The sequence below is a fragment of the Quercus lobata genome, chromosome 6, assembly GCF_001633185.2.
Source record: "Quercus lobata isolate SW786 chromosome 6, ValleyOak3.0 Primary Assembly, whole genome shotgun sequence".
NCBI lineage: Eukaryota > Viridiplantae > Streptophyta > Magnoliopsida > Fagales > Fagaceae > Quercus > Quercus lobata.
In genome coordinates this window covers 22,266,012-22,409,756 of record NC_044909.1, presented here as the reverse complement: position 1 = coordinate 22,409,756, position 143,745 = coordinate 22,266,012, and the positions used below count along the sequence as shown (strand labels likewise).

The 143,745-nt window shown below is 35.1% G+C and overlaps 10 protein-coding genes, 1 long non-coding RNA gene and 1 pseudogene across 20 annotated transcripts in view; 8 read left to right on the top strand and 4 right to left on the bottom strand.

Annotated features, from left to right (window-relative positions):
• Positions 1-1,249, top strand: part of LOC115994123 (probable glutathione S-transferase) — a 1,253-nt gene extending 4 nt beyond the window's left edge. Inside the window, exons 1-2 of the mRNA XM_031118154.1 lie at positions 1-308; positions 864-1,249. The exon at positions 1-308 is cut by the window's left edge and continues 4 nt beyond it. Coding sequence (XP_030974014.1) covers positions 1-308; positions 864-1,232 — 677 coding nt within the window. The 3' untranslated portion in view covers positions 1,233-1,249. The remainder of the gene's footprint in view (positions 309-863) is intronic.
• A 5,595-nt stretch (positions 1,250-6,844) lies between these two features.
• On the top strand, positions 6,845-8,648 carry LOC115993839 (probable glutathione S-transferase). Its single transcript, XM_031117813.1, has 2 exons — positions 6,845-7,253; positions 8,017-8,648. Exons 1-2 carry the CDS (start codon positions 6,945-6,947, stop codon positions 8,377-8,379), a joined length of 672 nt encoding a protein of 223 aa, XP_030973673.1. The 5' UTR covers positions 6,845-6,944; the 3' UTR covers positions 8,380-8,648.
• An 8,253-nt stretch (positions 8,649-16,901) lies between these two features.
• On the top strand, positions 16,902-18,832 carry LOC115949989 (annotated as a pseudogene).
• Positions 18,833-19,668: 836 nt separating this feature from the next.
• Positions 19,669-22,237, top strand: LOC115949988 (beta-galactosidase 7-like). The gene is made up of 2 exons (XM_031067244.1): positions 19,669-21,917; positions 22,014-22,237. Exons 1-2 carry the CDS (start codon positions 19,766-19,768, stop codon positions 22,235-22,237), a joined length of 2,376 nt encoding a protein of 791 aa, XP_030923104.1. The 5' UTR covers positions 19,669-19,765.
• Positions 22,238-23,368: 1,131 nt separating this feature from the next.
• On the bottom strand, positions 23,369-29,627 carry LOC115993926 (glutamic acid-rich protein-like). Of its 3 annotated transcripts, none has more exons than XM_031117920.1 (9): positions 29,507-29,627; positions 29,190-29,366; positions 28,897-29,074; positions 27,399-27,518; positions 27,210-27,263; positions 25,396-25,442; positions 24,955-25,065; positions 23,937-23,994; positions 23,369-23,802 (listed from the first exon to the last, which is right to left on the bottom strand). In XM_031117920.1, the coding sequence occupies exons 2-9, from the start codon at positions 29,280-29,282 to the stop codon at positions 23,786-23,788; spliced, it is 678 nt and encodes a 225-aa protein (XP_030973780.1). In that variant the 5' UTR covers positions 29,283-29,366; positions 29,507-29,627; the 3' UTR covers positions 23,369-23,785. The 3 variants fall into 3 exon arrangements, with proteins under 3 accessions (XP_030973780.1, XP_030973781.1, XP_030973779.1); XM_031117921.1 differs by having other exon boundaries at positions 29,190-29,282; XM_031117919.1 differs by having other exon boundaries at positions 29,190-29,363; positions 29,507-29,626.
• A 16,228-nt stretch (positions 29,628-45,855) lies between these two features.
• On the top strand, positions 45,856-62,949 carry LOC115994433 (protein BLISTER). 5 transcript variants are annotated; one of them, XM_031118588.1, is made up of 13 exons: positions 45,856-46,347; positions 48,606-49,278; positions 49,449-50,053; positions 51,863-51,982; positions 53,422-53,487; positions 53,733-53,846; positions 55,538-55,614; positions 56,449-56,516; positions 59,210-59,323; positions 59,771-59,937; positions 60,088-60,156; positions 61,368-61,523; positions 62,425-62,949. In XM_031118588.1, exons 1-13 carry the CDS (start codon positions 46,291-46,293, stop codon positions 62,503-62,505), a joined length of 2,367 nt encoding a protein of 788 aa, XP_030974448.1. In that variant the 5' UTR covers positions 45,856-46,290; the 3' UTR covers positions 62,506-62,949. The 5 variants fall into 5 exon arrangements, with proteins under 5 accessions (XP_030974448.1, XP_030974447.1, XP_030974445.1 ...); XM_031118587.1 differs by having other exon boundaries at positions 48,606-49,308; XM_031118585.1 differs by having other exon boundaries at positions 48,606-49,335.
• Positions 61,437-62,417, bottom strand: LOC115994435. Its single transcript, XR_004093210.1, has 2 exons — positions 62,136-62,417; positions 61,437-61,555 (listed from the first exon to the last, which is right to left on the bottom strand). It is a non-coding gene; the product is annotated as an uncharacterized LOC115994435 (long non-coding RNA).
• A 5,061-nt stretch (positions 62,950-68,010) lies between the features above and the next one.
• Positions 68,011-69,906, top strand: LOC115994240 (putative F-box/FBD/LRR-repeat protein At5g56810). Of its 2 annotated transcripts, XM_031118306.1 has the most exons (4): positions 68,011-68,697; positions 68,783-68,920; positions 69,008-69,327; positions 69,881-69,906. In XM_031118306.1, exons 1-3 carry the CDS (start codon positions 68,023-68,025, stop codon positions 69,308-69,310), a joined length of 1,116 nt encoding a protein of 371 aa, XP_030974166.1. In that variant the 5' UTR covers positions 68,011-68,022; the 3' UTR covers positions 69,311-69,327; positions 69,881-69,906. The 2 variants fall into 2 exon arrangements, with proteins under 2 accessions (XP_030974166.1, XP_030974165.1); XM_031118305.1 differs by lacking the exon at positions 69,881-69,906 and having other exon boundaries at positions 69,008-69,502.
• A 3,485-nt stretch (positions 69,907-73,391) lies between these two features.
• LOC115994877 (7-hydroxymethyl chlorophyll a reductase, chloroplastic) lies at positions 73,392-87,317 on the top strand. Its single transcript, XM_031119187.1, has 19 exons — positions 73,392-73,598; positions 73,707-73,812; positions 74,053-74,137; positions 76,046-76,157; positions 77,559-77,643; positions 77,768-77,809; positions 77,954-78,032; positions 79,059-79,110; positions 79,209-79,271; positions 80,148-80,245; positions 80,677-80,712; positions 80,796-80,857; positions 81,425-81,452; positions 84,974-85,053; positions 85,217-85,286; positions 85,369-85,426; positions 86,551-86,615; positions 86,697-86,791; positions 86,933-87,317. Exons 1-19 carry the CDS (start codon positions 73,523-73,525, stop codon positions 87,021-87,023), a joined length of 1,383 nt encoding a protein of 460 aa, XP_030975047.1. The 5' UTR covers positions 73,392-73,522; the 3' UTR covers positions 87,024-87,317.
• Positions 85,434-93,894, bottom strand: LOC115994878 (probable indole-3-pyruvate monooxygenase YUCCA7). Of its 3 annotated transcripts, none has more exons than XM_031119190.1 (4): positions 93,184-93,894; positions 92,641-93,012; positions 91,642-91,816; positions 85,434-85,946 (listed from the first exon to the last, which is right to left on the bottom strand). In XM_031119190.1, the coding sequence occupies exons 1-4, from the start codon at positions 93,892-93,894 to the stop codon at positions 85,873-85,875; spliced, it is 1,332 nt and encodes a 443-aa protein (XP_030975050.1). In that variant the 3' UTR covers positions 85,434-85,872. The 3 variants fall into 3 exon arrangements, with proteins under 3 accessions (XP_030975050.1, XP_030975049.1, XP_030975048.1); XM_031119189.1 differs by having other exon boundaries at positions 85,434-85,951; positions 91,647-91,816; XM_031119188.1 differs by having other exon boundaries at positions 85,434-85,963; positions 91,650-91,816.
• A 12,068-nt stretch (positions 93,895-105,962) lies between these two features.
• On the top strand, positions 105,963-108,512 carry LOC115949987. Its single transcript, XM_031067243.1, has 5 exons — positions 105,963-105,966; positions 106,570-107,549; positions 107,655-107,817; positions 107,926-108,224; positions 108,270-108,512. The coding sequence occupies exons 1-5, from the start codon at positions 105,963-105,965 to the stop codon at positions 108,510-108,512; spliced, it is 1,689 nt and encodes a 562-aa protein (XP_030923103.1).
• Positions 108,513-112,723: 4,211 nt separating this feature from the next.
• LOC115949986 lies at positions 112,724-114,202 on the bottom strand. The gene is made up of 2 exons (XM_031067242.1): positions 113,843-114,202; positions 112,724-113,686 (listed from the first exon to the last, which is right to left on the bottom strand). The coding sequence occupies exons 1-2, from the start codon at positions 114,200-114,202 to the stop codon at positions 112,724-112,726; spliced, it is 1,323 nt and encodes a 440-aa protein (XP_030923102.1).
• Between the last annotated feature and the right edge of the window lie 29,543 nt (positions 114,203-143,745).

The window sequence follows — 143,745 nt, the reverse complement described above, 5'->3', positions numbered from 1 at the left end:
AAGAAGTAAAGCTATTAGGATTCTGGCCTAGCCCCTTCAGTCATAGAGTGATATGGGCTCTAAAACTGAAGGGTGTGAAATACGATTATCTGGAAGAAGACCTTCCCAATGAGAAGAGTCAATTGCTATTGCAATACAACCCAGTTCACAAGAAAATCCCTGTCCTTGTTCATGGCGGCAAACCAATTGTCGAGTCCTTAGTCATTCTTGAATACATTGAAGAAACATGGCCCGCCAATCCATTGCTGCCAAAAGATTCCCATGCAAGAGCCTTAGCTCGATTTTGGATACAGTTTGGATTACAGAAGGTAAGTTTGATCTTCATTGGGATTCCTTTTCTGATACTTCTTGTTATAAATCTGATTTCTTTTCTACTTAAGTAGAAGATAGCATCTCTTTTATTAACGCAGTATAGCATACTACCGAATTAGAAAAAGTACTTATGTAATTTTCTTTAAGATACTTGGGTCCTTTACTTATTGGCCAATTAAGTTGACTTTTATCTAATGCAGGCTAAAAACATAAAAATTACTACAAATTTTACTATAAAACGTTTACAAATTGACGTAGTAATAAATATTTATAAAGAAATTGATGTAAAGTTTACGTGCAGTACAATTTTAAGAGGTTTCGAATGGAGATTAAACCCTAGATCTCTTATTCAACCATTCGAGACTTTATCATCAATTAAACTAATTAGAACCCCCATATTCTTAATGCTACTCTTTTGAAAATATAACATGATCGTCTAAGTCTTCTGCTTGGCTTATGTAAGCCCAATATGGTCTAATCCAGGAATAATCATTTTTAGCACGTCTAATTTGAAATAATATTTTTGACTGATTCTATATATTAATTTCTAGGCCCCCATTTTTTCCGCATTTTTCCAAACCACTGGAGAAGAACAAGAAAAGGCAATAAAAGAGGCACAGGAAGTTTTTAAGATCTTGGAAGAGAGAGCTCTAGGGAACAAGAAGTTTTTCAGTGGTGACAGTATAGGGATGGTTGACATTTCATATGGATGGTTAGCTTATTGGTTTTCTGGCATGGAAGAAGCAGTGGGTGTCAAAGTGCTAAATCCGAGAACTTTTCCACGCCTGCATTCTTGGATTCAGGATTTTAAGGAAGTTCCTGTGGTCAAAGAAAACCTTCCTGACTATGCAAATATGGTGACCTATATGAAGTTCATGAGGGAAAAATTCACTTCACACCTTCCATGTCATAATCACTAGTGTTGTGTATGAACTAAGCTCCTTTTTTTTCTGCTAAAAAAAATTGGGAATCTTTAGATTTTACAAAAGTTTTAAAATTTGGAATTTACCTTCTGAAATTTTATTCTATTTGTATTAGTAGTCATTTCATCCATAGTTTCTGTTAATTGCCATATAAACTTATCATGCATATTTAATTTATCTAATAAAATAATATCATGTTATTCTTGTAACCTAAAAAAAGTATAAATAATTTTAAAAATTGACGTGGTTTAATAAAAATAACGCGACATCATTTTATTAGATAAACTAAACGTTAATGAAAAGCTTATATGACATTTAATGATAAGCATTAACACACATTATAAGCTTATATGACATTTAATGAAAAAAGATGGATGGAGATGCTGCTAATGCAAATAGAATATAACTATAAGAGCTAATATCCAAAATCTAATACTTTAAATATAAAATCCAAAAACACCCAAATTTAGGGTGTTGTTTGTACTTAAATTTTTTTTTTTTTTTTTTTTTTAGAATATATAAAATTATGAGCTAGCTTTGAACTTTGAAGAATACTTCAATTATTAGCATATACAATGCTTGTTATGAATTCAACAACATGTGGCTGATGGATGTTACTCCAACAAATTTGTGATGTATCAGATTTGAAATAATAGCTTATCTAATCATTCCATAAATATATTTAAACACATGGTGAAGTTTCACATTAGCATTCCATTTGAAAAGAATCCTAGTAAAACCAAATTAGTTTGTTTAATGGAGTCCAAATCTTCTGTACCATTTTTCTTGTTCCACCAATAATAATTTTCCATGTGTCCACCAATTTAATTCAAATCTAATTTTCAGCCTTTATTATTTAGTTTCCTAAAATAAATATATATATATATATATATAATCCAAATCATCCCCACCAGCCACCATCATAGTTCATCCACCACCACTAAAAACAACCTTCGCCGACACCACCAAGAGGAGGTGGCTGGCGTCATCAACGGCCAATCACCCCTGCTGGCCAGCCACCCACCACCACAATTTATCAGTTACCCAAAAAATAGAAAATAAAAAGAACCCCACACACCCACACCAGCCACCACCACCATCCTTCATCGGTACCACTAGGAAGAGATCTCTGGTGACATCAACAGCTATCCACCATTGCCTCCTTGTCATCAAATCCATGACTGATATTAGTTTTGTGAGACCTTGTTCATGGGTACTCATGGGCCATGACTACCTTTCTTCTTCAAATCCATTGATGGTACCTAAACATGGCAGCAGTGCGGCATTGATGGTGTCACCATCTCTACCTAGCGGCATTGGACAAGGGGGGTGGACCGTTGGTGATTGATTGGTAGTGGATGTTGGTTATAATCCTAAAATACCTCACCTCATACTCACAATCTCTTCAACCGCCTCTCATCTCTTTCTCTTCAGCTCACCACTCTGACTCATGCTCCTCTCCCACTCTCACTCACTCTCCTCTCATGTCTCACACTGTCGTCCATCGAATGTCAGCGGCACCTCTCTCGTGCTCTCAGCATCTCAACCTCACTCTCTTTGTAGAAGAAGATGAAGACAAAGACGAAAATCTAAGATTCTCGCCGCAAAGCCTTTCTGATCTCACCCAATTTCATTCAATATTGCTCCCTATATTTGCTTTGCACCGAGTTTAGTGATAGCCGAAGCCAACAACCACAACCACAATGATTTACAACAATGGTTTTGATGTTCTTCTTCCATTTTTTCTTTATTTGATTAGTGGGTTTGGGGATTTAGATTCTCTTTGTTTAACCTATGGGTTTGGGGATTTAGATTTGGTTGTTAAGATTTGATGTTCCTTGCATGTGTTTGTTTTAGATTTTGATTTCAAATGTATTTGGTTTCTATGAATAGTTTGATTTCAAATGTATTTGGTTTCTGTGAATAGGAAATTTGAATGGGTATGGTGGATTTGATTTGAGATTTACTTGGATTTCTTGTTTGTGTTGCTATGATTCTATTTTCTCAAGAAAACATTTTTTTTTTTTTTATTGATTGGGCCATTGTCTGGGCCTTAGAAAAAAAAATCCATTTAATAGACGGGCCAAGTACGAGCCGTAGGTCAGGTCCGGGTATGAAAAAACCCCGCCCGAACCTGGCCTATTGCCATTCCTATTTAAAATATATAGAGATTAGCTTACCGTTATTGCAACCCAAAAAAAAAAAAAAAAAAAAAAAAAAAAAAAAAAAAAAAAAAAAAAAAAAAAAACAAAGATCTCGACCTTGACATAAGTATATAAATTTGTATGTAATACAAAATAAAGGACTTTTTTACCCTTTTTTTTGGCTTATTTTAATATTGATACGTAATTTGTTAAAATACAAAAATTTGATAGATGACATAGTTATTACTTATCACTTCTTGATTACCTTGATTTTTTTCAAATATAGAGAGTATAAAAAAATATATAATCTAACCATAGATTTGTAAAAATTCATATTCAATATTAAAATATGAGATAAGTTCAAGTTACACCTGGTCTAACTTGGCAAGAGTTACACCATTTGTACACCTTATTCACTTAATTAGTAACAATTTTGTTTCTCTCTCCTTATTTATTATTTAAAACCTTTTACATATATTCCTTTTTTTGCTGTTGACTTTACAAATATATTTGCAATACTTTTTTTTTTTTGGTTGAGTTCGTACTTTTTTTTTTCTTCTTTTAAGCCGGTCATAATCTTATAGTGAATCTGGGCTAACCCTTGTGCAATTGCTCCTTCTCTTTTGGCACTCTGCTATGCACTTAGCTCCTCCTCATGGGCTGGGTTAAGAGCAAGAGATGGGTGGACTTCTTCAACCCAGATTCACAATCTGTGGAATGGGCTACACCGTGGTTGAAGACGGCTGAGAATTTTTTATTATGTAATAACACCAATGTGACAAGAGATACCCTACAACGAATCAACATAGAATAAGATGTGATGATGGATTATTTAACGGCTTGCTTCTCCGGAATAAGCCTGCACATAAGACAAACTTGTGCAGGCAGGAACTATTAAATGAGCACGAAATGGCTAAGAATATTGTGCAGTTTCACATACCTTTGCTCTCTCAATTGGATTTACGTTGGCATTGGCGGAAATTGTTAATGATCTGAGGCAGAGAAAAGAGTGTCTATGTACAAAACCCTTGTAAACTAAAAAGAAGCCGTACACTAATTTTATTGATTCCGTGTACAGTGTCAAATCCTTTTTTTTTTTTTTTAACCTTCTTTTCAATTTTTCACCACAATGAAGTAAGATTGATTTCTGGTTTTGGACACTGGTGTTTAAAATGTGATTCCCAATAAGATCTGATGTAACCTTTTTCCCATTTGAGACCTGGAAAGATTTTACAGATTTTAATTTGCATGTGTCACTTGTCCTTCTTCAACTCAACTTTCCAAAATTTCAACTGCATCTTTGAGGGATTTGAGTGATTGAGGAGAGAGAGAGAGAGCAGAGAAAAACGTGAATTATGGAGGAGAGAGAGAGAGAAACGTAGACCCTTTTTTTGGTTTAGAGATAGATATGAAAGGTAATAAATAAGGGATAATTAATGATATTATAATTAGAATATTATCATTAATGAGTATCTTTTTTAACTATTGGATCTACTTAAATCCAATGGTTAAAAAAATGTGTAACTTTTTAGAGTTACATCAGGTGTAACTTAAACCCATCTCTTAAAATGTTGAGTAATGTAATATTACTCAAAGTTATATCAAATGTTTTTAATTGCATGATTATTTATTTATTAAATGACTTAATTGGTTTTTTTAAGGGTTTAGATGACGTAATAGGTTATGTGAGTAAAATATGGATTAAAACTAATAAGGTTTTGTTTTTATATATATAATAATGAAAAAATTTTACTCTAGGCTGACTTATTCTAATATTGATACAAGAAAATATATTCTAACCATGGATTTGTAAAACTTTATATCCAACAATAAAATATTAAATAGTGTAGCAATGCTTAAAATTACACGAAATATAAGTCGAATTGAAACTATATATTATAGTAATCCTAAAATGGTCCATAAGTTATGAATCATTACCAAAATATTTAATTTCTTAATTTTATCAATCCAAAACAAGTAACATATGGCATCTATGGGCCCGTTTGATTCGTGTGTTTAAATAATAATTTTCATTTTTTTGGAAATATGTATGAGTGAAAAAGTGTGTAAAAATAAGTGTAATATTATTTAAAAATTGGAAACATGTGTTTAAATTTGCATACCAAACAGGACCTATAACTTTGTGACAGTGAGCTGGAGCAAAGAAAGGAAATTTCGGAGAAATTGATAGACTAGTACTTCATGCGTGCATTTTTTATTCTTTAGGAGGTGTTTGGTATATACACTTAAAAATATATATTTTATTGTTTAAAAATATATGTAAAAATACGTATGGATGAAAAAATGTATAAAAATATATATAATACTGTTTAAAAACTGAAAATATGTGTTTGAGTTGCCATATTAAACGGCCTTATTATCTTGGACAGTTGGACATAATAATCAAAGCAGGCGGCCTGGCCTATATTCAAGGTCAGAACGCACCATCATATAATAAAAATCCACATTATGTATTTTGTTTGATTAGACTCTCTAGAGAATAGAGAACACTAGTTTTTGGTTTCATTCATTTCATTTTACTTTTCGTGATTCCGGGGAACTTGGCTCATTCATGTGACTTTTATATGCCTTATGATTCTACCATTTTTTATTGCCACATCGTATGAATCGTGGACATCCTCAGCCATGTTTTTCAAAAGATGAATGATACGTAAATTTTCTGTGGTCCCAGTGGCTGTGGCACCTTGTCCTTTTGTGTCTCATTGATGGGCCTGCACAATAATTTTTATGTCATGTTCACACCATTTTTTTTAATGAGAATGTAGTGTTCACACCATTTTTTTTTTTTAAATGAGAATGTAGTGTTCACACCACCATTTCATGGCTTTATTGAATTTTCTGACATGAAAAGTTTTAAGTTGGTGAAAGTCTGTGGACACGTGAAGTTTATTATTTATCTGCTACTCATCACAACTTATTACATCAGACCATTATTAATATATATATATATATATATATATTTTAAATAGACCATAATAGATAATGTGAACTTTATTATTATTTATCACTCAGGATAAACTTGTATGATAAGAATTTGCACAGAGGAAAAAAATTTCAAAAATATATTTATAAAATGCTCTTCCAGCATTCAGATAATCAATTAAGCTAGGATTAACTACACAAAGTTTTTTTTTTATATACAATTACACAATGTTTTTAAAGTATAATAGTGTGGTATATTTCCTCTTAACATAATAATGGGTCCACTAATTAAATTCATAATGAAATTTATTATCCATATAAAAATAAAGAAATACGCCATTTTATACTTCTAAAATATAGAATAATATTTTCCATTAAACTAACTCAATGTTTAATCCCTCCACATTTTTAACCATAACCCGTTGGCATGATTTCATTCTAATAATTTAGATAGAGATTCTAAAGAATAAAGAATTTTAATTTCTTAAATACACACTTTTTCAAACTTGACAACCATTAAGTGCTAAGCAAGAAACTTAGTACCGTTGTTGCTATAAATTGACATTTAGGTGCTGGTGGTAGACTTCCAACCTTGGTATCCTATTTACAAATTACAATTATAATGGAAGAAGTGCAGCTGCTTGGATTTTGGCCTAGCCCCTTTAGCTATAGAGTGATATGGGCTCTGAAGCTGAAGGGTGTGAAATATGAGTACATAGAAGAGAACCTGCGCAACAAGAGTGATAGGCTACTGCAGTACAACCCAGTTCACAAGAAGATTCCGGTTCTTGTTCATGGTGGCAAACCTATAGCTGAGTCCCTTGTTATCCTTGAATATATCGAAGAAACTTGGCCTCAGAACCCTTTGCTGCCAAAGGATTCCTATGAAAGGGCATTAGCTCGGTTCTGGATTAAATTTGGAGCAGATAAGGTAATTTTGACTATGACAATCCTATCATGCATGACTTTTAACAAAATCTTTTCTATTTCACTTGAAATGGAGGGTTCATTTTTCTGTTAAGATTTTATTTATTGGATGTATATAATGACACGCCATTTAAAGTTTCAATATGATATTAGATACACTTTTTGATTTATAATATTTAATGTAAACCATAAAATTGATTAATTTCAAATAGAGAGGATTTTAATGTGCTCATGTTGTCAAATTTAATTAATCACTTTTCTATTAATTACCTGAGTTCTGAATTACTTCTAATTATAATTCTTTTTTCTTGATTTTTGTGAGAAGTCTCATATCTCCAACTTTTAGGAGAAATTACATTTTACTATCCAAAAACTATACTCAAAATTACACTTTACACTCTTAGTTTTCAAATTGTACGGCTAGCACCCTAAACTGTATTACGAATTACACTATGCACCATAAACTTTGGTTTTCTATCCAAAATAATGAAAAATTGATGGTAGGGTGCAAATTGTGTACACGGATTATAGTTTAAGGTGCTAACCATGTATTTTGAAAGTTTACGATGCAAAGTATAATTTGAAGTATAATTTAAGGTGATAAAGTGGAATTACTCCGTTTTTAATTATGTTAATAATAGGGAATGGATGGCAAGTAGAGAAATAATTTCATAACATAACCAAACCATTCATAGTCTCTCTCTCTCTCTCTCTCTCTCTCTCTGTTTTTTTTTAATGCTAATAGCTTATCTTTCTGAATCATCAAGGGTCCTATTTTCTCTGCATTTTTCCGATCTACAAAAGAGGAGCTTGATCAGAATGCAATAAAAGAAATAGTGGAATATCTGAAAATCTTGGAAGAGCAAGCTCTAGGGGACAAAAAGTTTTTTGGTGGCGACAATATAGGATTAGTAGACATAGCATATGGATGGCTGTGTCACTGGTTTATAGGCATGGAAGAAATGGGAGGAGTTAAACTGCTAGTACCAAGTACTGTGCCTCGCTTGCATGCATGGGCTGAGAATTTCAAGCAACTTCCTATAATCCAAGAGAACCTACCTGACTATACAAAGTTGTTGGCACATTTTAAATCATTGAGGGAGAAAACTACTGGCTATGATGCCCACTAGCTGCTTGCTTGAATCTTATTTTATCAGAATCCTAAACAGAGAAAATATGTTTCTCGATTAAAATTTGAAAGTGTATAAGGTGTCATGTCATTTAAATATTTAAATAACGTGACACTACTGGTGCATTTGTTTCCAACAGCTGTGTTTGCGTTTGTTTCCTTGCCTTTTTTTGGCTGGTCCGTGGCACTGTTTATGGACCAGCCAAGTGCTAAAAATGGGTGAACAGTAATTTGTAGCAATAAAAATATTTTGCTATAGGGTTTTGATCAGCAATAAGTTTTCAATAAAATAAGCAGTATCCAAACGCACACTACATATAATTTTAGAGTTTTAACATTTAATCTCAATCATGAAATTGATCTATTTCAAATAGAGAGGTTCCTAATACTCCTAGTATATATGTTTATATATTTTTCATGCTTATGTTTATATATTTTCAATGCTTGTGTATATGTAGTGAGAACCCTTGTGTGGGTGATAATATTAAAGGATAATAAAAATAGGGGGAAATTATGTATTTGGTCCCTATCATATACACCATATTTCAATTTGATCTCTAACCTTTCAATTATGTTAATTTGGTCCCTAAGTTTTCAAAACCATGTCAATTTAGTCCTTATTGTTATCTTTTAGATGAAAATTGATGACGTGTCTAATGGCTAAAATAAATAAATAAAATTAGCTTCTGTCTACGTGATAATAAACTAAAATTGTATTTTGCCCGTTTGTCATGTCGGCAATTTTTATATAATATATAATAGCATGGACTAAATTAACACGACACTAAAAGATTGAGGACCAAATTGACACAATTGAAATATTAGGGATCAAATTGAAATATGGTGTAAAGATAAGGACCAAATATGTAATATATCCTAAAATAATAATAATAATAATAAGCTGATTTTGGTAGATTTTGTTTGGCAATTCACATAACTGCTTCATTTATTTTTCTTTCTTTATTTTATTTTTTTTTTTTTTTTTTGAAACCGCATTCATTCCTATATAAACTGAACTTAAAACGAGATCAAATCAATTTTAACTGTTTTAATTATTTGATATTTAGCTTAGCTAAACTCAAGTGAGAACAAATTTTAATTAATATATAGTTTGTCTAAATTTAGATTTAAACTATTTTAATGGATATTGTACTTAACCTTTGACATGTACTTGTGTGTATATTTTGAAGAGCTAAAACATGTTTTTTTTTTTTTTTTTGAGGGGAAGAGCTAAAACATGTTAGTAGCATACATTGGTAATTAAAAAAGAAAGAAAAAGATGAAGAAAAAAAATACTCATACATTATTAACTATACTCTCTTTCTTTCTAACTTTAAATTTAAAATTGGTTTCCTTAATTTCTAAGCCACCTTACGACGTCTCATTTGCGAATTATGTTAATATATGTGAGTGTAATACGTGATAGAACTTGTTTCCAGCATGTGACTCACTATTCAGTATTCATGATTCTTTTTTTCATGGACTTTTTAGACTCAAACAATAAAATGCCCCAATCTTTGGATAGACAAAATTAGGTCATCATAGCCACAAATTTCATCGCAACCAAAGAAAGCCCATTGTAGGAAACTAACTAATGAGAGAGAGAGAGAGAGAGAGAGAGAGAGAGAGAGAGAGAGAGAGAGAGAGAGAGAGAGAGAGGAAATTTGTGGTGAATTTAACAACACATGGTGGATGGATGTTACTCCAACAAATTTGTGATGTTTTAGATTTTTTGAGAACTTGATGTTTTAGATTTGAAATTATATCTTATCAAGTCATTCCATAAATATATTTAAACACATGGTGGAGTTTCGCATCAGCATTCGATAAATATATCTTTTTGGGTAAATTACGAATTTGGTCTCTAGCCTTTATATTGAATGTTAATTTGATCCCTAACATTTCAAATGTGTCGATTCAGACCCTAACTTTTTAATAATGTCAAAACAATCTTTACCGTTAAGTAATGGATAAAAAATGCCGATGTGGCTAATAGCCAAATTAAAAAACTATTTTATGCCACATTAGATGACACATGTACTACCACGTGGAATAAAATTTAAAAGAAAAGTTTTCATGATTAATTCCTATCTTTATCCCACTTGAAATTTCACTGTTAGTTTGTCACAAAACCAATAATTCAAACTCCATTCATTCAATTAGTTCTTTAATTCTTTTTATTTTTCCACATAACAACATAGAACAAACAAACCAGAACAAAATTCCAATTTCCCTTATCATTCCCTCACTTATCCACCTTTGTTCTCCAAGCAACCAAACAAAAACTTCAATCCCTAGAACCTTCTATGCCATTTTCACTTAGCTTTATTAATTTCTTTTTATTATTATTTTTTCTATGCTTTGAAATCTCTTTGTCTTTGAGTCTTTGTTGTGCTTTTGGACCTTTGAGGGGACTGTGTTGGTCTACGCAAGTGCTTTCGATTTGAAATCCCATAAACTAACAAATCTAAGTTTCAATTTCAATTGAAATTTACATTTTGATCCAATTTTGTTTGGATCCATCTTATTGGAGCTTTACAAGTTGCATGTTGTGTTGCATTTGATCTCATTTTGAATTTTTATGGAATCGATTTGCTTTGGTGCTTGAAATTCTGATTTTGATCGCTAATTTGTGTAACAAAGACCCTTTTTTTGTTTTAAGTAATTACATGGATTTACGGAGAAGAGACGAAGACGAGTAAGAAAGTTTAGGGATTTTGGTGGTCACATCACATTTCTTAGTTTTAATGTAGTGTTTTTAAATTTTTTTTTTTTTTTTTTAAAAAATTGATGTGGCGGTGCAATTGGCAAATGATTTAGCATTAAAAATAATTTAAATTATTCTATTTGATACATCAACTTTTTCCATCCAATTAATAACGGTAGGGATTAAATTGACACAACGCTGAAAAAATTAGGGACCAAATTGACAAAATTGAAAGGTACTAAATTAAGATGTGGTGTAAAAGATAGGGACCAACTTTGTAATTTACCCTATCTTTTTTTAGCAAAACAGATATATATAACTCTATGAAAAATCAAGTCAAGGCCACTGATATTATTAAATCTATAGCTTAACCCTTATAATTATAAACCTCAGGTTTTACCCAGTAAGGGGGAAAAACTTTCCAAGGAAACAAACGTACACTAACAAACCTTAGAAGAAAAAGAAATTAATTAAAAGAGTTTTTTTATGGAAAGAATTATTAAAAGAGTATGCTTGAACATGTTAATTTTTTGTATTTCTTAAGGTGAATTACTATTTTACACCCTAACATTTACACTATATGTCAATTTGGTCTTTAACGTTTTAAATATATTAGTTTAAGTGGTCCGGTTATATAAAAGTTAGTGTAGGTACCAAGAATTTTTGCCTTTGGCTTTGGCTATTTGGCTTGATTGCCTTGCCTTTACCTTGGCTTGAATTCTTAATCCCACATTAAAAAGATGACTTCCCTCCTTCTACCTTATAAGGCATGAACCAATGAGAAAGAGTACCATTAGTTTGGTTCCAAACTAATGGTACTCTTTCTCATTGGTTCATGCCTTATAAGGTAGAAGGAGGAAAGTCATATTTCCAATATGGGACAAAAGAATTCAAGGCAAGGCAAGGCAAGGCAATCAAGCCAAAAAGCCAAAACCAAAGCCAAAAAATTCTTGAGTACCTACAATAAAAAGATCATTTTATTGTAGGTACTTAAGAATTTTTTGTGATTTCTTTCTCATTGGTTCATGCCTTATAAGGTAGAAAGAGGAAAGTCATCTTTCTAATGTGAGACAAAAGAATTCAAGCCAAGGCAATGCAAGGCAAGGCAATCAAACCAAAAAGTCAAAGCCAAAGCCAAAAAATTCTTGAGTTCCTACAGTTAGAAACTTTTTCATTTTTATATAAAAGTTTCCTGAAATCACACACGTTAGTAAAATCCTTAGTTTAATAACTAACCGTTTGGTATTGTATTAAAATAGACTTCATGATTAAGTGATGAGTAGAAAATGTTAACGTGATTAACAACCAAAATAAATTTTTAAAAAATTTTAAAATAGTCTTATGCCACCTAGGATGCCATGTGGCCTAAACTATAGAAAATAAAAAATAAAAATAAAAATCCATGTAACCACATGGGATCCTAGTCCGTTTTAACTTTTAAGCAAAGAATCCTAGTAAAACTAAATTGGCTTTTTTGTAAGAGATTAAATTCTGTAATAATGTGATCACACCCTCCAATTCTAACATATCACATCATCATATTACATATTAAAAAATAGGCACAACCACACTCAATTAATTCTAATATTCATTTAAAAATCTAATTCGACTATAAGTTTATTGAGATGTTATTAACTTATTATATGTGGTAGGATGTATTGAGTTTTATGTAAAAAAAAAAATTAATGTGACAATCTCTTATTGGATGATACAAAACATGGATTTTACATTTCCATCCTTACCGAATTCGGACTCTTTTTAAAAAAGTTTAAATTCAATAAGGATGGGTGCAAAGCTCATGGTCAACACCCTTCAATAATAACAAGACACGTTAGCTTTTCACAAATTTAAGAATAGGACTTGGCACACACAATCATTCCTCATGTCAAGAACCATAAAATCCCATCCTCCTTACAAGTTAGAACCAAAGAACCACCGAACCTCAACGGCCTACAAGAGACGTCGCCAAAATCCGTTGGAGATATTGCCAGAGTTGGAAAATAACTTTTTTTTTGGTTGACCACCACTTGGCTTTGTGTGTGACGATGCAGCTCAAGCCCTTTTTGTTGCTAGACTCTCTTTATGTGCAAGCTTTCAAGCAAAATACCGGCACCGGCAGAGACATTGCCGAATTTTGGAAAGGAACACTTAGCTTTGTGTGCGACGGTGCTCTTACTTTTTTGTCCTTTTTTGTAGTTGGGTTCTCTTCAAGTTTCCAATGTGCAAGCTCCCAGGCAAACCCAAGTGCCAACAACAACAATAATAATAATAATAATAAAGGCGAAAATGGGTAATTACCCATCAAAATCGAACTATTTAGTTAATAGGGTCCGTTTGGAAACATATTGGCAAACTAGCAACTCGAGCCTCAGAGGCTCGATTTTGGGCCCCTAAATCGAGTTTCTAAGGCTCGATTTTCATGCGTCGTTCCTCTCCGTTGTGGCGCTTTGTCCAGGTGGCATCTACATGGAAATCGAGTCTCTAAGACTCGATTTACATTTAAAACGAAAACAAAAAAAAAACTAAAGGGCAGCAGGAAAAGAAAGCCCAGAAACAGAGAAGAAAACCAGAGGAAAAGAAAACCCAGAAACAGAGAAGAAAGCCAGAAAACCACAACGCGTTCATCAGAGAAGAAAGAAAAAAAAAAAAAAACCCAGAAACAGTCGCGCGGCGAGGCGACCTGGGTCGCGCGCGGCGACCTGGGTCGCGCGCGGCCTGGATCTGTCGCGCGGCGACCTGGTCGCGCGCGGCCTGTGTGTGTCGCCATTCCTTCTTCTTCTAATATAATATATATAAATTGAGTAGCGTATTGCTTTAAAGTTATTCCAACTTTGTGATAGAGACCTTGGAGCAAAGGAAAGGAAAATTCGGTGCAACCGATGGAATTCATGCAGGTATCAATTCAAGCAGGGGCGGAGCCACGTAGTGGCTTGGGGGGGCCCTAGCCCCTGCAAAAAAAAAAAAAAAAAAAAAATCCATTAGAGTAGGTAGAAAAAAAAATTGGGCCCCCCCAATATTGGACAACCGGCCCCCCCCCATGCCCAATTCTCAACTATTCTCCCTAGCCCAGCTTTAGTTTTAGGCCTTATCACCTTATGTACTCCAGATAAAACAAACTGGCCCGCTCAAGTCCAAATACTAAAAACAAAACTTCACTCTCTTCATCTCAAAAAATCCACCCACTGACCCACGGAATCCCTTTCTTTACTTCTTATTCTTTTGTTTTGTCTTCTTTGATACACTTTCATTTGCACTGGTACCGTTGCCTACCTCCCAACCCCCAAAACTCCAGTCCTCTGTACTCACAGTCCCGAAAAATAAAAAATTAAAAAAAAATCCTGACCAATTTTTTCTTTCTTCATCAGCTTTAGTTTTGGAACTTGGTGACTGGTGAGTTTTCTGCTCTTTCTTAAGCATTAGACATTCATCTCTTTTTAATGTCTTTTTTTTTTTTTCTCAACTATCTACACCTAAATATTCACATGCTCTTTATATTTTCATAGATTTTTAGAAAAATACATAATTGAAGGCATGGGGAGATTGTTTGTGATGAGTCTTGAAGGGAAGATCTAAAGTTGGAGGCAATAGGCATTGCCACATGGGTGACCCATCTTTGCACTTTGTGAAGACAAAGTTTCTAAGGTAAAAATTTTTAATTTATTACCTATTTTTGATTAGTTAGATATCATGTCGCTATGAAAGTGGCTATGGGTGTTGTTAAATTGTTTGGTTTATGTTGTGTACCAATACTCGTTTGTTTAATTTTTGTTTTTGTTTGAGGAGTTATTAATTAAAGTCGTATTAAAAATGGGTTGTATGTTTAAATTATAGTGGAAATTTTGTTTTTTCTTGAGAATGAATAACATCCATATAACTAAGTAAAAATTTCTAATTAAAATTTTATTTTTTAGTCATATTCTTAAAGCTAAAAGAACTATGAGCAAACGAAAAAAAATTGATGCATTCTTTAAGAAAAAAGATGTTAGCAATTCAGAAATTAAGACACCTATGGCTGTAGAAACAAATGTTGATACTTCAATGCCTGATGAACACCCTGACCCCTCCAAATGTTCAAGAATTCAATCTGAAGAGATAGATCGTGATCCAGAATCACGTAAACAAATACGTGAATTCTCTATCAACAAACAAGATGAAATCCAACGAGCTTATCTCAAAGAAGGTCCATATTAACCTAAAAATATAGACTATCCATACAACGATGATACTCATCATCGTCGATTTCAACCTTCATGGTTCGAATCGGCCCCCCCATGTAAAAATTCCTGGCAACGCCCCTGAATTCAAGGTCAGAACGCACCATGATATAAAATCCACATTATGAGAAAACAAGTCTTTGTTTCATTAAAATTCACTTTAATTACTCCCATCGTGTGTTCATGTCGTTATGATGCTTCCATTTTTGTTATTGCCACATCGTATGAATTTTAAACACCCTTCTTAGCACTCAGCAGGCATCCCAGTTTTGCAAAAAGATGAATGGCTTGGCTATGTAAATTATAATTTTTTTTCCATTTAACTTTATTATTATAAGAATTTTGTTAGTTGACAAGTTGGGAAAGAAAGTGGAAAACTAGCATCTCGAGTTTTAAAAACTCGAGTTTAATAGCAAATCGAGTTTTAAAAACTCGAGCTCCAGACTTCTGACTCACTAATGTGGATAAAAATTCCACATGGAACTCGAGTCTCTAAGACTCGAGTTCCAGTGGGTACTAACCCTCCAAGAAGAGGAAGAGATCCACAGAGAAGAAGAAAAAAAAGAAGAAGAAGAAGACCTAAACAAAACTATTGTAACCTCTCAAATCTTATTCAATTTCATCTCTCTTCCATAGCTTTTTCTTTCAAATCATTCACATCTTTAGGAGTTGTGTGTAATTTTTTCAGATCGTTTGCTCGGTGATGGAGATCATGAACTTTACTGTAAATCGACGATCAGGATGTGCTTGATGGAGACTAGGTTTGTGTGTGCCGTGGGTCTTCTTTTTTGCTGTGGAACTTCTTCTTCTTTCTTTAATTCTTTCTGCTAGGTTTCCTTCTTCCTTCTTCCTTCTTTCTTTCTTCTGAGTTTTCTTCTTTTTCTGGGTTTGTAGTTCTTCGTCTTGTGTATTTTGAAATCGAGTGTAAAAAACTTGAGATCTATGTGGCATAAACGTATCCAACTCAGCAAGTAGGAGGCAAGTTTTAAAAACTCGAGATGCTAGTTTCCAAATACCTTTCATACCCGTGCTAACTTACTATATTTTATACCCTCATTGTGCTAGTCCGCAAATATCCCCATGTAAATTGTCTGTGGGCCCACCTAGCTTGTCCTTTTGTACATGGAGATGGAGCCTGCAGAATAATTTATGTTCACACCATTACTTCACGACTTTATAGAATTTTATATTATAAAAAATAAAAAAGACTTTAGAAAATATCTACTTCTACTTATTTATATAGAGAGAGAGATTGATTTAAAGAAAAAATACAAGAAGAAGTTTGTTGGAAAATCCCTAATTTCTTCTAGCTAGCATATATAGGAAGAAACATATTGTAAGACTGTCACGTCATACCCATATATAAAATATTCCAATGAAACAAACATTTCAACCAAAGCACGACCAATTCAAATTCCTAATTAATAAAGTCACCATATCCATACGTTCAAAAATAAATCATAGAAATTGACAATTTGACATTCATTAATTAGTAAGCAAGAAACTTAATTAATTACTACCGTTATTGCTATAAATTAACATTTAGGCTCTGGTGGTAGATGTCCAAACTTGGTATCCTATTTACAAATTACATTAATTATAATGGAAGAAGTCAAGCTCCTTGGATCTAGGTAAGCTTTTTTGGCTATAGAGTGATATGGGCTTTGAAGCTGAAGGGTGTGAAATAAGAGTACATAGAAGAGGACTTGAGCAACAAGAGTGATATGCTACTTCAGTACAACCCAGTTTACAAGAAGGTTCCGGTTCTTGTTCATGGTGGCAAACCTATAGTTGAGTCCCCTATCATCCTTGAATACATCGAAGAAACTTGGCCTCACAACCCTTTGCTGCCAAAGGATCCTTACGAAAGGGCATTAGCTCGGTTTTGGATTAAATTTGAAGCCGATAAGGTAATTTTGACTCGGACAAATTAATATCCAATGATGCATGTTGCATCTTTGTTAATTGAGACTACTTAAGAAAACACCTGCCCATGAAATCCATGTTTAATTTGCTTGTAGTGTACTTGAGTTAGTCCCATTAATCTAATCATTCAGCACTATATTATAGTAACATTTTTAAACTAGTCATGAATAGTTGTTCAGGTTCAACTTGAAGAGACATTTTTGAAATTTTCAGTTTTCTGAAAAACTTTACTGATGTTCAACAAATCTTTCTTATTTCACTTGAAATTGAGTGTTCATTTTATAATCAAGATTTTTTTTTTTTTTTTTTTTTTAGATTTTACCATATATATATATATATATATATATATATATATACAGGGGCGGAGCCAGAAATTTTGGTTTGGGGGGGTCAAGTTGTGATGTTAATATATTAGTTAAGACAAACCTCTACATACACACATGTATAAAAATTAATTTACTAAGAGAATTTATCATCTTCTAAATTTTAATGAGCATACAAAAGTCATATATTTCTTCTATTAGACATGTATAAAAATTTATCATTTTTTACATAGTTTAATTTGTTGAACCTCTTAAATTATATGATTTTAATATATAATTTCTCTTTCATTTAAGAGCACCATTGAATTGACTCAAAATTTATGAGGGCTAACTTCAATTTTTACATGCTACATTTTTTGAAATAAATAATATAAATACTATAAAATAATTTTTTTAAACCAGGGCTCCCCCACCCTTGTGTGTGACTCCGCCATTGTATATATATATATATATATAATGGCACATCATTTAAAATTTTAATGACGTAGTATTGGATATACATTTATATTTGTAATATTTAATGTAGACTATGAAATTGATCAATTTCGTATATAAAATATTTTAATACATATAAGTTGTCAAATTTAATTAATCAATTTTCTATTACTTGATTTCTGAATTACTTCTAGTTATAATTCCTTTTCTTGATTTTGTCAGAAGCCTCATATCTCAAACTTTTAATTATGTTCTAGGGAAAGGATAGCAAGTAAAGAAATTACTTTATACTCTAACATAACTAAATCACACAGTCACTCTTTTCTTTTTATGATAATCGCACAGTTTCTCTTTATCATAAAGGGAGTTATATTCTTTCCATTCTAATAGCTTATCTTTCTGAATCATCTATAGAATCCTATTTTCGCTGCATTTTTCCGATCTACAAAAGAGGAGCTTGATGATCAGAATGCAATAAAAGAAATCGCGGAATATCTGAAAATCTTGGAAGAGCAAGCTCTAGGGGACAAAAAGTATTTTGGTGGAGACAATATAGGATTAGTAGACATAACGTATGGATGGCTGTGTCACTGGTTTAAAAGCATGGAAGAAATGAGAGGGGTTAAACTGCTAGAACCAAGTACTGTGCCTCGCTTGCATGCATGGGCTGAGAATTTCAAGCAACTTCCTATAATCAAAGAAAACCTACCTGACTATACACAGTTGTTGGCACATGGTAAATCCTTCAGAGAGAAATTGTCTGCCTCTGATCTACCCAGTAATGAATACCCGCTAGCAGCTTTGCATAAATCTTATATATCCTATGAGAATCTACTATGTTTCATTTGAAATTAAGAAAATTCATTTATCGATTAGAACTTTTTATTTCTAGTATTTGACAATGTATAAGGTGTTATGTTATTTAAATATTAAATAATATGAGGCTAGATACATTTTTAAATTTGTAACGTATAATATAAATTATGAAATTTATCTATTTCTTGCTAATACTCTATCTGACGTATGTTTATACATTGTCCATGGTTGTGCATATGATGGAGAACATTTGTGCTTTAATTAATGGGAGTGGCAATATTAGAGGAGAATAATAATAATAATAAGGATCGATGTAACGAATATTACGCTGATTTTGGTAGATTTTGTTTACCTATCCACATAACTGTTTCATTTCTTTCTTTCTTTTTCTGTTTTTTGAAACCGCTTCATTTCTGGTATAAACTGAACTTAAAATGAGATCAAATCAATTTTACGATGGATTTACCTTAAAATTTCTAGAAGATGCTAATCTTGCATTTGAATAACAAATTACTAGCTGAAATACTAAAATCTTAGAAAATATATAAAAGCCTAGCTAGCCTTCGGTAACCAAAGGTCCAAAAGAAGGGCTCACATTCCACAGTTTGTCATAATATGTCACTAAAACTTGTTATTTGTTTTTTTTTCTTTGTTCTTTGGAAAGAGCCACTAAAACTCGTTAGTTAAGTGTTGAAGTTTGTTCTTTAACAACGTACAACCCAAAAATGGCCAAAACAAAAGTTGTGGTTGTAACAAAAAAACAAGTAGTAACGAGTTTATCTAAATTTAAGAAATTACACGTACTTGTGAGGCTGTGATCTTTTATCTATGGATATAATTTGTAAAGAAGTTGATCAGGATGTAAGCATGATAACAACCACAGAGATCAGAGTGAGGGCAAGATTTCTATATAAATCCCATGCCCATCAGCCAAAAAGAAAATAAGCTTTCCAAGAGTTGGTCAAAATGTCTAGATATTGGATTGAGCTCCTTGTCATTGCTAGTTTAGCTTGCCTATACACATGCTCATCAGGAGTAGAGATTTCATATGATTCAAATGCCATCATTATCAATGGAGAGAGGCGGGTGATATTGTCGGGCTCAATCCATTATCCACGCAGCACCGTGGAGATGTGGCCGGATCTTATTCAAAAGGCAAAGGATGGTGGGCTTGATGCAATAGAAACATACGTCTTCTGGGATCGCCATGAGCCTCAACGCCGCAAGTATGATTTCTCAGGAAATCTAGACTTCATTAAGTTCTTCAAGTTGGTTCAAGAAGCTGGACTCTACGTCGTTCTACGCATTGGTCCTTATGTATGTGCAGAATGGAACTATGGAGGTTTCCCTATGTGGTTACACAATTTGCAGGGTGTTCAGCTAAGGACAGATAATGAGGTGTACAAGAATGAAATGCAAACATTCACAACCAAGATAGTGAATATGTGCAAACAAGCAAACTTGTTTGCTCCACAAGGGGGTCCAATAATCATTACGCAGATTGAAAACGAGTATGGCAACATCATGGGACCTTATGGAGAAGCTGGAAAATCCTACATCCAATGGTGTGCTCAAATGGCCACATCGCTCAATGTTAGTGTCCCTTGGATTATGTGCCAACAACCAGACGCTCCACAATCCATGATAAATACTTGCAATGGTTTTTATTGTCATAAATTTACACCAAACAATCCTAAAAGTCCGAAAATGTTCACTGAGAATTGGACTGGATGGTTCGGGAATTGGGGTGGCAAAGATCCCTTCAGAACTGCTGAAGATTTGGCATTCTCAGTTGCACGATTTTTCCAACTCGGTGGAGTTTTCAACAACTATTATATGTACCATGGAGGAACCAACTTTGGACGCACAGCTGGAGGTCCATACATCACAACTTCTTATGACTACAATGCTCCACTTAATGAATATGGAGATTTCAATCAGCCTAAATGGGGGCATCTCAAGGATCTCCATGCTGCCATCAAACTAGGAGAAAAGATACTCACTACTGGCAATAGGACTGACAAACAATATGGCGACGGGGTTTATTTGTCTACATACACTAACGCTAACAATGGGAGCAGATTCTGTTTCTTGAGCAATTCAGACACTTCAAAAGATGCCAACGTTGACTTACAACAAGATGGTAAGTACTTTGTGCCTGCTTGGTCTGTCAGCATTCTTGAAAATTGTAACAAGGAAGTCTACAACACTGCAAAGGTTAATGCTCAAACATCCATTTATGTTAAGAAACAGGCTAGTAATAGTGGTGGTGAACCACTTTCTTGGATGTGGGCACCAGAGGCCATGAAAGACACTCTACTAGGAAAAGGTAAATTCAAAGCATCTCTACTCCTTGAACAAAAGCAAACTACAGTTGATTCCAGTGACTACTTGTGGTACATGACTAGAGTTGACATGAATGATCCATCATCTTCTTTGAAGAATGTGACTTTGCGCGTAAACACCCGAGGTCATGTTATTCATGCTTTTGTTAACCGGAAATTCGTTGGTTCTCAATGGGGCACTAATGGCAAATACAATTTTGTGTTTGAGAAACCTGTATCTCTAAAGCAAGGGGCTAACACCATAACTTTACTCAGTGCCACAGTTGGATTGCAAAATTATGGTTCTTTTTTTGATACGGTGCCTGTTGGTATAGTGGGGGGTCCCGTAGAATTGATTGGAGGCAGTACTACCTGGAATATATCATCGAACCAATGGAGTTACAAGGTAGGATTGGTTGGTGAGGCCAAACAAATGTATAATCCAAATAAAGCCCATCAGAAGAGGTGGAGAACCTCACAGAATGTTCCTGTAGGGAAACAACTGACATGGTATAAAACCACTTTCAAAACCCCTTCTGGTACAGACCCTGTGGTTGTGGACTTGCAAGGTATGGGCAAAGGGCATGCTTGGGTGAATGGGAACAGCATTGGGCGCTTTTGGCCTTCATTCCTTGCTGATGCCAATGGATGCAGTGATTCATGTGATTATCGTGGAGAGTACAAATCTGATAAATGTGTGTCAAACTGTGGCAATCCATCCCAAAGGTGGTACCATGTTCCCAGATCATTCCTCAATAATGACAAAAACACTTTGATTTTGTTTGAAGAAATAGGTGGAAATCCTCAACAAGTGTCTTTCCAAACTGTCACAGTTGGAACCGTGTGCGGAAATGCATATGAGGGTCACACATTAGAACTATCATGCCAAGGTGGGCAAACCATCTCAGAAATCAAATATGCAAGCTATGGAGACCCTCAAGGAAAGTGTGGTTCATTCAAGAAAGGTTCTTGGGAGGCTAGCAACAGTTTCTCTGTTGTGGAAACGGCATGCATTGGGAGGGAGAGTTGTTCCATCCCTGTGTCAGCTGCAACATTTCAGATAACAAACCTTGGCACTGGCAATGGAAGACTAGCAGTGCAAGCAATCTGCTAAGTTAATTAACTTCACCTCTTTGTTGTATTTCTGAAATTATTAAAATATATATATTGCATTGTTAAAAAATCTCTCCATTTTTATATATGATATTTCTCATATTCTACATCCGCACGTGACAATGGATCGATGTCAATAGGACAAGATAGGATCAGATCAAGTAGCCCCATCCCTCACACCGTCTCTTTTTTTAGACTAGAGCAACGAAAGTTGATGTTGGACTTGGAGTAAGCGAGTTAGAGGTATTTTGCTATCCCAAATGAAGTGACTTTGATATTGACAGGTAGAGAGAAAAAGAGAAATAAGACTGCTACAAAAGAGAGAAAACAAGTGTTTTGGAATTAGTAATAGAATAGGTAAGAAAAATAATAAATTATGAGTAGTTCTGGTGCCATAATTCTGTACACAACTCGGCCACGTGGTGAGTTGTGGTTGGTGGAGAAGTGATAGTAGGTCACCCCTCCACCAACCATAACTCGCCACGTGGCCGAGTTGTGCACAGAGTTGTGGCACTAGAATTTTCCATAAATTATAAATGAGTTAGGTATAAAAATAGAGAAAATAATATATATATATATATATATATATATATATAGTATATAATAAGAATAATAATTGAAATAGATATATACGAATCATGTGTCCTTATATATTCTTCTCCAGTATCGAAATCATTTCCTCCGGATGGCTAAATGGGTTTTCTTTGCCTCAAAGAGAGTATCAAGCACCCATAAGCAATGACATTCAATTTTATTTGTGTTCAATCATATTCAATTTTATCGTCACCAAGTCATGTTCTGAGTTGATTTATGCTGGTATCATGGAGTTTGTATGCAATGTTATGAGTTGAATCATGTTGAAAGGTGATTCATGATGGTGCCATGGGGTTTTTCAACATAAGTAGTTATCAGGACTAGATTACCATGTATGGTGATTGACAACGATTCAGTGAGGCTATATTTTATTTTATTTTTCTTCATATTCTGTCTTGATTTGTTGCTATTTGTAATGTGCATAGGTGTTTTGATATGCGAGTTTTACATAATTTTAGTATGGCCAAACAATTATTTTTGTATGGTTTTGAGAATTTCAAACTAACAACGAAAACTAACTCATTTTTCCCCAAAAACATTTTCAACCGAAACGAAGTGTTTACTGTTGAAAGTTGAGACAAATGAAGCTCCTTAAGTTAGCAGACATCCGCCTAATACATAAAAACCTTATCATAAGAAGAAAAAAAAAAGGTACATGTAAACACCTAACCATGATAAAAATGCTCATGTACTTACTCATACTGAAACAAAAACTACTGTACTCCTGCATATCTTTCTCGTCAAGCAGGAAATTTCAACCGCAAAATTTTAGTAGTCAAACTCACAAGAAGGCAACCATTAACAGAGGGGATTAACAGATAGGACCTTTGTATCTGAAAGAAGCCTTGTATGGTGTCAAATTCACATTTGAAATCCCAATTAATCCTATAAGAAAAAGGAGTACTTCCATATCTGCACAACTTGCATCGAACTGTTCACATTCTTCACATGGTGATTAATAAATACCTTCATCTGCAATGTTTAGAAACCATTAGTATTGCTCTGGTACTCCACAGATTAATTAGTCCATTTATTTCACACAGGTAACAACTCCAAGGTATAAGTCAAAAGTAACAAAGGAGTTAAGTGCCGGTAAAGGTGACTACCTTCACCACCGTCATCAACTTCGTTATAATCATCTTCATCATCATCAAAATAATCATTCTGCAAGGTGGAAAATTGTATAAAAAAACATATGGCAAATATATATATATATATATATATATATATCCATGCCCTAAATATTGAACCTGTTAATGTCAGGTATAAACAATAATATCCCACTGACTGAATTTAAAAAAGCTACAACTAAACATAATGTGAGACTACTGATGAATGAGAACCGGAAATAGAATTGATACCCAAGAGACAGAAGTTTACACATCTGCTGCCTCAAAAGAAGCCATAAGTCTTTCTTTCATCTCATCCAGTAAATAACAAATCCAATATCAAAACAAATTTCTTTCAATACTTGGATGACATCCTACAGCCAGTTGATATCATAAGAATGATGTTTTATATAGTACTTTTGACTAAAAATGGCAACTACCACAAATTTTTGAAATGTTGAAGCAATAGGATACGGCTTTTTTGGTAGGTCAGTGTTCCGCCTGACCACAGAATCCAACTTAACAATTTCATATGCTGATAAGGGAACCTAATTCGCCATATATAAACAACAGTAGAAGAGAAGAGAATGCCTCATCATGGATAGATAAGCCGTGGACTTATTTGCACCAAGATATGCATTCTCTGCACGAAATTTAAACGTGTTATCCTTGATACTTGCCTATTTTAAAGATCATGCTCCAGAGGTTCCAAGAGAATTAACAAGAATGGACCCCATTCTATGCATAGATTCAATGGTAGGTGATGTTTAATATCATGCGTAACATCATATACCACATTTTGTTAACAACTTATGTAAACTCAATATTATTGATTAAGTTTCTACGAATGCATCTGGGCGTTCATGTTTAAGAACGGATTTACCCATATAGCATTATTATGACAGGCCACCACATCATCAACAAAACCAATGTGGGTCTCGAGGTCAAAGATTATTGAACATCAAAGTAACACAAAACAATACAAACACACCGTTAGTATATGTTCTTTACAAACCTGATAATAATCATCATCACTAGGTTCTTCCTCAGCATCTTCTCCCTCTTCTTCATCTTCATCCTCGTCTTCACCTTCTTTCTTTTCCTTTTCACCTTTATCCTCTTGGCCCTACAGATTTGAATGAGTCAACAACATTGGACTCTAAAGGAGATCTAAGGCAAACAGCCTATGACAACTAATGACTGTATACATAAAATACTAGTATGTTCAACATTAAATTCTAAAATTATAGCCACTTGCAAAGAATATAAGCTTGATTCGAATGTCTTCCTATTAGAAAATATTTTATTTTCACTAATCCAAAAAAAAATATATATATATATATATATATACATATATATAAGGCTTGATTCAGATGTGCTCTTATCAAAAGTATGGCTAAACTGATCTTTAAACAAATATTGTAGGCAGAAGAGTTGCAAAAGCTGAGTCTTTTACCTGAAACCTTTGTTCAAGCTTCTCTAAAAAATCTAGCTTCTGCAGATCTGACATAGAAACATTTCATTCAGTTTAACATACTATCCAAAGACTTTGTTGTAAGACAGAATCATCTAAAAGAAACAGTAGATGGTGATGATGCTCTCCAAATAACAAATAGTTTTTTAAGAGTTGGTGCATGTAGACATTCATGTTAACAAGTTGAGACTAGCAGAACTATCATGCATGTTTAATTAAAAATAAGATATATAGGATTTTGGTTTTCATATGACAGATGATGGTTTGCTCTTTGTCATTTCCACTTTTAGAGTGGGGATTTTCTTCAGTTGTTCAGCACACTCTACTCTCTACTTGAGAACCTTGCAATAGTTCTTGGCGTCAAGATTTAGTGGTGTTCAGATTACCTCCTTAGTACAAGACCAAAAAGAGAGTTTTGCGTTCCAAGTGAGATGTCCAACATAAAAGGAACGAAGGGAAGAATTGATGAGGAATCCATGAAAAATAAATAAAATCATGAATAAAAATGCATGACAAGAATTCTCAAACTCAAGATTTTAGAAGCTGTATAATCATCGAGTGCCACAAGTGAGTAGAACCCAGGAAAGAAGGAAACCCATCAGTAGACTAAAGTAGAAAACTTCTGCCCTGAGAGAAGGCGGCCTGTCTCGGCCTCTCTCGAGGAACATGACCCCAAGTTGGGAAAGAGGGGGGAGGAATTAATCTTCTCCATAACAAAAACCTCAAACACCCCCCCCCAACCCCCACAAGAGTGATGTAAAGGAGATTGGTGAAAATATTAAAAAAAGAACAAAGAAGACCAGTGAAACTTTATTTTAAAACTCCCATCTCAGATAAATAAGTATAAGACAAAAAGTCTCAAATTTTATGTCCAACATAAAAGGAACGAAGGGAAGAATTGATGAGGAATCCATGAAAAATAAATAAAATCACGAATAAAAATGCATGACAAGAATTCTCAAACTCAAGATTTTAGAAGCTGTATAATCAACGAGTGCCACAAGTGAGTAGAACCCAGGAAAGAAGGAAACCCATCAGTAGACTAAAGTAGAAGACTTCTGCCCTGAGAGAAGGCGGCCTGTCTCGAGGAACATGACCCCAAGTTGGGAAAGAGGGGGGAGGAATTAATCTTCTCCATAACAAAAATCTCAAACCCCCCCCCCCCCCAACCCCCACAAGAGTAATGTAAAGAAGATTGGTGAAAATATTAAAAAAAGAACAAAGAAGACCAGTGAAATTTTATTTTAAAACTCCCATCTCAGATAAATAAGTATAAGACAAAAAGTCTCAAATTTTAGTCCATCTCACAGGCATGCTTCCAAAGTATACACACCTATTAATTATCTGCACTACCTATAACAGTATGACATCCAAAAAATAATAATAATTTAATTGGCCTTGCTCAAAGGATGGCCATATTATAACCAAACACGTCCTAAGTTTTGAATTCAACCCCAAATGGCCCCAAAACTGGAATTACTAAAAAGACCCGAGAATATGAAATTTCAGATTTTTAAATCCTTGAATAACAGAACCTGTTTTGTTCAACCAATTAAGTAATTCAATATCAACTGGCACCCAAGTTAGAAACCAATTATTTCTAGTAGGGGGAGCACTTAGGCCCTTGTCCCTTTTTCCTTTTTCTGCAAAGAACACTTTTAAGGGGCTGATCTTCATCAATGACAAACCGACATTGGGCAAATGAGAAATGCAAAATGTGCACAAATCAGAAAGAAATACACCCCAAAACATATTAAAGCAAATTAACAGAGAGAAGGCATTCCATCTCATCAAACCTGACTCGGGATTCCATCGAACCTTTTTCCTGCTTGGCTGCTGCCCTTTCCAACCTGAAATTTTCATTTGTGTTACTGGAATGGTCTCTTAAGACATCATGAAATGCAGAAGGAATATCAACAAGGCAAAGTAAAATATAGTCTTAGAAGACCACAACCCATTTTCAATAAGTTGCTCAGATTACGCACCTCCAATTAGTTCTTGAGGAAATCTTTTAACCACCAAAATTTGCGAAAGAGAATCACGTGTCACTGTGGTCCTTGGTTTTGTCCTGTCAGAGTATCTTTCTATATCCGTACTTTGGCTCTCTGACACCAGAAATTCAAGAAGTGGAAATATTAACGTGATGTAATCTAGTAGGGATCTAAAGGCAACTATAAATTTTGACGGACGAAATCCTTTCGCGTCTATTATTAAGGTAAATAAGAATTGAGTACAAACACAGAGTAATGCATTTTGGTCTCAAAAGTGAAATATGCATGATAAGAAAACATCTCCTCCTACTATGCTCGGAATTCAGTGTAGCTGCTTCAAAAGAATCCTGGATTCAGATTAAAATTCAACTACAATCATATCTATGGTTACAGCAAAGAAGCCAACTCAATCCTGCCCACAGCTCTACTCTCCATGTAGATTACACAAGAAAGTTACATAAATAGTTGGCTGGTTTTCATATTGTTCACAGCTCTCAACTCTTGCATAAATCTAATGCGATCCAGCATGAAACAATGAAAGCCAACCAAGTACCTTCAATGTTAAAATTTTTATAAAAAAAAAAATCTCTAAACCCAACAAAATATTACATGTTTGAATCTTTGAAAGAAAAAATCGAATTCCATTCATCTTGGATCTTTGGATAGGTCAGCTCCATCCATCTTGAAGAGGGTCGTTATGTACATTTTATAAAAATGCACTTTTCTAGTGTCACTACAACTACAAGACAAACCTGAAGCTTGTAAAACCAATTTGACCAGTATAAAATTTTTCTTTTATTGGCAAGTTACACACGCACCCAATGAGTCTTGAACTCACGACCTTACCCTCCACCTAAAACTTACAAGGAGCAGAGGTGCTAGTTGAGCTAGAGCTCATTGGAAATTCGACCAGTATAATTTTTCTCAATAGCACATATCAAAGACTCCTTGAAACTTCAGATACAGCCTTTGTGAAGTATTGATTATAAGAATATATAATAGTGTGTATATATATATATATATATATGCATGTGTGCGCGCATGCGCGTAAGAAAAGCTTGTTACACAAATTTTGAAGTGAATAATGCCTTCTTTCTTTATTGATAAATTTAGGATCATAGTTGACTAATTTATCTATATCACCATTACAGACATTTTACTATTTTTTTTTTTTGACAAAAAAGTGAGTCTCCCAGTCATCTCTGTATCTTATGTTTTAAATGTTTCCATGTCCAAATGTTGATATACTTCAGAGATCTTCACTCACTCATAGTGTCAATACGAATGTGATATCTATTTGAATCCCTTTTCAAGATATCAAAAAACATATTCTCGACTAAATTGAAATAATTTTTGTTGATAAATATATATAAAGTAGAATCGAAAGCGAAAACAACAAGGGTAGAGCCCAAGAACAAGTAAATTGAAAGATTTCCATAAAGCAAAGCATAAGGAGGAAAGAATTAAAAACAATGCTTGCTTGCTTGCTTACTTTTGGGAACAGTCTCCTCAAGAAAATAAGCAGAGCTTTTCCAAAAAATTTGCAAGCGCATGCCGGTAGAAACTAAAGTTTCTTCTCTGGTCAAACCTTTTCCTTTTTGATCAGTTTCTCCTTTTTTTTTATCAGATTCTTCTTTGATCACACTTCCGATACAAGGTAATTCAATATCCTGCAATTTCATAGAGAAAACTTTAGCTGGAAAAGACAGAAACAAAATCAAATTCATTGACAAATAGTCTAAAAAATCATAATAGAGGCAATCAATCATATTCATTTGAACTTACAGGAAAGAGTTCAAAGGGCTCTTGCTTGGCATATTTAAAACCGCCGCCACCACCTCCATATCCACGTCCACGCCCTCGCCCTCTGAATGCCATCTAACCCCAACCCCCAAAACTCAGGTTCAAATATCCTCTATTATATTATATTATATCATGCGACCATTGAAAGTGAAAACCCTGCTAATAAGAACCAAACCTCATAGGAAAAAAGCAGGAAGAAGGAGATTGAAACACGAACGCATAAATTCAAATTGAGTATTTCTTTATTTATTTAAGGGTCGAAGAGAGTATATCGGAAAATTAAAAACGAGCAAGTTTACCGTGACTGCCGGTGAGATGCTTCAGATATGCAGGTGAGGCGACTGAAGAGAGCGGCAAGTGAATAGAGAGAGAGTTTTTCTTTTCCTTTTCTATTCTTTTCTTTTTTAATATTATTTTTATATTTTAAATGCGGACAAAACTTAGATTCATTGCTTAAGTTTGGAGGTAACGTGCAAAACAGCAGTGCAAAAGAATTATATATAGTTAGTTAGGTAATGTTTGAAACAATAAAGAAAAGTAGCATCTCGAGTTTTAGAAACTCGAGATCCATATTAAAACTCGAGTCTAAAAGACTCGTCTCGGGAGTGTGAAAATGCCACATAAATCTCAAGTCTTTAAGACTTGAGTTTTATGCGAAAAAAATTTCACGTATAGTGGCGTTTTTAAGCCTTACAGTGACGTTTTTAAGTCCTATAGCGGCGTTTTCCTGCAAAAAAAATTTTATAAGTACAGGTTTTTAGGGAGTCCTATAGTGGCGTTTTTAAGCCCTATAGTGACGTTTTATAGACCTATAGCGGCGTTTTTATTCAATTTATGGAAATCGAGTCTTTAAAACTCGATTTTCAGCTTAATTTTTTCCCACTTTAAACTAATCCACTTACAAATCGAGACTTAAAAACTCTATTTTTATCTTGGAACTCGAGTTTTAGACACTTGAGATATTAGTTTTCAACATTGTTTTGAAACGTGACAATTAACTAAATTTTTTAATATTTATTGTTATTTAGAAAAAAAATTCCTTAAGTTTGTTTATTAGGTTCCGTCTCTTAAGACTTAGCTATAAAGACTCTTGTTTGTTGGTGTCATTGTCATTGGTTTACATGGACTTAGTGGGTTCCCACTGTCACTCACTTCACAAACCAAAGCATCATCATTTTCTTACTACTTGGTAGGTTGTGACTCAAGATGATCCTCGACTCTCAAGTTCAACTCAGCCCCACCCGCTAACTCACTCACCGCTACTTTTTCATTCCTTTTTTTACAATATGAAGTATAAAGTATGCATTTTGATACAACAACAATCAAATTGACTTCAAAATGTAGGAACCAAATTAACAGTGACTTTAAAATGTAGAGACTAAAATATAATTTTTGTCAAAATAATGATAATCCTGAACAATTAGATGGTGGGTAAATGGGCGAAGTGCTCTAAACCTAGAAACACCAAATTCAATCAATCACATTATAATGATCCATTTAGATTTTACTTATTTCAGTGTCTTAATTTTTGCACAGTATTTATTAAAATGTATAATTTTTGTAAATTTTATACATGTTAAATATGTGATAAAAAGCTAAAGGTTAATTTATTCCCAAAAAATTAAAAGTTCCATTATTTACAAAAAAGGGGGGAAAAAAGACAAAAAGCAAAAACTTTTAAGTAAATGCCAAACACACTTCTAGTTTATTGGATTTTCGAGTTTTCGGGTGTCTAATGGACAAGTGGAAAAATCTAAACAAATGACTAGGACAACACTTCCTTTTAAAAAATGTTTTATTAAAAAAGAACCATGTTTCTATAAAATTAAAATAATAAAGTACAGATGTGTTACTTAAATTTTGGAATTGTTTGGTTAGATTATAAGAGCATTCTTATCAAATGTGCTAAAAATGCTAAATGCTATTTTTTAGCATTTTTAGCACCTCAAATGATAAAAACACACTTACATCAGATATGTTAAATCTTAAAAAATTTAGCATTGAGCTACAGTGGAATCTCATCTTTGACACCTTACTGTTGCAAAATGCTAGAGTTTTTTAATATTTTTTTTCTTTTTCTCTCTCTCACTCTCTCTTGTGCCATGCCTTTCTTCTCCACTACTTTCCTCTCTCTTTCTCTTTCTCAGACCACCATACGCTCTCCATCTCAGTCTCAAACTCTCTACGAGATGATGTCGGAGGAGCAACACCATGAATCGAAGCTCTTCAATGACAAACGCCACAAGCTCCACCTCTATATTTCGAAAATCCTCAACAAAATGCAAACAAGGATGACATTGTTCTGAAATCGAAACATCACGAACAATTTGGGGTTCAGTTTCGAAATCGGTTGGGGTTCAGTTTGGGGTTCGGTTTCGAAATCGGTTTGTCGACGGCGCAAATGGTTATGGTGGTGCGACCGTTGATCTCACCGGCGAGGTGGTGTGAGGGAGAGGTAGCGATTGAAGGTCAAGAAGTCTAGGTGCTGAGTTGATTTATGGGTCTAGGTTGATTCGGTGGCGATTTGTGGCAGCGATGGTAGGTGGATGTGGGGTTATGGTATGGGTGGATATGGAGGGGGTTTTTTTTTTTTTTTTCTCTCTCTGTTGTTGTTTGTGGTTGTTGTGGATCTGGCTGGTGGCAGCGATGGTGGGTGGATGTGGTGGTTATGGTATGGGTGGGTGGATGTGGTGGCCAACGGTACTAGGTTGAGAAAGAGAGAGATAGAGAGAGAGGAAGAATAAAAAATGATAAAGAAAGAATATTTAAATGAAGTGTTACAAAAATAGAAGTTTTGATGTAAGGGATATTGTAAAGTGATGTGTTATATGTTATAAAGTTGGTGTTTTAATGCTAAATGCTAAAATTTTTACAATTTTTGATGAGAATGCTCTAAACAAAAATGGATTGTATGAGCAATATGAAAATGGAATAAGATATTAAAGTCCAAGATAAAAATTTTGGTAAGGCCAATGTAAAAATGGAATCATATATTAAAATGCAAATTGAAAATTTTGAAATAACATTAAGGCCTATTTGGTAACAAAAATAATTACCAAAATACAAAGTTAAAAACGTGTATTCTAAAAACATCTCATGGGGTATTTTTCATAATTCTAAAAGTAGGTTTTGATGGCATTATGGTGACTATCTTGAAAAACTTGGGCCCACATTATCTCATATAAAGTTCACTTCTTCTTAAAAACTCATCCCTATACCAAATACCAAATTGTGTTTCAATTCTTAAAAAAATGTTCTATAAAAACAATGTCAAACACACTTTTTTGCATTATGTATTCCCTAAAAACAATTTTCCAATTCAATTCTTTCAGAACCATTTTCACATTATTTTGAAAACAAAAAACACAAATGTTTTTACCAAACAGGTACCAAGTATAATGCCAAGTGAAACAGCATTAGTTTAGAGAGAAAGTAATGAGAAACAATGGTGTGAAAAAACAAACAAACAAAAAACAAAACAAAACCTACACACACAGCCCAAACTTCCAGTATCTCACTATGTACAATCATTAACCATTTTCAAAATCACTAAGAATACAAAATAAACTTGGGCAAGAACTTGGAGTACGACGTGGCTCTAAGTCCAATGCACAATTTGGAGGACGAGTGCTTCTCAACCTTAACCAAACCATGACCACCATTAGCCACAACTCACACTTGTAGCCTCAACCATTAATCTCATGGACTTTTTTGCCCAAAGAGAGAGGGAGGGAGGGAGTGTGTGTGTGTGTGTGTGTGTGTGTGTGTGTGTGTGTGTGAGAGAGAGAGAGAGAGAAGGATTAGGTCACACTCTCGAGGACTGTTCATGTCTTTTGCCATCGCTTCTCTTTTCCCTCTAGCATTGAAAGTCCCTTAAGTTGTGTTCTTTTGCATTTTCTTTCTCTCATAGGCATATTGGTGATTTTTTTTTTTCTTTCTAAAATTCAATTTACTCTCCTCATTTTATTAAATTAAAGAAAAGGACAATATAATCCTCTCTCTCTTTCTCTCTTAAGGATGACAATTTTGCCCCGCCTCGCTTGACCTGTCGCCCCTCCCTGCTTCGTCCCACATGGGTTTTCCCACACCACGGGGCGGGCGGGGATGAGTTTAGAATTTTTAGACCCAACCTACCTTACCTTGCCCCACCCCCACCCCGCATTGATAATGGTTAAATTGTAAACTTTTCATACCTTAAAACCCTACTATTTAAACAAACATATTATCAACTAATTTTATTCTACCTAACAAGAATTTCTACCTCTTTTTTTGTCTCTAGCAAGGTTGGAAATAAGATACCAATTTTAACATTTTCTTTTGTCTTTATTATAAACTAGTAAGGGTATTTTTGGTAACAAAGTCAGGACCTGTGGACAAATGAAGTCTGTCAAGGAAATGGCTGACGAGCTCAGAAGGAACCGTCAGCTACATAGAAACCGTCGGCTTCCTTTGAAACCGATGGCCATGAGAGTAGATCGAAGACAAAGCTGACGGGTATGCTTCCCTACCAGATTGACGAAGGGACCCCCTAACTGACGGAGAGGCATATCGACGGGTCCTACGTGGCCTTACTTGACCTTACATGGACTACACACATTCATAAATGGAAACATCTTGCGCATTACGCACAAAGACCCTACCACATGATTTTCACCTTCACAGAATGGAAAGTATCCCTAAGATCTCGATAGCATTAACTTCACCTTCTCCCCATAAGGAAAACCCCCTATTCTCGGGATCTAGTGCTTTTCCCCACCACTATATAAACAACAGCTCTCTTCATTTCCCAAGTACGCAGAAAATCCCTAGCACTCTCACTATAAAGTTCTTTAAGATTTCTCATTCACTGACTTAACCTTCATAGGATCTTTGGCCAGTATCATACCGATGACTTCTGTTTGGTTCTTGTTTTCCCCTTCTTCAGGCACTCATCAGTTGACACCATCTGTGGGAACAAGTGATTAGCCGTATCACTGCTTCTAAGACAAAGAGTTGCATGGTCCAGACGTGTTCAATATCTACCATCAACCAAGAGACAAAGAATCCCTCCAATGCCTTGGAAAGACAAGTGCAAACCTTAGCGGTAGTAGTCGAACGACTTACCTTGCGCAACCAGGAGTTAGAGCAACAGCTGAACCAAAGGAATGAGATACGCCTAGAAAACCAGTGTGACGAATGGGACAATGACAAGTAGAATGGTAGTCATCTCCTGACGGGGGACCGTTAGAAAAGGGAGGATCAGGAAGAAAGTAACATCCTTAGTAGACGAGACGGACCGAAGGACACTAATCGCCTGTCGGAAATAGAAATCAATGCGATGGGCATAGCCCAGGACATGCAGATAATGAAGGAGAAAATGGACGTGATGATGAATGCCATAAGGGAACGAATGTCCACCAACTTGGATAAGTTAGTTCAACGGATGGACTCACCCTTCACAGCACAGGTGACTTCCTTCCCCCTCCCCATCAAGTTCCAAATGCCACAAATGGGGACAAAATGGGGATATACCCCTTTCAGTGAAAAGTTCCAACAAAATACTACATTTTTTAAACTATTTAGGGATATGCCCTTATTTTGAAACTCAATTTTATCAAAATCGAGTTTTAGTATGGAACTCAAGTTCCACAAATTTTTTTTTTTTTTAAAAGTTTGATTTGGCTATAACTCAATTTTCTAAAAATCGAGTTATACATTGAAACTCGATTTTTGGTAAATTGAGTTTCAAAACAGGGGTATATCCCCTAAATAATTTCAGAAAGGGGGTATTTTGCTAGAACTTTTCGCCGAAAGGGGTCTATCCCCATTTTGGCCCATAAATATAAATGTACAATGGATCACAGGACCCACTTGACCATCTCGAGTCATTCAAAACCCTTATGCACCTGCAAGGGGTTTCAGATGAGATTATGTGCAAGGCATTCCCTACTACACTAAAAGGGCCAGCAAGGGTATGGTTTAGCAAACTAACCCCTAACACTGTCTCTACCTTCAAAGAATTGAGTGGACACTTCGTCACCACTTTATTGGGGGGCAGAGGTATAAAAAGTCCTCAATAAGTCTATTGAACATTAAGTAATAGGAATAGGAGAGCCTAAGGTCATACATGACCCGCTTCAATAAGGAGGCCATTTTGATTGACAAAGCCAACTACAAAGTTCTAGTAACTGCGTTCACCAATAGGTTGCAATTTGGAGAGTTCCTCTTCTCTATTTACAAGAACGACCCGAAGACGATAGCAGATATGCCATACAAGGCCATGAAGTACATGAATGTTGAAGATGCAATGATTGCCCGAGCAGACCAAAGAAGAGAGAAAGGCAAGATGGTCCCCGTCTAGAAAAAGGGAGAAAGTTTGCCCAAATAAGCGATCGAAGGGACGATAGGAGATCAAGACCTCTACTTAGGAGGACTGTAAACTTCACACCCTTATATACCCCATTGGACTAAGTCCTCATGTAAATAAGGGACGACATGGCGTTGACTTGGCCAAACAAGCTAAAGGGTGATCCGAACAAGAAACCTAAAAACAAGTAGTGTCGCTTCCACCGAGACCATGGGCACGACATTTTCGAGTGTTATCACCTCAAGCAGCAAATCGAAGCCCTCATCAAGCAAGGGAAGTTACAGCGATTCATCAGGGGCGGAAAGGACCATCCAAGGGACCCCAAACCCAATTGACAGGCTGAAGAAAGACCAAAGGCCCCGCTTAGAGAAATAAGGCTGATCGTTGGAAGGAGTACAATGGCTGGCTCTTCTAAGAAGGCGAGGAAGACGTACTTACGGATGGTACAGAGCTTCCAGATCTTTAGAGGACTGCCTAAAATGACTAGGGCCTACAACCTAACCATTAACTTCATAGAAGAAGACGTTTGGCGACTCCACCACCCTCATGATGATGTCTTGGTCATCATCCTGTCAATCGCAGACTTCAACACCCGACGGGTGCTAGTGGACAATGGGAACTCAGTAGACATCTACTATTATCTTGCATTCCAGCTATCAACTTCATAGAAGAAGACATTTGACGACTCCACCACCCTTATGACAATGCCCTGGTTATTATCCCGTTGATCGCAGACTTCAACACCCGAAGAGTGCTAGTGGACAATGGGAGCTCAGCAGACATCTTCTACTATCCTGCATTCCAGCAGATGAGGATAAAAAATGAGCATCTCCTACTCTCAAACACACCACTAGGCGGATTTGGCGGCACCAAAGTCTTCCTCATCGAGACTATCACCTTACCAGTAACCATTGAGACATACCTTCAGCAGCTTACTGAGGAAGTCAACTTCCTAGTTATTAATTGCTCCTCTACCTACAATGCCATCATTGGGCGACCTATGCTTAATGTATGGAAAGCAGCTACGTCTACCTACCACCTACTAGTGAAGTTCCCAACGAAGTATAGGATAGGAAAAGCATATGAGGACCAGATGGCCGCTCAAGAATGCTACATTACCATGTTAGAAATGGACGATCATTTGTAGGCATTAAGCATCGAGAAGCGACAAGTCATAGTAGAACCAACAAAAGACCTAGAGGAGATCTCCCTAAATGATAACACCCCGGGCTGGATCACTTGTGTCGATACGCAGGCTGATCTTTCAGTCTGCAAGGAGCTTGCCTTCTTCCTGAAAAATAATCAAGACATCTTCGCTTAGAGCCACGAGGACATGCTAAGAATTAGTCCAAGTATCATGGTCCACAAACTCAACATGTGCTTGTCCTTCCCTCCAATCTGATAGAAAAGAATTGTCTTCTCCCAGGAAAGAGACAAGGCCATAGCGGAGGAGGTCCATAAGCTGTTAAAGGTAGATTTCATTAGGGATGTCTATTACCCTAAATGTTGGCTAATGTAGTAATGGTAAAAAAAACGAATGGCAAGTCGAGGATGTGCTTAGACTTCACTGACTTGAACAAAGCATGCCTCAAGGATAGCTACCCACTCCCTCGTATCAACCTCCTCGTGGATTCAATAGCTAGATACCAGCTATTAAGTTTCATGTACACCTTTTTTGGGTACAATTAAATCAGGTTGGATGAAGCAGACTAGAAGAAGACCTTATTTGTCACGAGCCAAGGGCTTTTCTGTTACAAGGTCATGTCATTTAGATTGAAGAACGCAAGGGCGACGTACCAAAGGCTAGTGAATAAAATGTTCATCCAACAAATCGGGCGAAACGTCAAAGTATATGTGGACGACATGCTTATAAAGAGTTCAAAGGAGTGTAGTCACCTAGATGACCTTTAAGAAACATTCAAAACCCTGCGCCTCTACGACATGAAGCTCAATCCCAGCACATGCATGTTCAGAGTATCATCGAGGAAATTTCTAGGCTTTATGGTATTGCAGCAAGGTGTGGAAGCCAACCCTGACAAAATTTGGGTCATATTAGAGATAACGCCTCCAAAGAACGTCAAAGAGGTGCAAAGCTTAAACGGTAGGGTAGTCGCTCTCAATAGGTTCGTCTCCAGGGTGACAGACAAGTGTTTACCTTCTTCAAACACTAAAAAAGGCCTTCAAATGGACCAACGAATGCCAGAAGGCTTTCGAGGAACTGAAGACATAACTTGCATCCCCGCCATTGCTTAGTCCATCCATACCTGGTGAAGAACTCTCCTTGTACTTGGTTGTGTCTCCAATGGCCGTCAGCTCAGCTATTATTCGAGAAGAAGATCGCGTACAGTTACCCATCTACTATACTAGCCGACCACTCTGTGGAGCAGAAGGAAGATATCCCCCCATGGAAAAGTTGGCCTTTGCATTAATCATGACTGCCCGAAAACTCAGGCTATACTTCCAAGCACACACCATAATGGTTCAGATGGACAAGCCATCATGAAGGGCAATGAACAATTTGGAAGCAGCTAGATGATTGGTTTTTGGGCAATAGAGCTCGACGAGTTCGACATGCAGTACCGACCAAGAACTACAATCAAGGCCTAGGCCTTAGCTGATTTCATTGCCAAATTCATAGCAAGAGAGGATGAAGACGAAGGGCTAGCAATGTGGATAATATGGATGGATGATTCGTCCAACCAATGAGTCGGAGAAGTCAAGGTCATACCACAATCGCCCGAGGGGCATATAGTAAAGTGTGAAGTCCGTCTCCAATTCCTAACAACTAATAATGAGATCGAATATGAAGTGGTCCTCTTGAGCCTTGACCTGGCTAAAGTAGCAAGGGCCTCACTAATAGTCATACACTGCGATTCGTAGGTTGTTGTCAGACACATCAATGGAGACTACGAGGCCAAAGAGGAACAGTTGAAGGAGTATCTAAGCATGGTCAAAGGAAGGGTAAGCCAAAGGCTCTTGGCCAAATTTGTGCAAATCCCGAGGGAAGAGAATGAACAAGCAGACTGTCTAACCAAAGCTACATTCGCAGAACACATGGTCATCACTGGTCAAGTATTATCCTTCATCCAATACCCTCCTTCCACTGACAAAATAGATATACAGGTGATTCACATAAGAGATGATTGAACAACACCAACCGTATCCTACCTTAGAAACGAGACACTCCCGGAAGACCACAATACTTCCAGCAAGCTGAAGGTGCAGTCGCCATGTTTTGTACTAATCAGGGATGTCCTTTACAAAAGTGGTTTCTCTTGTCCGTATCTAAGATGCTTAATCCCTAATGAAGCAGACTACATTATAAGAGAAGTCCACGGGGAAGTATGTAGGAACCATGAGGAAGCACACTCGCTAGTCTACAAGCTGATACGAGTAAGGTACTATTGGCCCACTATATAGAAGGATACCCAGTCCTACGTGAAGGCGTGCGACAAATGCCAATGTTTCAGTAACATCATAAGGTAATCGTCGGAGAAACTTACCCTAATGAACGCACCCTAGCCATTCGCTTAGTGGAGGCTTGACATAATGGGACCCTTCCCCATTGCTGTAACTTAAGTTCCTTGTCGTAGGAATCGACCACTTCACTAAATGGGTTGAGGCAGAACCCTTGGCCAATATCACTAAAAAGAATGTCTGAGGCTTCGTATGGAAGAGCATTATTCGCTGCTTTGGCATCCCTAGACTCTTCGTCTCCAACAATGGAAAACAATTCAACAACGACACATTCAGGATTTTCTACCAACTGATGGGAATTAAAAACCACTATTCGTCACCTGCCCACCCATAAGTCAATGGTCAAATTGAGGTTACAAATCAATCCTTGCTTAAGATGATCAAGACTCGGCTCGAGAAGGCAAATAGGATATGGTCGGACGAATTGCCAAGTGTGTTATGGGCTTATCGGACAATAACTCACATTCCTACAGGTGAAACACCCTTCTGCCTTACGTATGGAAGCGAAGTTGTCATCCCAGCAGAAGTTGGATTAACCAACTATAGGGTGGCTCATCATGACGAAGGGAGAAATGAAGAAGGAATGCACCTGCAGTTGGATCTTTTGGATGAAGTTAGGGCGATGGTAGTGCAATGGATTGCATGTTATCAAGACTTAATGGCAAAATACTACAGCACCAACATCAAACCTCAGCACTTTCAGGTCGGAGAGCTAGTCCTAAGGAATATGATGATAGCCAACATAGATCCCAAGCAGGGCAAATTAGGCCCCAACTAAGAAGGACCTTACAAGATCATTATCTACCATAGAAAGGGGGCCTACCATCTAGAGACCCTCGACGGACACAAACTCCATCACCGATGGAACATTGAGCACCTACGGAGATACTACCAGTAATAGGCAACTGCAAACTATGTTATTGCTTTTCTTATGTTGTTAAAGTAGGATGTTGAGTTTTTTCTAAGAAGGATATTGAGTTTTTTGTTAATTTTTTATTATTGAAATAGGACTCTTGAGGTTTATCAAACACATCGTCTACATTCTTCTACTTCATTTGAACCTTAAGAAATTTTCCCCAAAATTAGTAAGTCCTACTTACAGGATGGACAAAGAACCAAGGATACTGACGAGTACGTGGTCACAAAAAATGACTAAATCCTATCTACGAGATGGACAGATGATTAAGGAGATGGACAGATGATTAAGGATATCGACAGGTACCTGGTTACAAAAAATGACTAAGTCCTATCCAAGGGATGGATGGATGACCAAGGATACCTGGTCACAAAAAATGACTAAGTCCCTATGGGATGGACGGAAGACCAAGGACACCAATGGGTGCATAGGTCCAAAAATGATTAAGTCCTACCTACACGCCTAAATTATTCAATGCCCTAAGGAATGCACTGTACTACTACCGAGCGAATGAATGTAACAAATATATAATACCAACGGATAAGTAAAACGCACAAGCATAGTCAAGTCTTCAAGACGAATAGGGGGCATACACAATTATAATATACATACAAAATAAAAGCAACAAATGACAAGTAGGAATGACGGGTAAAGAAAGGTAATAAATATAAACCTGGCGAGGATAAGCGTATGTACATAAAGCCCAAAAAAAAAAGGGTGCCTACCATTGTCTCAAAATTAGCTTTACACAAAAAAAAAAAAAGGCAACAGATTAAAAAAGAGAGATGAAACTAGAACGGAGGAGCATTGGGAGTGGACTGGTCCTTGGTGGACGGATCGTCAGGGGCAAACAAACCCTCAGGAGCGGTCGAATCGTCAGGAATGGTTTGTCCCTCAGGAGCAGGCTGGTCGACGGCCTCAGTATCAGGTTCCTTCACCTCTTCCTTAATTGTATGGATGAAGTTGTCTGCTTCATCAATGACTGTGTTATCACCACCAGGAATTGGCGGGACAGTGTCATCAATGACTACCTAAGACAAGTCCAAATCGGGGTAGACAGCTGCCACTTGCTTCAAGCAATTGTTAAACTCATCGCCATAGTAGCCGCTGCACTCATAATAATGCAGTTAAGAGGTTCGAAACCCTGCTACAGCGTCGGCCTTGGCTTTCTCCATTTGCTCACCAAAGGTGGCCAACTCCATCATCAAATTGGTGTTCGCCTTCTCCAGCTCATCACGGCGACGGGTCTCCTTCTCTAGCAAGGTAAGTTTTACTATTAGTTCTATGTTGAGGGTGCGAACAACCTCCTCATACTAGTTTCGCTCTTTCGTCTCATACTCCTGACATTTGCGATACCGACGAATTACCCCTTCCTTGGCTATGCATCTATCCTAAAGGGCTTTTATCCTTACCATCTCCTGTAAAAGGAAAGAGCTGACGGTTATAATAAGAAGATAAAAAAGAAAAGTAAGACTGACGAATACATACCCTCGACAGGTCAAAGAGGCCAGAATCCCCTAGATCCTCGGTGGCATGCTCACTACACTCATCTAGGTCTCTCTCCTTGATGATTGAGTTGACCATCTTGTTGTGAAATTTTAAAGTACTCGCAAGTGTACAAACTGTACCGAAATATAGTTTGACAAGAACAAGGTCGAACCCACAGGGACTTTAATGAACGTAAGAAAATTAATTAAACCTTAACCAAATTAATCCTAATCTAGTTTAATGAAAATTGGTTGTTTTGAAATTAAATATACTAAGCAAATAATTAAACTAGGCAAAGATATAATATAAAGCAGTAAAAAGATGTAAACAATCTAGAGAAAAGAATTAAGGTTTTGGAATCATTCTTGTAAGTCATATCAATATATATTTATAATCATTAATTTTTCCCAACCACTGCATGATAATCTAGAAATCAATCTTGCTATCATGGAAAATATTATCATTAAAACTTCTATTTAAATATCTAAAGCATGCTCTTCTTTGCTTCCTAAGTATAAAATCAAATCATCAATTGTATCCGTAGCCAAACAAATTACAAGACATATCCAATTTTAAAAATCAAATCATAAGTTGTATCCATTGACAGACAAATCACAAGCGATATCCAATTTTATAATCAAGAATTAATAAATCAAGCATCAATAAATTAAGATAAATCCTAAATCATGAGAATAACATGATTGAACTCATATCTAGAATCCCATCTTAGTCAATTGATATGAAATAAGAACAATTTAAATTATTAATAAACAACTATTGTGGGAAAAATCAAATCACATAAATATTACTAATAATTCTTAACAAGATTTCATCCTCAACCCTAGTTGTAAATTTAGCTACTCATGGTAATTGAAAGAAAACACAAAAAAATAAAATACTAAACATTAAACTAGACAAATAAAATAAAACTAACTGTCATGGAAGAGGTAGCCGCACTCTCTATACATTCAGCCCTCAGTCCTAGCACTAGCCTCATTGAATTTTGCCCTAAAAAGTCTTTACATAGGTTAAAGAATCCTATTACAAGTTGAATTCCCGTTTGGAGAAAATCCCAGATTTTTAGGATTCACTTAACCAAAGATTTTGGCCCATTTAACTTCGGAATTCGGACTTTTGTAAACTATAAAGTTGTAGCCCTTTAAGTTAACTTTCCAGCCCAACTTGAATCATCTCGATTGGACATTTGAGCTGAAAGTTATGCCAAAAATACTAACTGATGTGCAGTCTAGAATTCTAATCCGAATTGGACTTGGATTTGATGCAAATTTCCTTTGATTCCTTGCTCCAATTAGACGTAAATTTAATTGGGTTGGTTTTCTTTAACTTCATCATGGCTCTTGTAAAAGTAAAGTCCATTAGCATTCTTCTTTGCATAAATTCACTTATTTAATTTCATTCTCCTACAAAAGATAAATTCAAGCAATAAGATTCAATTAAGTATAAAATTGATTATTCAACATTATTGCAAAACCAAATATGAAATGCATGAGTTAACTCAAAATAAGTATGATAATACTTTCTAATAATGATATAAATATGCAAAATTAAACTATTATCAATGCACATCACATCTCGACGGTGTACTTCTTATGGCTCACCAGCCTTTGGATGGAGCTAGGGAGGACGGGACCATGAGCCGTCATAAGGCCCTTGCCGACCCCATGATGGGGAGGTGGAGGAGACTTTTGCTGCTGATCCCTTTGATCAGTTCCAATGGATGGGCCTATCACCTTCTTAGCAGGACAGGCGTCCTTCGCGTTGATCTTTCTCTTGGGAGCAGCCTTAAAGGGAACCTCCTTGGGAGTTGAGGCCGACATCTCCACCTGCTACTTGAGGCGAGCAGCTACCAACTTCCTCACCATTGCTCTCTGCCTGCTTGTTTCCATCTCTGAAAAAGGTGACGAAAGAAATTAGAAAAAGGAAGGATGGACTAAAAAGAACTGATCGAAAGGTAAACGAATGAGAGAAAAAACTTACGTTGGTGAGAGAAAGCGTCCAACAGTCGGGCTTAAGTCGTTGGCTCTAGACTATCGCAGAAAGTGTGAAGAGTATCGGGTCACCAAGTCCTTCCACTTTCTCTGCTCAAGTGGGATTGCCCAAACTCGTCTAAGGAAGCTCTCCTGTTCGTTGTTTATTTGTGGACGAGTTTAAGCTGAAAACAAAAAACAATAGGCCAGTTACATAACTAAAAACAGACAGGGTAAGGCAAACTAGACACCGACGACTCACCTGATTCCCTAAAATACCCTAGGGAAGGAGAAAGCAAAAAAAAAAAAAAAAAAGTATGAGGAGAGAGAAAATATAATATATAAATAAATAGAGTGATAAACATTAAGCTACATGTATGTGAATTTAAGTTTGTTAAAGAAGCAAAAGTGAGTTTTTAAGACCAAATTTGACTAAATACGTGCTGAGGCTTATTTGAATGCTTTAACTCCTTAAAAAGCCTCTTCTTTTTTTCTTTTTTCACTTAAAAGACCAAAAAGCAAACCTTTCTTTTTCCCTTTAAAATGACTAGAGTTTCTCCCAAATCAAACAATGTTGTCTAAATTCCTCTAAATATGATTTTCTCCCAAATCAAAATCCCTTCCCTTGACCAAAAATAAACCCAACCCAAAATGTATAACCGACTCCAAGAACAAAACCAAATCAAACATCCAAGCAAATTTTGAAATTTGAGTTTGAAGATCTTATATGGATAATGTTGACTATGTTAATTATTGTAGGAATTTGGAATTAGGGAAATTTTCAGTTTGAGGTTAATTTTTCTTTATTTAAATTTTGATACAAGGTTCTACTCTTAGCATAGAAAGCAGCTTGCAAATGTTTTACATGAAATGAAGTAGCTTTTGAAGAATATACACACACATGTATGTATGTGTGTGTATATATATATATATATATATATTTTTTTTTTTTTAAATTTCGTGGGTAATTTGAGTTTGGGTTTGAGAATTTTCTTCTTGATTCATGGTTTTGTTTTTTGATTGCTCAATTCATTTTTGAATTTTATTGTGTCTTTGAATGATTTGTAGTTGTTGAGAAATTTAAGTTTTGGTTTTTAATTGAAATTTGAGAATTTGAGTTTAGGTTATTAAGATTTTAGTCTTTCTCGCTAATGTTCAGATGGTTCATTTTTTTTTTTGAAAGAGTTTTAACCTATGGCATCCGCTACTGATAATAGCTCTTTATCATCAAACCAAGACACCAATTGGTTTTTGGTGTAGACAGTAGCAATAACATTGCTCATTTTTAGCTAAGAGATAAAATTGCATATGTCGATATCGTATCCTGTCTAGCCTCAATTTGTTTACTAAAATATCAATTTAAGTCTTGAAAATCTAAAAATTGCATTTTCAACATGGAAAAATAAGGAATTACATGAAACAAATTTATTTGTCTCAAATAGAGTGTGGTGTCCACAACATTTATGAGCTTTAGGTTTGGCTTTAAGAAGTTTCGGAGGATGTAATCCTAATGGTAATTATTATTATTAATTATTAAATTTTATATTTAGAGTCAATAGTTTTGTAACTCAATTGACACATCTCCAAACATTTTTTTTTCATATTTAGACAAAAAAATAAAAAAGAGAAAAAAAATATTTTTCTGTTAGGTTAAATATTTTCATGCATTATACGAATTATTATATAACAAAGAAAAAAAATCAAAATAAGGAAAATCAAAATTTTATTTATTTATTTTTTTTATGAACGAAAAATGGGTAGGAAGGCAACCTATGTTGGCATCTTCCACTAAGTGTGATTATAATAATACCCTACTTGTTGAGCCCAAGCTTACGGGAGCAAGGGATCCGAATGAAGTTTAAGAATAACGAGGAAAGGTATAATGCTTCTCTTAAAAAGGTTGTGTTAACGGGCTAACACCAAATTTTATACCAAAATTTGTGTACTTTGTGTAATAATTATTGTCTTTATGTCAGTATTTTGTCAACTATATAGATTTTAAGGTCAACTTTATACCATTTCTCTTATTTATTTAATTTTTTTACTAAGTGAGATTCACATTATTTTAACTTATTAACATTTGCCTTCTTAAAAAATACTTTTAAGTTCATTTGCCTTCTTAAAAAATACTCCTAAACTTAAGTGGGATTTTAGTCCAATGTCCAAAACCCAAGTTGACCATCATTCACTTTGTGTTGCGTTCATTATCAATTGTCACATGTGTCGCCCATAAAAAAAAAAAAAAAAAAAAAAAAAAAATTGTCACGTGTATGTGATGCTCCTATACGCAACCACCATCAATTAGCTAACGACAAGTGCACAGAGAAATCAAAAATCAAAAATAAAAAAAACAATTGTCAAATCCTCCACACGTCACTGGAATGTAACGCCAGGTAATGCTCTATCACTTATCACCCACCAAAAAAAATTCAAAAAAAAAAAAAAAACTCAAAAATTGAAAAACGCACGGCAAGAGAGAGAGAGAGGAGAGAGAAAGCGAGGAGATCTGCTAGAAAGAACCAAAGGATTTTTACACAGACAGCTCTCCTTCTCTCCGATCAGATCGGACAATCCCTCCCTCCGTCCCTCCATGTTTATAGATTAGGGTTTTCGTTGTACTTTATAAAATTTCCTTTCGAATTTTTGAAAATATTCTGACCGTTACGCACCGACCGTTGATCATTCCCAATTTATTTAACTAATCGTTTCCAATTGCTTGGATTCGAGTTGTACAGCAATCTCTGGGGTTGGTTTTTGATGAAAGCTTTTTGAGAGCTGATGTGTCGGCGCGGTGCGATTAGGGTTTGTATTAGCTGAAGGAAATGTGGAGGCGATGAGAATTGCGGCTTAGAATTTAGGACTCCGAAAATGGCCTCGGCTCAGGCGCTAAAGAAACAGGAGCAATTGGAAGCTGGAAAGCGACGGGTACGTTTTTTTTTTTTTTTTTTTTGAATAGTTTAGGTACATTTTCATATTGGGTTTATTGCTTGGTGTTGAAATTTCATCTTTGTGTCAATTGCTCTATGTATATATATATATATATTTTTTATATGAATCTGTGCATGAGTTTTAGTGTGCGTGTCTTTATTTGTTGAATAATGGTAATGGGCAACAAGAATTGTTGTGTGTGAATGCTTTAGAGGTTACTAATCTACACGATCCAAGACGTTAGAACCCGTTGAGATCAAGATGACTTTGATTTCTGGTACTCTGTAATCGACCTTATTGAGTGAGCTTAGAAGCAAAGCTCTTTTTTTTTTTTTTTTCCTTCAATTTATGCGTAATCAACTCTGGCTCTTTCTCTCTATAGCTGCTTTTGTATGCATTTCAAGCAGCTGAAGATTTTTTTTTAAGGAAAAAAAACCCTGAAGTACCCTTTGGTATGGTTTGTATCACTTTGCTCTCCAATGCTTAGATTCGTTAGTTTGGTTCATTTTAATGGAATTTGATGATGGGGAAAATGCCAAAATTACCTATTGATGCTTTTCAATGTAGGTGATGCTGGCACTTGAGATATCATCAAATTCTATTGAAGTTACCCAAACTAATTAACGTATCTAAGCACATGAGTGTTAGGTGTTGCAAACCAAACCCACAGGGTCTTTCATGTTTTAAGGGCATAGCATGGGGTGGTAATTAGTCTCAAAATTTTGGGGTCGGCCATGGATCCTCAACATACCACAAGGTCGGCCACATGTATTTATTCTAAATTAAATGTTGCATGTAAATTAATTTGTTAGAATGGGTTTTTTTTTTCTTTTTTTTTTTTTTTTTTTTAAAGTTGCCAATGAGTTTTGGTTCAAATGGCACTTCCTCCTCCCAATAAAGAATGGGTGGAGGGTGAGACATTGGTTCAAAACTAATTGGATGCATGTGTAACTTACAATAAAAAATTGCCTTTTGTTGCTTTTCATCTTTTTAATGGATTTTGAGTTTGGAACTGGAGAGACAACTATGCTATAATTTGTGTGTTAGGATTATAGTTTAATCTTGAATTCAGTAGAGATTTTAACATATTCAAACTTGTCCTTCTCTTATTTTGGTATTAACTATTCTTTATACAAACAGTCCAGTTTTGGAAGGCCATTGCTGTTGGACTAGGATTAAGTGTGCGTTTTGATGAGCTTATTTAGCATATTTTTTTATTAGTGTAAAAGTACAGCTGTACCTTGAAAAAGGTGATGTTTTAAAAAGTTGCACACTCTCTTTTTTGGTGAAAATAAGCTCATCCAAACAAAGCCTAAGATTGATGTTGTTTGGTTGAAATGTTTGTTTGTTTATAATAAATGAGCATGGATTTTAATCATTGTAGGGATAGACAATGGCTTATAACAAAGTTGATATAGATATCCCTCTTGACAGCTTTTTAATGGTTTATCTTACTTACAAAAAATTAATAACCTATTATATGGAGACATGAGTAGAAAAATTAAGAGGGTCTATAGTGTTCTTTATTGGTGGTACCAGTTGTACATTTAAAGTCTTTTTTTGAGTTATTGTGTTCAATTAGGGTTAGGGTGGGTGAAGAGGTAAATTATATTGGATGGTTATTGCTGATCAAAGGCACCTAAGTGTAAGATAGAGGGACACTGCCATGTGTCGGAGATTTTTGATTGAATATTTACTTTTCTGGAATAAGATTGAATCTATTACACGAATCAATAAAAGGGATAATGGCCTGCTTCTGAAATAGAGTTGCTTACTGCATCAAGATGATAGGCATATAAAAAAATGACCATGAGCCTGGGAGACAGTGATAGGCATCATTGTGTAAGAGATGGTATTGTGATAAGAAAGAATTGATTGAGTTCTTTCAAGGAATTCACCTTGAGGACCTGAACTATATTTGAATGATATTGAAGAAAATAGGGAAATATTCATCAAGATCTAATACTTAATTTTTTTTTCATTATTATTGTTATGTTTACATTTCAGATTTTGAAATACTATTAACTTAAGATTGATGCATACGAAGAATAAGAATGCTTCAATTTTTTTGAGATTGATTCAATGTTAAGCACATTGTGAGACATATTTTGTACAATATACCCGTTTATGGATTTTTTATTTTCACAAATATGTTTAGATTATTTCCCTTTAATTTGAATCACAATCTTAAATATCAGACTTGAACTTCTTTTTTGTTTGTCAAAAGTTACATGTTCTCTTTACTTATCTTGCAGCTAGAGGAGTTCCGTAAGAAAAAAGCGGCAGAGCGAGCGAAGAAGTCTTCCACTAGCCAAACTCATGCTTCTGATGTTAGCCTCCATGAGAAACAGCCTGCAGAAACTGACCCTGTACGACTTACAGATTCCAATGGAGCTGGTACATCTGATGAACCTGGCACAATTGTTATGGGATCCTCTGCTCCAGTGACTGACATTGACAATAAAGCAATTGATTTTCCCATTAAAAATGAAAATTTTTTGTCAAATGATACATTTGCAAGTTCTCTGTATTCAATGAAAGATTATAATGCATATTCTACAGATAGTGTGCAAAAGCATGCAGATAATCAAGAATTTCAGAGATACGATGTTTCAGGGTTTGCTGGATCTAGGGATGTTAGTTACAGACATGAAATGGAAGGGCCGAATAATGAGTTTGGAATATATACTGGAGTGCAAGGTAGACTTCCTTATGAGACAAATGATCAGTCTATTTTTCTACGCCCACAAGCAAGTCAAGATTTTGATAATACTGCTGCTACCCAATCTAGTTTTCATCGGATGGATGAATCCCAGTCAACAGATAATAACAGTTATTTGATGCAATCTAGAGTTACAAATCATAGTTATTCTCACGTTTCTACTGCAAAAATCTCACCTCAGAATTCTGGTGGTACTCTGCCACAAGGTAACCCCAGTGATGCCAGCATGCTGATCGGTACTCATACATCCTCATATTATGATGGTAGTTTGAATATTTGAATTTTTATTACTAGTGTTTTCATCTACTAATATGTGCATACAGTGCACACGCACAGCAACTCACCTTATATGTCTTTGGGTTTTTTTTCATTGTAGACTCTATTCCGCCAGCTACTAATCTAAGAGGGTCTGCTCCTGAAGCTTGGCAGCATGTGAATGGAATTGCACATGTAAATGATTCTATGATTTCCGATTACGGGGAAAGAAAACTTAGTAGCTCAACTGGTTCTTTGCCTAGCGTAAACAATTCAGCTGTGCAAGCATGGGAAGGCACAGGTTTAAGTACTGATTTCAGAAGCTCCTCCAATCATGTTCCACTATACTCAGTCACACCTGAAACTACTAGGAGATCTCGTCCATCTTTTCTTGATTCTCTTAATGTGCCTAGAGCTTCTTCAGGGACTCTCTTTCAACGTACCGAACCTCAGGAGTCATTTATGTCCAGTAGTTTAATTACAAACAGCACGGATGTTTTAGGATCATCTCCTTTTCAAAAGCCATTGGTAGAGACTGAAACTATGGGGCCTTATCCAATGCTGAAAACTTCTAATGGCCCTAGTGTCGAACACTCCATGAATTTTTCAGATTATTCTAGCAATGAGGGAGACTTGCTGAGACCGAATATTAATGAGAATAGAATTGATAGAAAACAAGAGTTTTATTCAGCTAAACAAAATGAAGATTTTGCTGCTTTGGAACAGGTACCCATATTTTCTATTGTTGCATTTTCATAACCTTGTGTCTGGTTTTTTTTTTTTTTATTTATTTATTTTATTTTATTTTTATTTTTATTTTTAATGTTTACTTTTATATTATCTGATTCAGACATTTAAAGCACTAGTGTTGACATTTTGAAGTTAATTATGCTACCTGGATTGATAAGTTCCTTAATCAATCAAATATATATTTATTGAGGGTCTCTGGATCATGTGAAGCGTTTCAAGTGATTTATGGGAAGTGGTTGCCCTTTTTATTTTGAAATCCCACGTAAATAGGTGAATTCTGCTATATATTTTACATTAACACAAACCCTTTGGGATTGTAACAACATAGATGTGCATTGGGGAGTGGGTCCACGGCGATTAGAATGAATAGCTGCTCATAATCAATATTTGAGCTGTGTAATTTAAACTTTTGATGCACTGGACCATTTTTCAATAAATTATGTTGTATTTGGGGTTTGAAACTTAATTTTATGGTCTATTTTTGGAAGTAACCAATTATCATACTTCATTACTAGAGGGATAACCACCATGTGTATTAAAAGTAATTCTAGAGGAATCCTGGAGTGCTAAATGTTTTTGGTAGAAAGGGTTGTTTGGTGGTGCTATGAGTGGTGCTAATTGGGTCGTGCTAAGATTCAATAACTTCCTATTAAAAAAAAGGATTCAATAACTTCCTACAGAATCTTTTTTTTTTTCTTTTAATTTTTTTGGTGATTATTTAAATTTGAAATTGTACTTTCTAGGACCTATATGCGTCCCATGTTTATGGGGATAATCTGTAATCCTATTTCTTCTTTTAATACATTTATTACTTACTACGAGGGGAAAAAAATCTTGGGGAACCTTGTGAGTTTTACAAGCCAAAGTTTTTTTCTGAGAAGTTCACAACCCATGAGTTATGTTAAACAAAAAACTAGGAGAACTCGGCAAGTTTTACAAGCCAAAAAATTATAATTTAATGCTTCTCGTTCTAATTAATTGTCCTCTTTTCCACTCTTTCCAGAAGCTGGCTACTTATAATTACCCTAAACAGTGAAGATGAGACACCTAGGTTTGTCTTTGGACCAAATGGCAATTCTTCTCCTAAGTGTTTCATGAGACCACAGGTTCAATACCATAGTGGTTCTTGAGTTGTATTTAGCAAAAAAGGTTTGTAAAATAGAAAGTAAGAAAGATGAAACACTAAGGGGATGGTGGCTACCACTTTGCCACTTCTTTAAAGGACTTTCTTGTTGTTCAGAGAATAGATTATGAATTTTTTACTACAAAACTGGCAAAATTTTAAGGCAGAAGGTTGCCAATTTAGCTCAATTAGATCCTCCCATATAAGTGCTAGGTGGAGGGTAAGGTCTTGGGTGTGTGTGTAACTTGCCAATAAACAAAAAAAAAAAAAAAATCTAAGGCAGAAGGTTCTGAATAATCATTCAACTTGATTATTATCCATGGGTATCAGCCCTGAGCACATTGTAGTGATTTGGAGAGTTTTTCCTGTGAGAGGGTGGTTAAATACGTGATATTCTGCCATTTTCTGATTACAAACGTCAGCTTGCTGGAAACTGAAAGTTAAGTATGCACCCAAGGCTCTTTAAACTCTTGATTAAAACCTTTGAGATGAATATTTCATCGTAATACTCTTTATGTTTAAAATAATGCTTAATTTTTTTTGCCTGCTATTTATGTTGATAATCTAAACTTTGTATGTATCAAATGATCCAGTGATGTCACCTTGCAAGCTTGTTGCCTTGTTATAATTAGTTTTGTGACATGCTTTTTCATGCTATTCAGCATATTGAAGATTTGACACAAGAGAAATTCTCTTTGCAACGAGCTCTCGAGGCTTCACGAGCTCTAGCGGAGTCCTTAGCTGCTGAAAATTCCTCCATGACAGATAGTTACAATCAACAGGTTGGCTTTTGAATTTATGATTATTGTGGAATTATGCCATGCTTGTTAAATTTGTATGTGACAGCATCATCTCTGCTATCATTGCTAATCTCTGTTCTATGTTCTGTTCTCTCTTTTGCATTCATATCATAAACACAAGATATATGTGTTATTTGATTTGGATAATGATACTCCCTGATGGGAAGATGAAACTCATTATTTATTTTTTTATTAATTGATGTGGCACATTGTGGTTTTAGATTTTCAAAGTTTCTACTTATTTCAAAAAAAGATTTTCAAAGTTTCTTTTCATTTCAGAATTGTGTTAAAAAAATTTCCTGTCTCTTTTTAGGTAAATAACAGAGGCGTTTGCAGAAAATGCATGTGCAGCAACTTACATGAAAGTGCAAAATCATATTTACAATGCATGTGTGATAGTACATACTCATTAGTTTTAGGCTGTTTGTGACATCAATGCTCTTTCTTTCTCTTGGAAGAGTATATGGACTATGGAGAATTAAGGCTCCAAAGAGGGTGTCGTTCTTTTCTCTTACAATTGATGACGTAGTCAAGAGGGGTTTCTCATTAGTTGGTTAGCATTAGTGTAGCAGGGAAATGGTGAACTATCTATTGCTGCATTGTGATGTTTCTAAGTTTTTGTGGAGTGAAGTTTTTAAGATGTTTGAGATTCAGTGGGTGATGCCATCAACCATAGCAACTCTATTATTTGGTTTGGGAAACATTCCTTGGATACATGGAATCTTGTGTTGGCATGCTTGATGTGGAAGGAATGGAATAGTCTTACGTTTGAGGATAATGAGAGATCTCTTGATCAATTGCAATTTTTGTTGATTTGCACATTGTTTGATTAGTTTTGGGCTTGGGGTTTTACGCATTGTACTTCCATCTTTGAGTTCCAAAACTCTTTTAGATCCTCTGTTTGATTTTTTTGTAAATTTTTAAGATACTTTGTGTTCATCATTGTGAACATGAAGTCTTCAATAAAACTTCATTACGTATATATTAACAAAGTGCGATAGTACATATTCCATGTTTGATGTATATATTAGGCAGAGATTAAAAAAATATCCTCAAAGAAAGAAGTTTAGCTCTGTAATATCATTGTAATAGAAATTTAGTGACGTAACAGCATTCTAATATATCCAATATGATGATACTGCTGATAGCAAAGTAGTTGCTGACAAAAAACTTTGCCAGTTGGTAGTAAGCTTGTTTAATTAGTTGACTACCTATTCATTTAATGTGGGGGGGGGGGGGGGGTTGGGGGTTGGCATCAAGGTCCTGTCTGACTATCTATAATACTTCCATGTGATCCTGGCTGATCCATATTTTTGATTGAAAATTATTATTCTCCAACGTTTCTGACAGGCCCTGGATTTCAGAAATAGTACCAAATTTTAATTCTAATCCATCTGTTTCTCCATTTATATTCTATTCAGAGAGGTGTCGTCAACCAACTCAAATCTGACATGGAAAATTTACAGGAGGAAATTAAGGCCCAACTGGTTAGTATCAATTTCTCAGTAATTTGCTGCCTGTTACTTCTAGTTGTTCAGCTGCTTACTCAAATCTGACATGGAACAGCTATTTGATTGCATTATTATTGGATACAAGCTTTCTTGTTTCCTGCTTTTTGATGTTTGTGAGGCTACTGTGCTTTCAAATTTTTTAAAACCTGTTTCAATTATCTTTATAGTTCATCTGCCTTGTGCGTTTGTTGCTATGTGTAACCTTTGACCTTTGATGTCAGCAGGTGGAACTTGAGTCGGTCAAAATTGAATATGCAAATGCGCAACTAGAATGTTATGCCGCGGATGAACGTGCCAAGTTACTGGCCTCTGAAGTTATTGGTTTAGAGGAGAAGGTATTAAAATTTATTGGTATGTTTAGGTTTTTGCTATTGCTTTTCATGAAGAAAATGTCATTCCATGCAGTATTTATACAACAACAACCAAGCTTTAGTCCTAAATTTTTTGGGTCAACCATGGATCTTCAATAGATTAGTCAGAGTCAGCCACATGTTTTCTTTTTCGCCATTCTATTCTATCCGAAGTCATATTCACTATTACTTCCTTAATTGACATGTTCTTTTTTACCACTTCTACTAATGTTATTTTTGGTCTTCCTTTCCTTTTTATTTTATCAAATTGAAACTCTTTCTTTCTAGTGCATTAATCGCTCTCCTCTGAACATGACCAAACCATCTCAAATGACTCTCCCTTATCTTTTCATCAATAGGAGATACTATTGAAGAAAATTTTCTCATTTTGAATCCCATCTTTTTGTGTATTTCCACTTATTCATCTTAACATTCTCATTTTAGTTACATTTATTTTATGAATATGTTGATTCTTAATAGCTCAACAGTCAATACCATAGAGCATAGTTGGTCTTATCAGTCTTATAAAATTTTCCCTTCAACTTAGTAGAATAATGGGTATTCTACAATTGCACAAACCTTTTGTTGCGCTTTTCAACTTCATCCACCCTCTCCACTTCAACCACCCTGCATTTATCCTAGGATTCACATCCTTTTCAATTTCTCCATACTTATGAATTATTAATCCAAGCTATTGAAAAATCTCGCTCTTCAGGATCTCTTCACTATCCAGTGTTACAGTCCCTTCATCTCTGTTTCTAATTTTGCTAAACTTACATTTCAAGTATCCTGTTTAGTCCTACTTAATTGAGAGTCTTTAGATTTTAAAGTGTCCTGCCAAATTTCTAACTTGAGACTAACTCCACTTCTAGTTTCATACTTTCATTCACCAAAACCATGTCATCTGCAAAAACCAAGGGACTTCCTCTTGAATCGATTTAGTGAGCTTATCCATCATTAGTCCAAAGAGGTATGGAATTAATGATAATCCTTGATACAGACCTACAGTGATAGGAAACTCACTTGTGATGCATCCACTTTTCTCACACTAGCCATTCCTATCTTTAATCAATTTTATTTACTTTAGAGGAACTCTTTTCTTTTCCAAAACCCACCGCATAACATCTCTAGGGACCCTATTATATGGTTTTTCTAGGTCAATAAAAGCTATATGAATATCTTTATAGTCCTCTCTATATTCTTTCATTAGACGTCTTAAGTAAGAAACTTAAGACGTCAGCATAAAACCATGGGTCAGCATAAAACCATGGTATATCGTCCTGGCATAAAACCAAATTGATTCTTTGATATTGGTGTTTCATGTCTTAACCTTTTTTTTTTGACAAGTAATAAGATATATTGATAAAAAAGGAACACCCTAGTGCACCGGAAGTGAACAAGGGAAAGGAAATCAAATACAAAAATTGCAAGAGTCTAGGAAAACAATAAAAGAAGGGAAAGATTTATTTTGCAAAGCAAACAACCAATCCCTTAAAGTTCTAAAAAAGAGAAGCTTGAGGTCTGGAATAGATCTCTCAGAATTTTCAAAACATCTACTATTCCTCTCCCTCCAAAGGCACCACAATATCCTTCTTGTTCTTGTAAATAGGTATGAAAGTATTTCTTAGAGCTTCTGCCATATTTCATTAAAATCATTCTCTATTTAATTTATATAGGCACTCAGACTAAGATCTAGTGAGCTAAAGCTGGGGAGGCAATTGGAGAACACACAAGCAGAAATATCTTCATATAAGTATGCTTTACTTTTAATTTTCCTGTAGACAAATTACTGCGATATGCATTTCAGCATCACATATATTTGTGAATATTGCATGGTCTCTGTTTATATTGGCTTTCTCATATATGGACACTATTATCCAAAGCCATGGAAATGTTGGTATAATATCTATTAAATATACATAAAATTCTGGGAATTATGAATTTAGAAATTAATTCTAATTCTGTGATGCTCATGAATAATCACAAATTAGTGAGATATAAGAAAAAAAGTGTGCTAGTTTATGAATTGTTGGGATTCTTAAAAAGAAGTTTTATGAAATCCGGTATAGAGTTGTTGGGATGTGCTCTTATTGTGATCGGAGGCAATTGGAGATAGTTTTATTTGGTTGTGTATGTGGAAGGCCATTACCTTGGTGTCTACAGGGAGGGCTGTTGCTAATGGTGTCTATTTTAATATTTTAAATATGTATTACACTCTTATTTAGCTCTTACTGCAAGTTGCTTTTGGGACTTAAAACTGATGCTAGTTATAAAACACCCTATCACAAGGTCTTTCTTTTTAGTTAGGGGTAAATCTCCAATTTTTCTTTTTATATTTTTAGGTAAATAGGGGGGGAGGGCTCTTGGTGGGGGTTCGAACCCTAGTGCCCAGGGACCACAAGAGGTGCTGGAACCACTGGGGTATCCCTTGAACCCTTAGTTGGGGGTAAATCATAGATTTATTTCAATTGAAATGTTGAAGTGGACCTCTCTTTCTCCTAATGCTTTGGGAACTTTTTTTCCTCTTCATGTGGTAAGAAATTTGATGGGTTTCCAGAAATAACGATTATACTGAATAATTTTGCAGAAAGAAAATGACTAGCTTAGAGAAAGATCGCCAGGATTTGCAGTCAACTATTGATGCTCTTCAAGAAGGTGTGAATGCGTTTGTGTTTTTCTGTGCAGATTCTTATTATTTATCTTTTGATTTTAATATGTAGTTTATTTTATCAGAAAGGTGGGTAGAGTGGCCTTCATTCCTATATGGCTTCATTTGTTTCAGCATAAAACGTTTTCTTTGGCAGAGAATATTTTCATGAAAAGTGATCTGTTTTCCGTTCTTTGATTGTTACGCTGAAAATAATTTTCTAGTATTTGGTTGCATTGAAAATTTCCATATGTATGAAGTGGACTATTTAAAGGGAACAAAATCAGTGTACATATGAAGATGCGGAGTGTACGGGAGTCTGTTGTTAGAAATTTTTTTAGCTCTTTATTTGATTGGTCTCATGGATGGGGCTTTGCACATTGTGATTCTATTGCAACGTTTTCAGACTTGTATTTTCATACATAATCTTTTGTAATTTTTTTGGCTCCTTCATGTCCTTTGCTCATGAAGTAGTCTTTTCTCAATAAAATTTTCTTTTTTTCTTATCAAAAATAAAAAATCCATGTCAAAACCAACAAAAATTCACAAAAAGTCTGGAGGCAGTAGTGGTTTTGGCAGCGATGGTGGTGATGGCAGAGGGGAGGAGACAGGTGATGGTGGCAAAAGGGGTGTGGGCTTGGTAGGGAAAATGGTTTACACTTTCAAAAAGCGTAAACCATTTTCTGTTTAAGGGTGGTGTGATTTTCTGTTGATGATATAGTTTTTTTTTTGTTGACTAGCAGGATTCATCAAATATCTGAAAACATGGGAATCACTTTTTGGAAAATTTAGGCCATGTTTGGTTCACTACTCACTCAAAACTCTAACTGATATCTCATATCCTCATTTCATATTTTTCTCTAAACTCACTCCCATTGTGTTTGGCTCAAAACTTGGCTTTCATTTCCAACATCTTTAACTCAAAATGGTGGAGCCCACTAGTTTGATTGGTTCAGAACAGCTATAGTCCTCTTGCCTTAAGAACCTGTGTGAACTTCTCTCTCCCACACTCGTCTTCCATTTCTCTCTCTTACACTTTTCAGAAGAAAGAAGAAACGAGGGAAGAAGCTCAAAACCCACAGACCTCAAATAGCAAACAAACCCAAATGAACTGAAGGAGGAAGCCATTGAAACCCACAATAGCTCATTGAATCTTCCGTCCCAAACCCAAAGATCTGCAGCCTCTCTCTCTCCCTAGACTGGCAGCCCTTTTTCTCTCCCCTGTAGTGTGGATTTCCTCAAGTGGGTACTCTCTCTTCCTTCCCTCTCTCACGCTCTCTCTTGTTTAAGGGGTTGGTGGGTTTCTTACTTCTGGGTCTTATGTGTGTTGGGGGAAGAAATTTGTGGATTTATGAGTGGATGAGCATGGTTGTGGGTTTGATCAATACGCATGTTTATGGGTTTGATCAATGCACATGTTTATGGGTTTTCTCTGATCTGTAATATTGGGGTGAATTCAATAAACAAAAAAGAGAACACCATGAAAACATGAGTATTTTATATGCAAATATGTAAGCACTTCAAGGTTCATAACTTGGTCAAGACATCTGCACGTCCATACCCTTTTTGAATGTCACTTAGTGTAAGGATATAAATAATAGTGCTAATATGCATCTCACTGCAAAGAAACTGGCGTGCTAGTAATTACTGTATAAAGGAGGTTGACTTGAATTTTGAACTCATATCAGGTAAAAGAGAATAGAAAGGGTCATGTTTTAGGTGAAGAATATGAAGAAATGAGATAGGTTTGATGTTTTATAGAGGCAGTGTGTTAGAGTACAAGTTAAGTGCTGCATCTGCTGCCCAAAGAGCCGTTGGTGCTCATTTATTTCACCTGGCATGATGGAGACGACGATGGAGTGGGTCCCATTGGTGTTGAGTAATTACAAAAATGCCACTTAACTTTCCTAAAATTTGAAGACTCCCAAAAGTTGCTCTCATATCTCATTACTCATTACTCATTTTCATTTTTTGAGTAATGAGTTATTAGAATTGAGAACAAAAATCAAACCAAACAATAACCCAAGTGGTGGGGCCCACAAAATTTGAGTGATGAGTGATGAAAACATAGCAAACCAAACGTGGCCTTATTACACATGGAACAAACAAAACCTAGAATAATTTGCTTTTGTGCTCTTCTTTTTTGGGGGAATGAGGGGGCTGGGGGATTTTGGGGGGAGGGAGGGGGTGTTGGGGATGATAAGGAAGCAATTGGATCATTTCAGTAATCTACAATCTTTGTGTCTGAACTCCCATTTAACTGTTACTACTTTTTTTTTTTTTTTTTTTGATGATTCGATAGTGACAATGGCTTATGGAAAATTTAGCTTTTACTACTAAAACCCAATTAAGAATTTGTGCTTTAGCTTGTTTGTAAATTATGGAACATCTGAAACTTTTCTTCAATTATTGTATCATTTCTTGCTCTGCCGACTGTCTTGAAATCCAAGGAGCAGAAATTCCAGTTTTTTTTTTTTAGTATTATTTTTATATGGTCCAAAAGCTTAGTAGTGCAGGTTTCTGATTTTTGATTTATCAAACTTCCAGAACTCTCATCACTGAAACATGACTAAATTGTTCAAGTTTTTGTTATTTTGTCTTTGAAAATTGGTGGTGAGATAAATTGACTTTGTCACATATTACGTATGTGGATATCAAATATGCTTCCAATGTTTGACTCTAATTTGTTTCTCTGACACAGAGAAAAAGCTGTTGCAGTCTAAGCTGCGGAAAGCTTCCACAAGTGCAAAGTCTATTGATATTAGCAACAGTCCTCTTATCAAGAGAGATATGTCTACCTCTACAGAAGACTTAGGTAAGATCAATTTGTGGCAGCTTTAAAAAAATTTCAATAATGGTCTTAATAAAAAATATGGTGGCCAATGAGCCACTAGCTCAAAGGCTTTTCCTCACATAATAATGTGATGAAGGGTGAGATCAAGTTTAAGACCCATTGGGTGCGTAACTTACCAATAAACTATATCAGGCCTAGTTGCCATCCCATTCTGGTTCCCGTAAGGTCAGGTTACAAATCAAAAATTGTTCTTAATGGTTACAGTTAAAGTTGTTTATAATTTGTGTAGATGCCAACTAATTACTTTTTCCTCACTGACAAATTTTGGATGTCAGAAAATTATGTAATTATACTAGTGATTATGGGGTACTGTTCTAGATTGGTTCTTAAAATACCGTTCATTTTAAATGATATTCAGTTTTCTCTTTTTGGGCGTTCCTACATTAATTTAATTTAATTATATTACAGATGCTTCCATCCATGAAACGCATGAAGCTGCATCTTCTCTTGAAAGTGAGGCCTCCAATATTTCATTGCTGCCTGATAATGGGCAGTCAACTCTTGAATTTTCATCTGTGAATATTCCTTCTGATCAGATGAGAATGATTCAAAATATCAATGCACTAATTTCTGAGGTATTATCCAACCCTCATTTTTGGAGATGGTCAATTTCTTGCTAGTTATTTGTGATTGTTTTTGAGATCCAGTTCTTTCATTGGATTTTGTCAATCTTTTTTTAATAATCTGTTTAGACCTAACAAGAGCATGGGATTTTCTTGCTGCAGGTAGCATTGGAGAAAGAGGAATTGATGCAAGCTTTGACATCCGAGTCATCTCATTGTTCCAAGCTGAAGGTAAATAAATTTTTAATCTTAATTGAATTTTTATATTGCTGTTTGTAATTGCGTCATGTAGGTATTGAGTGTTATTTTGGTGTCTTCAGATAGAAGTTTCAGAATGTTCTGGATTGTAGTCATATTGTTGGATACTTGGTAAAAAAACTGCAATGTGTATCTGGATTAAATCTCTAAACTTATTTTGAAACTCCCACCACCACCCCAACCACACCCACCCCCCCCCCCCCGGTTAACTTATTTTGAAACAAATAATGTAAATCACGGTTCATGTGTATAACACTCGGAAGTCTCAAAGTCAAATCAATAATCTATCGAAGTCCAATAAACATTAGTTGCTTGGTTATATAAATAGAACATGAGGGGGAAAAAGGGGGGGGGGGGGGTAAGGTTTGTTAAGATGGCGAATTTTCAAGAAGAAAGGATGTGGGGGAGCACATCAATTCATTACGCATACATGTAACACATTACATAATATGTGCCACTGTGCTTGTACGTGTCTGTCTAATCCTTTGATGACTGTACCCCACTTTCTTTTCAAACTTTATAAAACCCCTTACTGTCTTATCCCTTTTATCGGAATCATACACACACATCTCTCTCTCTCTCTCTCTGTGTATATATATATATATATATATATACACATATATCTAAATAATAATTCAACTTATTTAAACATTTTCTGTCATTGGCTTGGTATTGGCTAAGCTTATCCTTTTTTGTCATCCATATCATTGACGCTTTTGTTCTCAGTTAGAATCAAGGGTCATTACCAAGTTCTGGTCACACCTAAATTAGGCCCCAGATGGGGTGTGGTTTCGAAGCCTGAGTCTTTATTTTCAATTAAAGCGAATGCAATAATTTCATAATTAATCTGTTACCTGATTACGGATTGCTGTGGCACGCTAAAAGTAGTGGTTTTTTTTTTTTGGGGGGGGGGGGTTGGCTAATACTCGTTTAATATATCAAATTTCTATTTTGCCAAATAATTCATATCCTTCAAGGTTTCAAGTCATTATTTTCAAAACAACTTTTAAAATGGCATGATTTATGTTTTTAAAGTTTTCTGGTAGAAAATGTGTTTAAAGTTATATTATTGAATAATTATTCAGTTAGTTTTTCATACCTATACCTAAAATCAATGTTTTGTTTAGGTATTAACTGAATATTGTGTATTGAAAACTTATCATTTCTGTTTTTCATGAATGAAGGAGTTGAACAAGGAGTTGTCCCGTAAACTTGAAGCTCAAACTCAAAGACTAGAGCTTTTGACTGCTCAAAGTATGGCCAATGAGAATATTCCTACTAGACAACCTGATTCTCGTATCATGCATGAGAACACACCATATGCAGATGAGGGTGATGAGGTACCTCTCTCTCTCTATAATTTGATTAGTACCTAGAAAGCACGGACGCGGCTGGGAGGGTGGCGCACCCGAGTCCGACGCGGCGCGACGCGGGACGCGGCGTCCGACGCGGTTGACCGCGAGTCCGGCCGCGTCTGAGTTTTTTTTTTTTTTTTTTCTCGGATTCGAGCCGAATCGGCTGGATTCGCGCCGACGCGGCTCGATTCGCGCCGAATCGGGCCGATTTCGGCCAGAATCGGTCCGTATCGGCCATATCGGGTCGTATCGGCCGGCGACCGATACGGCCGAAACAGGCCGAAATCGGCCGAAATCGGCCGAAATCTGCCGAAATTGGCCTTAAAACTCGCCGGAGCAGCCGAAATTCTGACCTCAGATGTGTTTTTTGCCTTCTTCTTTCTTTGTTTTATGAATCAAGTATATTAATGTGTTTTTTAAGAATATTTTAATAGTAAAAATATATAGAAAATATAAATAAAAATATTTTTAATAATTTTTTAATCGCCGAGTCCCGCCGCACCCGCATCCTACTTTTTCAAAAATTGCCGAGTCCCGCACCCGCACCCGCACCCGCACCCGAGTCCCGAAACGCACCCGTGCTTCATAGATTAGTACCCTGTTGGCTGGTTAAGTTTGTGTGTGTGTGCACCTATGATTATTTATTTATTTATTTATTTCTATTCTTGGGCCTCTATTATCCATATTTGAGAGCTTGCTAACTTCCTCTTAATATTACAAGAGCATTGTTACAAATAAGAGGAATATAAAATAATTTGGCATTGCAGTAACTTTTTATATGTTATTGAACAGTTCCCTGGCATTTTAATTGGAAGCTAAAATCTCATGTTTCTCCTTATTTATTATTATTATTTTCTTTAAATTTTTTTTTTTTTTGATCTTTTAGGTGGTGGAAAGGGTCTTAGGATGGATCATGAAGCTCTTTCCTGGAGGGCCATCAAGACGAAGAACCAGCAAGCTTCTTTAATATGCAAGTCCGAATAGCTGTTGGTAAAGTCCTTTCAGCTCTGTTTTTGTCATCCCTCACCCGCCCACCAGCCATTGTTTTTGGTTATACATCAGAGGTAGTAGTCTGTATATTTGAGTCAATATAAAGCCATTCTTTATAAAAGGAAATGAGGTATGTTTTGAGAGGCCTTCCATTGATTGGTAAATTCAATTGTCAATTGTTTGACTGATGACAATAAATAATGTCCCTTGTTGCTATCATTGCTTTATGTTTCTATCAAAGGTTACTGGGACATTTGTTGGATATGAAATTAAAGAAAGATGTTGGTACAGACAAATATGAGAGGTTGTAATGTGCATCGGTGGTTTTTCAGTTTATTACTGGCCATATCTATTGTATTTGAGATCAACAATTTGGGGCTTAAGCCTGAGAAATGAAACAAATATGATTTTGGCATTTCAAGAATTGTTCTGCTTATGGTGCATTTACCCACATGCTTTAGGGATAACTTCTTTCATGTCATTTTTGTAGACGTGTTACCCTTGGCAACTTGATGGACATTTGAGTGATGTGATTATAAAATAATGACAGGCGGTTTTTTGAGTCGGTTACACTCCTCTTTTCTTCCCGTCCCCCCTTAGATTAATAATTTTTGCCCCTTACATCTGGCACAGGATTTTAAAAGAAAGGAAAATGAAATAAACATTACTCTAGACATGTAAAACATTGAGGCAGAGGCTCTAAAAGAGTTGAAATTAGCTGAAATTGGTTAGATAAATGTTGGGGACTTTGGGGTAGCATTTGGAAAGCTGGATGGAGCAGAAAGCTAGTTGCAGGAGAGGTGAAAACTGAAAAGGGTAGGACTTGTTTAAGACAGTGAGTTTCAGTTCCTGTACTTGGTAGTAGGGAAGCACCCCAAACGTTCTTATAACTGGTTTGCTCTATTCCACAATAAAGTATTTTTGGGCTGGAGGAAATTTTTCAATCAAGAAGTATTGTTAGGTCTTCTCAGAAGTACAGGCTGCAGAAAGGGGATTCTATCTAGTTATGGAATGATGATGGGCATCCTCCAGGTCAGGTATAAATATGAGCATAGTCTTTCTGGTTCAGCAAAGCTTAATGCTAGCCAAAGTTTCCAACAATTTTTGAATTTCCTTCCATTTTGGCCAGAGTATTCTGTTTTGCTATATAAACAGGTGCACTTAAAGACTAAACCATCTATCATCTATTCCGTCTTGGCTAATTTATTTTTTTTTTATTTTTTTTTTTTGGGTTAAAAGGAAGCTTCCTTAACAAAACTAACCGGCCTCAAAAACAGAGGGAACAAAGCGATTGTACAACATTCCAGCCGAATCAAGGCTGAGCAGGAGAGTTACATCAGAAGGGGGGGCAAGAAAAATGATAAAATCTTGACTAAGGAGAGCACCTCGTCTAGCAAGGGTGTCGGCACATTTATTTGCCTCTCTATGACAATGTCTAATCCTAACTTGAGGAATATCTTTCAAAAACTTCCTACAATCAGCCACCAAAACATCAATACCATTAGGATGATCTACTTCCTTCTTCATAAGATCCACAACCAATTTTGAGTCAAGCTCAATTGCAACCGCTGGAAGTTTAAGAGTAATACACAAGCGAATGCCATCACGAAGGGACCAAAGTTCTGCAGCAACACTTGCTGTAGACCTGATAGCTCGTGCAAATCCTTTGACCCATTCTCCCTTATCATTCCGAATTATACCGCCTCTGCCAGCCAAACCGGGATTCCCCAATGAAGATCCATCTGTTTTCAACTTGAACCAGCTAAGAGGAGGAAGGTGCCAACGAACCTGAATTTTTGTTTTAGCTCTAATCAGCTTCCCATTAATTCCTAGGTGAAGAAATTCAGCTGCTTTGGCTACTGCTTCAGTTTTGGAATCTTTTTGGAGACGAGCTCTTCCAAAGACAGTGTTGTTGCAATGAAGCCACATAGTCCAAAGAGTGAAAGGAAAGAGTATACCCCACTCCATACTTGAAGAGCTGCTGGACTTGGAGCTTTGACAGTTAAGTTTCAGCCACTCCACCACATTAGTATCATAAAATAAGCTTCTTTGGATCAGAGGAGAAAAGGAGTTCCAATACCTTTGTGCCATGGGGCAGTCTCTTAAGGTATAAATAATAGTTTTAGGAGCATTATTGCATATAGGACATAGAAAAGAAACATCCATACCTCTCTTTGCAAGAATGGCCCGGACTGGTATGCTTTGGTGACAACATTGCCAGAGAAAATGTTTTATCTTCAGAAGGGATTGCACTTTCCACACCCAATCTCCTCTGAAAATTTGATTCGCTGTATCGTTGCCAACCAAATTTGCAAGGTGATATGCCTCCCTCAACTTGAACTCGCCATTGGGAGAGGAGAACCAAGAGAGCCGATCCCCACTATGGTTTGAGAAAGGGACAGGGGTTGCTTTTATTTCCAAAAGAATTGAGGCAGGGAGATCAAAGGATAATCCCGCCCATCTCCATCCAAGGAAGCTAGCAATATCCATCACCTTAAGATTCTCTTCACCTTTGTTCAGAGGTCCAGAAATCAGACTTCTCAAAGGACCTTTGTTCAGCCACTTATCAAACCAGAGAGATAAGGAGCTATCCTTCCCAGCTATCCACTTGGAACCTTTTGAAAAAATTTCCTTGCCTTTTTTAAGACCAACCCAAGTAGATGAGCACGAAGTAAGGGTTGTTGTGCTTCTAAAACTTCTACGATGAGCTCGGTACTTGTTTGATAACACTCTTACCCATAAGGAGGATTTTTCCAAGTGAAACCTCCAATTAAGCTTCGCAAGAAGGGTAGTATTTTTCGGCTTGGCTGCTTGAATACTTAGGCCACCTTCCTCTTTTGCTTTTGTGATTTTGTTCCAACCAATGAGATGGACATTTTTCTTGTTCTCAGATGAACCCCAGATAAAATTTCTGTTCAGCTTATCTATTCCCTGAAAAATTTTAGGAGGTAGAGCTATGCATTGCATCACATAGTTAGGAATTGTGGAGGTGACCGATTGAGTAAGAACGACTCTGCTTGCAGGAGATAAAAGGTTGGCTTTCCAACCAACCAACTTGCTTTGAATACGGTCCAAAATAAAACCAAAATCTTGTTGAGAACCTTTATGTTTAATGGGAAAACCCAAGTATTTTCCAAGGGAGGGGGTAGACCTGAATCCCAACACATCACCTAGCTCAATCCTTGTATTCTGATCTACATTGGGAGAGAAAAAGACACGAGACTTCTTGCCACTAATTTTCTGCCCCGAAATCTCACAAAAGGAGTCCAAAACATCCTTAATGGCAACACAATTTTTCCGGTTAGCTTTGGTGAACAACATGAGGCCATCAGCAAAGAATACATGTGAGAAACTTGGACCCCCTTGAGAAGCTTTAATTGGATTCCAAAGATTCTCTCGACATTCCCCTTAATCAAAACCCCGAGGACTTCCATACATAAGATAAAAAGATAAGGTGATAGAGGGTTACCTTGATGAAGCTCTCTTGAAGGTTGAAAAGCATCCAGTGCCCCTCAATTAAACAGAATAGAGATAAAGGTGGTGGAGACGCAGCTCATGATTAGAGAAATTAAATGATCAGGGAAGTTGAAAAGATTCAAAGTATCTCTAATGAAACTCCATTCAAGGCGATCATAAGCCTTCTCTAAGTCAAGCTTAATTGCCATAACACCTGTTCTACCCTTTTTCTTTGACATTGTGTGGATTAACTCTTGGACTATAATTGCATTATCTAGGCCCTTCCTTCCTGGGACAAATGCTGCTTGGAGTGGAGAAATTAAACCAGACAAAAAGGGACGAATCCAATTAACAATAATCTTGGTCACTATCTTGTAGATTGTATTACACAAGCTAATTGGCCGGTAGTTGGACAAAGACTCAGGGCTTCTGCATTTAGGAATGAGGGTAATGAGGGTTTGGTTTATATAGTCTGGAATAACCCCTGAAGAGAAAACCCCTTTAACCTCCTCTCTTACAGAGTCACCAACAATCAGCCAGAAATGCTGGAAAAACCCCGCATGGAGACCGTCTGGGCTGGGAGCTTTAAAGGGTTTAAGCGCCCAAAGACCCTCAAAGATCTCGCTGTCTGTGATCGGAGCAATCAGAATGAGATTAGCTTCTATATTAAGGCGAGTTTTCCAGACAGGGGGGGGGGGGTCCCATACAGCCAGGAAAGAGCTGGCCTGACCTGAGGTGAAGAGATCCAAGAAACCTTGCTTGATAAAATCTGCAATCTCTGTTTCCCCATTTAGCCAATTGCCCATTCTGTCCTTCATACAGATAATTCTATTCTGCTTCCGGTGCACAAGAGTTGAAGTATAATAGAAGGAAGTATTTCTATCTCCCTTCACCAACCAAAGAATCTGAGCCTTCATAGCCCAAAATTCCTCCTTGATTTTTGCCACCTTAGCATATTCAAATCTCAGCTTCCTTTCCAGATCAACCAGGAAATCATTAGGTCTTAGAGACAAACTAACTTGAATCCCTTTAAGTCTGGCTAGGATCCTTCTCTTCCTATGAAATAAGTTGCCAAAATGATTTTTGCTCCAGCTTTGCGCCTTGGAAGAGAAAATTGACAAAGCTTGATGCAGAGAAGAGAATTATTCCAAGCTTCCCTTACCACCCTCAGAAAACTTGGATCCAAAAGCCACATAAGTTGGAAGCGGATGGGCTTGGGGAAGGGAACCACCATCTTTATCAAAACATAATTTAATAGGGCAATGATCTGAGTGAGTTTTTTCCCAAATGAAGAACAACTGCTTCAAAAAATAGGGAATTCCATTCAGCGTTCACAAAGACTGTCTATTCTCTCTTGAACCAATTGCAAAAGTGGGCGATGGTTGGACCAAGTAAAGCGAGGCCCCGAATAACCAATGTCAATCATTCTACAATTGTTCAAGCAATCCTGGAAGCGAAGAGCTCTACTTATGTTGACCGAACATCCACCAAACTTATCTTCCCCCATAAGCACTTCATTAAAATCACCTGCTATTGCCTAAGGCATGGAATGAAGGTTGGCCACAGACTCAAGATTTTCCTAAAGCAGCCGTCTCTTAGCATACCTCGAACTAGCATAAATGGCTGAGAGAAGCCAGGGAGGCTTCGCTGTGGGCGTGAAAATTACATGAACTTCTTGCTTAGTGGAAGCTATCTCAGCAACTTCAACTTGGTCAGAATCCCAAAGAACCCTCAATCCTCCAGATAGGCCAATTGAGTTTGCAAAAATTGCCCCATCAAGATTTATTCTATCCGAGATCCTCTTAGCTCTCTCACCAGTGGTGTGGATAGGATCAGCGATCTTCCGGACTGTGTTCTCATTCACATCGTTTCATTCCTCCCATTCAATCAGACCATCCTAACAAGCCTTTTGTCAACCCGGTGGAAGCCCCTATGGACTTACGTCCCAATACTCAACATCCGCAATAATTATTTCCCTAGAGTCTTTAGACTGTTGCGTCTACTTCAACTCAAAGCACCCTGCATCCAAACGTTTCGCATGTTGTACAACTATAGTGTTAACCCTTACCAGCTTGACCGATTGGTTACCACCGTTACTACGCCTAACCTCAAGGTATTCGATCTCAGGATACACAGTACTGAAAATTACTGGAAGTTGTCACCTAGCATATTGTCTTGCAAGTCATTAGTGGTTTTGAAATTAGCCTGGAAAATCGACTTTCATCCTCTTCTGTCATCGTCCTTATCCTTTCAATTACCAAGACTAAAGATTCTGCGTTTCAAAAGAATTAGTTTTCGAAACTGCAACTCTTTAACTAGGCTCCTCTCTGCCTGCCCGGTCCTTGAACAGTTGTCCTTGAAAGTAGTCAGTTTTCCCAAGGATGTTTGTATAAAAATATGGGTACCTACCCTTAAACTTTTGCGTATCAAGTATGCAAGGCTTTGGTTTGAGAGTGAATTCCCTGTGGTTGGTTACAAATATGAAATAGACGCCCCATCTCTCGAGTACTTTGAGTTTGGTGGTCCTTTGGGCGATATCATTTTCCTTGGAAAACTAGACAACTTAATTGAGGCAAGACTCCATATTTGGTCCATTGAGAATGATGAATCTCTGTATGATCTTGGACTTGAGATGAAATTGGAGAGCGTATTCAAGCTTCTTGTGCCACTTAATAAGCTCAAGTTCCTTTCATTCTCTTATAGTGCTAGAGAGGTAAGCTTCCTATTTCCTTTATAAACTAGAGTCCCACTTCAAGCTTTGATGTTGTTGTGATTATAATTATTATCTTGTCATGCAGTGTCGCGGCTTTGGTTCCTTCTGTTCTATGTTCCAAAATCTGGTCCGACTGGACTTTACATTTAATAATCGTAACTGGGATGTTTTACAAGCGTTGCTTCGAGTGGCTCCAAATCTACGAGTTCTTTTTTTTAAAAGGGTTAGTTTAGTTAGTAAGAATTTTTTTTTTTTTAATAGCAAATATTACCTAAATTTACACTTATCGTCATCTTGTCTCTGTCATCAGAGTTATGATTACCATAGGTGTCATCATTGGAGTCCTGCTCATGTTGAAGAACACAACCAGTTATGCTCTAGTGAGCCACCAAAGGATCCTAATGCTCTGTCTTCACACCTTACAACGTTTTACTTTCGTGGATACAGTGGAATTGAAAATGAAGTGGAATTTGTAAAATTTATTCTAAAGGAGTCAAGACTCTTGAAGACAATGACAGTTGAAGTTGAGAGTTACATGTCAGAGGAAGGTGTTCTTGAGAAACTATCGACGTTTCCAAGGAGTTCTAGCACATGTCTACTTACAGTTAAATGAGTTGTCTTTGTAAAAGGGTATGGTCTCTCTTCAAATGCTAGCCATTAAATAACTAAGGCATGTTACTAAGTTTTTATTTTTATTTTAAATTTTATAAAGAGACCATTTTGCGGTGATAAAGTTGAAATTACTCTTTTCTGGTTGTTAAATGTTTTGTCCTCTTTATTTGATGGAGAGAGAGTGTGTTTTTGGGTGGGGAATCAATTATTTGTAGTTCTACAATTACTTTGATTAACAACAAAAGGTTCACAAATAAACTTTTGCTGCCTCTTCATATGCCTAAAGTTTTTAATTTTGGATATCTCAAAAATTTTTTTGCCTAATAGTGATAATTGAAAATAGTTAAATAATTAAATGTTTATGTTGGAAGTGTGACCACGAAAATTATATTTTGAAAGAAAAGCTTAGAATTTTAGACATTTTCTCTAAATTCCATTTTATTAAACAATTTTCACCAATATTTGTATACACACGAATGTCTCTTTGTTGTGACAGGTCAATGATTGTTAATATCCTTCTATACATCTATTTCTAATCATGACTATGTTCCAAGGTTTGTTTGCCTTTTAGTAATTTCTTTTAGGTGAATATGGAGCAATGGAGTTCGTTATGTACTCCCAAAGGGATTAGTTATAGTAAGATGCACTTCTTTGTGTGGAAGAAATGATAGAGTAAGATGTTGAAGGTAAATCACTTTTGGATGGAAGTTTTGCCTTTTTACTGGTTTGCATATATTACAAGTTTGGGTAGCATGTACATGTGCCACTCCTTGAGTGAGAAATTTAAAATAGAGCTTTTATTTGAAGAAGTATGAAATCATGTACTAAAATATGTTTATTATACAATATTAATATCATTCATATAAGAATTTTGATTACATACAAACTTAGTATAGCTATTTAACATATGAATATCTATTAAAAGCTCACTAAAAATTACTAGGAATGATAATGAATATAGTTCACTAAAAATTTCTAAGAATGATAATGAATTTCATCTTCCAACAATTAGTAATTGAGTTTTGCTTAGATATTGTCACAATATTTAAATTTTCGCAATGAAGGATACCATATGCAATTGAAATTTTTCATCAAATACTTACAACCATCCACAATGAAGACATTTATTTATACTCCATTCTTTATCAACTTACATTTCATGTGTCTAGCTACGGTGTTTAGCTTATTTAGTTTTTAATAAACACCCTTTTAAGTAAGAAAATAATTTTTCTTTTTAAAAGGATGATAAAAGGCTTGTGTGTTTTCGAATTATATAAAGTTATAATTTTAGAAGATTAAAATCTACTAAATCAGTGTTTTCTGTGTAACAAATAGAACAATCTATATTACCATCTCAACTTATGAAGCATGACTACTACATAAAACTCAAAATATGTAAAGAAAATTTTTGGAATGTTAAAATTTAGTAGTTGTAGTTTAGACATTGCACAATAGGAATCATAAGATCCCGTTAGGGTTTAATTGAGAGAGTAACAATAGGGGGTATTCAATTATTTCCTAAATATAAAGGAATAAATATTGCTTGGTTTTAAATTTTAGGGGGGAAATTGTGAACTAACCTAAAACATAAAGGAGGAAGTTTTTTTTTTTTTTTTTTTCCTCAGTGAAACTATGTTGATGCATAAAAAAAGAAAAAAAAAAAGGCCAGCCTAAGAAAATTGTGCATGAAATAATGAATTTTGGCTCACAAAAATTGACTAAACCAAAAAAAGTTTAGAGACATAACAAAATGTCATAATATTTTCACAATAATTTTATTTTTAGTTGTTATGGGTCTTGGTCTAGTTTATTATTTTATCTTCACCTATAAGAAACTTAACTCTTTGTAGTTGTGAAAATATTGTAACAACAACAAAATGTTACAATATTTTTTTCACAATATCTTTATTTTCAATTGCGTTCAGTCCCGATCTAATAATTTATTATTTTATTTTATTTTGACCTATAAAGAACTTACACCTTTACAGTTGTGAAAATATTATGACAAAAACAAAAATGTCACATTTTCATAATACATTTATTTTAAGTTGTGGTAGGTCATAGTATGATATTTTATTATTTTATTTTATTTTGATTTTGATTTTTAAGCAACTGATAACTCTGTCGTTGTGAAAATATTGTGATAACAACAAAACCACCATCTACTCTCTTCCTTTATTCTAAAAAAAATGTACATAAATAATTAAAACTGAAATTCACAACAACAACGTGGATATATATTTGCACAAGTACTATAGCTAAAATGCATTTGGCACAATAAATGCATAACTTGATGTGGGTGACTTTTGGGGTTGATTGAGCAAAATTGGCTCTTATGCCATTTTGCATGAGCTAATGTGAATGCTAGCTCTAAGAAACTTACGCCTAATTGTGAAAATACTACGATAACAACAAAATATCACATTTTTATAATACCTTTATTTTAAGTTGTTACACATCTTAGTATGAAATTTTATTATTTTATGTTGATCTATAAGCAAATGACAATGCTAGCTCTAAGAAACTTACACCTAATTGTGAAAATACTATGATAGCAACAAAATATCACATTTTTATAATACCTTTATTTTAAGTTGTGACACATCATATGCTGCCTCCGCAAATTATCAACAATCAAAATTTTCCCAAACATTGTAGTCCGAATGAAAGAAACTTACCTTTGTAGGCACTTTTAGTTTCCACAATGGCATTCATGGAAAAGATGTTAGATTAGTGGGTTGTAGGCACTTTTAGTTTCCCCTCCCCTTCCCTTCCCTTCCCTGATAGTTTAGGTAGTATTTTCTTTTAACCATAGCATGTCTTCCTAAATGGATGATGCTCTCATAATTGATGGGTAAGTATTGTTGTGGGCTGCAAATTTAATCAATCTATTATGATTCTAGTGTCCCACATAACTTAAATGCAAGCTTAATCATACATATATAAGTTGTTGGGCATCCTCTCCTTGCAAGCTAGTTTTCAAGAATGAGTTCTACTCACGAATTTGTAGCACAATATAGTGGGAAATTGAAGTGCAACCATGTGCCAAGTTACTCTAGTGTAACATGACAATAGTCTTAACTATTAATATTACAATATATACAAGTTGTGTGTGTATATATATATTAATTGTATATTTAAATATGTTTAAATCTCTATTGAAACCTAATTCTTTACCCCAACCTACATTCTGCCTTTTTCCTCACAGTGAAATAAAATAAAATATCTGCTTCAGTACTTGTGTCAAGCCTGACTGAAAGTTACTTATATTGGGATAATTTTGTTCCACTCCAAAATTCCGCTACCATTGATACACCATTTTGCAATTTCACCAAGCTTTGCCAACTCCATGATCTTGCATTTGATATTTTGGAATATCTAGCCAACTATCTATTTAAAATCAAGAACCTTAGTCATAATGATCTAAGGTTTTGGGCCTTCTGGCAAGTGGTGCATTCCTTAGGAAGGAATGAGAATTCTCTTTATTTAACCTTCCAACTCATCAAAAATTAAAATATTTATATTCATGTATTAATTTATTGTCATGTGTTGATGGGGTAAATGCTTTGAATTTCATGTATTGATTATCTATAGATGGTGCACTGATTATATATGACAATATTATTTTATAGATGGTAAATATGTATTTGGATGTAAAGGGAAATAGATGAAATAATTTTATGACAATATTATTATTAGACCCTTATTTTAAAATAAATCACTAAATATTTAGGGGTATTTTGAAAGTTTTAGTAAAAATTCATTAAAGCTAATTTTATTCTCTCTCATTTCATTTTAAAAAAATAAAGAAGAGAGAGTGTTAACTTCTTATCCATTTCATTATCTCATAGTCAAACTCTTAACAAAGGTTTATTAAAACACCCAAACAGAAAAAAGAGAAAAAATATTTAAAATTATATTTTCATACATTTTCATTCTATTATATTATTTTCCTATAGAGATTTAAAGTAATATTAATATGGGTTCAATCGTAAGTTCTAATTAACTCAACTGATAAATTTTAGAATGGTCAATCTTTTGTGTAAATCTTGGGATGAAAAAGGGGCGCAATATTTTGAAAGTATCCCAAAAAACGTGGGTCCGACCAAATCCTTATATACGCATTAATTAACCTGTGGTGCATAACCACTCTCTACTTTCGTCTACTTACAGTTACAGCTCCCACTTTCTCTCTCTTCGCGCTGCTAGTGCTATGTCGTTATTCATTTCCAAGCTCTCTTCGCTTCCTCTCTCACTCTCCATTAATGCTTCTTCCTCTCCCTCTAAAGGTAATCCAAAACTCTCTTCTCTCTCTCTCTCTCTGTTTGTTTCCACCTTCAATGCATGCATATATATATATATATATATGACTAATTGACTATTTATGTGGGGAACAGATGGGAACTCAGAGTCTTCGAAGTCGGTGAAGCTGAGAGAAGACTGGAGAAAACGTTCCAGACCCATTCCTCCAGGAGGCACCTACCCGGCCAAAGATCATTGCAGGTTATTACAAATATGATATATCTTTTCCTCACTTTTATTTTGAGAAATTACTGTTCCTCACTTTTATTTTGAGAAATTACTGATAGTACCAAAAGCTTAAGTTGTGATCAAACTCAGGGTCCCTACTCTATACTATAATAAATTACCGATTGTCCCAAAAGCTTAAGCTGTTGGGAAATTGGTGAATTTAATGACTTAACCGTAATTCTAACATGTTTTGATTCAATTTTGGTCATGCAGTCACTGCGGGTTGTGTGATACGTATTACATTGCGCATGTCAAGAATGCTTGTGCTTTCTTGGGAGATGGCATGTCTAAAATTGAAGTAAGTTGCTTTTCTTAATTACATTACTCCTTTAATCATAAATTTCCGCTTTTTAAATTATGTTCTTCATTCAATCATTTGTATAGTGCTCTTTAATTATATATCCCAATTTGGACAAAAACCCATTTCAACCGTTTACTTTTAACTAAACATATCTTTCACTTCCTATCTGCACTGCCACTGCTTAATAAGGGAAAAATAAATGTATTTAATTTCATGTATAATTGTGTGTTTTCACATTTATTCAGTGTTTCTATGCATGGTGATGGAGTTTTCTATATTTAAGGGGTGAAAAATGAAAACATAATTAAAAGTTTGCCTCATATGAACTAGCAATGCACCGATTCCAGTTTTCTATTTACTTAAATTAGCTGATGGGGTCAACGTGGGTTCAAAGTTTAGGCCACAATTTACTCTGCACAATCTGATTTTTCAGTTCTTTTCTTGAGAGTTTAGATTTTACATTTTAAGGGAAAAGGAACGAGGATAAAAGAGAGGCCATCTTCTTTTCACATTTGTACACTGTTTGTATGCATGTTGCACTGAGGAAACAAATGTGTCTTTCATATTTACAATATAATTTTGTGTATTGCGACTGGGGGAAGATATAATTAAAAAATAAATAAAAATCCATATTTAAACCGAAAATGCATCAATTTTAAAGTAGCTGCTGAGTCATTTTCAACTTGAAGCTTGGATCATAATTAATGTTGCAGAATTGGATTTTGGGCATTACTTATAACTAGCATTGCTTCATTTGTTCTATATAGGAAGAATTAGAATGTCGATAGGGAGTTACATATTGATGATTCAAACTCATCATTTTAGGATGTAATCTTTACAAATTTATGCAAAACACTTTGGGGTATTACCAGAAATGGTAATAAGGAGTTAGTGTGACCCTGCATTCTTGGGTCTTTTGCGCTTAAGGTCCTTTATTTTGCATCAGTTGCCTTTGAGATGCCTCTTCTTCATTCTTGAGTAGGTTTATATGCATGTCATGACTCGGTTTCATAATGGTATTATTCCCTGAAATTGTGAAACTGATTTAAACATAATTAGGATGTAAATTAATCTATGTATGTAAAATTTATTGGACTCATTGCGAAAGCTATATAAAACAAAGTGAAGATTAAATTCGATTGGGGGAACTAAAGCTGAATTGCCCAATCCCAACGCCTGAATGCCCTTGAGTTATAACCATTGAAGTTCTAATGACCAGTTATTTAATTACAAGAATTTAATTACCAATCATCACTATTGAAGTTCATATGACCAGTCATTTAAATAAAAGAGTATGATGGTAATATACCTCTTCTCTCAAAATCTTAAGTTGATAGGAAGGTGTGAATTTAATGGTTGTTCCCATTATTCTAATAATCTCTCTTAGGTGTGAGCCCAAACTCCCCTTTAGGCCCAACACGTGGAATTTTATTTTATTTTTTAAATAGGAGGTAGAGTGGAGACAAGGTTTGAACTTAGGATCACCTATGTAATACCATGATAAATTATTACATCTCCCAAAAGCTTAAGCTGATAATAATGGGTAAATTTATCATTTAATTGGCTTTCTGATATATATTTTCTTGGGACTGAGGCTATTGTAGGCCTGTGAGTTATATTGTCTCTTTGATATCATATTTGAACTATCAGATATGATGTTGCTAAATCTCAATCTACACTTGCAATACCAAATCTTTGAAACTTTTGAGCGTTTTAACTACATTCTACAACTTCTAGTTTAGCATTTTAGTAAATCAGTATAGTTTGTTAATTCTATCAAACTTGACTTGTTGCTTTGATACGCTTGCTTTAGATATTTAATTATTTATAATTATTTTAATTAAATAAAAAATTAATTTTTTGTTACTCAAGCCTTGTATTAATCTTTATCTTTTCACCATTCAGGAATTGGAACCAATAGTGCATGGTAGAGGGAGGAAATCAAGTTCCTTAGATGAGACATACTTAGGGGTCTATAAGGAACTGCTGTATGCTCGTAAAGTAAAGCCTGTAGAAGGTAATTATTTTTTGTTCTTTTCTGATTTCCTACAATTCTTTTATATGTCTCATTTTGGGGGTTTCTTACTTCCTCTTGAATCTTGATGCACAAACAGCTTGTTTGAGATTTCAAGTATAATGATTTTGACATTTAGTGTACACTAGATCATATGAGGTTTGAATTGGTTTTAACTTGCTATCTTTATTTGGATTATACTAATTTGTATTCATATACAGATGGAGAAGTATTGCTCTTCTATATTATAATCCAAAAGGGCAGTATTTTTTTTTTGCCACCCTTTTCCATTGATGGTGTCTTGTGACAAATATCTTAAAATATAAAAATAAATAATAAAAAAAAAAGGAAAAAAAGGCATCTGTCCATGATGCGAATAATTGTGGAGGATATATAGTGCTCTAACGAGAATAGCTAGTAGGGATTCTTTTGAACACTATATGTGTTCTCATAGTTTTTTTCTTTTTCACAAGGAACGACTCAAACCATCTGTTGATTCTATCTATTTATTCTGGTTTTCTAGGCATCCATTTTACCAAGCATATTTTTTCATTCAAATCTTGTCTAAAATCATACTTTTTTTTTTTGCATTTTTATTTAATATGATTTTAATTGTTATTTAGTTTTATAGAACTGTAGTTTTAGTTATAGGAAGCACAAATTCAGTTCTGCAAGTGTTACGTTTATTATTAATCTTTTTCATAATATCCATTTGAGACATCATGAATCTTGTCTCTTTTTAAGTTGAAGCTTTCAAATTAATGTCAATGTTATAAAAAAGATTTTATGTTAACACTACTAATATCATTTTCGAGCTTTGTTTATGAGGCAGTAATTTCCATACATCTTTTTATGACTTGAAAATATAGAAGAAAGCATGTTAGATGGTACAAATCTTGGAGAGGCCAGACTAATGTCAATATAGGGTCAAGGGTGACTGGTGTTAGCTTCCCAAACCTTATTTAATGTGTCTTTAATTCACTGTCTAAATATAATGTCACCGATTAGTTAAAAAAGATATGATATTTTAGGGGAAATTACACTTTTTCACCCTAAACTATACCCCATTTACAGAGTTATAACTTTGGGTGAACAGTCATGCATTTCGATCGTTCAAGGGGCAAAGTGTAAAATGGGATATAATTTAGGGTGGTAAAGTGTAATTTCGCCTAGATTTTATGTGAAAGTTTCTTTGTGTATTCTTTATCAGTTTTGATGGTTCCTTTGACAGTGAAGTATGGTTTTGCATTTTTCTTTGGTTGAACTTATGCAGACATATGCTACATTTTTACGTAAACTATTATCTGTTAGTTTCATTTCTGTTGTAGGTGAATTCTGTGAGAATTTTGGCCCAATTGAAGTATTGTTTAACTTAATTTTTCTTTGAACTTTCTATGATTATAGGAGCTCAGTGGACAGGGATAGTAACAACTATTGCGATTGAAATGCTTAAATCAGGCATGGTAGAAGCTGTCATTTGTGTGCAAAGGTAGTGATACAAATTTAAAATTGTGGATGGTAGAATTAATGTAGGTGTTTATTGATTATCAATGCCATTTTTAATGTATATTAATTTTTGGACTTCTTTGGTCATGTTATTTTGATTATGACAGTGATCCAGAGGACAGATTCACACCTAGACCTGTACTAGCAAGGTTTGCATCTAGCTCTTTTGACTTACACTTTGATCTAAGATACTCTTAGTCTCTTAACATAGTCAGTTGAGAGTTTTTATTTTGGTTGTTTACTTACCTTTTCATCAGAATATAATGCTTACATCTAATTTTTATTTACAATAGGACGCCAGAGGAAGTTCTAGCTGCTAAAGGTGTTAAGCCAACATTATCTCCTAATCTGAATACCCTTGCCCTTGTTGAGGTGACTGGTATTCTCTTTCATTAGTGACAATTTTTTTTTTTTTTTACTATTTCCTTGTGCTTTTGACATCTATTCTTGGTTTTTAATGCATTTTTTATATAAGAACACCAATCTGATTTGAGAACTGAAACTTATGATTTTCTTAGATTTAATGAAATCCTACAACTTTCCTTATGTCATAGCACGATTTTAACATTTTATTTTTTAGGCCCAAATCATATCATAACTTCCATCCCTTGTTGCATGTATAAATTTTTTATTTTTTCAATGGAGACATTTCTTGGTTTTTATTGATTCATTACAGTTTTAGTTTTTACTTTTAGCTTCTTATTTTAATGGTGTACTGTTCCTCTTTTATATTCTTCTTGTGTACTTGGTACTCCCTTGGCATTCTTCTTGAAAATTATTTTACTCGCACACACATACATATAAAGAAAGAAAAAGAAAAGAAAGAACCTCTGGAGATGAATGATCATGGTCATGGTGCTTATTGGAAACAAACGTAGGGTGAGTACTAAGCCAGAAATAAGGCAGGATTTCTCTAGAAACTCAGGTTTTAGAAGGCATATAATCTTCTGACTGAGGAAGGTGAATGTTATGTTTATTTTATTTTATTTTTTACTTTTCTAGTACTTTGTCACTCTTAATACAGTAACAAGGAGCATGATTAGTCTTTCATTTCATGTGAGGATTTTCCTTTGTTGATTCAGATAGTAATAATAGTGTGTTCTAGCTCTTCATTTGCAAATATTAGTGTTCATGGAGAGATCAACATGACAATTGGCATAGATCATTTCTTCTTAAATGGTTACAATATTGACATGTTTCAGTCTGTTTTGGCAAGGTTGATGGGAAAGTATTGGCATATTTTATTCCTTTTTGGTTATTATTACATGTGTGTGTGTGTGTGCTATGCTGACTTGTTTAAGAGTATCTTATTTTCTAGATGGTGGCTCCTATAAGCTCAATTTTATATATTGCTTCAAAAATCTAGTGAGTCAAATATTCATTTCTCCCTTACAACAGGCTGCAGGCGTAAAACGTCTTCTTTTCTGTGGTGTGGGTTGCCAAGTGGAAGGTATGGCATGTTATATGATCTGAGAATTTCTATTTTTATCTGTTTTCTCTATTGTGACTTGTACCCATTGTAATGCAGAGTAATTTCTTAAACTGCAGCATTAAGATCTGTGGAGCACCACTTGAATTTGGAAAAGCTCTATGTATTAGGCACTAATTGTGGTAATAGATTCAAATTCAGTTTGTTCTTCTTATATTTTGTCAACTTTATAGTTTTAGAAGAAAACTGTTACTCTAGGCTCCCCAAAAGATGTAGATATTGCAAAGGACATTATATCATGTTAGATATGAGTCAGCAATTTGCAAATTTGAAACATGAACGGACTGTCTGATAGTTTGGTAAATTTGTGTGGTTGAAAAGTCAAAATATTATACATTCCACCTTGCCCCTGTGCCTTGAAACTGGGTGTTGCAGCAAGTTTTGCACTTGGAACCTGCCAGGCATATAATTTCATTTTACGTACCCAACTGGCATATGTGGGTGACATTTGTGATGAGATTTGAAAATGTATCTTATCTTGTAATCAATATATTTAAGGACAAAGTTTAGTTACAATTTTGGTTATAACCTAAGGCTACAATCTTACTCAATATCTTTTTATTAAAAGTGAATTTTAACAAATCCACCATTGGATTATATTTTTTTCTTATATCCTCCATGCTTGCAAAATTTCTAAAAAATTAAAGATCAATAATTATGTCATCAGTAAATTGTTTAAATTGCAAATTTTTGTAATTTAAAATTATGCATAAAATATAAACTTATAGATCATATAGTAAATAATATTCGATCGACACAAAATTTGACATGTGTATTAAAGGTGTAAAGAACATATAATTCAACGGTTAGATTTTCAATATATGTAATAATATTTATTTTATTGAGTAAGGTTGCAACCTTAGGCTACAACAAATTTTGTAGCTAAAGTTTGTCCTATATTTAATACATGAGCTATAGTTTTCTAATATAAAATTATTCAAGTCACCCAATGCACTTGAAAAGTAATTTGAATAATTATTAAATTTTGTATCCCACAGTTGATAATGGAACTCGAGAAGGACTGGATAAGTTTCTAAAGGCTGCAAGTAGTGAACCAGAAACAGTTCTTCATTACGAGTTTATGCAAGATTACAAGGTTTGTTCTAAGAGATTCTTTCTTTTGGAGTTTTAACATTAGTATTGAGCATTTAGGTGGCTGAGTCAAATATATAAATCACTTAGTTATCATTGAAGCACATACTTCGTTCTTTAGATGAGTCTCACTGTGATTCAAATGCCTAAGAGAAGTGGACAATGTGCTAGCTCAAGTGGCATCTCCTCCCCTTAAAGTTTAGGATGGTGGGTGAGGTCATGGGTTTAAGATCCACATGATGTGTGTAACTTACCAATGGCATTTTTGCAGCCAACCTTGCCATTTAAAGGGCACATGACATAAGTTGAAATCGCAACCACCAACCCCCCACCCCCACCCCCCTCCCCCAAAAAAAAAAAAAAAAAAAAAACTTGAAATATAGCTTGTTGATTCACTTTAATATTCCTTGAAGTTTTCTTCTTGTACTTTGATAGGTTCATTTGAAGCATTTGGACGGTCATATTGAAGAGGTAAAACAATCCACATATTTTCAGTTTGGCCTTACAAATCACAATCATGCTGCTTCATCCAGTTCAAATTTTAACTAAAGCAGGTTCCTTATTTCTGTCTACCAGCAAATGATTTGGTTAATGTTATTGCTCCTTCTTGCTATAGGTAATTTCCTCAAGTCTGTTATTTATCACTTCAAATTATTAGTCAGCGCTCATAATAATAATAATGGTAAACTCTTGCAGATTTTCCATTTTTATTGTTATGAAGGTTGAATTGAGTTATAAGTGTCAAACAGTGATCATCTAAGCAAGATCAAGGGTTTGACTGATTCATGAAGGGTCTGTCCAAACAAGCTGTGCTGCCATTCCTAGTGGCAACTTTAGAATGCTTTCTTATATAAAAGATGAATGGAATACTGAATGAAAACATTGACAGAGTGCAATTAATCCATCACGTCTCTTATCTAGGTAGTGCTCATGATAAAGTTGGGTGCTTGCATAGGCCTAAGTTTGTTTCTCTAGGCAAGCATATCATTGCACTCACCACTGGAACAGCCATAACTGTATTATTAACAATGAACTCCCTGAAAATCTGCTTCAGCCAGTGACTTTATATTTACAGGATATGTTTCATAACTTACAATTACCACATCAGATGTTTACTTCTAAAATAAATGTTTTGTGACCATTAAAGATTGTTCTAACCATTCAAATTTTTGTTGTCCTGCAGCTGTTTTGACTACACAAATGCCTTAGCGGTGAGTTTTGCTTCTCAACAAGTAATTCATCTCAATGTGCATCATATGATTAGAAGCCTGTGTTAATTCAACAATGAAAGATTGGTTTGCTATTACTTTGCAAATTTCGCTACTCAATAATTATTTTATGGGGCCATGTGTGAAGTCCAATTGAAGTAAAAGTCGTGTGGTTTTAAAGGTTTATGTATGGGTCTTTTAGGGTTAAAAACTTTTTTTTTTATTGATTATGGTCATATTTGTAGTCATGGTAAATATGTAATTTCTGCAGTTCTCGTGAATTACAGGTTTTTGGTAATTTATTGAATCTAGAATTTTCTAGGAGATCCTAAGTATCTTAGGTTTTACTTTCTTTAACTCCGAGTTAGTCTTTTATTAGGATTTATGTTCTAAGTTTGCCTTTGTGTGTTCTTTCCTCCCCTTCTCTTCTCTTCTTCTCTTTTGTTGGGTGCATGTGGGCACCATGGTCCAGCCAACATGTGATTATGGCTATAATAAGCAAGGGTGGCAGTCAAGCCATACCACTACTGTTCAGATAGGAATTTTTTTTAATAGCTAATGCTTGTGAGAATCTTTGTTCAATTAGGAATAAAAGTTTTAGGTGGTTCTGTCTTATAGGTTTGTGCCACATAAGAAGTATTAGAGAGGGTTGTGCTGCATAAAAAGAAAATAGAAGAGGAGAAAGACAGGGGAGTGCAAAATAAATAGTGCAGCCAAGTGTGTGATGCAGTGAGTGCAGTGAAAAAAGAAAAATTGTGTTTGTGAGAACAAAGAAGATGGAGAGATTTTCTTTATCCATGAGACATACACGAGAAGATTAATTTGGAGTTTTCTTTAGGGATATGTTTTGGGTACTACAACCACGGGAAGTTGTTGTATTTAGAGTGCGACTGAAGATTCCAATTGAGTTTATATTATTCTTAGAGAGAGATATTATTGTATTTGGTGTGGATCTCAAGTGAGGCATAAACTTGAAAGGATATTTTAATTGATTTATTAATAGTGAAATCACTGCAGCTCCATGGAAGTAGGCCATGTAAATCTTGTCTTGTGAGATTGTTGGTGCATATTTTATGTATTTTTCGCATATCTAGGAATTGGGTTAAATTCCTAACATCTTTCTTGTAATTCTGTTCACGGTTTTTGTTCTTACAGCTCCTGGACACCACAAAAATGTTTTTTTTTTTTTTTTTTCAACTCCAAATCAAGCACTTTCTTTTACCTATCAAAACCCTAAAAGTCCACATATTTTCTTTTATTTTTGATAAGTAATATTGATATAAAAAAAAAAAGTCACCCAAGTATATAGGGAGTATACAATCAATTACGAAAGTTACATAAATCCCCCAAAAATCCCCCCCCCCCCCCCCCAAAAAAAAAAAAAAACATAAATCAAGCAATCAACAACTGAAAATAAAGATTTGACTCAAAGCTGACAACCAGTCCATTAGTTCTAAAGAAGAATAACTTGAGATCAGGCATAGTTCTTTTTTTACCTTCAAAGCTCCTGTTATTTCTTTCGCTCCAAATACCCCACATCAAACAATGGGGGAAACCTTTTCGTATGTAACCATTCTGATGACGACCAAATTGACCTCGCCAGCAACCTAGTAACTCAACAGCAAACTTTGGCATCACTGGCATCACTCAACACATTCCAAACAAACCCAATACCATGGACCACAAGTCTATAGCAATGAAGCAATAGGTGATCAATTGATTCACCATTACATTTGCAAATATTACACCAATCCACAATCCATACCTTTTTTCTCCTTAAATTGTCAACCATCAGAATTTTCCCAAGGTTGCAGTCCATACAAAGAAAGCTATTTTAGGAAGGACCTTTGGCTTCCATATTCTTTTCCAAGGGAAAGATTGATCATTAGTGCCAACCAAGAGTTGGTGATAACCACTAACCTTAAAACCCTTTTTCTTATGTGGTTTCCAGCAGATCTTATCCTCCCCAATCCCCTTTATTGGCATGCCATAAATGGTATCCATGAAGCTCACCAAGGACTCCAACTCCTAATCCTATATGGCCCTCATAAAATGCAAATCCCAATGAAGGATCCCATTGGTGACCTTCATAAGATCTGCCACACTTGCCTCATTTTCACAGCTGATCCTGAATAATTTGGGATAGCATACTGCAAGAGAACTCACCCTACACCACTAGTCTTGCCAAAACTTCACTCGTGACCCATCCCCAACCTCATATTAAATTGAACACGACAAAGAAGGCCAACCCCGTCTATTAGTCTTCCATAGGCGTACTCCATAAGGACTAGGGACTATGTTGGTACCCCAACCCTCCCATTCACAACCATACTTCACCTCTATCACTCGCATCCAGAGCATGTCCCTCTCAAGCCCAAAATGCCACAATCACTTCCTAGCAAAGCTTCATTAAAAAGTCTCAAACTCCTCATAGCCCACATATATTTTCTTCTACAAAACAGCCATCAAATAACTTATCAAACCAACTTTTAATTACTAACACTACTCCATAACCCTTTCTTCTACAACTCTAAATCCTATTTTCACCCATCCTCCTAACCCTAAGCTCACCAGAAATTACACACAGACAAATTCCCCACGTCAAGTCATTTCCTATGATACTTAATATTTGCTGAACTTTCTCTTTACGAAAGAAGAGCACCATGAGAGACCTTTTTTATTTTAGACATTTTACTGGCTTCAATGATGTCAAGCAATGCTGTTATCTCTGGGGTGTATTTTTTATGTGCATTTGAATTTCATCATGCCCCCCTTCAGCATCCCTTTTTTGGCAAGTGCCTTAATTAAATAATGGTAGTTTAAGTCTGAATTAGATTCAAAGAGGACAATGTAATTTAGTATATATGAGAAATCTAGAAACCTTGCCTGCTTGAATATAAAAAAATAAAAAAATAAAAAATAAAAAATAAAAAATAAAAAATAAAAAATAAAAATGAATGTCTGATATTTTGAGACTTTATAGATTAATTGGACAGTGTTTGATGTAGGCAAAGTTTAAGAGCCCTTCTAGACATATAAAATGCAAATATTAATAGACGCAGAACACAATGTCAATGAAAACCCCCGCAATAAATTCTTCCTAGCCATTTGGAATTTGATAAAATCCTTATTAATTTTTGCTATTTACATGGCCCAACTGTTGCTAACCATGGATGTCTAGTGCAATTTTGTCTTCCATGCTTAAAAATCTATTTATATGGATATTCTAAGGAACCTTGATGCATAATATTATTTTTAAGTTGGAAAGCTCTTACCCATTGCACACATATACATAACCTTTTTTCTAATTTTGTGTTTTATACAATTCCACATCTGTATACACAAATACAGGTCAGATACATTTTTTCAATAACTAATTAAATTTGCCAGCCTGTCTCAAGAATCATGGTTACATGCATGTATTAGAATTCACCTTGGATCTGACTTTTTTGTCCTGTAAAGCAGCAGCAAGAAAGAAATGCTACACTTCATTGGTTTTATAATGCATGTCTCTCCAATTGCAGGATCTGGTGGTTGGATACATGGGTGTGCCGAAATATTCTGGAATCAGCATGACACAACATCCACAGTATGTTACAGTCAGGTAAATATCGTTGGATATTCTTTTCCCCTCCTTTGTGTGTGTGCTTATCCTTGATAGCTATCATCATTCTATGCTACTTCAATTTCTAATTCATGATGACACCAGTATATCACCATTTCTACAAGCTAAAATTCATTCGTCTGTTTAAAATTTTTAATGGCAGAAATGAACGTGGAAGAGAAATGCTGAGTCTGGTGGAAAACCTTCTGGAGATTACTTCTACAATTAGTAGTGTAAAACTTTTAGCTTTATCATAGTTGGTTGGCTTTAAAGTTATCCTAAGATAATTCTACTAAAACAAATACACTACTATAGGGTGACCGACGACCATTCGTTGTGGAGACTGTTAAGGCAGATGATAATGCTAAGTTAGGTATGTGTGCTATGGTTTTTGTTATTATTAATTGGAATCTGTTGCACTTGAGCTTCAGAGGTATAAGCTCATTGACTGGATATGTTGCATGATAATGAAACACTTGTCCTACGGCTTAAGATAATAGGAAGAGGTGGGTTTAATTTTTTAATCAGCATGCTAACACTCCACATTTGAAACCAAACTCAATGATGAATGGGTCCAACACTTTAATTTTCTAAGTTTAAAAATATTAGGTAAAGTGGAGACAATGTTAGAATTTAGTACATGTAGTCTTTGATGCAAGGAGCACCAAAATCATTTAAGATTTGATTTTAGAATTTGATTTGATTTTTTGAATTTGGGTTTTCAATGTTGAGGGCTTCATGGAATTTAATTGGATATTTCCATATGACTGTTATCCTTGAAACCCTATTTAACTAATGCTCGTGTAAAGGTGAAAGATACTAGAGTTTGAATAAGAATTTTATGAGTTGAGAATGTGCTCTCCTTTGTTTGGTACTGATGCCTAACTTTTTTTTTTTTTTTTGCTTGGTGCTAATTCTAGGCAAGCCCCTAAGTGCTGATTCTTAGGGTTTATCATTTTTTATTTTTTTGCTCAATTTTCCTGTTTATCCCCTAGTTGATATTATTCGACATCAGTCTAATACCATGATAAATTACTAGATGTTTTAAACTAATAGAAAATTGAGAATTTAATAATTTGGTCTATATTCTAAGTTTCTAACATTGCATTTGTTTGGATGTGTATGATTCTGTAAGATGAGCTTGATGCTAGAATGACATTAATATTGGACTATTTGTTCTGAAGGATTTACATTTCATTTATGTACAAAATTTTCCACTATTTCTAGTAAACATCATTTAAACTTGACTCTGGAGCACAATTTCTCATTATGTCTTGCTCTGCAAATTATGTAAGTGGTCATGAATATCATTTTCTTTTTGGGTGATAACTGATAAACTTCACTTAAAGGAAATGAAATGCATAAAACTTACTGAATGTTCATACCTAACATTTTCCTGTACTTTGTGTGCAAAGAATGCAGCTCATTAAAGTTCCTGAGTGAAATATGCCAGTTGCTAATCCTCTTTTGGGCTGATATGTCTCTTGTTTTTGTCAGGGAAAGGTCCTTCTGAGCCTGCCCCAAAGTTGATCGGAAATTTGATAGCTTTTATCCTAAACTTGGTGAACCTTTTTTCCTTACTGCTTTTGTAACAGAAAGTATCTATCTTCAAGATTTTATTTTCACTTGGTTCTTTTGGTCAGATTGGCCCAAAGGGTCTGGAATTTGCACGCTACTCCCTTGATTACCATACCATCCGAAACTATTTGTATGTAAACCGCTCATGGGGAAAAGAAAGGTAAGTTATGATGAATAATGAACTTATAGTCTGTTTGAGCACAATCCTTCCACCAACACCACCCCCCCCCCCCCCCCCAAAAAAAAAAAAAAAAGAAAAAAGAAAAAAGATTTTTTATGTTTGAAATTTAAACAAATGCAGAGCTGATAGGCACATGCCTTCTTATGCAAAGAAAATCGTGGATATGTACAACAAGAATGGTGAAATTGAAAAGATGTTGTCCAACAAGTAATTGTGTTACATGCTGAAGACAAGATCGGATGCTTCCATGAAAGCGAAATCATTTTTTTCCCTGGAAGATATAGTCAAAGCCTTGCGGAAAAGTAGAACTGTTTGATTCTCTCCATGGAAAGAATTTGGGTTTGAATCTCCCTTTGTTGTAGAAGACAAAATAGGAAATGTATGGCTATCTTCTAGGATCAGAAAAACCAAAAAGAAAGCGAAAAAGGTTGTTCCTAATATTAAATAAATAAAGATTATTACCTTTTTTGAGACATTTTGTGAATCCTAGAACTGGGTTAACCAACTATGATGTTGTCTGGCTTTACATTAAGAATGCCCATATATAGCTTTTAAGGTGTTTAAGTTCTTTATGTGATTTTCCATGGGCGTTTGAAAAAATCCCAGAAGGGCTTAAGGCTGCCCAGAAAGCTCAAAAACTGCATTAAGCTTTTTTTTTTTTGTAGCTTTTTCCTTAATATAAGTAAACCAATCTGAAGTGAGAGTCAAGTGGGAAGCAACAAAGTCTTGAAATAAAGTGTTATAAGAATAAAGTCAACACACAGACACACACACTTTGTACTCAACATGTGCTTACTCGTAACTATGAGTTTTAAGAGTCAAGAGGTGAAGCAACAAAGTCTTGAAAAAAACCCAAACGATTTTTAGGGTAAAAATAATACAAATATGTGTGTGTGTGTGCGTCTATCTATATAGACACACACACTGCCCCTTGGGGGTCATTTTAAGACTTTGTTGCTTCACTTCTTGACACCTTAAAATCTAGTGTTACATCTGTGTGCATGCTTTGTATTTGTGCACGACATTATTTTATGCAAGCACATTATAAATGCACAGACCAAAGGTATAAGGTCATAGTCCAACGTTAGACAACAATAAAGGAATGAATGAGGGAATGGGCTTTTGTGAGTAAGAAGGAAACTATGTGGGTGGTGGCCACCCCATGTGTTAGCTTCTCTCGGTAACAGCGATGTCTAACTTAGAGGTTGCATGGTTTTATGTAAAACTTAGAGCTTTCTGTGGGAGTTGACAAAGATGGAGTTATAGAATTCACGTTGCAATCTGAAAGCATTGCAAAATTCATGTAGTCAGTATTTATTTCTTTGCTTCGTATTCAAGACACATTAAAGAAAGCCAAGAGTCATGTAACACCTTCTCTTGGTGTTTCTAATGAAAATATTCATGATTCAAATCCTAATCTCCAATGTAACCATCCATTTAAAAAAAGAAAAAGAAAAAAAGGCACATTACAAAAAGAGTGAGCCGCAAAATATAATGCATTTTTTTTTTTTATGTAGAATTGGTAGACTTCGTAACTTTTTTATTTCATTTTCTTTATTTTTATTTATATATTGTTTTCAATATATTAGTTTGTGGATGTAAAAAATCTTTTTTTTTTTTGGGTTATGGCTTTTCAATACGTTCCAATTGAATGGCATGGGTTCTCATATGGGTTGTCTTTAACTTCCAATTTCCCTTTGGTAGAGGACAAAAGCTTTTTCATTTTTAGGGGCATTATGAAAAGATATTTCTAGCTAAATTAGTTATGTAAAATGGAAATCATGAAAGGATTAGATTTTATTTTAGTTAGATGTAAACTCTTAGAATGATAAGGCTTTTTTGAATCCATAAAGTAAAAAAATGCTAAAAGTCTACCCTAAAATAAAGTCTAAAAAAAATTGAATTTTTATTTGCTGATTTAACAGTTTAAATTTCCAAGTAAAGCATTTCTAAAGAAATCCTAGTTTATACAATACTGCAAAAAGACTCAATTTGATTATTAAGAAAGCACTAAAAACACCTAAAATTAAATAAAACATTAATCATAAAATCATGAAAATTACTCAATTAAGATATTGTATGAAAGTATGGTTTTTTCTCACCTAAATCGCCTCATTTATCCTCCTGATGAGAAGGTTTGGTTTCAAACCCCAATTTGAACGGGAGAAGTACACCATGTTAATGTGCCTTAATCAAACATTGCAAGCTATTGTGGCTAATGACATCACAAAAAAGACAAAGCAGGGAATAGCTTCAATGGAAAAATGAAAAAGGGGGAAACAGTTCAAATCATTTTCATAAATACATAAAAATTACTCTCCTTCCCATATTGTTTGGCTTGTTTAGAAAAATCTAAGGAAATATCATTCGATACATTATTTTTAAAATTAGTAGTATTCAACACTACTCTTCTTAACTTAAATTCTAGTAAAAGATGAATATTGACTTTTTAAATAAACTTAAGGAAAAAATTGGGAAGTTATTATATCAATTGTTTTTTAAACAAGAACTATATTTTGAGACATCTTACCAAGAGTCTTATAGTTTAACTAGTTGGCTCTTCCTTGTGTTCCCAGTATATCCAAGATTCAAATCCACCCTCCATTGTTGTAACTATTGAATTATCCAATTTTTTTTTTTTTGAGATATCCAATAAATAACAAAAATAGATCTCATATACTATCATGCATCAACCAAATTAGAAAAGAAAATAAATTACCTAAAAGGGGGTTGGGTGTGGGGGTTGGTCGGCAAGAAGCTAGCAGCATAAGGTTGGATACAACATTACAACATTTACTTTGTGCTACAATTTTTGTTACAATGCTAATGTGATTGACATTTATGTAAAAAAAATTGATAAGTTAATGTAAAAACAATTGTGCATTACTTATAGTAGACTATTTTAATATATATTATAACATCGATTATGGTCGTAAAAGAACTGTTCAAAGATGAGACAGGAGAGTTGAACATCTTGGATAAAAGAAATGTAGGTATGTTTTGACTCGTAAAAAACGGGAAAATTGAAAGGAATTTTGTTAGGTTGCACTAGAACTAAGAAGCTATGGAAATAGGATAGGGTTATGCATTCACTTGTGTTGATATTTATGCCTAATAGTAATAGGTGGTCATCTCATGCTTGGAGAATAGTGGTGTATGAATTAAAAGTTCATGTTATCATTGTTGTGACAAACTTTTTTTTTTTTTTAATTTATAAATCACCTAATTTGGGAAGTGAAATCATAGTTACCTTTTTAATATAAAAATAATTGTGCATTACTTATAGTAGACTATTTTAATATATACTATAACATCGATTATGGTCATAAAAGAGTTGTTCAAAGATGAGACAGGAGAGTTGAACATGTTGGATAAAAGAAATGTAGGTATGTTTTGACCCGTAAAAAAGGGGAAAATTGAAAAGAATTTTATTAGGTTGCATTAGAACTAAGAAGCTATGGAAATAGGATAGGGTTATGCATTCAATCGTGTTGATATTTATGCCTAATAGTAATAGGTGGTCATCTCATGCTTGGAGAATAGTGGTGTATGGATTAAAAGTTCATGTTGTCGGGACAAACCTTTTTTTTTTTTTTTTTTTTTAATTTATAAATCACCTAATTTGGGAAGTGAAATCATAGTTACCTTTTTCCCTTTTGCACCAAGTTTTTGGAGATTTCTTCGTAGCACAATGACAAAATCATATGAGATATATTGTTCTCCCCACAGTGGGCTATAGCCGTGTGCAGATTGACATGGTGACAAAAGATTCTGAAACCTATTTTATACATAGGCCTTTTGTAGATTGAAAGAGATACGTGGTGTTGGTTTAGTGGTCATGGGGTCCACCAAATATATTGGGCGCTAGCTTACCAAATTTAGAGAGAGAACCCATCAGTCCTATTAATGGCTATCTGGACTGGGTCCGACTAAAAAAATTGTAAAAGGGAAAGAGAGGAGGCCCTACCCATTTGATTAGTATTTTATACCCCACACAATGCACTGGTAAGAAAATGTTTGAAAAGTATTATTTATTAACCGTTTTATCATAAAAATGTTTACAAAGTGACTCGGTAAAAAACCATGATTTATGTTACGTTAATAATATAATAATAAATAAGTGTCAAGATTATTGTAGTTCTAGCTTGTACTTTTTATTTGTGGTGCAGTAGTGGCGAAATCAAACTGTTACATATGGCCATTTACTAGAAGATAATTAGTATTTTGTGTAACCAATTTCAGTATTGTTGTTTTTGTTTTGTTTGTAAAGATTCTAATAGTATGGCAAATAGTATATGCTGAGGCTAATGCTACTGTCTTGATTTGATTGGAGGATCTCCCTTTTGCTTTTGTTGTTGTTCGAGCAGCTAAGGTATCATCTTAATTTCTATCAATAAAAATTTCTAATATTTCACTAAAAATATTAGTATTTTTTTTTTGTCTTTTCAACAAAGCTGTCTAAAATTTTAATCTCCTTTCCCATAATTGTAACTATTAAATTATTTTTAAAAAAAAATCATGTATTAATTTGTAAAGTTTAAATTGTAAAATTATAGTATCTATTACTGGTACAGGTATCCTTAGAACAAGAAAAACAATAAGCCTCATCTTCCTTGGTACAAAAAAGAAAGAAAAAAAAAAAGAAAAAGAAAAAGAATCCAATTATTTTCACATTTTGGGATTTCTCTAGGAGAGGGCTAAATTTTCTGTGTTATATGTTCCTTTTTCTTGTGTTCTAACTACTCTACACAAACTGATCTCAATTTGACTTATCAATCTCGAAACCAAGGAAACAAAAATAGACACACAAAAAAAGAAGAAAAAAAAAAGCATTGTTTCTTCTTTCCAGCTCTTGCTAATGTCATGTGCTACATTAACGGCATCCAAAGCTGCTCCAGAGAGGCCTCTCCTTGTGAACCCAACTGCATAGAGCCCAGCTTTCCCTTTCCACCCATTAGGAAATGGATTTTTTGGAATCCCATCTTGGGAAAAGAAGTCATTTTCCTGTACAATACAAACATTCCAAACAAACAATATCAATCCAATGAGCTTGTTCTCTAGAAAATATATATTATTCCATGAGAAAGGACAATGTTATTTGCATAATTTTTAGTACAGATCACTATTAAAACGAAATAAAGACACGAATAAGAAAGACTTATTTAAAGTAAGTAAAAAAACATTTAGAATAATTTAGTAGGTTTCCAATAAAGACAGGGTAAAAATCAATCTATCAAATTTTTATACGTAGTTTGTTATGATTATGTTACTATTATTTTTATTTGAGTTCGCTTACCGTGCTTTTTATTAAATACCAATTCATAATAAACTATATATGTCAACATTTAAGATAAAAACTATGAAAAATATTGTAACTAAACTTATTGAAAATTTATAGGGAAAAAAGCGACAAACTCTAATTGTTTCTGACACCATTGATATCCAAAAGAGAGAGAACAACACAACACAACACAACTAGATCCATCGTTGCAGTAATGTCAGCATGCGAACTTCCACTCCAAGTGGAAAACAGAATAACCTTCTTATATTATATTCTGCTCATAAATAAGACAATGATATCTCCAAACAAATTAAAACTACTAACAAGCCGACTGCAGTTTCAATTTTTTGAGGAAAAGGATATGAAATGTAGTAAAAGAAAACAAAAAAAGAGCCAGCCAATAAACTATCCAACTGAAAAAAGAAATAAAAAAAATAGCCCAACTTCCATAACTGTCATATAGGAGTATATATTATGGATCCAAGCCAGAGCCTCAATTCAAAGAGATAAAATATGGGAACTATATATTTCATAAAAATTTTCTCACCTTTAGCCATGAAGGAACATTGCTGCGATACCCAGTTGCCAGAATAACAGAATCAATCTCAATATCATCTCCATTAACAAGTTCAACTCTGCCAGGGAAGAACCTTTTGACTCCAGGGACCACTTTGATCTCACCAGATCTGATTTTTTGTAATGCACCAATGTCCAGCACAGGAGTCTTTCCTGCACTATTTTTGAGTTGTAAAGGACCTATGGATGACCTTCTCAGACCATACTTTTCAACATTTCCAAGAATCAACCAAGCTAGAATCAGTAGTATCTTATCGACAAGCCAAAGTGGCAGCCATTTCATTAACAAAACTGCTAACTCAAAAGTTGATTTTCCCATCACTTCCCTTGGCAAGACATGAACCTGTGAACCAAAATAAGATTAACCCAATTAATATTTGAACATGGAAAAACTAAAAGTGGTCGTAGAATATATGAATACAAATCCTCTATTTTACTGTTCCACTTAATACTCCAGTAATTGTTGTTGGTATATTACAGTGAAACACAGAGAGTGAGAGATGGTTTTACTTACAGAGTTTCGAACAGCCATTGATGGTTCTGCCCCGTGGCTGCAAAGATCGAGGGAGACTTCCATGCCTGAATTACCACAACCAACAACTAGCACACGCTTCCCGCAATATCTGTTGCCGGATTTGTAGTCACAAACATGAATGACATGGCCACCAAACTCTTCAAAGCCTTCAAACTCTGGCACCACTTTCTCTGCATGCTCACCAGTGGCCACCACAAGCCACCGGCAAATGTACTCAACTTGATAATCACCAATTAGGTTTGAATTTGAACTGGTTTCTCTAATGGTTTTGACCCTCCACAAACCCAAAGTTTCATCATACTTAGCAGACTGCACTGTTTCATTGAAATGTGGGCTTATGTCAAAGTGCTTAGCATAGGATTCTAGGTAAGTGATAAACTGGCGTTTGGTTGGGTATTCTGGAAAGTCCTCTGGAAATGGAAAGTTGGGTAGTTGACAAAATTGTTTGGGGAGGTGAAGCTTAAGGCAATCATAGGTGCGGTTTTGCCAAAGAGAAGCGATGCAATTAGCTCTTTCAAGGATAATGAATGGCACACTTTGCTTTTTGAGGCCAGCACCAACTGCTAAACCAGATGGACCAGCCCCAACTATGACAGGGCCGTTCACCCATATGCAGCGGCGAGCAAAAAAGTCATCATGGTCAAAAGTTTGAACCACTGATGGTATAATATTGAGACAAGTGTTCGGCATTATTGGAGTATATATGTGAGAGACAGGTTATGAAAGGTAAGAGGAGGTTGAGTGTTTTTAACCAAATGAAGAAACTAGAATTTGATGTGTGTGTACAAAGATAGATGAGACAAAGAGGAGTGGAGAAGAGAATAAACGTGTAATTTGTTTGAAGTAGTGCGTGGAGAGGGAAACAGGTATGGAGAGGTTTAAATAGGGAGGGGTCCTAGCCATGAGAGCAGCATGTGATTTGGACTTGAAAATGATTTGAAATGTCATTCACAAATGATAATCTTGTGGCCACCTCCTTTTTCTGTTTAATACATTTTACTTAACTTTAAGTAATTCATTCATACAAAACTGGGCTCGACTGGGTGTGCTCTCCAGTTCGAGCCCTACTACCTGCACTTTGAAAAGAATTTTCTGAGCTAGCGCTTTACCCCTTCGTGGGCCCATCCGGCACGAACAGTAATTAGTCTCTAGTTGAAAACTTTGATGATATACTGTGGGAAACCAAAAAAAAAAAAATCATTCATAATCCACCAAAATTATACAAAATCTAATATATTTTTCCCTCTTTCAATTATGTCATTTTTAACTTCTCAACAATACTTAATACTTATACATAACAAATTTTAAATAAATTGTTGAAGTGGCCAATTTTGAAATTTTCACATGAGATTATTATTGATATCACTTTTTTTTTTTTTGGGTAGAATACATCACTTTTATTGTAAGTCGATTATAGCTTGCTAAGTCAATAGATGTGAAAAAATTTGTTGTGATATTAGACTAATTGAATTATGAAGCCATATTCATGCCCATAGTCCTTTGTAAGAGGGTCTTGTTTTGGTCAAACATTGTTCTAATTTCTCTTCCAATTTATAAAAGACATTAGAGTATATTGTCATTGTAACCACCAAACCCCAGCGACCCAAACTCGTGTCCTATTTTATTTAATGGCTTCCAGTAAGCACATGGTCAAGAAACCTCTTTTCAATGGTTAGTTCCATACTTCCATCTAGATAAGCCCCTATGAACCTAGCTCCTGAGAACCCAAGCTTGTCTGTAGCTAGTTAGTTAGCGGTCCAACCTTTTTGTCCGATACAGTTTGAATTCATCATAGTAGTACATTTTGGATACATTGCACAAACCTACTTTGTTTGCATGCAATTTCATTGAACTGAAATTTAACTAAAAAAAAAGAAAAGGGTAACTAGGACCATATATTGTTTATCACTTGACACTTATGGTTGACACATTTTCAACCAGTTTAATGGAGATAGATTGAATTTTGGCTTCTGCAAGTAAATGATTATCTAGCGTTTTCCATATTATTTCAATTTATGACATCTACTCCAAGATAATTGTTTTTTATTATCAGTTCAAGACACCAATTAGTTGACTCATTGAGCTAACTGAAATCCACTCGTGTAAATATTTAAATAAATAATTGTAGAAATATATATTGTCAAAGTTGCTAAGTGATTGAGTATTTGTAAAAGAGAAAAATAAAGAAAGAGTGGAAACAAGATTTTAGTGTGGTTTGGCTTTATGGCCTATTTAAGTTCATATTGGAAAGCCCTTGACGGTGCATATTTGTTATTAATTAAGTACTTTGGTTAAAATTAATCCAATGTAGGGTTTATACTTTATATACTCAATAATCATAAATTAACCCTAGACTAACCCAAGGTTAGTTTGTTTGTTTTACAAGTATAGAGGGTTACAATTAGTTTAGAGTTTTTAGACATATCATAAACCTTAATTTCTCTAACATGTTTAAACTCAATTCAAAGAGATTCCTCCAACTCACTACATGATAATTTAGATGATTATATATATATATACACACACACACTAATCACACGACTCATTAAATGATCTAAATAAGTTACATATATTTAAATACGTTATAAGATTAAAAGTATATATCATTTGCCTTAAGTTGTTATATAAATATAATATAGATTGAAATAAATTTTCTTCAAATCAAAATCCATTTAAAGGAAAGCTCTATACATTAAAATATTTAGGAATTTCAGCTAACATGCCTAGGTAATCTTTAAGTTTGATATTGATAGGGATCAATCAAACATTCCTCCATATGGTCTATTTGACAAACATTTAGAATGTAAAGACTCATTAGATTGGACAAACTAGAACTTTTCCTGACTACAAATTGCCGTTCTCTTTTGAAAACACATATAGTCCCACCATGATGTTCACGTCAGAGCAAGGTGGGAAGTTAATTGGATTCTCAAACATTGTATCCGATGGTTCTCAATATGGGGAACTCACAGAAAGATCATTAGTGTCGCCAATGAAACTACCAGCAAAAACTTGTCTTTTCTTGGGTCAAGTTTCAGTCCTTTGCGAATTTGTTGGTCTGATTCTAGAATCAACTTCAAATGTATAAGATATTGACAACAAAATGGATGGTGCCCAATTCATCCATTGTTGCCTCCACAATTACAACACATGCATGGCTATTTATGAGAGACTACCACAAAGAGACACAAGATCAAGTACAGAAAGCAATCAGATTGTTTGTTCTTTTAGACCCTTAAACTAGATAGTTTAACCTAATATATTAACAAAGTGATTACTTATATTAATTATTTAGATCTAGGTTAAAAAAGCATATATCATATCATACAAAGTAACAGAAAATAAATAATACCACGATATAATAACGTAGGAAAACCAATGAAACAAACCGTTTCAAGGTAAAAACCTGAAGTGGATTTAACCTAACTATTCTCAAGGTAAAACAAATCCACTATAAGAAAATTGAAATTTTTACAATTAGATTTAACCCTAAATCTATTGCTACCTCTAGTAATAACTTACTAACATGACCACGTGCAAGCTCTGAATCCACGGACTCCTTCTCTTTTTGGACTTACACCAACACAAGCCGCCTTGCTTGTGACTTTGAGATCCCACTCAAAGGTTTCAGATCATCATTAGAAATGATCTTGATGCAGCAACTATACTCTACCAACATTTGATTGTAGTTCTTGCTCCGGTAGATTCTTGTGTAGTTAGAAGGTACAAAACCTCTTAGATCTCACAAAGACTAACACACAAGTCTTTTTAGCCGCTTCAAAACGTGGCTAGGATTTCCCTTTTATACATGGAGAGAAGATTAGATGAAATCTTAAACGTTTTCGCTGGCTTAGGCCTGTTTAAAATTCTGTAGAAAAAACTGGACCTACAATTTTCGATCAGTCGAGCAAGGCAAAACCACACTCCTTTTTTTCTGCAATCAGCTGGACTTGAACCTTGAAACAACCACTTTTAAGCACTGCCTAAAAACCTAGACTAGACATGTTTTGTTCTCAGTTTGCCAACACAATACAAATATGATTCTAAATATTTAAATCTAAATCTTTAGAACTTAACATAGATAACTTCCAAGGTCATATCATTTCCAAAATGAAACTGAAAAGCTATTCCATAACTAACTTCTTCTTGCTCCATCAATTTTTTTTTTTTTTAAGAAACAAACACATGCACAATAGAGAGAGAATGGGATATAACTTTAATTATATAAATTTATAAGATCATATAGATAGAATTAAAACTTAAATCCCTTTTAAGAGTACTATATCCACAACTAATCTTAAGAATCACAAGTAACTCCGCCGACTCCTCTTCAAATTAAACAAAGATTTCCAAGTCTTCCAGTTTAATTATTAGCTAGATATAAAACCCAATTAATCAGGACTTCATCTCGACTAATTAATAATTTGGATAATACGTACTTAACTTCTTTCTATGCAGAAAGTTTAAAGAACCCACGGACAAGAATGCCAAACTAGTGCAATTAAACGAAATGTATATACTTTTATTAAATTATTAATAGATTTACGATTTTCTAATCACTAAAGCTTTAAGACAAACGAGAAACGGTCGGACATGTATGTGCTCTGGGGATGTCCCATTGCCAGAAACGTATGGGCAATGGCTCAAGGACGGCTGCAGAAGTGTGGAGCTGTGGTGCAGAATTTTTACCACTTGGCCCGACAGTTGGAGGATAGGCTTATTGCAAGGAAGGATATGGAGACTTGGGCGACGGTGGTTTGGTCCATCTGGAACGCCAGAAATAGGTTTTGCTTTGAGGAAAAACAATCCCAGCCAAAGGACATTCTCCAGGCCGCCACAACTCTAATGCAAGACTACCAGCGTTGGAATAGTCATCTAGCTGAACCAAACTAAGCAACCGAATGCACAGTGATGGGGAAACTACGTGTTCAGCTCCTGGCCATTATTTGCTTCCTTTTACTTTTGCTTGGTCTGTACCCTTACGCCACGGGAAGGCTTTGGTTTTTTGTCCTTGTCTTTTGTATACTTAATGGGGGTCTTTTTCAACCCCAATTTTCAATAAAATTTCTATCTTTACAGTAAAAAAAAAAAAAGACAAACGAGAATTTAACAACTTCAAATTAAATTATGCGCATCCAAGATATATCCTATGATAAGTTTGAACAAATCCATGCTTGACTTGTTTCGCACGGAATACTTCCAAAAGTGAACCTGTACATAGTACACACAGATAAGGTTCTACTATGCCATGCACACCAGTAGAAAAGAACTGTAAATTTTTTTTTTTTTTGGATGGAAAGCCAAAAACCTTTATTAAAAAAAAGAGAAAAAAGCTACATATCAATATTAAGGTTTTGCTTAATAAGAATTACATCAACAAAAACAGGAGTAGCGCCTAAAACAAAAATACCAGTTAGGCATTTATTAAGAGACCATTTTGCAAGAATATGAATAGCTCTATTCAGATCTCTAAGAACCCAATTGAACTTTGTATTATGTGAAAGAGCTTTCAACCTTAATGTATTTGAAATTATAGTTGAAATTCTCCAAGGAATATGAGGGTCTGGCTCTTGAAGCACCTGAATGCACACTTTTGAATCACTCTCAATTAATACTTGGTTAATACAGTTGATTACTTGCTGAGAGGCCCAATTAATTGCTTCCATTTTTGTTTGGACAGAGACGCTGGTTTCTACTATAATCACTAAAAACTATAAGATTAATGTGTGTGGCATGATTAGTCATTTAGTCTAATCATACCATATGTGTTTCTCTTCTATAAGTTTTATAAATTTAAAAACTTTAAAAAAAATTAAAAAGTTAAAAAAGTTAAAAAAATAATAATAATAATAATAATAATAATAAAAAGAAGAAGAAGAGAGAGCCAAATTCTCCTTCAATATCTTTTAACGTGTAAAGTCAATATCAGAGAAGCACGCACCGAACTTGATCGTGTCACGTGGATATTCACATGGCAAATGACCAATAAGTACATGCAGTAATAAAAAATGGAAGATACAATATAAGTACAGAAAGGAAAAGAGACTAATATGGCTCAACAACCATGACCTAGTTCTAGACACCGAAAATCCGAATAAGTTACGATATTTTCGTGATTGATTATAGAATACATTGAACCCATTTTGTAAAGGGCTAAAGTCTTTTCATAACAAAAATTGGAGTCAAATTATATTTAATTTACTTAATTGAACTACGAATCAATATTCAATTGATGGCTAAATAAGTGTTACAAGTGAATTTTGCAAAATTTTCACTCTATTATCAAGACAGACGCAATAAATAAACCCTTTCCGCATACTTGCATACTTAACATAGACTAAACTCTGTGTTATGATTCATAGATGTGTTGGCAGGTCATAATGTTAAAATATAGTTTTATTTGGGTTGTATTAATAGAATTGTGTTAGGGGTAAGTCTAGTTCAAAAGTTGCTCAAAACAAATTTTTGGGTGAAACACATTTGATCAGAAAGTAGACATCCATGACTTCAACATGGTTTTAAAATTGACCTAATTTGTATTTTAAATAATTAAAATATGGTCATTTGAAGTTGACACAACTGTGTTATATATCTCGTGCCAAACCAAAACTTTGGTTCCAAGGAAGAGATGGATGAAACACATTTGATCAGAAAGTAGACATCCATGACTTCAACATGGTTTTAAAATTGACCTAATTTGTATTTTAAATAATTAAAATATGGTCATTTGAAGTTGACACAACTGTGTTATATATCTCGTGCCAAACCAAAACTTTGGTTCCAAGGAAAAGATGGATGGGACTAGACATCTTTAACACTTAAAAATAAATAATAAATAAAAACCGGTAAGCATCTTCAGGCATGCCACCCTTATATCTCCAGAAGTAAAAAATATCTACTCTTTTGTCAGATGTATATCTGGATAAAGATTATCAACCAGCCAGGCCCCCTACTCAATTTGACAATTGTCAACTCATTTTATCATCTGTCAGCCAAGACCCCTACTCTCCTGGACAATTGTCAACAAGGAGTTAGCCCTTACTGTCCTCTCTAGAAGCTCATTGTACTCTGAATGTAAATTATTTCTGTAAGATATTGTCTATAAATAGGTTTCTTGTGCCTTTGTAACAGGCAAAATGAAGAAAGCCCTTGTAAGATGTTTGTTAGTGTCTCTTATGTCTAATGTAAAGGAGAGAGATAGTCATTTTAAGACAATTGAGAAAGCTTTAATTTTCTTGAGCTTAAACTATCAAAAAACTTCTACCTTAAGTTTCTTCCCTAAGTTTCCTTAGGCCAACTATAGCTTGCATCCCTCCATCTATTGCGATAAAACTTGACTCGGGCAGGGGGTCAAGATCAGTCTTAAGGTTATGACCCAGTTTTCATCATTTCACTTTTCTACATTTCTTACAAAACACGTATCCTAGCTAACAAGTGAGTCGGTTGAAACGGGTCTTCAGACAGCGCTAGTCAAAACACTAGAAGATAAATTTGAAAATTTCAGAAAACTCAAAAGTTTCTCTATTGAATAGCTTGACCAAATTTCAAGTCCTCAAAAGCCTAAATTTAATGAGAGATATCTCAAGACAACAAAAACTGAGACTCACAAGATTGTAGGACAAAAAGTTAAGAATGCTAAAAGTCCTAATGTGAATGTGTGTAAATGTTTGCAAAACAAAATGTTACCGACACAAAATTCGTCCAAAACATAGGAAGAAGAAAACACCGCATCGTGGTAGAGTTCTCATTCATTTGGATCTCCTTCGCTCAATTGATAAGCATGAGTTTGATGACCCAGTGGAAAACATATGATGAACTTGTAACCTCCAAAGGAATTTCAATCCTTTTCAATAGAAGAACTTTTCCAAATCGACTAATAAGCACTCCACCTCCTTTTAATTCTCTACCTACAAAGCCATAGATTTGTGCTCTGTGGGTGTGGGCGAGGAAAGATTCCTTGACATGAGTGATCAGTCGCAGTAGGTTTTTGTGCTATGTAGGTTTTTGTTTTTTTTTTTTTTTTTTTTTGGAAAAAAACTTTTGAGTTCTAACTTCTGTTTTTAGATTGTTTTAATTTTCTATAATTGATGTGTTTTATTCTGTCTTGATTGTTCAAAAATAAAAACAATGAAAATTTCTCAAAAAAAGATAAAATGATAATCTATTTTATGTGTTTTTATTTTCTATTTTAGCACATTTTTTTTTTCTATTTTTTGTGTTTTAAATCAAGCATTATTATGAGCTTTGATGAAATTTTGACTTTTCCACAAAAGCTTGTAAAGATAATGGAAATGGCCGGCCACCTCTGATTTAGTGTGAAACTGCTATAATATATGAGTAATAAAGAGATCGCTGTCTATTTCAATAGTGTAAAAATTGTAAGAGTAGAATGTAAATATGGGGAGACAGTGATGAAGAAAAATAATGTGAAAAAAGTAAAAGATACAGAGAGAGAGAGAGAGAGAATGAAATTCAAGCTTAGGGCTTTGATTGGTTTAAAAACCTTAAAATTTTATATAATTTTTTATTTCATTATTTGGCGTTTGATTTTTGTTCACAAAACACTTTAACACTTGAAATTCCTACTCATGCTTGAAGTTTTGATATATTTGTGTACGTGTCAGTAATGCATCGTCGGAAATAATTATGTTTGGAAGTTTTGATATCTATATGTATATGTACATGGGTCACATGGCGTTACATATGCATTTAATAATGGAGAGGAACTCTCATTGCTTTTAAAAGTCACTCTTCTTATGTACTTTCCTCACAAGTTTTTCAAAAAAAATGTCTTTAAGATCAAATGGTGTTTTTCACATGGGGAAAAAACCTTTAAAATCTCTAATTGCGTTTTTTAAAACAATTTTGGTAATTGACTTGTAAAATGTGAACACTACTTGATCTTGAAATTTTTTTTTTTTTTTTTAAATACTATGTATTTTAACACCCACAGAAAGAAAATAAAATATATTAAAGAAACTCACAATAACGTATATTTAAAAGTGTCTGACTCTTGAGTACATGGCTTGATCTTGTATATCTAAAAGTTCTTAAAGAAACTTACGGTGCTTGATCTTGTAATTGATTAGGATAGTTTGAATTGAATTGTATCATATGATTGATTGTTTATCTCCATTTACTCTTTATCAACTCGTAACAAAAGCAGGATAGAGTTGCAGATGAAACTAGGAATTTATTTTATTTTATGTCAACTAGGAGTTTTAATTTGAAGAGCATAGAAAATCCTCGTTACAAATCTCGTGCAAGCAAAAATAGAATTTTATTTTTCTTTGATGAAAACCAATACATAATATACTAAGGACCATGTAATGGACCAAGATTTTTCTTCCATATTACGAAAACAAGCATTGCGAAAAGCCAGATAATGAAAACAATTGGTAGGATTAACTCTTGGAAAGCGATATTCAGCAACAATGCTCTTCACCCTACTCGAAGAACCAAGATAAAAATTTTGATTCAAAGAGCCACTTGAAAAAAAAAAAAAAAAAAAAAAACAGCAATCATTTTAGTGGAAAGTTCTCAATCGAGGCAATTCTGACGAGGATAGGCACGGTGACGGTGCACCCACGTGGAGTAGGTGATTTGATTCACAGCTGCACCTGGGGGGACTCATCAAACCCATATATTGGAATTTGGAACCACACTCACACCATCCATGGAATTGGAAATTGTAAGCTTCTTCTTGTATTGTTTTTGGCCCGCAAAACAAAAGTCAATTTTCTCACAAAGAATTCCAACCAACTATGGTATGACATACAGCTAACTTAATTTTTTCAAATTCTATACGTCCCAAGAATTGCGTTTTGGCAAATGGGAAATACATGGATAGAGATATATCTTGTGGGAAAAAAGAGGTGGCTCATCACGTGCATGGAACCTCGGTTTCACAAAGTAAATTCTTTTTATGCAAAAATGAGGTGTTTGGTCTTCTTAGGTTATGATTATTCTAGTCTTTGAAATGTACGTAGAATTTTCTTTCTAAAATTATTATGGGCTTTCCCATTGACAAGCTAAAATTGCCCCACTCATATTTGTTTTGAGTGCGAGCACATACGCATGCACGTATTTGTGTCTGTGTGAGGGAGGAGGAGAGAGATTAAACCCTTGATGATCTAATAGAGATGCAAGATTGTGTGGTTATCTTTACAATATAAGTGTAGAGAGGAAAGTAACGTATATAATTCACTCTTCCGTGGTGAGATCTTAAGTGTGTATATAAAGTAGCACTAACAGTGAGTTCATACGAAAATTAATAATAACCTATCAACTCAAAAATTATAAAATTTATTGTGTAAATTTCTTTGTTTGTAGTATTATTGTTATCTTTATCTAGACTTTTTTTTTTTCCTTTTTTTTCAATTAAATAGTTATAATAATAATAAGGGAGAAGAGATTGGAACCCTAATTCTTCTTCTAAAGAAAAATCATTAATATCTTAGCTTGTTGAGGATCTATAGCCAATCCCAGAATTACTGAATTCATAAGTTGCAACTAAGTACCAAGCAACACAAAAGAAATACCTCCAATTCCAAAAATTCAGAGACCACCCAAAGAAAAAACACAGACACAGTTTCTCATCTCCACTTTTTCCTCAAAGGTTTGGCAAATCTATGAGCATTTACCATTTAGCAGTAATTTTTTGGGTCAACAATTTTATTTTTCCTTCTTTGTTTCTTTTCTTGCTTTTTCCCCCTAATTTATGAACTCCCAAAAGAAGTGTAAAAGTTATTCTTTAATTAAATTTAATTACAAATGATATGGCATAATTAATTTTATATATATATAAACATCTTTTATATATAAAGAATTTTATAATTAGTTTCTCCTTCATGGACAATTTGGATATCATCAGGGAGTCTTTTATTGTTTGGGATGGATCCATATTAATTAGTTTTCTTATTTATTCTATAATTAAAAGATGAGAATTTCAAGGTATAATATTGATAAAATTAGAATCCGTAAAAAAAAAAAAAAAAAAAAAAAAAAAAAAAAAAAAAAAAAAAAAAAAAAAAGGAAGAAGAAGAAGAAGAAGAAGAAGAAAGAGGGAAGAAGTTTTTAAAGAATTATTTAATTTTAAACGTTGAGGAAAATTATTCTGAATTTAATATTAAATTAATCATAGATTTTTCAGGATTTAAAAGAATGTCAAATTTCAGTTTGAGAAATGATTTATTTAAAATATATTGAAAATCAATTATTTTGTAACTTTTCTTTTGTTTATAGTTTGTTCACATAAAATGTATACTAGTTTTATTTTTCATTATTATATATTTAGTCTTGAATAATAAAATATTTTTATTCATACATTCTCTTTTCTTTTCTCTTTTATTGTTCATATTTTGACCCCTCAAATTTAAAATTCGGGTCGGTTCTGGTACATTGCCCCAGCTTATAAATAAAATAAATAAATAAACATTCTTTATAACTACCTGTAAGGGCTGAAATTGGGTTGGTTCCAAAACAGGATTGGGCTCAAACCCAAGCGGCTTAAACAATAAATTTGTAGAGCGTAGATGGAAGAATTAGATCTATTTCAGAAGAAAAACTATTATATTTGATGGTTTAAGACTGTAAGACACAAGTAAGATTAGAAAATCTATCCTCGGAATAACTCAAGGAGTTTGTATCATATGGTTTTGTTGAACAATAAAGTTATACAAGAGTCACAGTCCTGATCTTAGATAATCCTTTTCTTTTATTCGATCCCTCCCTTTTAGTACATCTTTTCATGTTATATATCACAGTCTTGATGTCGCCCTTACCACACATGTGTAGGTTAGATTTGGGGAACTCCTTCCTATCCCATCCAGCACTTTCCAGAACCATCAACTTGTAGTTGTAAGGCTGCTTAATCACTATTCAGGTGTCATTTCCACATGAATGTGGCCAGAGAGTTGGTTGGGAGTCATTTAATGCAAAGATAGCAGCCTTTTGAAGATATTTGTTACCCTTCTCCTTTCTTATCCCTTGTCCGACGTCTAACTCTTAGTGATGATGTGACTCTGAAGTAAGTCCATGATGATATGGCACTCAAACTGACCTCGGACACATGTTGCCGAGATGGCTTTTATCCTCGGACGCTTGTTAGACTTATCTCATATTATCTTTACTCCTCTATTCACTCCGCTCTCCTTATAATCTTATTTGGACCTTCTCGGATGGTCTAACGTCCTTGGATTGGGCCATAGGCCCAGTTAGTACTACCTTAACAGTACTTACTAACTAACTGGCCCCTACAATAACCCCTCAAAATTTTGCTTTTCGACTCCACAGGAGGAAATGATGATTTTGATGTCCTCAGCCCATCTTGTTTGTGGCCCTATTCTGTATTCTTGACCTCCTATATGTCTTTTTGCTTGCTCAGGGCACGCTTCTGACATTTCGGCGTCCAAAGCGTGCTAGCATTAAATTTTGGCGATGCCCCTATCCCCCACATTCAACGATAAGATGTAAATCTAACGGTGGAGGGTTTTTCTTGTTTTACGAGCGGGAACTTTCCCGCTTGTAACTTTTGCGCTATTATAAATAGCTTTTCAAATCAATTCTCTCTCTTAATTTCAGCAATCACACAATCCTAGAGCTCATACACTGAACCTGTCTCTCTCTTTTGTTTCCCTGTGCATCTACAAATACTAGAACTTTGTCCGAGGACCCTCTTTCGAACCTGTAAGTCTTATTAAAACCTTTTTAGCTTTCATCTTAAACTTGTTAATTTTTCTTTGAAACCTCTTAAGAAAATGGGTAAGTTCCAAAGTTTGGTTGAGTCCGAGGAGGGCATGAGAAGTTTCAGGGCTAAGCACAAGATCCCATCAACAGTAGGCATGAGGTATGCTACCTAGGGGGAGTGGGTCGGCGCTAAGAAAACAGGAGAGGTGGTTATTCCCATGATTACATTCATAGAGGGTGGGATGACCATTCCCATGGGTACTATTACTAGGAATTACCTTAGGTTTTTTAGGTTAGCTCCCACACAGTGTGCCCCAAACATATTTAGGGTCTTGGGAAGTATAGAAGCTTTAAACGAGAGAATGAACCTAAACTTGACCCACCATGATGTGAATTGGGTGTACAATCTGCACAACTTGAAGGGGTAGGGATAGTACCTTAAGTCGAGGCGTCCCGCAGTAAGGCTAATCCAATGTCTTCCCACTTCAAACAAAAATTTAAAGAAGGATTTCTTAATCTTTTCTGGGGAATAACATGATGGCCTACCCTGTTCAACTGAGGAGGGAGAACCAGGTAGGGGAATAGCCATAGATTCATGAATTTTAGTTTACATTCCTCTTTCGTTTACCAACGTCCTTGTCTCTAACGAAACTTTATTTTAATTCAATGATTTTGCAGACAAGCATACTACTAAGCCCAAGCTCAGCTTAGTTAACAAAGCCAACTTAGATAGAATCCTGCAAGCCGAGGTGTACGTGAACGAAACTGACGGTCAACTCCAAGTAGCCCATCTAAATCTTGGGTACATGCCACTTTCATTCGCCTTCCAAGTGCCTAAGTACGTGATCAAGGCTCGCGACCCTCGGCTTCACCGCATCAACGTTGCTTTCGAAGGATTCATTGTTCTAAAGGGTATCCCACTCCCTCAAGATACTTCTCGCACCCAAACCCTTTTTATGGCCACTCCTTCAATTGGAGCATCCTCATCCCAGCCCGTTCTCGAGAAAGAGGAAGAAAAGGAAGAAGAAGAAGAAGAAGAAAGAAGTCCAGAGGAGGTTGTGGACTTATCAGACTCCTCAGACGAATTTGTGATTTTTAACCAGACTCTACCCTCCGAGGACGTATCTGACGAAATGGGTGTTCAAAGGAAACCTCAGAAGAGTTTAATGGAGCTAATAGAAAATCAACCTGGAAAAGGTGCACCGGGGAAATCTACACAGTCTCAGATTCTCCCTCCTCTTCCCAAATCTCCACCTCCTACTCCTCACCAACCTCAATCAATCAGACCTGAACATGATGATCCTAAAAGGAAAAGAAAGCAGAGAGGGAAAGATGTGGTTGAGGCCGGAAAAGCCCGTTCGACCCGGGAAGACGAGGCCCAACGAGTTACGAAGCAGCAAAAGGTCAGCCACACTTCACAACGGGGCCTGGAGAGGTTGGACACTCAGCCTCCAGAGCCACGAGCCTGGCTCCCAGCACCCATGCACGGTGGGGAGCCCCTAAGGGATGATGCATCACTCAGGGATTTCAACAGTGGCATTGGGTGCCACGTTGCCTTGGCCGTGGAGGAGGCCTTGCTGCTCCCTAAAGACATGGCTGAGCTGAAGAACATGAGGAAGAATGAGGTTTTCCTCAACTGCAAAAGATATCTGGAAATGGTACAATGTTAACCTCCCTTTTCTTTTTTCTTTTTTTACTTATAATTATTATTTGTAGACATATTTTTTGTTGGCTACGGTACTAATCTTTCCCCTTTTTTTTAGGTTGTCCAAGCCACTTTCAGGCTGGAGGAGATCACCAATAACTGCTACCAGCAATTGGATGATGAGAGGAAAAGACGAACAACAGTTGTGCAATCACTGACTATCACTGAACATAGCAATGCTGACTTGAAGAAAAAACTGGTCGAGGAGCAGAATGCTCGCTGTAGTGCTGACTTGGCCTTGGAAGGCGCGGAAAGACAAATCGAGGACTAGAGGAAGCGATTACGTGAGACAACTGACCAGTTGACTGCGGCCAGGGAACAGTTGGCAGCGCTCAAGAAGCAACTTAAGGAGGCCCAAAGGCTAAAAGATCAGGCTGAGAAGGCAAGGATTGAGGCCGAGAAGGCTAGGGACGAGGCCGAGAAAAAGGGTTACGATCTTGGAGTAGCTAAGACCGAGGAAACCCTTAGGGCAGAAGTCCCAGCTGTGTGTCGCATTTACTACTCCCAAACTTGGGATGAAGCCCTTAACCGAGCTGGGGTTGAGGCTTCTTCTGAGTTAAGGAAACCAGAAAATGTGTTTTACTCTTTTGCAATACGAGCCTCGGACCTTCCTTCTGCTCCAGATGAGGTGGCTTCTACAGTTATAGGTTCAAATAAAGAAGTACAGCCTTAGGATCCTGCTGTTCCCGGCCAGCAAGAGCCAACAAAAGAAACCGGTGCTTCCCAAGAGCTACCCTCGGCCAAGGCTGCAGTTGTTCCCGAGGCAAGAGCAGCTTCCCAAGGCTTCCAGCAAGACTTGGCTTCAATTGTCTTGCCTGCCGAGGGAGCCTCCAAAGATAAAGAAGGAACAACTACTTCAGAGGCAGATAACCCGGCCAACAAAACCTCCAAGCTCCAAATCAAGTTGAAGAAATGAGGATTGCCTTGTAATATAATTATGACTTTTGTAGAGGACTTTGTCCTTTCTTTTTTTTTTAGACGTATTTTAATGAAGTACGCATTTTTGAACTCTTGAATTCATTTGAGTTATTGTTCATTTCATTTTTATTTTATCTGTTTTGCTGCTTTGGTTTTGAGTAGTTTTCATCTTGACTGCCCTTTGTTTGTACAAGAGAAAAAACATAATTTACACACGCTTTTAATTGGCAGTTAAAATGGATGATAACCATTGAGTCTGTAACATCACATAGATATATTTTGGATACATATATATCCATTCTAACAAGTTTAACCTTAAGAAAACGTCCAAAAGTTTGATTAAGTAAAGTTAAGTCCAGAGCACCTCAGTATGCTTTAAATGATGCTCACGGGCTTATTGGGGTTTATATCTTTACTAGGTAATCACAAACCCTGTGATCCGAGAATGGGAATTAGGGGTTTACTCCCTTTAAATGCTCAAGTTTGTGTTACACTAGCATTTTAATAACAAGATGCTGTATTAATTTTTACTAAGTTTGTGGTCCAAGGAACCTGACATAACTTAGTTTCTGTTTAATACTTCAATAGATGTCATACGATATTAATTTCCACTAAGTTTGTGATCCGAGGAACCTGACATAACTTAGTTTCTGTTTAATACTTCAATAAATGTCATAGGGTATTAATTTCCACTAAGTTTGTGGTCCGAGGAACCTGACATAACTTAGTTTCTATTTAATACTTCAATAGAAGTCATAGGGTATTAATTTCCACTAAGTTTATGGTCCGAGGGACCTGACATAACTTAGTTTCTGTTTAATACTTCAATAGATGAGGAAACACATGACATATGATCGGGATAAACTAAAAGAAAACTGAGCAGGACTATTTTTTATTAATAATAATACCTCTTTAGATTATTTACATTCCAAGGATGGAGTACAGCTTTTTCATCTAAGTCTTCCAAATAATAGGCACCCATTCCTGCCATTGAAGTGATCCGATAAGGTTCTTCCCAATCAGGCCCCAATTTTCCTTAGGCTAGGTTCTTAGTGGTTCCCAGAACTTTCCTCAATACCAGATCTCCTACAGCTAATGGCCTCAGCTTTACATTGGTATCATAACCCTGCTTGAGTTTATGCTGGTAGTAAGCCAGTTAGACCATTGCATTCTCCCTTCGTTCTTCGATCAAGTCCAGACTCTTTTCCAACAACCCATCATTACCGCCTGGGGTAAATGCACTAGTTCTCAACGTTGGAAAACCAGTTTCCAGAGGGATTACGGCCTTGGCTCCGTATGTCATTGAGAAAGGGGTCTCTCCTGTTGACCATCGAGGCGTTGTTTGATACGTCCAAAGGACATGTGGTAATTCCTCCACCCATTTGCCCTTTGTGTCGTCCAACCTCTTTTTAAGTCCATTCACTATAACCTTGTTGACAGTTTCAGCTTGCCCATTCCCTTAAGGATAGGCTGGAATGGAATATCTATTCTTTATCCCTAAGTCAGAACAGTATTGCCTGAAGGCTTTACTATCAAACTGAAGGCCATTATCTGAGATAAGGGTTTGGGGAGCACTGAAACGAGTAACAATACTCTTCCAAATAAACCTTTTAACATCTACGTCTCTGATATTAGCCAAAGGTTCAGCTTCGACCCACTTAGTGAAATAATCCGTGCCGACCAGCAGATACTTTTTGTTTCCTAGTACTTTAGGAAAAAGACCTACAATATCTAAACCCCACTGAGCAAAAGGCCAAGGGCTAGAGAGAGGATTAAGAACTCCTCCAGGCTGGTGGATGTTTGGAGCGAATCTTTGACAGTGGTCATATTTTCTAACATACTCTTGCGCTTCTTTCTGCATATTTGGCCACCAGTATCCTTGAGCGATTGCGCGGTGAGATAGGGATCTTCCCCCCGTGTGACTTCCGTAAATTCCTTCATGCAGTTCTTCTAGAAGTGAATCGGATATCTCGGGATGTACACAAAGCAGATATGGCCTAAAAAAAGAACGTTTATACAACTTTTTGTCCTCGGACAACCAAAATCGAGGAGCTTTCCTTCGTATTTTCTTAGCTTCTGTTTTCTCCTCAGGCAATATATCACTTTCGAGGAATAGGAGTATTGGGTCCATCCAGCTCGGCCCCAAGTTAACTTGATGGTCTGGAGCAAGTCCTTCCTTATTGGGGTGGGGGTGCATAAATCCTCAACAATTATCACCCGGGGCAAATTCCATGCCGAGGAGGTGGCAAGGGTTGCCAAGGAATCTGCATGGGTATTCTCACCTCTGGGAATATGTGACAAGTCAAAGGATTTGACTTTCGTTTACACATGCCTAACTTGACTTAAATATTCCTGCATTCTTGTATCTCGGGCTTCCAGTTCCCCTTTTACCTGGCCGATAATCAATCTTGAATCTGAGAACACTTCCACTGCCTTTCCGCCCATTTTCTGGACCATAGTCATTCCCACCAGCAAAGCTTCATGTTCCGCTTTATTGTTTGTAGCCAAGAATCCCAGCCTCAAGGACTTTTCAATGATGATCTTTTCAGGGGATACCAGAACTAGCCCCACTCCTGCTCCCCATTGGTTTGCTGCTCCGTCCACATATACTTTCCAGGATGAGGTGTCTTGTGCGGAAATTAAGCCAACCGATTTTTCATCCATGCCATGTTGCTTCACCTCTGCTTCTTCTGGAAGTTCAGCGAACTCAGCTACTAGATCAGCAAGGACCTAGCCCTTCATAAAGGTACGAGGCATATATTTGATGTCGAAAGCCCCCAAAATCGTGCCCCATTTAGCAATCCTCCCAATATAATCTGCACTTCTAAGTATGGATTTGAGCGGTAATTAAGTTAGAACCACCACGATGTGCCCCTGAAAATAATGGGGGAGTTTTCGTGTAGTGTGCACTACTGCCAAGATAGCCTTTTCTAGTGATAAATACCGCACCTCGGCTTCATGAAGTGACTTACTCATGTAATAGATTAGTCTTTGAATGCCACTGTCTTCTCGTATCAGAACAAAACTTACGGCATGAAAGGCCATCGCCAAGTAGGCAAACAGGACCTCATCCACCTCAAGACTGGACATGATAGGTAGCCGAGATAAGTAATCTTTCAGCTGCTGAAATGCTACAACACATTCTTCAGTCCACTCAAACCCTTTCCATTTATGCAGTAAAAGGAAAAAGGGTCTGCACCTATAGGCTGATCTAGATATAAATCGGTTCAAAGCAGCAGTCATCCCTGTTAGTTTCTACACTTCCTTGGGATTTCGAGGTGCTTGTAAGCCGTTAATAGCCTTAATCTGACCTGGGTTCACCTCAATTCCCCTGTGAGTCACCATGTATCTCAAGAACTTTCTGGAGCTTACACCAAATGAACACTTTGAAACATTCAGACGTAGCTTGTGCCTTCTCAGAATTCCAAAGATGCTCGTAAGATCTCCCACATGCTCAGACACCACTTTACTTTTTACAACCATATCATCGATATAGACTTCAATGTTCTTGTCCAATTGTGGTTCGAACATCTTAGTCATCATTCGTTGATAAGTAGACCCTGCGTTTTTCAAATCAAAGGGCATCACTTTGTAATGATAGTTTCCTATGGGAGTAACAAAAGCTGTCTTTTCTTGATCATCCAATGCTAACGGTATTTGGTGATATCCTTGGAAGGCATCCAAAAAGCTCATCTAAGGATGACCTATTGTTGCATCCACCAACTGGTCTATCCTTGGCATAGGAAAGGGGTCCTTGGGACAAGCCTTATTAAGGTCCGTGAAGTCCACGCACACTCGCCACTTCCCAGTTTTCTTTTTCACCACCACCGTGTTGGCTAACCATTGAGGATAAAAAACTTCCTTGATAGCCCCTGCCTGCTTGAGCTTAGCCACCTCATTTTTGATAGCCTCAGCGTGCTCTTTTAATGGACGCCGAAGTGGCTGTCTCTTCGGAGTAATGGAAGGATTAACATTGAGTTGATGACAGATGAAGCTTAGGTTTATACCCGGGGCTTCATACGCGCTCCATGCGAACACATCAACATTTTCTCTGAGGAATTCAACCAATTGCTCCCTCTCCTATGAAGGCAGTTTAGCCCCAACCTGAAAGAATTTCTCCTAATCATCACCAACGATTACCCTCTCCAAATCTTCGTATTTTGCCTTGTCAGCTGGTTCACTTAAGGGTAATGCCGGGGTTTTTGATTGCTATAAACCATTATCGGCGATGGTCGAGGTCTCCGCCTCTGGCCGATGTTGGATAGCCGCTACCAGGCATTGTCGGGCTGCAACCTGACTTCCTACTATCTCCAAAACCTGACCTCCGGATGGGTACTTCACCTTCTGGTGTAGAGTAGAGGAGACAGCCCCCAGCATATGAAACCAAGGTCTGCCCATAATAGTCGTGTAGGGAGAGAAAACATCTACAACGATGAAATCCACTTCCACCATATCCGCATCAGCCTGCATAGGTAATCTGATCTGACCCTTTGGGACAACCATTCTTCCCTCAAAACTCACCAGAGGAGAACTATAGGCTGTCAAGTTTTCAAGTTTCAGATTTAACCCCCTATATAAGTCAGGGTAGATTATGTCAACAGCACTGCCCTGGTCAATCATTACCCTTTTCATATCGTACCCACCAATTCTCAGCGTAACAATAAGAGTATCACCATGGGGCTGTATGATTCCAACCTTGTCCTCATCTGAAAAACTCAACACCAACGGGATGCCCAACTTGGCTCTCTTGGGTATTGAGCTTGACTCCTCGGCTCGAGAACGGGATGCCGACATTACCCTGGATGGACAAGATCTTGTCCTTCCCGGGGCAGCAAAAATAACATTTATTGTGCCAATGGGGAGTTTCGAAGAAGCATATTCCCGAAGCTCTGAGCCCGCTTGGCTCACCCGACCACTAGAATGATGCAAGAGTTGCTTCAACTTCCCTTCTCGGACTAACTGGTCCAAATGGTACCACAAATTTCTGCAATCCTCAGTCGTGTGTCCATGATCCTGATGATAGAGGCAATAAAGGTTCTGGTTGCGTCTCATAGGATCTCCTGCCATCTTGTTTGGCCATTTGAAGAACAGCTCATTCTTATTCTTCTCTAGTACTTGTTGCACTGGCTCTCGAAACACAGCGTTAACAGCCTGAGTGTTGGCAGGTCCTGGCTGCCCAACAAAGTCTTTCCAAGGTCGGTTATTATTATATCGGTCCGACCTAAAATCCCTCCTCTCCTAAGGGATCAACTTAGCCTTTCCCTTCCCCTGCAATTGGTCTTCTTCTACTCTTCTGTACTTGTCAATCCGATCCATCAATTGACGTACACTAGTAACAGGTTTACCAATCAGAGATTTCCTCAAATCATGCTCGGCTGGAATACCAGCCTTGAAAGTGCTAATAGCCACATCATCGTACTCTCGTTCTATTTCATTAAACATCTCCCAGTATATATCCGAATATGCTTTCAGAGTCTCACCCTCCCGCATGGACATAGATAATAAAGATCCCAGAGGCCGAGAGACCCTGCTGCAAGTAATAAAGCGAGCACCAAAAGCCCGGGTGAGTTTCTTGAAGGAGTCAATAGAGTTCGCCCTCAAACCATTGAACCACCTCATCGCCACCGGGCCCAAACTAGATGGGAAGACCTTACACACCAAGGCCTCATCTTTGGAGTAAACAGCCATCTTTTGACTGAAATGGCTGACGTGTTCTACCGGGTCTATTCGACCATTATAAATGGTGAATGTGGATTGGTGAAATCGCCAAGGAAGGCTTGCGTCCTCTATGTTCCATGAAGGGTGATTTAGAAACTTGACTCAGCGTCTTGTTCATAGCATCGTTCCCCAAGCCTTTACAAGGCAGGCTTTTATACCTTCTTCTACGTTGGTGCTCTTCTTCATAGGAAAAGGTCTCGCTAGGCGGAGTTTTGGACCTCCGTCTGTAACTAGCACCATCTGTCTCTTCATAGGATGGTTCGGAAATGGACGGTGAACGTCTCCGCTGAGCATGACGTAACTCTCTCTTCAACTCATTGATTTCACGTTGCATGTCCCTGTCATTTTTTGCATGTGAAACATGACTCTTCCCTCAATATTGACTTCTACTGATATGAGTTATGTGCGCACTTCCCTCACGGCCCCCTCTCTGTTCGTGGCTCCTACGTGGGTTGTCATGTTGGGAACCCCTTGATTCTGCTTGATGTAGATCAACATCTATCTGGTGTGGTCTTGCTGTTGCTTGGTGTGGACTTGCCTCCTCCATCGTGATCGTTTTAACCGAATCTCCTTTAGACTAGATCAAGCTCTTCCCACAAACGGTGCCAATTGTAAGAGCTGAAATTGGATTGGTCCCAAAACAAGATTGGGCTCAAACCCAAGCGGCCCAAACAATAAATTTGTAGAGCGTGGATGGAAGAACTAGATCTATTCCAGAAGAAAAACGATTAGATTTGGTGGTTTAAGACTGTAAGACACAAGTAAGATTAGAAAATCTATCCTCGGAATAGCTCAAGGAGTTTATATCATATGGTTTTGTTGAACAATAAAGTTATACAAGAGTCATAGTCCTGATCTTAGATAATCCTTTTCTTTTTTTCGATTCCTCCCTTTAGTACATCTTTTCATGTTATATATCTCAGTCTTGGTGTCGTCCTTACCACACACGTGTAGGTTAGATTCGGGAAACTCTTTCTTGTCACATCCAACACTTCCCAGAACTATCAACTTGTAGCTGTAAGGCTGCTTGATCACTGTTCAGGCGTCACTTCCACATTAATGTGGCCAGAGAGTTGGTTGGGAGTCATTTAATGCAGAAGTAACAGCTTTTTGAAGATATTTTTTACCCTTCTCCTTTCTTATCTCTTGTCCGACGTCTAACTCTTAGTGATGATGTGACTCTGAAGTAAGTCCATGATGATATGGCACTCAAACTGACCTCGGACACATGTTGCCGAGATGGCTTTTATCCTCTAACGCTTGTTGGACTTATCTCATATTATCTTTACTCCTCTCTTCACTCCGTTCTCCTTATAATCTTATCTGGACCTCCTCGGATGATCTAACGTCCTCGGATTGGGCCATAGGCCCAATTAGTACTGCCTTAACAGTACTTACTGACTAACTGGCCCCCACACTACCAATTGAGATCTCTCTCTCTCTTTTCTTCAAAATTTGAGATTCAAGAAGCATACTTTCTGTGGAGGAGGTTGTGCTTAAGATTAAGCAAACATGATCGTTAATCGAAGATCATAGATTCATATAATAGTAATATTAGATCCAATTATGCATGCAAAGAAAGTTGCAACAAGATGGCGTTCCTGAACATATCACTTGGCGTACTCTTTGATTAGCTAACTGCATTAAATTAATTTAACCTGAGTGATATCCTTGATGGTACAATAGTAACAATAAGCTGGAGCTCATTAAGCTATAACTATAAGCAATACCCATGAAGTTCATTAAACAATGTGTTTTAAGAAACTGAGCCTTGATATATATATATATATATATATATATAGTAATTAGGCAGTTGTATTATAATAATAAGAAGGGTAACATAACTACAAAGCTTCAATGTCATGACCATATATACGTGTGGAAGTGATTGTTCTTAATTTCATATCCTTTTTTTATGAACTTAATTTCATGTCCTTTACCATTACTTTCATGTTGAAATTATGGTTCAAAATGGACAAACATAAGCAAAATTATGGTCCGTTTGGATAGAACTTATTTTACTGAAACTGAAAACTGAAAATTGAAAACACTGTAGCAAAATAAGAGCATCTCCAACAGGTTCGGTATCCGGGTATATTAGCTAAAATTTGGAGAATTTGTGCACTGTTCATGCTCCAACAAATTTGGTAAACCTAGATTTTTTTTTTGGCTCATGAACAATAGCCCATCAAGTCTGATGGGCTACTATTCATTAGCTATTGAATTTCTTGGATTAAAAAATTATACAAGCTGCTTATCATATCAATTCTTTCTCTCTCCTTAGGATTTTTTTTTTTTCTCTCATTCTCTCCGATTCTCACATAATCCAAACACAAAACAAAATCCAATTCTTAAAATAAAATTGAATCAAAACAAGCAAATATGAAAAAAAAAAAAAATCATAACAATTCTTTCTCTCAAACATCTCTAAAAACTCAAGCATAATCAAAATACAACTCAAAAACATAATCTTAAAATTAATCAAACCATAACAATAAAAGCTAAAAAAAAAAAAAAAAAAAAATACACAAGCTATCTACCATCTGGGCTGCATTGGGAGGAAGACGAGCGGCGGCGGCGGAGCGGAAGGCGCGGCAGCATAGAGAGCGGAGCTAAGGCGCGGCGGAGCGGAGCCATCTAACCCATATGTTCTTTCTCTTTCTACCTCTTTCTCCATTTGGAATCAAGTAAAAAAAAAAAAAATGGAGAGAGAGCTGGAGAAAGAAAGAGAAAGGGACGTTCTGGAATGAAGTGGAAACTGGAAAGTGGAGAAAAAAAAGGAGAGGGTGGAGATAAGGGTATACGTGTGTGGTGGAGAAAAATCAAGAGAAAAGAAAAAGAAAAAGAAAAAGGTTGAAAGAAACAAAGGAAAAATATAATTTAAAAATGCTATCACAATATTTTCACAATGTTGTGAATATAACACTTTTTGTTGAAAAATATAGTTGTTAAAAAAAGAATAAATGATGATTAAAAAAAGAATAAACAATGAATGAAAAAATAATATTTAAATGAGATAGAGAATATGTTGGAAGTGTATTTGAAAAAGTGGGTAGGTAAAAACTAAATGTCACTGTTCATTCTCCAAACAGTACAAAAATTTGCTGAAACTGTTAGAGATGCTCTAATTTTTAAATGTGTGAATAGTGCTGTGGAATCCATTTTTAATGAAAAAATTGCTAAAAAGTGAAATTTGTGGGTCTATGAATAGTACACGAGTGCACTATTTACCATGAAAAAGTCAACAAATGTGGGCTAAAAAAAAAAAAAAAAAGGACAAACGCGAAAGAAGCAAAACGTGGACGTGATAAGTTGGATCCAAACCACACCTTAATATTTGTAGAGAAAAAAAATTATTTAAATGAAACATGCATGGGAAACTACGTACGTACAAGCATGACACGAATCCTTTTTGCCCTATCTTTCCCACTTTTTCTCCCATTTTGATAGAACTTCTCGAGTAGACATTTTCCCACTTGCTAATGGACAGCTGCACAAATCCCTTTGTACTGCTTTACTCTATCCACGATAGAAAGCTAATGAAAGAATTGAATATAAATATATATATGTGCGCAAAAAGCTCAATACAGTTTTCCGTACTATATATAAAAATTTTCAAATGAGGAAAATAACGCGGTTTTTAGCAAAAAACTAGTGACAACCAAAACATGAGGAATCATACTTAGCATAATTAACCATAATGCTACAAGCACTAATAATTGAGCGATCAATTAATAATCAAATTTGAGACGAAATCCACTAGGAAACTATATATATTACCATAATATCTTCTTTATATGCTGCATGATCCTGCTACAAATTCTACTAATACAATTTTTATACCTATCTTGAAATCTCAGCTCAAATACTTACGGAACCATTTTAGTTGTAATTATACCATTTCACTATTGTCATTGCTAGAAAACTAATAAACAAAAACAGGCTAATATGTATCATGATTATTTTCTAATCCTTGCTTTGTCTAGGCTTAGTCTATATGATGGGTTAAGACTTTATATATTGTTAGTAGGAATTGCAATTGAAGACCGGCATTTTGGTACTCGTCCTGCCTTACCCTAAATGGGATGGCTTTTATCCGACCCATGGAGTAAATGGAGCGGGAGTGGGTACGGGTACAACGTATGAGGTTGGTGTGGGAGTTGAATCTCCCACTCCAAACCTGGCAACTATATAATATATATACACACACATAACTCTCACTATTCTATCACAATAGCCTTAGCCGCTACCCCTCACCCTCAAGTACTCCCTCTCTCTCTCTCACAACCCTTTTTGAAGATGCTGTTTTCCGCCTCTCTGTCAATGATCTATGCTCTCCCATATGTAGGTCCTGAGGAATCAAGAAATTTATACAGGAACTAGGGTTTTTTTTTTCATTGTTTTATTTAACTTCTATTTTAATTTGTTTTGTTTAATATCCTTTTTTTCCTATATTTATCGGTGCCTAATTGATTTAGAAAGTCCAAAACCAAAACATGGAGTTTTGATTATTTTGAAGTTTATGCAAATATGAAAGTTTGGATTTTTAAACTTTTGTAGTACTTGGTTATGTGAATGAGTCCCTAAATTTGGCTTTGAGATTTTCTTTTTCTTTTTTCTTTTTCTTTTTTGTGTTATTTATTTTCTCTAAATTTTTTGTTCATGCAAAAGTGGGTATTCGTGGGGGCCTGCTGGGGCGAGAATGGAGGTAATAAACACCCCTATAGGGCAAGGGTGGGGGATGGGGGCAAGGAATGGGGCGGTTGTAGGGAATCTGACCTATTTCCATCCTTAATTGTTAGAAGGACGCACAACTTGGGAATGATCAATGATCACACATTTTAATATTAAAAGTACAGTTATTCAACCCACACTTGCACTCAACAAACTTCCATGACATGTAGGGACGAAGACACACCTGGACTTTTGGGTGCAATGCCCCCCCCCCCCCCCCACCCCTATTTCCCTTCTTTTTTTTTTTAATTACTAGTGTGTGTATATATACACACACTTTACCCTATTATTAGCAATTTGGTTCAATAAAATTACATTTTACTCTCTTAAAAATATCATTAATTCTTTTAAGAGTAATGCTATAACCATAAATTTTTCTACAATATTTTTACAAGCTGTTAAAGTACAAATTCTTATTAGTTTGCATCTATGCCAATCACTTACATCATTTTTTTACTTACCAATCATCACTCACCATATCAACAATTTGTAAAAAAATAAATAAATAAAAAATTGAAACTCTAACATATTCCTCCTTTTGAAGGCCATAAAAAAAATAAAAAAATAAAAATCATACTTCTAAAATCTAAAATAAAATATACAAGCCTAAAAAAATTAGCCCATCATCAAAAATTACTAATAGCAAAGCTAAAAAAAAATTAAGCCCAATCAACCAATTTTACCCAAGACAAACAACCTAGCTCTTTAAAAAAAATTTAACAAAATAATTTTATCTTTACCCAGTAGCAGACACAAGCATAAAAGACACAAAAAAAAAAAAAAAAAAAAAAAAAAACACTCAACGGCTGAAGAGCAGTAGAGCCAAAGGTCAGAGCCTCTAGTCAGCAGTAGAACTGCTACCCCTAACTCTAGGTCTTAGCTCCATCCTTGATGATATGGAGACACTCAAGCCTAAAAATGCCACATTCAAGCATTGCTTTGGTTTATGACAGGTATCAATTGATGACAGGTATTGCACCATTGAAACATGATTGTCAGGGGCGAAAAAGTTTTCCTTTTGACAAATGAGATCTATGTTGGGTCGGGGGCCTAAACCGAAACTCAACGATGGGCTTGAAGCATGGCCCAAAGGCTATCGGTGAAGTTTTTGAAGAGTTCGCCTTCTTTTTATACCTTGGGCCTAGGATGGGACTGACAAGGGTTTTGAGATGGTCCAAAAACACTTTCTACAGCAAACACATCAGCACAATAAAAAGCATACTGCAATAAAGAAATAACCCAGCCGTAAAATATTTCAGCAATAAAGTATCCCAATGGTAAAGTATTCCGGCAATAAAATCAAACAGAGCAGAATAAATCTTCAGCTGTTAGATATTCACAGATTAAAAAAAGTATCTACATCTTCAAACTTATCATCCGTGGACTCTAGAGAAGAGTCTTCTAATACAATAATATGAGGGAAAAACTCTGTAGTAACAGTCACGTCATAACCTTCAACAGTAAATGAATAAACAAATACCATAGGTTCCATTATAGCAAGTAATGAGAAAACTTAGTGTGAGATGAAGGGAGAGAGAGAGATTCCAGCTAGCGCAGCAAGATCATTATGATGCCAAGGCATGCTTGTGGATATAGTATATGTAGTGAGTAGAGAGGGTCATTTTGAGTAGTAAGTGAGAGTGTATAGTAAAACTGTTGGAGCTTTCTGCTGGGGATAGATGAGTGTTTATAGGTAGAGGTATTAGTGATATTTATGAGTTAGGATCTGGAGAACTTAGTTTCTAAGCTTGAAGCTAAGAACTCAATGACTCAAAACTTTACCAGAGCTTAGAGAAGGCTAAACAGAGAAGTTAAGGAAGAACTATTTTCTATTAGTGTATCTCTTAGTGTGTATTGATCTGTGTTGAAGTGTTGATGGAGAGTTCCATTTATATTAGAGTTTGAGGGGGTAATTAGCAAATAATCCCTACTAAATCTTCCTCAATTTTCAGAAAATTCTTAGAGAATCATTCCTAGGATTTTGGCCAAGAGTGGTAAGCTCAACTTTTAAAATGTTCTTGCTGTTTTGGATAATAACAGCTGGGATCCTGACTTGGTATTAAATATTGATTGGCCTCAGCTGATGGGATTAAAGCATGTATTAGGTTAATGATCTTGGTTTTGCTGCTGCTAGAATCAAAGCTCCTTAGGGCAGGTTGCATCACCCCAAGCCAGGTGTCAACCTTAGAGCCCTTTGCTGGGAACTTTGCTGGAGACCCCTTTGGTGCCCTCCGAACCACATTTTCCTAAGTTTCCCCATTTGAGTTCATGTGCTTGGTCCATGAACCAAAGAATACACGTTTTTAGCATGAAAATGAACTGACTTCCAGTTGTTCCAGGAGCTTCCATGGTCTAGTTATGACTACCTCTAATCTTTGACTGAATGGGTTGGAGAAGAAAGGGAAGACAGCTGGCTGAAGCTTCCCAGATTTATATTATGTCATCCCAGCTTTATGTCACATGAGAAATGATGAAAATGAACTTAGCAAGGAAGGGTTTAACCCCTGCTGGACACGTGTCCTCTTCTGATCTTATTGGTCAAACTGGAACTGATGGTGATGGGTTCCGCTGTCAGGTTGTACTGAAACTTGACTAGACAGCTCACCTGAGCTTCAGCTGCTGGGATTTTCATATGATCTGGGCTGGCTCAATTGGGCCTTGTAGTTGAGCTTCTTTGGGCTTGTCCATCCCTACAAGATGAATAGTTTTGCCATAGGTGATATACATGGGCTTCTGTAGTTAATTGATTATGGAAAAAATAAGCATAGTTCCCATAAATTTTGTAAAAGAAATATTTTTGAGAGATGGGTAATTTATATTTCCCATGAGTTAGGGAATTTAGTATATGAAGACATGTTTTTGCTAAGAAATAGTTTTGGGCTTTTGAGCATAATGTAATTGTTTTTGCCAAAATAATATTTGGGCTTTTGTAAATAGGTGTCAAAGTATTATTGGGTTTTATGAGTAGTTGCCAAAAATAATATTTGGGCTTTGTAAATATGTGCCAAAATAATATTGGGCTTTGTAAAATAGGTGCCAAAATAGTATTTGGGCTTTGTAAAATAGGTGTTAAAATAGCATTTGGGTTTTGTAAAATAGGTGCCAAAATAGCATTTGGACTTTATAAAATAGGTGTCAAAATAGCATTTGGGTTTTGTAAAATAGGTGCCAAAATAATAATGGGTTCTGTAAAATAGGTGCCAAAATAGAATTTGGGCTTTGTAAGATTTTGTAAAAATATTGTCGTGTAGCAATGGGCTTTTAGAGGTGCTGTGTAGCAACAATATTTAGAAGTGTCGTGTAGCAATAGGTTTTAGAGGTGCCATGTAGCAACTGGCATTTAAGAGGGTTTTGTTAGGTTTTTTGGATTTTTCCCACAACGTAAATGATTTTGGGCTTTTTTGTGGAGATAGTATAATTTTGTGGCCCAATTTGGTAGTAATGTGATAGGTATTTTTGTGGAAAGTCAAGTTGGATATTATGTGGGATATAATGGGTAGTACTTGTGAGAGAGCCCAAGGTAATTTATGGGGCTTATATGGGAAATACTTGTGGGAGCCCAATAACATGGAGAATATTTGAGTAATATGTGGGGAATATTTACGTGGGCTCAAAATAATTTATGGGCTTGTGTGGGTATTTTTTAGTGAGTAGGCTAATGAAATTAGGGCCCGAAAATTTTTACCTCAACAATGATCAATTTAGGTGTACCTAAAAATGTGATGAACACAACTTGTTCGAAGAGGAAAGCCAAAAGCCTTACTTCCTCTACCATTGTTATGCTATTGCAAATCGCTCTCCCTTCTATGGCTCGAGCTCCGCCTAAGACTCGAGCGAGACTTTTAGATGTGAAGATCACATCAATAGTCAGATCTAGCGAGATCTCCATCAAATCATTGTGCACTATCAACAAGATAACCTATTTGACTGATCCAACCACTGATTCTCCTATGCTGGATGTGGCCTTGTGAGTAACATTAAGTTTTTATTTTTTGAGAGAGGTGAAGGTGGTAAGATTGAATAACTGGTTGGCTATATGTTTTGAATTATACGTGGGTTGTTGCTTTTCTTTTTTCTTTTTTTTCGGAAGATGGATTAGTGGGAACTGGGATTGTGGGAAGGTTTTTTTTTTTGTGGAATTATTTTTGGAAGGGAACAGTGGGTTGTTGGGACATTTCAATCCTATTTTATAGGTAATGTTTTTGTAAGAGTTAAAAGATGTAGTTTTACCAAATTATCCTTTAGTTTTGTCTCTACTTAATAGTAGTATAGAAAATTCTAATTTAAAACCTATAGTGGCGATTTCTAAACCGCCAGAATAGGTATTCAAAATGAAGAAACCTATAACGACTGTTTTAAAATCGCTAGAATAGGTATTTGAAATGAAGAAGTCTATAGCGACAGTTTTAAAACCACTGGTATAGGTATTAGATATGAAAAAGCCTAAAAAGACGGTTTTAAAACCATCGGAATAGGTTTTTTTTTAATAAAAAATTAAAACTTATAATTTAAAACCTATAGTGGTAGTTTCTAAACTGTCAGAATAGGTATTCAATATGAAGAAGCCTATAATGACAGTTTTAAAACCACTGGAATAGGTATTTGAAATAAAGAAGTCTATAGCAACGGTTTTAAAACTGCCGGAATAGGTATTAGACATGAAGAAACTTAAAACGGTAGTTTTAAAACCGCCGGAATAGGGTATTTTAAAAGCAAAAAAAAAAAAATAGAAATAAAAATACTAATTTTAAAACCTATAGTGGCAGTTTTAAAACCGCCAGAATAGGTATTCGAAATAAAAAAAGTCTATAGCTACGGTTTCAAAACCGCCAGAATAGGTATTAGATATGAAGAAACCTAAAGCGGCAGTTTTAACTGCCGAGATAGGTTATTTTTTTAAAAAAAAATTATAAATAAAAATACTAATTTTAAAACCTATAGTGGCAGTTTTAAAATTGCCAAAATAGGTATTCTAAATAAAGAATCTTATAGCGGCGGTTTTAAAACTGCCAGAATAGGCATTCGAAATGAAGAAGTCTATAGCGGTGGTTTTAAAACCTCCGGAATAGGCTATTTACAAAACAAAAAAAATAATAAAAATAAAAAATACTAATTTCAACCCTATGACGGCGGTTTTAAAATGCCATAATAGCTCTATCTATTGTGGCAGTTTCTTAAAGCGCCATAGTAGGATATCTATAGCAGCGGTTTAAAAAGCGTCGACTTTAAACTGCCGTAATAGGTCAACCTATTGTGGCAGTTTCTAAAAGCGCTACTATAGGTCTCCTATAGCGGCGGTTTTCAAAACCATCGGGAAAAAAATGCTGGTATAAGACGAGTTTTTTGTAGTAAACCCACATATATACTCCCAGGTGATAGTTGGTTGAGAGCTTTCATACCCATGCCTGAATTGGGTCGATTTCCGAGTTGACACTAAAATCAAGTCTAACCAACTTGTGAACACCCCTAATTAAAAGCATCTAATTTGTTAATTACCTTCCAGCAAGAGTTGGCCACGTTCAGCCATTCAAATAGTTACATAGTTTTCAATTGATAATAACTAGTCTTGTACAATTAATGTGTACAAGAAAAATAAGCTGAATATGAAAAAGAAACTGGTTTTCGGCTTAAAAAGTCAATTTTTTTTTACTATTCAGCCTAATTTTGTTACTATTTATAGGCCTCACTGCACTTTTTGACACTATTTATGGGTCTTACTGTACTATTTTAGCTACAATTTAGTTTTATTTACAGTATTTTTAGCAAAAATTTTTTCAATTTTAGCTAAATAAATTGTTTCCAAATGGACACGTAATGAGTCATTCTCTCAACAGAAGTCACTTTCTTCTTACAAGAGAATAGAAATTACTACGTACTAGCTTCTAGGATATCTCATCCAATGATTTCATACACGTTTTTTTTTCCTCAAAAAAAAAAAAGTATCATCGTTTTTTTTTTTTGGTTTTGGTGGATTCCAACTTATACTTTTTTTTTTTTTTTTGGTTGCTTTCTAAATCATATATGAGCTCTTTAATTATTTTTATCCTTCTTATTGGTCTCTTCTTCTCCTTATACTTGGGGTTAAATATTAATTCAATGAGAAATCTTTATTAGGCACGTAATCAAGGATGTAGACAGAACTTAGAGTTAGGGGGCGGTTGCTGGCTATGAGCAGTAGTTTTGGCCCCTATCTCTATTGCTACTTAGCCATTGTGTGTGTGCACATGCGCATCTATTAATGGGTAAAAACAAAATTATTTTGTTTAAAATTTTTCAAAGGGCCAAGTTGTTTGTTTTGTGTAAAATTGGTTGATTGAGATTAATTTATTTTAGCTTTACTATTAGTAATTTTTTGGTCGATGGGCTAATTTTTTTTTAGCTTGTATATTTTGTTTTAGATTTTAAATCAATAAATTGTTTGATGGTCTTTAAAATGAGGAAAATGCTAGAGTTACAAATTTTTCTACAAATTGCTGATGGGTGAGTGGTTATTGGTAAGCTTGTATATTTTGTTTTAGATTTAAAATCGATAAATTTTTTATGGTCTTTAAAATGAGGAAAATGCTAGAGTTACAATTTTTTTTACAAATTACTAATCTGGGGAGTGGTTATTGGTAAATTAAAAAAAAAAATTGATGTAAGTGGTAAGCCCAAATGTGAACCAATAAAAATTTGCTACCTCAACAATTTGTAAAAATGTTATAAAAAAATAAAAAATTGTGACTAGGGTATAACCTTAAAAGAATCAATGATATTATTAGGGGGAGCAAAATGTAATTTAATAGAACAAAATTACTAAAAAAATTATTACTATATATATACACACTAATATTATATATATATATATATATATAATAAAAAATAAAATAAAAAATTGGGGGGAGGGGGGGTGGGGGGGCAGTCATTGCCCCCCAAGTACAGTAGTGGCTTCATCCCTGCACGTAATTAATAATTGCATCTTCATCATCGTATTATTTTTGTAAGAGGGCTATTCATGGGGAAAAAATTTAGCTTCCAACCAGTTTGGAACTATCTTTTTCCAACTCACTATGTGACGATTAAAAAGATCATTCATATGTAATTTCAGTCAAATAACCCTTTTATTAAGTTATGTGACTTTTTTCTCAAAAAAAAAAAAAAGTCATGTGACTTGGTGAAATAATACATATGAATAGAATTATAATCCAAATAGTTTATTGGAGATGATTCTCTAAACTAGTTTAATTAGAGCTAATCTTTGTCCATTTCATTGGGGGGGTTTTTTGGCATCATGCCCTATCATTTTCCTAGAATCCACCCATTTTCCATGAAAATTTGTATTGTATATACATATCAAAGGTTGAGAATGCTGGCAATTTATTGATACATGTTTTTTTTAACACTAAATTGCAATTTATACCCTTAAAGTTTGGGTGATTTTAATTTTACCTTTTAAAGTTTCAAATTTTGGTTTTGTATTATATGACGTTTGGATTTAAGGCTTTAAGCCCTTTTATCCATATATCTTGATGAGGAGCCAGTTATGTGATGTCTCAACTCAAACAATGTAGTTTTATAAATTCAAATTTTGGAATTTTAGGGGTATCAAAATTACCCCAAATTTAAGTGTGTAAATTACAACTTAGCCAAAATTATATCTAACATAGCTTTAATAGGGTTCAAAATAACGTAGTTTTGAAAGGAAATATGGTATTGTTTTGAGCTTAGTTGACACTTAATGAATAAAGGATTTATATCCAAAAAATACATAATGTTTAGGGGTACAAATTCATGATTATTGTTCTTTACCATTACATCATAGCACCATTTTTTTTTTTTTTTGGGTAAGTAGGATTTGATTCTAGGTTCTTATTCGATAACAAGAGACTTTACTAATTAATTAATGTAATTAACTAAAAATCATTTGGTACCTGTAGAGTTGTTTAAAATCTCACCTTTAAAAAATAAATGCTAAGATTATACCACATCATCAATATCCATTAACATACTCTAAAATAATGGTTCCAAAAAAATTAAATTTATTCTCATTAATTCTGTCCAACCAAATAAATGGAATAGAAGATTCCAAACATCTCTCTCTCTCTCTCTCTCTAAAATCCCATGGCTGGCCAATCTAGCATCATACTCTACGCTAGGTTGAAGGTACAATTTTCAGAAATTAAAATGCAGTTCTCACTAGAAAAAATAAATAAATGTCTTTCTCACTTGATCTTAGTCAAAGGTCAAGAAACCAAAACATGAGAGCCCGCCATGCACTCCAAGAAATTGATTTTTTTTTTTTTAATTTATCAAAGTTTTAAGATATTTAAAATACTACTCTAATTAAAGGTATTTCAAAGATTTTTTAATATTTATTTTAAATAATTTTAATTCCTACTATAATTTTTGGTTTTACTAAAATTTGGTCCCGAATAATGTGTTTTTTTCACCTAACTAGTTTTTTTTTTACAATATATTTTATTGTCAAATTATATTATGAAAATATTTCCATTAGTTTACATATGAATTTTTTTTATTAACCTATACATCATATAGCTTAATTGATATCTCTTAAGGTCTGTTTGGTTGGAGGGGTGAAAAAGTGGGATAATAGAAAATAGTGGGAGAATGGAAAAATGGGAGAATAGAAAATATTTTAATTTCTCTCATTTTTGTTTGGTTGAGAGTGAAAAAGTAGAGGGATGAAAAAAGTAAGTTTGTATAAATCTACTCGTATACCCTTGTTAAAAAATGATGTCCAATTAAAACAAAAAAGTGACAAACAACCACACAAAAAAAAACAAAAACAAAAAAATCACTCAATTTTATTAAAAAAATAAAAATCATGTCTAGTTAAAAAAAATAAATAAATAAAAGAAGAAAAACAAAACAACTATCACACCCACAGCCTAGAAGAAAACTTTTTGATGGGTTCAGCTGTTCAGGGAGAAAATACTTAGGCCCACCAATTTTTTTCCCTCTCCTCCCTCTAACTAAACACCCACAAAAAATGTTTTCTCTCCCATTTTCTCTCTTTTTATTTTTCCATCATCTCTAAAATCCACCCAACCAAACATACCCTTAGTGTTTCCTATATATAGAGACATTTAAGATTAAAATCTTTCCTTCTCCAACTACGAATTATAAAAATAAAAATAAAAATCTTAATGTTGAAAATGTATGTTGTTTTGACAAGTCTTTTTGTAAATTTTCATGTCAATGTTATAAGACTACTTTAAATATTATTAAAATTATAATAGACTGATATTAAATTACCATTATTTTCATCTATGTTTTAAAATATTTAAAAAACAATATCACCTATTTTTTCCTTAACATAGCCATGATATAAATTTGGAGAGTTCTTCTTGAACTAACTACTTAAAATTTTATTTTTGAACTTGTAATATATAAATGAGAGAACACAAAACTAGTATTTGTTGCAAATGTATAATGGTATATAACTCTAGCTACTGTTCAAAGTATTTTGTCTTTGGTTTGTGTTAAGGAAAAAAGAGTCCATGGGATATTTTGGTTTGTAGTTATAGTTTTTTTTTTTTTAATGGATTTCAGGGTATATTTACTTATATGAATAAACATCCTCTTACTTTTTTTTGCTTGACGAATATATTTTTACTTTTAGCTCATTGGTTTTTCTCCGCTCAAATTCATAAAAGGGAATGGGTTAACTATCCTAGCTATCTACAGTGGAACAGAAAGACTTAGGAAAAAAAGAAAAAGGATATAAATGAGTTGGAAAAGTAATAGAAAAAAAATCACAAATAAAATATGATTCTACTTATTACCATACTATTAAATTGGCTATATTTTATATTTTATGGACTTGATTATTATAACTACTATTTTTTTTTTAAGAAAAAATAACTACTAAATTAATTACTTACACTGGAAGGCTTTGGCACATGACCTGTCTATTAGTTTTTTTTTTTAAAAAAAAAAATCGGTAATATGTATATCACTAAAAGATAGAATCATATATACATATGTTTGGATAATCTGAATTGAATTGTACAAATTATCACAATTTACCAAAATTATTCTAATGTAACTGTTTATTAACCACTGACAATGAAATTTGAAAAGAAAACGCACAATTTTAGAGAATTTTTTAATAAGTTTATACAATTTTCCTCATTTCAATTTAAATTAATCAATCAACTACACCATAAATTCTATATATTTCTTTATGGAATATAAACTTTGTTTTTTTGGACATTATGTTTTATTGCTTTTTTTTTTTTTTTTGAGAAACAAACACACACACAAGAGAGAAGGAAAAGAGTTCTAACACAAAGGCACACCACAACTCCACTCAAAAGTCATAAAGTTCTAACACAAAGACACACCACAACTTGCCCCAACCTCCCTTTATTACATTTTATTTAAACTCTTAATCTTATAGAACTATATATAAAAGTCCTTGCACCATTCCAAAATAAAATATAAAGTAATAGATACTTTAAAAGGAGAACCCAAGTATTTTGCTTTCCAATATAACGTATCAGTGAAATTTTCCAATAAATTTCACTTTTTACTCTATGAACTTGATAAGGAATGGTGACAAACTTTATGATGTACCTTATAAAATCTTTCTGAAAGATCCGTTAATAATAACATGAGACCCGGCATGTGACCCAATCAAGACTTGGTGGGTGCATATAAAAATTTGGTGGTGCCTAATCAAATTAATCATTGGGTCCGATAAAAAAATTTAATCATTGGGCTTTTTCTGTGCACATAAGAACATTCTGAAAATCATTTGCCTTTTGTCAATGAGGGTTTTTAATTCCTTTCTTAATATATTTTTGTTTATTATCATTTGGATTTTGGAGTTTGGTTAGAATAACGGTCTTATTATGAAAAAGAATCTTACCAAGAAAATTGCAAAAGTAATATTAAAAATTAAAGAAAGAATAGCAAGTTGGACAAATAAAATAGTGGGATATCAGAAATAAATTAATAACACTCATTTGAGTAGGCTCATTCTCTAGTTATATATATCATTTTCAAATTTATTTGACAATTCAGCAAAAAAAAAAAAAAAATTTATTTGACACAGTTTTCAATAATTAGATTCTGTTAACGAGGTCAGTTACGATAAGTTTGAATGAGTGAAGTCAATTTCTATCATGTCATCCAAATGCTATGGCAGGAATATATAGTACTAGGCGCAGTCAAAATCTTTCTTGTCGCAACAACTTGATCTAGATTTTATTGGCGTACGTTTTTTTTTTTTTTAAATATATTTTGTTAGATGCTCTACCTCTGGTGCTGTTGCATGCCATAGTTGCCTTCTACCTCTTGAGAGAGAGATTTTGATAATCATGTAATAGTCATGTGATGGTTCATTTTGAGTTACACTCATTAAATCTGATGTACTTATTTTAGTCCTGATGAGAATACCAAACCCAGCTTTGGAAGCTATCTCACTTTATTATAATGGAAGAGTTGGACTTTGAGGTTTGATACAACTTTTTTGAGGAACTTTCTTTCCAAATCAAACCCTAATGCCTATTAATTTACCAATAAGTTTAGCAATATAGTTAGTTTCACAACTTTTTTTTTTTTACCAAGTAATTAATAGAATGTGATTGGTATATAATAAAAGTAATATCAATGACAATTTTATATAAAAGTAATGTTAAATTAATCATTGTTTGCTATCTTAATAAGTTATGAAATATTTTTTTCTTCCCCACTCAGTACAAAGGCCTGCCCAAGAGGCAAAGCCGTGAGCAAGAGAACTACAATCCCTTGATGTATTATGGGTAAAAAACCATAAAGGGATGAGATAGTATGGGCTCTAATTTCCCAAAGTTATTTAGTAGACTGGCTATTTACTGCATGCATCAATCACCAAGCTAGAGAGCATTACCTGCAAAGATAACAATGTCAGTTTTGTAATGTCTGCAGCATGGTTGTTAATTTATAGGAGTAGCTATTTGGTAAACTATTCTTCAACCAGCCTATAATAAGTAAACTGTTCTTCAATCACATTCTATAAATTTTATTTATCTCCTAAGCAAATATATATAGTTCATGCAAAAAAAATAATGATGGTTTTGGAATCCAAAGTTTTATAATTTAGTAATATCATGCCTCCTGTGCATGAGAATAAATTGTCCAAATACTTGTTAGGAGTGAAAAGCCTTTGAATTATCTTGCAATTGATTTTAGTAGGTAGAGTCAGTTGCCCGTAGAAATTTGATTAACAATGAGCATTATTGTACTATACTTTGTGATGTGCAACTAATTTAAATGGAGTTCTCCTATGTCATAATAAAAATAAATAATAATAACAATAATAATTATGTAGTATTATACAATATTTAAGTTTAAAATCACCTTCCCACTTGTAAGATACAACAAACAAACAAAAAGTAGCAGTGGTATTAGGGATAGTCTAATTGTGTGTTTGACTATTCTTCCGTGAACAATGCACCCGTGCACCGTTTACCGGTCCCACAAATTTCACTTTTCAGCCACTTTTTCATTAAAAATGAGTTTCACGATACTATTCACACATTTAAAAATTATTTTGTTACAGTATTTTTAGTTTTTAGTTTTTAGTTTCAATAAAATAAGTTCTATCCAAACGGACCCTAAAATTGTAATCAAAATAAACGTAAGCACTTAGACCAAGGAAAAGATGTGTACTATAAATTTCCATTCCCTTCAAAACAAAAAGATGATAATTTATTAATTTTAGGAAGCTAAAGAAAATAAGGAAAAATGACCTCATCTTGGTTGGTTCTATAGTATTTTTTTTTCCCCTCCCTTTCCACTTGACAAATGATAAAAATAGAGCTGTTAATCCTGAGAATTTCCAATGCCCATAAATAGCGGGTCAAAATCTAGACCTCCATATCTTTGAACAAGTACTTTTACGACTCTAATCACCGAATTATTACTAATCTCGAACGTGTATTTTGAAATCAAGAATTGTGTGTACAATAAGTATGCAATAATCAATATATGATAATCATTACTCGGAAAAAAAAAAAATCACAATCAAGTGGGTTTGTTGAGATAATTGCGCTAGTAGACTTTTAAAAAAAAACAAAACAAATGTGGAAAAAGTTTCGAAATGACCATAAGACAAGACTTTTGGGACAATCGTGTTGTATTACTCTTTGTATTATGGTCAATTCGAAAATCTTCCGTACTATCTAAGAAAGTATGCCCATAACGACATTATTTGGTAAGAAAATTTTCTTTGAGAGTTATCTTCCAATTTCCAAACTAATAAGAAAAATTTCCCCACTGTATACTTTTTTCTTTGGTTTCATTTATACAAGTTTCTATCTTTTCTATCAAAAAATAATAAGACTCATTTAATTATTTCATAAGTCACTGAGGAATAGTTACATATAACTCATTTAATGGTCGTGTTATTATTCAAACACACAGCTAGAATATATTCTAGATTGCGAATGAACAAGCAAAAGAAAAGATGCATAAAACCATGTATTCAATCTTGCATCATTCCAAGCCAATCACATCACTACAAGCTCAAGCTTTGAAACAAAGATAGACGCCATGCATGATCCCTAACATCATAATCGTTTTTTGAGATGGGGGTTTCCATTTGGGCTAAACTAAGTGTGCGGTCTTCTTACGTGAACCAACTCTTTTTTTAGCTTAAACTTAAAAAGCAATTGTGTTTGTTTTATGTGTTTTCTCTTGAGTTTCCTCCTGAATCGGGAGGATTAAATTTTGTGGGACCACTCTTTTTTTTTTTTTTTTTTCCTCAATCAAATAACGGAAAACACGTGGGTTCCAATTAGCTCAACTGGTAAAGTTTCTGATAGTTGAATAAGAGATCTGAGATTCAATCCTTGCCTACACCAAAAACTGATTAGTATCTTGGTCTGATAATAAAAACCTATCATTAAGAACAGATGTCATAAGTTGAAACCCTCTAAAAAAAAACAATGGAAAAAACTCATTTTATCTTCCATTTTCCTTCCCCTTTGGCCCTTTTCTGTTCTCCCATTTTCACGGCAACCAAACACATCACCCCGTTCAAAAGGCAAAAGGAATTATATATGTTTTTTTGGGGGGGATTCAGCAGTGTAACAATAACATATATACTACCCACCACTGCATCAAATGGTCGGTTGACCAATCTAAAGGATCTCAGAATCAAAAACATATCCATATGATGCAAATATAAACCACAAAACAAAAGGTCCATCGTGCTGAACAACTCTCCTAAAAACGTGATGTATACATGTACTAAATTTATCTATGAATTAATGAAAGATATGTTAGGTTCTAAGGATTAGGAACTAATATATTAGAACTCTAATTTGTATTGTTGGTAAACCATGATCAAAACAGGTTTTAGTCTTGTTTAGACTTGCTCAAAGTGTATGCATTTTATTTAAAGTTGGAATCGAGTTACTGCAAATTTACTGAGCAATTCTGTCTAGCTCGATCAATTGAGAATTAGACTCGATCGATCGAAACTCAGGCAAAATGTTTTTCTGCAGAATTTTCCAACTCAGCCCAAGCCCGTTTAATGTGTAGGGTTTCATGTTTTGTCTTAAGTATAAAAGAGAAAACTCTAGCCACATTTTGGTTGCTCATTATGCTGTGTATGTGAATCTTTTGTAAGATCAAGAGGTGGTTGCCTTCATACATACTTAAGGTTTTCAAGATTCAAGATTATGTCAAGAACTTGGTAATCGATTCAGTTGCTACATTAAGAACTTAAAGATATACAAGCGGGAGTGCTTGTACTTGCTGGAGAATCCAAGAAAGAAGGAGTTCGTGGTCTCGGAGCTTGCACATGGTCATGTCAGTAAGTTTCTACTAGTGGGTAGTAATAGGATGTTAGTAGTTTAAGTCGCTATTGTAAAATTTCGATTCTTTCATAGTGGATTCAGGTTTACCTTGAGGATAGTTAGGTTAAATCTTCCCCAGGTTTTTACTGGTGTGGTTTCCTGGGTCATCATATCTTTGTATTCTTTATATTTCGTATTTTACTTTGATATAATTATATGATTGTGTTAACCTAGATCTGAAATTTGGACTAAGCAATCACTTGGTTAATATTCACTAAGTTAATCCAATTGTGTTTTAAAGGGGTCTAAAACAAACAAGTGATATCAGAGCAGGTTACTCTCTTGTTGTAGATCTTTTGATCTCTGAGCTGATCCTTAACCCCTGTTGTCATGGAATACGGACACTCTCTTGTTATTCCACCTCACTTTGATGGGAATAATTATGCTTATTGGAAAGTAAAGATGAAAGCTTTCCTGAAATTAATTGATGAGAGAGTCTAAAACTCCGTTGAATACGAATGGGAGAAGCTCACTACTCCTATTAGTGAGTGGCAAACTTCTCAAAAAGAAGCAGCCGTGTTCAATAGCAAAGTTATGAATGCTATCTTTAACACTATTTCTATGGAGGAATTTAAAATAATCTCTAATGTTGAGGTTGCTCATATTGCTTGGAATATCCTCCAGACTGTGCATGAAGGCACAAAAGCTGTTAAAATTAATAAGTTGCAGCAATTAACTTCTAAATTTGAAAATATTAGGATGTCTGATGATGAATCTTTTAATAAATTCTATGCTAAGCTTAATGATATTGTTAATTCTGCATATAATCTGGGTGAAATCTATGATCAACCTAAAATCGTTAGGAAGATTCTTAGATTTTTAACTGAAGATTTTAAACCCAAAGTGACTGCCATCACTGAGAGCAAGGATGTGAACTCCATCCCTATTGATGAACTTGTAGGATCTCTTCAATCCTATGAGTTGGACCTACCTAAGACTAGCAAATCAAAATCAATGGCTCTCAAGTCTGCTGATGATGTTAAGGCGAGTGGATTTGATGATAATCTCTCTACTACTGAGATTGCCTACCTTGCCAAGAACTTTAGAAATTTTCTTAGGAACAATAACAGAAGGGCAAGAGGTAATAACACTATTGAACCTAAAAATTTTAGGAGGAATGATCCCACTAAACTTAATAACACTGAAAAACCTAAAGAAAAAGTAGGTCAACCTTCTAATAATTCTATGGATCCTCAATGTTTTGGATGTCAAGGGTATGGTCATATGAAATCTGAATGTCCTACATACTTGAGGTCTAAGGGTAAGGCTATGGCTGTAACCCTTACTGATGATGAAGTTTCTGATGATGAGTCTGGTTGTGACGAGGATGGAAACTTCATTGCTTTCACTGCTACTGCTGTAGTCAATGAAAACTTATCTGTTGAAAAGAACCCTTCTGATGGGGAACTCTCTAAGGATGCAGATCTTCAAGAAGCCTATAATAAGTTTTGCAAAATTGCTGCAAAGGATGCTATGAGTGTTGAATTAGGCTTAAAGAAAATTGCATCTCTTGAGCTTCATAAGAAAAATTTGCCTGTGAATTTATTTGATGCTACTGAACTTTTGAATAATGTGAAGACTGAGAATATGTTTTTGCTTGAAAAAGTCAAGAAATTGGAATATGAACTATCTATTGCTAGAGAACAAACTGATAGGACTGCCAACTCCAAATTAGATCACATGCTAAGTGTTCAAAAGTCTCCCTCTGACAAAACTAGCTTAGGTTTTATAAAAAGCATCTATGTGTCTGCACTCCATCCCACAAACTTTGTTCCTTCTTCCTCTTCTGAACCCCCTGTGAATGAGATTGTCAAACTCTCTATGAGTGAGGTTAAATCTGTAGAAGTTACACCACCTAGGAAGATTAGGGTTGATCTGAAAAAGTCTAAACCTAAGGAATCTACCCTTACTAAGGACAAGTTGCATGGTAAGCCTGCTTGGGTTTGTCATTTTTGTGGAAAGTCTGGGCACATTCATCCAAATTATTACAAGCTGCAAGCTGTTAAGAGAGCAAACAAACCAAAAATGTATGTGCCTCAAGTACAAGATCCTATGGTACTTATTGGTGAATTGGTAAAGGTTCTAAACCTTTATTCCAATCCTAGAGTTGGTAATCATTCTCATGTGAATAAGAACTCCAATGCTCGAGGTGCATCTAAAAAGTTTTGGATGTAAAAGGCTCAATTTAAATGAGTCTTTCTGACATAGTCCTTATGCTTCATTGCTCTACTCTTTGTAACCATTGTTTTTTGGTTTTTTTTTTTTTTTGTTTATTTTGTTTCTAGGACTTGCATTGCATAACATTCATGCATTTCATTCAGGACTATTTTTGTTTCTTCTTTTCAAAATTTATTATAAAAAAAAAAAAGGGAAGCAAATTGTGTTTTGCATTTTTTTTCTTAGATTTGAAATCAAGGTTGGCCAATTTAATATTACATAACATGTGTATGTACTTTGTTTAACTTGGATGAGCTTATTTATTGCACTTTACTAGTTGAAACTTTGTAGTGCATGTTGTGTGGGAAAGGAAGATGTTTATAGTTTTTGATCACATGATCTAGATCTTGAAGTTACATACTTTTGATTGTCGGACTTGAACTTATTGAGAAATACATAAATAACCATCTCACCACTGTTTACTAGTCAATCATGAACATCTTAGTGCATATTGTAAGATTTTGTGCTCAAGAAAGTGTAGCACATTCACAAAAAGAACATAAGTTATAGCCTCAGTTTAAATGTTAAAATTAGTGTGTACATTATTGGACTTAATGTTAAATCAAACAAATAAAATTGGTGTATACATTATCCCGGCTATTTTAATAAGTTTCTGAACAAATAAAATCAGTGTGTACAATATGAGGCAATTCAAGAAACTTACATGATTGCAAGCTTATTTTCTAAGAGATGTGAGAGTTATATGATGTAACTCTTTAAGTGATAGTCTCTTTCAAATTCAATGTGATGAATTTTGTAGAAATTGTGGTTAATTTCTATTTACATATCACCTCACATGTATCTCAAGTTTTTGCTAGTTGCACATACTACACAAGTTACTCTTTGCTAAACTTTGTACATGTTATTACATGTGATTTTGGTTTGGCCAACCAAGTTTGAAAATTCCTTGAATTTGGTGCAAAATGTGTTTGAAGCTTGAAAATTTAAGGAGAATTGTTTGAACATCTTAATTTTGGGAAAACTGGGTTCAAAACAAGTGTTTTTGAAAAGTATTTCATCTCATACTCATGCATTTTATTCATAAAATTCATTGCTTTGAGGAGTTTCTGCAATATTTTGCTTTGATTTTCAAAAAAATGTTTTTCCAGAATTTCAACCGATCGAAAGTGTTTTTCGACCGATCGAAATTGTGATTAAAAGTTTTGGCTTGGCTCTGTGTATTTCGATTGATCGAATTTGTTTTTCGATCAATCGAAATTGAAATTAAAAATTCTTGGCTTGGTTCTGTGTGTTTCGATCGATCGAACCTATTTTTCGATCAATCGAAAATCGTATAGAGAGTTTTTTTTAAAACCTTTGTTCCTCACGTGTTCTTCACTATTCAAACTTTTCCAAAACATGTTCTCTCTCTATTCGATCAGTCCAAGAATCCTAGCAAGTTTTTTGTCGTTTTCCTCCAAAATTTTTGCAAGGTTTTTCTCCTCTAAAGCCGGTAAGACCTTTTTACCATTCTTTTTGCATTTATTTTCATGTTTTATGCATTAAATCATGCATTTTGGGGAAAATTTCAGACCTTGAAAAATTTGGGGATTTTGATGTTTTACGCTTTTTCTTTCACAATTGATCATTGGGTTTTTGTTGTGGGATACTATAAAACTGTTCTTGGTGAATTGATTTGATCAATTTGATGAATTTGGTGAAATAGAAATTTCTAGGGCTTAAAAGTACCTGATTTGCGGTTTTTGTTCAATTTGGTTTAAATTGATGAAATTGGCTTGTTTGGTTAATTGATTTGGTCATTATAAACTGTTATCTATCATGTATAATGATCAATTTGGTCAATCTGTTGGTTTTGTGAAATTGGATTTTTCAAATTTTGCATTTTTTATGTAAACTCTATGCTCAAGCCAATTTTGTGATTTTAAAGCTAAATTGAACTTATTTTCACTGCATTAGGGCATGCATCATGTGTTGATAATGTTCATGCATCATATAGAATTGTTATTTCTATTTTTTGTGCTAACTTGCAGTCTGCCTTTGGTTTTTCTTGTTTCTTTTTTGGTTCTTTTCTGTGTGTCTTGTCCTTTCCTTAGCATCATGCCTAGGAAAACTAGAGCCAATAGGACCTCCACTTCTTCTCCTTCCCCACCTTTGATAGTGATAGGTTCCTGAGTGAGAAAAACCAAGAAGTGTATGAGAAGCTTAACCTTATGAGAAACATTTGGGCTGAGAGAAAGGTTCTTTTAGATGAGCTAGATCCCGAGATTAGGCGTAACTTTGAGCGTTGGGGCTGGTTACCTTTATTGGATATTTCACATCCACCTCCGGCTACCTTGATCAAAGAGTTCTATTCGAATCTCTCTATCCACTCCTATGATGCCAACACTCTCGTGAGGAGTTGGGTACGGGGTGTAGGGTACACCATTACCCCTTCGGTAGTGGCTGATGCCCTTGGGGTACCAGTGGTCCAGAATCTTATCTAACCTTATGATGAGTCTCCTCCCTTGGATGACATCATGTCTTATATCACTGGGTCTTCTATCCAGTGGAGTTCTGATCCTCGAATCACCACTGCTGAGCTCATTGCAATTCATTATCTCTTCTTTAGGATTGCTTGTCATTCATTTTGGCCTATCTCTCATCTGCACACCATTCCTTTGGAGTGTTGTGCATTTTTGTATGCCCTTGTTACTGATGCTCCTATTAGCTTTCCTCATCTTTTTATTCGTTCCATGATTGAGGTGCATAGAAGTAGTTCTACTGCTCATGCTTTGTTCTTCCTCGTTTTTATTCACCGGATTCTTTTGCATCTAGGTTTAGTTGAGTTTCCCGCGTCTAACCCTGTCAATATAGTTGCTCCCATAGGTGCCACCTTTCTTAGGCAGAGAGCTGCTCAGTTGAGAGCTAGCTCTAAACGCCCTAAGGTAGAGCCTTCCGGTGTCACACCTCCTCTTCCCTCTTTTACAGGTGATACTACGGCTAAGGAGCCCGTTGATCATGCTGCTGATGCTGCTGTTCCTCCACCTCCTACCTCGAATGATTCAGACATTTGACGTATGTTAGAGACTATCAAGACCGTTCAAACGGCTTATGGACAAATTTTGGTGGACAAGCTTGATGAGCTTCGTGTTGTGCAAGCAGATCTGGAGCATTTAAGACGATCGCCTCCGCCACCTCCTTTTGATGATGTATGATTGCCCTTTGGCATTCTATCACAAAAAGGGGGTGTACACTTGTGGAGGATTTTTGTAGTTAGGGGGAGATTTTTGTACTTGTGGAGCTTGTGGAGCTATTAGATTGTATCTAGGTGCTTCATTGTGTATTTACATTCTTTTTTGGCTCATGATAGATTTTTTGTTTTTGATTGGGTTTTTCATGATAGGGGGAGATACACTGATTGGTATATGTTTCTTGTTTCACATTATTGATTTATATTTATAAGTTATTCATGATATATGTCTTTATTGTGTTTTATGTGAAATCAAGAAGTTATTTTTGTTTTACTTGTATTTTCCACATGCGTTTATGCGTTTGTTGAGTGTTTCAGGAAATATATAGATTGATTAAGTCGTGTTGCTGTCTACACTTGCAACTGATAGATAGTAGTTAGGTTGAATTTGTTGTGTTGGGTTATGTTTTTATATTGGGCTGTTTTTTATGTAAACTTTAAGCAATTTTGTTTAATTTTTGTGTTTTGTCACAGATTGCCAAAGGGGGAGTTTGTTAGGTTCTAAGGATTAGAAATTAATGTATTAGAACTCTAATTTATATTGTTGGCAAATAATGATCAAAATAGGTTTTAGTCTTGTTTAGACTTGCTCAAAGTGTATGCGTTTTCTGTAAAGTTGGAATCGAGTTACTGCAGAATTTACTGTGCAATTCTGTCCGGCTCGATCAATCAAGAATTAGACTCGATCGATCGAAACTCGGGCAGAATGTTTTTCTGTAGAATTTTCCAACTCAACCCAAAACTGTTTGACGTGTAGAGTTTCATGTTTTGTCTTAAGTATAAAAGAGAAAACTCTAGCCACATTTTGGTTGCTCCTTATGCTGTGTGTGTGAATCTTTTATGAGATCAAGAGGTGATTGCCTTCACACATACTTAGGGTTTCCAAGATTCAAGATTATGTCAAGAACTTGGTAATCGATTCAGTTGCTGCATTAAGAGCTTAAAGATATACAAGCGGGAGTGTTTGTACTTGCTGGAGAATCCAAGAAAGAAAAAGTCTGTTGTAGTCTCAGAGCTTGCACATGGTCGTGTCAATAAGTTTCTACTGGTGGGTAGCAATAGGATGTTAGTAGTCTAAGCCGCTATTGTAAAATTTCGATTCTTTCATAGTGGATACAAGTTTACCTCGAGGATAACTAAGTTAAATCCTCCCCAAGTTTTTACCGGTGTGGTTTCCTGGGTCATCATATCTTTGTGTTCTTTATATTCCGCATTTTATTTTGATATGATTATATGATTGTGTTAACCTAAATCTGAAATTTGGACTAAGTAATCACTTGATTAATTCACTAGGTTAATCCGATTGTGTTTTTAAGGGGTCTAAAAACAAACAAGATATTTTAATATATACAACAGCAACTAACTCCATAACTGTAATAACTGAAATGGTATAGCTACATATAATATTTAGTCAAAAATTGTTCCTCCAAGTGGAAGATATCTATCAGATGTGAAACATGGGGAACATATGTGATCACATGAATGTTGGAAGAGAAAGTTGGGTGAGACCGTTGGTGAGGGAAACGGTCAACCAACGGCTTTAACGGAAATCTTCTAAATACAAACCAGCATGTGCTGCCAAGCCAAATTATTAACTCACTGATCCATAAATAAATAAACATAAACAAAAACAAAATCAAACAAACAAACTAACAAAAACAAAAAAAAAAAAAACCTCTAAATGCACAGAAAGGCAAAGATTTACCTGCACTAGGATGAAGTGTAATTTGTAGGGAAAAAGGGGGCTCAAAACCCAAAATGAACTTCTTCTTTCTTTTTTGTGGCAGTTGTTTCAATGGATTATGAGGTCAAAATTATTGATATGAACACTCCTCATCCCTAAATGCTTCTCCAGATATGTTTTCTATACAGGGTACTGCACGTGAAATGTAAAAGAAAATTATAGATATTATATATGAACAAACCTGACCTCTAAATGCCTCTCCAGAAATGTTTTCTATACACGACATTGCACATGAAAGGGAAAATTTAATTTTGTCATTTTAGATTGGGTTGAGCTTTATCATATAAAGGTCGGTTACCTTCTCTGGATTCATGATTGTCAACGTATGGTAAATAGGGAATTGATATTTAAATTGTGTATTTAGGGTGGTTTTCTTTGTAAATCCTTCTTTAGGAATATTGTCCAACAATACAAGTATATGTCCTTCACATTGCTGGGTAAGCTTGAGTCCCTCACACTTTCCCAAATATGTACTATGACTTTAGACTGAATCCAAACTAGTGATCATTTATATCTAACGGATTCAAAAGGGTTGTCAGCCCACTAAAAACCGAGTGTCGACTCCTTCTATATATGCACCTTAGTCCAAGAGATTTCCAATGAACTCCCGCGCCCATGTGTGAAATGAACTACATCAAGCAACCCACCACGCTTCACTATAGTCCATTATTTGGAAACCCTCTATTGAAACTGATGAGGCTCAGGCTGGGGCACTCATAGTTACCATGAAGTATTACCATGTTACAGGTTAGCATACGACTTAATGAGACCTACTTTCTGATTAGACATAATTTCTCTATTGGAACCTTGTCATAGTCTAAAATTAAAAATGTTATAGTCGAATATTGAAAAAAATAAAAAGTAATTAAAATGATAGAAAATAATGGAGTTACTGCCTGAATTATAAGCGAATTTTAATAAAGTTTTTGTCATGTGTGACCCTATTATCATCAAAAGTGGTTAAAAATAAATTGTTGCTCATGTAATGCAGGGAAACTTCTTAGGTACTCTTAGAATATAATGAAATAGTATTCCCTTCTCTCACATTCATAGTGGACCCTACCATTAATTTTATGAAAAACTCATATGTGAGAAGAAAAACATTGTTCTCTATATTCCGAGAGTATCTAAGAATTACTCATGATGTAGCTATTGTCATGTTGTGTCCATCCAAAGTAATTTCAAAAAATAAAAAATGGGCATCAAATGAAGTAATCTATGTTAATTTGTGTTAACATGTAATACCAACAGAAGTAGCGACTAGTGAAGCTAAATGTTGACACGGCTATCATAGATAAATTCACAGCTTTGGTTGTGGTGGTTCAAGATGAAAAAGTTGAGGTCATATCTGCTTGGGCTAGGCAGTATGTTCTTTGTGACCCAATGCAGACAAAAGCTACAGTCATACTTTGGGCCTTACAGTTAGTACAAGTTGAGGAATTTCACAAGATCATCGTGAAAGCCTGGAAGGAGATGCTAAAACATGTTTTTGATGCTTTGAAGTCTAGCTTGTCTAACTATGTCTACATTGTTGAGCAATGTTTTAGAGCTTAGTAGTGGATGTGTTTCATGTGATTTTGGTTGGATTAGAAGGGATGCGAACTTTGTTGCTCAAGCTCTCGCTAAGTATGCTTCAATAAATAGGTCGCTCATTCGTTGTAATATCTCAATATTCATGGAGGTGAGGGAGGATGGTTGTGTTTTTGGCTTTTAATGATATCGTGCTTTATTCACCCAAAAAAAAAAAAAAAAAAACACACAAAACAAAAACAAAAACAAAACAAAAACTTAACCATTAGAAGTACCAGTCACCCAAAAATAAAAGTAGGTATAGTAAAAATTTCCTTTATTAGTTTTGTTTGAGAGGTCTTTTTCTTTGTAAAACATGTATTATTTTCAGATCTAAGTTCAAGTTGCTTTTTTTTTTCTTTTTCTTTTTCTTTTTTTCTTTTTTGCTAATTTTTGTTTGGACATGATTAATGGTCATGTTTTTTTCTTAGAATTTTCTAAGAATTTTGAGTTTGGGAGGTTGGTGGAGTGGATTTGGTCAGATTTGCGCCAACCTAATGGTGATATGGTGGCTGAATTTGTGGTGGTTGGTGGTGGCTAGTTTGTGCTGGCATTTTCAAGTTGAGATCACACCAAAAAGTTGAAAATTTCTTCAATAAAATATTTTACATTGAACAAACGGACTGTAAACTTCGTTTGCAGAAAGTAAAGCTGAAACAAAAGGCTCATGGTAACTACTTGTTTGGGTAATATCTCGTGAAAATATGTAGATTTTAAAGAGGTTTGCAGAAAGTAAAGCTGAAACAAAAGGCTCATGGTAACTACTTGTTTGGGTAATATCTCGTGAAAATATGTAGATTTTAAAGAGGGTGGAGAGCTTTCATGTATTCCAGGAAATTGAAACAAAACCAAAAAATCTCTTGGTTCAACTTCTCTCCAGCAAAATGAAGTACACCCACATACAGAATCTCTTCAGCAAATACACACAAGGAAGGTGTTGTAGAGAGGGAAAATTCCCGACCTATCACAAGCTGACACGTCACATTACCAAGTCCACAAAATACAGCCAATTACAGAACACCATATATTGCTGCTAGGTTTTGCTATCACTATTCAGAAGCCAACAGAAATTTGCCAAGTGTCATGCAAGAGCTAATCACGCATCAGCGCACGTGTAAGCGATGACTCAAGTAGCCTCGCACGTGTAAGCGATGACTCAAGTAGCCTCGCACGTGTAAGCGATGACTCAAGCAATCTCGCACGTGTAAGC

Excerpts from the sequence above, each read along its gene's own strand:
- LOC115994433 (XM_031118585.1), top strand. The coding sequence starts at position 46,291 with ATGGCCTCGGCTCAGGCGCTAAAGAAACAGGAGCAATTGGAAGCTGGA. Across the intron at positions 53,488-53,732 it reads AGGAAATTAAGGCCCAACTG|CAGGTGGAACTTGAGTCGGT; the intron begins GTTAGTATCAAT and ends CTTTGATGTCAG. Across the intron at positions 59,324-59,770 it reads TACCTCTACAGAAGACTTAG|ATGCTTCCATCCATGAAACG; the intron begins GTAAGATCAATT and ends ATTATATTACAG.
- LOC115993926 (XM_031117920.1), bottom strand. The coding sequence starts at position 29,282 with ATGGCATTCAGAGGGCGAGGGCGTGGACGTGGATATGGAGGTGGTGGC. Across the intron at positions 27,519-28,896 it reads TGAGGAGACTGTTCCCAAAA|AGAGCCAAAGTACGGATATA; the intron begins GTAAGCAAGCAA and ends TTCTGGTGTCAG. Across the intron at positions 25,066-25,395 it reads AGCTTGAACAAAGGTTTCAG|GGCCAAGAGGATAAAGGTGA; the intron begins GTAAAAGACTCA and ends TCAAATCTGTAG.
- LOC115949987 (XM_031067243.1), top strand. Across the intron at positions 107,818-107,925 it reads CGAGGAGCAGAATGCTCGCT|CGCTCAAGAAGCAACTTAAG; the intron begins GTAGTGCTGACT and ends AACAGTTGGCAG. Across the intron at positions 108,225-108,269 it reads TTCCTTCTGCTCCAGATGAG|GATCCTGCTGTTCCCGGCCA; the intron begins GTGGCTTCTACA and ends GTACAGCCTTAG.
- LOC115949988 (XM_031067244.1), top strand. The coding sequence starts at position 19,766 with ATGTCTAGATATTGGATTGAGCTCCTTGTCATTGCTAGTTTAGCTTGC. Across the intron at positions 21,918-22,013 it reads GATTTTGTTTGAAGAAATAG|GTGGGCAAACCATCTCAGAA; the intron begins GTGGAAATCCTC and ends TATCATGCCAAG.
- LOC115994240 (XM_031118306.1), top strand. The coding sequence starts at position 68,023 with ATGTTGTACAACTATAGTGTTAACCCTTACCAGCTTGACCGATTGGTT. Across the intron at positions 68,698-68,782 it reads TCTCTTATAGTGCTAGAGAG|TGTCGCGGCTTTGGTTCCTT; the intron begins GTAAGCTTCCTA and ends CTTGTCATGCAG. Across the intron at positions 68,921-69,007 it reads GAGTTCTTTTTTTTAAAAGG|AGTTATGATTACCATAGGTG; the intron begins GTTAGTTTAGTT and ends CTCTGTCATCAG.
- LOC115994877 (XM_031119187.1), top strand. The coding sequence starts at position 73,523 with ATGTCGTTATTCATTTCCAAGCTCTCTTCGCTTCCTCTCTCACTCTCC. Across the intron at positions 73,599-73,706 it reads TTCTTCCTCTCCCTCTAAAG|ATGGGAACTCAGAGTCTTCG; the intron begins GTAATCCAAAAC and ends TGTGGGGAACAG. Across the intron at positions 77,644-77,767 it reads GCTGTCATTTGTGTGCAAAG|TGATCCAGAGGACAGATTCA; the intron begins GTAGTGATACAA and ends TGATTATGACAG.
- LOC115949986 (XM_031067242.1), bottom strand. The coding sequence starts at position 114,202 with ATGGCTGTTTACTCCAAAGATGAGGCCTTGGTGTGTAAGGTCTTCCCA. Across the intron at positions 113,687-113,842 it reads TTGGTAAACCTGTTACTAGT|CCAGGACCTGCCAACACTCA; the intron begins GTACGTCAATTG and ends TTTGTTGGGCAG.
- LOC115993839 (XM_031117813.1), top strand. The coding sequence starts at position 6,945 with ATGGAAGAAGTGCAGCTGCTTGGATTTTGGCCTAGCCCCTTTAGCTAT. Across the intron at positions 7,254-8,016 it reads TTAAATTTGGAGCAGATAAG|GGTCCTATTTTCTCTGCATT; the intron begins GTAATTTTGACT and ends TGAATCATCAAG.
- LOC115994878 (XM_031119188.1), bottom strand. The coding sequence starts at position 93,894 with ATGCCGAACACTTGTCTCAATATTATACCATCAGTGGTTCAAACTTTT. Across the intron at positions 93,013-93,183 it reads CAATGGCTGTTCGAAACTCT|GTTCATGTCTTGCCAAGGGA; the intron begins GTAAGTAAAACC and ends TTTGGTTCACAG. Across the intron at positions 91,817-92,640 it reads ATGTTCCTTCATGGCTAAAG|GAAAATGACTTCTTTTCCCA; the intron begins GTGAGAAAATTT and ends TGTATTGTACAG.